General features: G+C 43.4%; 2 protein-coding genes and 1 pseudogene across 2 annotated transcripts; 2 read left to right on the top strand and 1 right to left on the bottom strand.

Annotated features, from left to right (window-relative positions):
• Window positions 1-51,455: 51,455 nt before the first annotated feature.
• Window positions 51,456-96,125, top strand: LOC147419664 (uncharacterized). The gene is made up of 2 exons (XM_086506159.1): window positions 51,456-52,957; window positions 95,251-96,125. Exons 1-2 carry the CDS (start codon window positions 51,890-51,892, stop codon window positions 95,842-95,844), a joined length of 1,662 nt encoding a protein of 553 aa, XP_086362285.1. The 5' UTR covers window positions 51,456-51,889; the 3' UTR covers window positions 95,845-96,125.
• A 1,352-nt stretch (window positions 96,126-97,477) lies between these two features.
• EMB1270 (Pentatricopeptide repeat (PPR) superfamily protein) lies at window positions 97,478-118,685 on the bottom strand. Its single transcript, XM_086505383.1, has 4 exons — window positions 114,969-118,685; window positions 114,692-114,892; window positions 98,230-98,320; window positions 97,478-98,136 (listed from the first exon to the last, which is right to left on the bottom strand). The coding sequence occupies exons 1-4, from the start codon at window positions 118,556-118,558 to the stop codon at window positions 97,612-97,614; spliced, it is 4,407 nt and encodes a 1,468-aa protein (XP_086361509.1). The 5' UTR covers window positions 118,559-118,685; the 3' UTR covers window positions 97,478-97,611.
• Window positions 118,686-130,885: 12,200 nt separating this feature from the next.
• Window positions 130,886-131,579, top strand: LOC147419662 (small ribosomal subunit protein eS4 pseudogene; annotated as a pseudogene).
• Window positions 131,580-144,179: the final 12,600 nt, after the last annotated feature.

Below are 144,179 nucleotides of genomic sequence, written 5' to 3'. Positions count from 1 at the left end.
ATGACTTTGCATACTAATTTGTTTGCGACAAATTTAGTCTGTTCTGAGCTTGTGTCTGCTCGAGATAAGGTGGTATCCATCAAAAAGAACAATGCTAAGTAAGAGAAGATGCTTCTCTCTCTCTCTCTCTCTCTCTCTCTCTCTCTCTCTCTCTCTCTCTCTCTCTCTCTCTCTCTCTCTCTCTCTCTCTCTCTCTCAAATGAGAAAGAATATCTCTATCATTGGCAAAAACCTTAAGTGTATTTTTAAGGGCCAAATTTGAAAATTCCAAGCTAGTTTTGAGGGTGGTATTGAAGGAAACTTGCTAAATTTGGAGGATTTTAGCGTAAAACTCGATAAAAATCTAAAAATTTTTGCTAAGATATTCAATGTTGTTTTTTCTATTGGTTCCTACGAAAGGTTTTGGTGAACACTTCCTTACAGGATCCTCTCTCTCTCTCTCTCTCTCTCTCTCTCTCTCTCTCTCTCTCTCTCTCTCTCTCTCAGTCCAGAGGATAGAGGATCCTTGGAACACCATTACTTTTCAAGTCATAACCAAAATTCGTATTAACTATTGCAATATTCAAACCTCCACTTACAATTTTAATTGGTCTGGATCTTCCAATCATTCAAATTGTCTTGCTAGAAAGTGGATATTTATAGCATGCGTCCATCAATGCTGATGACTACCCTTCGTAGGGATATGGCACATAAAAAAGAAGCTAAACTATAAACTATCAGATAATGGCTTGACCTAAAACACCAATCATCAACAGGCAGCATGGGCATGTGTTTCCTCCCAACGCATTCCTCACAATTGCGCCATCGGTATGATAAACACACTTTTGGAGGCACATTTGCTTCATAGAGCCAGGTACGTCTATGTTAGTGAGTTTTTCCTACTGCATAACATATTTAACAAGCCAATCCAAGGCATCATGTGAGATAGCATAGAGCAAAGGATAATGTGGGCACCCTTGTCTTATGGATTTATGCAATGGAATAACATCTGTAAGAGTACCATTAACTGAAATTCTAGCTGACGCACTCCCAAAAAGAATGTGAAAAAGAATCTATCCAAACCCATATCATATAGACTTTGAAGTATGAAGTCCCATTCAATTCTATCATAGGCCTTATCATACGCTTTGTGGCCGATTGTTTGTAAGAAGATCTTCTAGAAGAGAGTTTTTTGTAATTTTGCAATGCAGTGATTGGCATCATATCTAATAAGCAATGAATTATTATGCTCTTTGAATGTTGTACGTTGGTGCTAGTACTACTACTTGTAGTCAACTGAAATATTGACAGCTGCAGAAATCATATCATAGTAGTGCAATCTGCTGCTCGTGCCTCCTGCTTCTTCCCAATATTGGATGGCCAACTAGCTCTCGCTTCCTAATTGCACCTGCATGATTTACTGCTTGACTTCCACTATCCAATGTTCGACTGTATAATGCAGCTTTGTTGCTACAGTATGGGGTATTGTATGTGCAAGTGCCTGCTTTGATTGCTCAACCCCAGTCAATCCTGTTACCATATACATGTGCTAGTGATGTGTGTGAACACACTAGGACCGCCGGGGCATTTTTTCCCTCTTTAGGAGGTTTTTTCCCCCGTGCATTGTATATACGCCCATCACTCTAGGGCTATCTATCTTTCCATTGCACACTAAGTAACACACTCTCTATTGTGTGCCTTGAGCTTCCTTTGTCTTCTCCAAGCTGTGTGTGTTTCTCTGCAACCCTAATTCCAACAATTGGTATCAGAGCAGGTCACGTCCTCTCGGGCTTAGTCGCCAGCTGCTCCAGCACACGCCTACTCACTTTCTCCGATTTCAATGAGCTTTGGCAAGCGTTCGCAGGTCGACAAATATTTTGGGCGAGCTCGAAGAGCACGATCTGCTCAGAATTTTGATTTGGGCTCATTTCGGCCTCCGTTTCCACTACAGGCAGTATTGCACAGGCTATTTCGTCATTTTGTGCAGAATTTCTGTCGGTGCCGTTTTTTGCATAACAGGTGCCTTATAGTATTCTACGGTTTGTGCTATATAGCACAGGTTGTTCCTGCTCCGTTTCTCCTATTTTCGGGCAGGTTTCACATCAGGTGCAGCATTTACCATGGCTGACAACAACAACACAGATGTGTTCAAGATGTTTGCTGCTGAGGACAGGTTGGATGGGGACAACTACCCTATGTGGGCTTATATGATGCAACATGTTCTTGTGTCAAAAGGTGTCTCGAACATTGTGCAGGGCATCGATGTACGTCCTGGTTCTGAGGATGTAGGCGATGTTGAGGATGTTGCAGGTCTTGCTGCAAGGATTGCAGCTGTTAGAGTTGTTTTGCCTACGACAGAACAAGCTCGTTGGGATGTTAAGGATGCGCAGGCTCATGCATTGATTGCGTTGTCTGTGAAGTGCACCATTGTTCCTCACATCCGTTCAGCAAAATCTGCACAACAGGCTTGGGATATTTTAGCAGGTCTTTATGTAAGCCACAATGAGGCTAAAATTGCTTTGCTGCGTAAAGAGCTGGAGTCAAAGATTATGCATGAGGAAGATGATATGGACACTTTCCTTGCTAGTGTCAAGGATATCAATGAGCAGCTTATTTCTGCAGGTGAAGCCATTTCAGACAGTTACCTTATGCAGACTGTTCTTGATGCCTTACCAGATTCCTACCAGACTTTTGCTAGTACTTGGAGACTGATGACCCAAGGAAATCCAGAAGTTGTCAAGTTTGATGCATTATGCACATTGCTGTTGCAAGAGTCACTGTCCAGAAAAAACAGGACTAGGCAGCGTGCAGTTGAACAGGCGTTTATTGCTTCTCAAAGAAAGGGTGGCAACAGTAATGCAGTCACTTCTTATGGTTCTGCTGCGAGTGGCAAAAATTATGTTCATAATGCTTCTGCTTGCAGTACTTTGTCTGGCAATTCTGGTGATAAGGGCAAAAAGAAGAAACATTGCCATTATTGTAAAGCCAATGATCACTTGATCAAGTCGTGTCCTAAGTTGAAGGCCAAAGAGGCTAAGAAGAAAGAGGGTGGTTCCACTACAAATGCTGGTTCCACTACAAATGCAGCCATTGTTGAGTCTTCTGTGAAAGGAGACTGTGTTGCTGATGTTGATGCAGAATGGGCTTTTAGCGTAGAGTGCACTTACGATCCTGCTATCCATGATGCATGCTTGTCAGTTGCTGCAGATTCACATGTGTGGTATTTCGACAGTGGTGCTACAAAGCACCTTACCTCACATCGTGAATTGTTTACCTCTCTCGAGTCTGTCCCTCATGGGAATTCTGTCACTTGTGCCAACAACGCCTCTTATCCAGTTCAGGGAGTTGGAAAGATTGTGCTTACTGCTGCTAATGGAAGTTCTTTCACACTTGTTGATGCACTTTATGTACCTGGGATCAAGAAGAATCTCTTGTCTGTATCTGCACTTGCTAGACTTGGACTTGTAGTCAAATTTGTGGATGACAGATGTACAGTTCATGATATCAGCTTTGGTGATGAAATTGTTGCATCTCGGCTTTTGTGCCATGGGCTGTATAAGCTCACTTTGTATGACAAGTGTGGACAAAATTTTGCAAATGCTGTTGCAGATTCAAGGGCTATTTCAGATGCAAAACTTTGGCATGCACGTTTTGGTCATCTGAATTTTGCCAGTTTGCTGCGTTTGCAGAAATCTCACATGGTTGCTTCTTTGCCACCTCTTGAAGCACCTGTCAAACATGTTTGTGAAGGCTGTATTTTGGGTAAGATGAAGCGTTCTAAGTTTCCAAAGGATGGTTGAGTTCGGGCCACAAGCAGGTTGCAGCTTGTGCATAGTGATGTTTGTGGGCCCATGCAAACTCCATCCTTGGGCAATTACCTGTACTTCGTGACTTTCATTGATGATTACTCCAGGCATGCATGGGTATTTCCGCTTAAAGCGAAGTCCAAGGTTTTTATGTGCTTCAAACAATTTCTGGCTATGGCTGAAAATGTCTCGAAATGTACTATGGGCACCCTCCGTTCCGATCGAGGGGGGGAGTATATGTCTCATGAATTTAATGCATTTCTGGCTAGTCGTGGGATAAAACACCAATGTACAGTGCCTTATACACCTCACCAAAATGGTGTTGCTGAGAGGAAAACCAGCTCACTGACGGAAATGGCACGATGTATGGTCAAAAGTCAAGCTTTGCCGCATTCTTTTTGTCTTGAGGCCATTATGTGTGCCACTTATGTACTTAAAAGGTGTCCTACGAAAGCTTTGCAGTCAATTACTCCATATGATGCATGGCATGATAGAAAACCTTCTATTGAGCACATGCGTGTTTTTGGCTGTATGGCATATGCTTTGGTGCCACAAGTGCAGCGCAGAAAATTGGATGATAAGGCTGTCAAATGTATTTTTATTGGTTATAGTGCTGAAAGCAAACGTTATAGGTTCTATCATCTGCAAACAAAGAGTATTTTGGCTTCACGGGATGTAGTGTTTGTGGAAGATTCTGTTTAGCCCTTGCTGTCATGTACTAGAGACAGTAATGTAAGCTCACAGGACATTTATGACACTTTGTTGCCTCTTTTCAGTGGTGGAAATACAAATGTAAATTCCAATGAGGAAAATGTACAGCCTATGGGAGTTTCTGAAAATGTTCTAGATCAGCCTATTACTGATGCAGATGTACATGATGTACTTGATGAGAAAAGGGCTGAAAATGAGCAGGCTAGAGGTATGCCAAAATGGCTGGTGCACACTTTGCGTAACAGTAAATTGGATGGACCTTTGTCTAGTCCTACTCGTTCAGGCTCTCGCCATGCATCTTGTGCATCAGATTGTTATGCTTTGGCTGTGTCTACTTTACATGATGTTGAGGAGCCTCTGTCTTTTGATGAAGCACAGAATTCAGAAAATTTGATGGCTGCCATGCAATCAGAATATGATGCACTTATAGAAAATGACACATGGACTTTATGTGATTTGCCTCCTGGCAAAAAGGCCATTGGTACGAAGTGGGTTTACAAGTTGAAACGCAAACCAGATGGTGAGATCGATCGCCATAAGGCTCGCCTTGTTGCAAAGGGTTATGCACAGCAAAAAGGCATAGATTATGAAGAGACGTTTGCTCCCACTTGTCGTATGACTACTGTGTGTTTTCTATGTGCATTGGCAGCTCATTTTGGTTGGGATGTACATCAATCAGACATTGTTACTGCTTTCTTGAATGCTGACATATTTGAGGAAGTTTATGTAACGCAGCCTTGCAGTTTTGTCATAAAAGGACAAGAGGACAAAGTGTGCAAATGTAATAAGGCTTTGTATGGGTTGAAGCAATCTCCTCGTGCTTGGTATGAGAAAGCTGACACTCATTTGGTCAAACAAGGCTTTCGTAACAGTCCAACAGAAAGCACATTGTATGTAAAGCGTGAGGGTGATGTATTTCTCATCGTGGTTCTTTATGTTGATGATTTGCTTATCACTGGACCAAATGAGAGACATATTGCTGAATTTAAGGCTGATTTGAATGCTACTTTCAAGATGAAAGATTTGGGGCTGTTGCATCATTATTTGGGCATACAGTTTAAGCAGTGTGATGGTGGTATTGCCTTGTGTCAGAAAATTTACATAGAGACATTGCTATGTAAGTTTGGACTTGAGGATTGCAAACCTATTGCCACTCCCATGGAAACAGGTTTGAAGTTGAGTCTACATGATGCTGGCAATCCTGCTGATGTCACGCTTTACCAAACTGCTGTTGGCTACCTCATTTATGTATGCAACACGAGGCCGGATATTCAGTTTGCAGTCTCACAAGTCAGCAGATTTATGCATAGCCCAGGGTCTAAGCATTGGCAGGCTGTCAAGAGAATTTTCCGCTACCTTAGTGGCACTTTACATCTTGGCTTGTTTTATCCCAAGGGGGGATCATTGCTGCCAAACTTACATGCTTTTTCGGACTCAGATTGGGCTGGTTGTTTTGACACGCGAGTGTCCACAAGTGGTTTTTGTTTCATGCTTGGCAGTTCATGTATATCATGGTTGAGCAAGAAGCAACCTACTATGGCCACTTCGAGTTGTGAGGCTGAGTACAGGGCAGTCTTCACAGCTATGGTTGAGTGTGTATGGCTCAGACGCCTTATGGCTGATTTGGGTGTTGGACAAGACAGTCAAAGCGCATTGGCAGTTGTGAGGAACCCAGTTTTTCATGCTCGCACAAAGCACATTGAGGTGCATTACCACTATGTCAGGGAGAGGCTCTCAGCAGGAGAGATCAGCTTGGCTTATGTGCCAACACAGGACAACCTTGCAGATCTTTTCACAAAGGCATTGTCTCGTGAGAAGCTTGAAGCTTTCCGCAAAGCTTTGGGCTTACTCCCCTTTGTGGACTGATCATGTCCTCAGGGCATGGCACTTCCCTTTACTCATGTGCCAGCTCTCGTTCACCGCATCACTCCAGGGGGGATTTGTTACCATATACATGTGGTAGTGATGTGTGTGAACACACTAGGACCGCCGGGGCATTTTTTCCCTCTTTAGGAGGTTTTTTCCCCCCGTGCATTGTATATACGCCCATCACTCTAGGGCTATTTATCTTTCCATTGCACACTAAGTAACACACTCTCTATTGTGTGCCTTGAGCTTCCTTCGTCTTCTCCAAGCTGTGTGTGTTTCTCTGCAACCCTAATTCCAACAAATCCCAATCCGTCTTCTTGCCATCGATCGTCGCGATCCTTCGACTTGCCATTGAGAGATCTTGTCCCTAGTCTAGTGTGTGACTGTTCCGCATTTTGCATGAGTTGATGAATAGATGAGCAAGAAAGTACCCAAGGCCGAACTCAAAACCACTCCCGAGCCCGACCCCAAGCCCGAGCCTAGAAGTGATGCTGAGATCCTCTATAGGGTCTCCTCCAGCCAGCTCCCATCTTGCAAACGTCGGAGACCACAAAGCTTGATGCTCTCAAGCGAGTATGGGACTACATCAAGGCTGATAACAAGCTGCAGAGTTGTACTAAGAAATCGCAAATCTTATGTGATCCTCCCCTTAAGAAGGCATTTGGACGAGACAATGTTAGTGCTCAAGTACTCGAGTCCCCACTTGTCAGCACATTTTTTTGTTGATGCTATCAGGCTGTTGGCAATGCAGACAGCAGAGGGCAAAGAAATAGAATTAAACGTCAAATTGGACATGAGGGCAAAAAAGCTTCTGATGGTTATAATCCTCAAGTAATCAAGCCAGCGGCTTCATGAGTGCAGCTAGGAGCTTGCGCTTTTAGCAGAGTGTGGGAGGATATTGGCTTCAAACGTTGGTTCACCAGATCATGCTTGTGTAACATCGTGATTTGCATACATGTACGTGTAATTGATCTTTACAGATACGCCTGCTCACTTGTGTCATGCAAGAGCAACTAGCTGGATGGGGCTGTCGGAGCTTCCCAGAGTACATATTCTACATGGGAGCCACTTTGACAAACAAGTGAGAGAAGCTTAGATGCCGCGAGGTCAGAAGTCTACTTATGATTGTTGGGGTATAAAGCCCAATGTGGTCGCCCACGTAAGTGGGCGGGCCGCCAGGTATGTACACATATTCTTTTGTAAAAACCTAATAACAACTCACTATGCTCTGCACATTACAGTAGGGCGAGTTCACCATATCGTCGTGCTCTTCTTCTCGCACTCTCTCTCGCGTCGCACTTCCGCTCGTACTCCTTCAACTGGTATCAGAGCTCAGATCGAGGCTCGGGGCAGCACTGCAGGAGGCTTGAGTCACCAACTCAAATTGGAGTGAAATTCGACAGGCGAAGACACGGCCCCAAATCTCGGCCACCGTTCGGCTTCGACAAAGGTCTGCGCAGGCCATTTTCGACTACGCGGTCTCGGCGGGTGCAGATCCGACTCTGCAAATTTGGGGTTTTCGGCCTACGACTGCAGGTGTTGAGGATATCGACACTCCCAGAGTGTCGATTTGTGGCTGTCTACACATCGAAGGACGGCTCACAGTTCTTGGAGGCGTGTCACATACGACACGGGCGCATCTACACACAGACTGTAGGCGACATTCACTAGTTCATCAGGTAGCTTGTGTTTGCTGCTTGATATTCCAGATTTCATCCTGACATTGCAGGTACTTCCACATGGGATGTATTGTCAGAGATGATGTATGTCTGTTGAGGGTTTGTTGGCTGTGAGTCACGCAGCAAACAACCGCCGCAACGATTACAGCATATAGTGGGAAATTTGTGGATGTATGACTTTGTGGGAAGTCTATGTACTGTCAGATTTACTGCAGCCTTTGTTGAGGGTCGAGTGAGGTTTTATTGAGTTGGGGGATTCTCGAATGTTGAGATCCTTTCGATGATACAAGTCTTGAGCGATCCCTCGAGCACCCTTAGATAGGCAGCTAGGATGTATTGACTGTGAGTTAGACAGTTGGGATTGCATCTTTGCTTTACTGCCGTTGAGGCATTGTCGCAGTCTATGCTTACAGGACAGTGACAGGACAGTGACAGACAGTACAGGTGTAGGACAGGTTTACCCACAGCTTACAGTGTCAGAGAGACAGTGGTTTTTTGAGCTGTTTTCTGTCCGTTTTTTAGTACACCATAGCCATTTTACAAAGGAGACTCTGCCGAAATTTATGCAGAATCTGAAGCTTTCTTGGTTCATTTGACAGGTTGATATTGGTTCAGAGGTCAGTTTACAGGGGAAACTCTGCCGAATTTTTCCCAGGAAACTAAACCACTGTGAAGCGTAGCTATGGCTGGATCACAGGGCACTGCTCTTTACAATATCAAGAAGCTGCATGGAACCAATTTCCCATTGTGGAAGAAGCAGATTTGTCACGTGTTGGTACAAAAGAAGCAGATAAAACCTATAAAGCTCAAGGGGATAAAACCAGAAGATATGGACGAAAATGAATGGAGCGAAATGGATGAATTGGCACTTTCTACCATTATGCTGACTTTGGAAGAAAGCGTTTACTTCAATGTAGCAGACGAGATGTCGGCTTATCAAGCATGGTTAAAGCTGAGTGATCTTTATGAGAAGCAAAGTGCAGCTTCACAGGTATGCTGGCTTAAGAAGCTTGTTGACTTGAAGATGAAAGAAGGGACACCTATGTCCAATCATCTGAATGAATTCAAAACAATCTACAGTCAATTGTCAGCTCAAGGTGTCAAGTTTGATGAACCTGTTAGAGCTATGTTCCTGTTGATCACATTGCCGGAAAGTTGGGACACTTTTCGCACAGCTTTGAGTAACTCTGCACCTCCAGATGGTTTGAACATAGCAACTGTAGAAGGAAGTCTGCTTACTGAAGAAACCAATAGAAAGACAATGGACAAAGGCAAAGGAACAGCCTTAGTTGTCAGGGGAAGGACCAAAGAAAAGTACAAAGGTGGGAAGAGGAATCAGTCTCGTAGCAGGTCCCGTAGTGCTAAAGGCAAGAGTGACATAGAATGCTACCATTGTGGCAAGAAGGGTCACATGAAAAGAGACTGCAGAGAATGGAAAGCAGAAAAAGGCAAAGAGAAAGCTGAAGACCATGGTGAGAAGAACAAGTCCTCAGTGAAGATTCAAGAAATAAATGTGACAAACACTGTTGTAGTGGATGACAGTCTAGTGTCAGGAGACATCTACTTCTTGAAGAATACAATGGACTCAGCTCTTCTTACAGCATCTGATGGAAATGCACTGAGTGACTGGAATATAGACTCAGGGGCATCACTTCATGTGTCTCCAAACAAGGAGTGGTTTACCTCTTATGTGACCACTAAAGATCATGTTCGGCTAGGCAATGGGCAGACATGTGAGATCTTAGGTGTTGGAGATGTTCAATTGAAGTTTCAGAATGGATCTTCTTTCACGTTGAAGAATGTGAGACATGTTCCCGCAATTACAAAGAGCTTGATCAGCACGGGTTTACTTGATGATGCTGGCTACGTCACCACTTTTGGACAGAACATGTGGAAGATATCCAAGGGTTCTATGACAGTAGCACATGGAGTAAAGTCTAGAGGACTTTACATGATTTATGTATCAAATTTCTCTAAAAATGTAATCAATGTAACCGAGCAGCCGAACGTTTCTTTGTGGCATAGCCGGTTAGGACATATGTCCAAGAAGGGAAGAAATCTTGTCTCGTTCTGGTTATTTTCCTGGCTTTTCATTTAATGATTTTGAATTCTGTGAACATTGTCTGTATGGTAAGCAAACACAGCAGCCACATAAGCATAGAAGCAGTAGAAGAGATACATAGTTGGCACTTGTTCATAGTGATTTCTGTGGACCTATGCCTAACCTATCTCTAGGGGGAGCTTCTTACTTTATGACATTTATAGATGATTACTCGAGGAAAGTATGGGTTTACTTTCTCAAGCACAAGGATGAAGCGTTTAGTGTTTTCAAAACGTTTGTGACACTTGTGGAGAATCAGAGTGGCAAGATGCTTAAATGCTTATGCACTGACAATGGTGGAGAGTATGTTTCAAAGGCCTTTCATGACTTTTGTGAGTCAAAAGGTATAAAACGTGAACTTACTGCTCCTTACAATCCTCCTCAAAATGGTGTTGCTGAGAGGATGAATAGGACCATACAAGAGAAGGTCAGAAGTATGTTGTCTAATGCACAGCTGCCAAATGGGTTTTGGGCTGAAGCTGTATCAATAGCTGTTCATCTTGTAAATAGATCTCCTAGCAAGGTTTTGCAGAAGGATTCAGTGCCAGAGATGGTATGGTCAGGCAAAATGCCCTCATACAAGCATCTCAGAGTCTTTGGCTGTGAGGCATATACTCACGTTCCAAAGGAATTTAGGAACAAACTTGAGCCAAAGAGTAGAAAGTGCATCTTTCTAGGCTATGGTAACTCTGGTGAGATGGGGTATAGACTTTGGGATCCCGAATCCAGAAAGGTTGTCCACAGCAATGATGTTCACTTTAATGAATCCAAATATCATTCTAAACCAGAGAGGGTTGAGGAGATTAGAAGAGTTGTCTTCCAAGAAGATGGACCTGCACGTGCAAGACAAAATGTCAGGGCTCAAGAGGAGCAAGGATAGGATAGAGTGGAACCACAGGTTGTGGCTGAGCCTGAGCCACCTATTGTGCGTAGATCTAGACGTGTCACGTGACCTCCTGATAGGTTTGTTCCATCTATGAACTATGTCATGTTGACTGATTGCAATGAGCCTTCATGTTACAAGGAAGCAGTGCAAATGAAGGACTCCGGGAATTGGCAATTGGCCATGCAGTCAGAGATGACATCTCTGCATAAAAACCAGACATGGAAGCTAGTTAAATTACCACTGGGCAAAAAGGCTCTACCCTGTAAATGGGTTTACAGGTATAAGATCACCGCTCATGATAGTCAGCCAAAGTACAAAGCAAGGCTTGTTGCCAAGGGCTTTAAGCAAGAACAAGGCATTGACTTTGATGAAGTCTTCTCTCCGGTGGTCAAGATGACTACATTGAGATGCTTTCTTGCATTGGTTGCCATATTAGATTTGGTGTTGCACCAAATGGATGTCAAGACAGCGTTCTTGCATGGTGATTTAGATGTGGAAATTTACATGCAGCAGCCAGAAGGGTTTGTTGAGAAAGGCAAGGAAGATTGGGTATGCCAGTTGTTAAAGAGTCTTTATGGCTTAAAACAATCACCGAGGGCATGGTACCATAAATTCCACAAGTTTATGCTTTCTCAAGGCTACAAACGTAGTGAGTTCGATCATTGTCTATATACAAAGAAGGCTAAGGATTGTAGTTGGATGATCCTTATTTTGTATGTGGATGACATGTTGATTGTTGGCAAGCACTTGGAAGAAATTTCAGCTTTGAAGTCAAAGATGGAAAAATCGTTTGACATGAAAGACATGGGTGAGGCAAGTCATATACTTGGTATGCGCATTGAGAGAGACAAATCAAAGAAGTTGATTTGGTTATCTCAAACAGAGTATATTGACAAGGTTTTGCAACGTTTCAATATGGAGAAGGGAAAGGCACTGAGTGTTCCATTGCCACCATAAGTGAAACTTAGCAAACAAGATTGTCCTGTGTCTGAGGAAGAACAGGCTGAAATGGATAAGATTCCATATGCGTCTGCAGTGGGTAGTTTGATGTATGCAATGATTTCTACTCGCCCAGACATTGCATTTGCAGTGGGAGTAGTAAGTCAATACATGTCAAACCCAGGCAAGAAACATTGGGACGCAGTGAAAGGAATATTGAGATACCTGAAAGCTACAAAGAGTATGCGTATATGCTATGGGAGTCAGGAGCTAAGTGTAAAGGGTTTTACAGACTCAGATTATGCAGGTGACTTAGACAACCGAAGGTCTACGTCAGGGTATGTCTTTACATTGGCTGGTGGAGCAGTATAATGGCGTTCTAGATTACAAGATTGTGTTAGTCAGTCTACTACAGAGGCTGAATATGTTGCAGCATCAGAGGCATGCAAAGAATCAATTTGGCTTAATCGACTAGTAACAGATTTGGGAATCAAAGAAGAGATGCCTGTGTTATATTGTGATAGTCAAAGTGCTATACAATTGGCTCGCAATCCAGTTTATCACTCAAAGACAAAGCATGTGGATGTGAAGTATCATTTCATCAGGGAAATGCTCGAGGATAAGCAACTTCAGCTTGTCAAAGTTCACACCACAGAAAATCCTGCTGATCTACTTACAAAAGGACTTCCCTCAGAGAGCTTTGCGCATTTTCGCAAGCAGTTAGGTGTAGGGTAGTACATCACTTCTCTACATCTCTTGTATATTAGCTTTTATAGTAGCTTCTCTCACACTTAAAGTACCACATTGGACTTTAAGTGGGAGGTTGTTGGGGTATAAAGCCCAATGTGGTCGCCCAGGTAAGTGGGCGGGCCGCCAGGTATGTACACATATTCTTTTGTAAAAACCTAATAAGAACTCACTATGCTCTACACATTATAGTAGAGCGAGTTCACCATATCGTCGTGCTCTTCTTCTCGCACTCTCTCTCGCGTCGCACTTCCGCTCGTACTCCTTCAATGATTTCATTTGTAAGCTAGCCAAGGAGCCAAAAGCTGCTAGCTGTGCGAGGAATCATGGTGACCTTCATCGGGCTGCTTATTGTCTCGCACATATTCACCTCTGAGAGAGAGAGAGAGAGAGAGAGAGAGAGAGAGAGAGAGAGAGAGAGAGAGAGAGAGAGAGAGAGAGATGAATCACGATAAACTGGACCCTGTCTCCTTGTCTTGCCACCCGACCTCCACGCACAGACATGCACACCATGTTTTGTTTCTTTCCCACGATGCAAGCATTTCGAAATGATCTACAGACAAACAGACCGAAAAGCACCTCCCCCCCCTCTGTCTCTTACACACACAGTCAAAAAGAAACTCTTTGAAAGAGCGCGCGCCGGCACGCGCTCTTTCAAAGAGTTTCTTTTTGACTGTGTGTAAGAGAGAGAGAGAGAGAGAGAGAGAGAGAGAGAGAGAGAGAGAGAGAGAGAGAGAGAGAGAGAGAGAGAGAGAGAGAGAGAGAGAGAGAGAGAGAGAGAGAGAGGGGGGGGGGGGAGAGAAGTACGATTATGCACTGCGCCTCTCCGGAGTCCGAGGGTCTCCTTTGCTGCCTCTACGCATCCTTAACAGAAGTTCTGAACTCTTGCCTCGCAGGAGCGCGTGCTCTCCCTCCCCTTCCTGGCTTAGTCCAACAACCACCAGGATTCTTCACACTAGATACTTAATTGGGTTGGGAAAAACCTACTCAAGCCTCAACATAAAAAACAATGGTGCGACAAGAGATTAGGTTGGGCAACATCAACATGCAGAAGCTCTCCTTGTGACAGAGTACAAGGTCGTGTGACGCACATCAGCACAGATATGTTGATCCTACAGCATGCACGATCTCCGCCTCCTCGGCCTCTTCCCTTCCAGCATTCCCTCGCCCATATACAATCCTCTCTCTCTCTCTCTCTCTCTCTCTCTCTCTCTCTCTCTCTCTCTCTCTCTCTCTCTCTCTCTCTCTCTCTCTCTCTCTCTCTCTCTCTCTCTCTCTCTCAATCTCTCTAAACAAAAAGTCCACACCGGCACGGGCTCTTTCAGAGACTTATTTTTTAAAGAGATTGAGAGAGTGCGAGGGGAGAAAAAGAGAGGGGGAGGGGTTGAAAAAAAAACCTAGGTTTAGTGTAATCCCACCTGCAAATTTTGAGATTTACCTCTAAATTTTAAATTTGAGAGTGAGAAAACCTACAAAATTTAGAGAAATTTAGCGTCATTTGGTGTAAAAACCTTCAAATTCGGTCAGTTAACCACTAAAATTCTCATAGGTAGGTTTGCCAAGTTTTCAGAACAAAGTTTTTTTCGAGCACTGGTCCCTGCCCGTACGTGAAAGAGTCCGCGTCTCTTTCAAAGAAATTCTTTGAAGGGTTTTGTTTATACTATATAGTTGTTGAAAATGAAGACTATTGACCTTGAGGACCTTCTTGCCTTGTCTATTGTGAATTTCATTGCCCAACTCCTTCAAAACCAATTTTTTCAATGATTAGGGACCCTTAGATTTACGTTTCCTAGCCAACACAGTTGTCTCAACGTGGCACAATGTTGTTTGTTGTAGCACAACAAATCTCCTAGTTACCCCTTTGAGAGGGTTACCTTATGGGGTGCTAAGGACCGAGGCCTAGGCCACATCATTCAGCAAAAGGATAGATGCAATGCTAGACTACCATCCATTTGAATTGCTATGAGGCATTGATGGACGTATAACTCCCAAACGATATATAGAGTACATAAAAAAAATGGAGGGTTAAGCCGCTTTAGGAAAAGCATTTCAAAGGACTACAATGACAATCATGCACCATGGCTCTAAGAAGTGTATTCAGCATAGGGGCATCACACGTTGGGTGAGTAAATCTGGGCCGAGACATGACGGACAACTCAACAAACTAGGAACCCTGAGCAGTCTAAGAGCTTTGAGTTGTGCTCCTATTAACATGGAAAATTTTAAGAAGGTTTTTACACTAAATTTCTCTAAAGTTTGTAGGTCTATTCACCTTCTACTTTGAATTTGAAGAATAATAGAATTATTTTCAAGTTTCCACCGTTTTCTCTAGAGTAACTTTAAATGCATAGTATGTTATTGTACATCAACCCACAATAACTTGAGGTAGAGCAAGACAGAGGAGGAGGAGAAGAAGAAGAAGAAGTGAAGAGAAGCTCAAGCTCCCAAACTCTCCTTATTCATGAGATTTGTTCGAGTGGAAACAACGTTACTCTTTTAGTGTAAGTCTTGTGGTCCTACATGTAGGGAGGTAGAAATAGGAGATTTAGATCCATTGGAATCATGGTGCCACTATCTTCAACAAGGATCAATGGTGGTACACGGCAACTAGTTCCAAGAAGAGCAAAATTAACATGCCATTGTATGGGTTCCAATTGTTCTAGCCTATCAAAGGAAACATTCTACCAAACCCTTGTTCAAGGGGTTTTTTCTGTCAAAAATTTGTGGTCATTTTACCATTAAAATTAGGTGTAATCTTGTTTTAGTTTTTTTTTGTGCTTGAAGTCACTTGAAAAATCATGTTTGGTTTTTGTTTTGTATAGTGTGCCTTGGCCAGTCTTGCTCGTTTTAGGGATTGCTCGGAAAATCTCGCTCGAGATTTGAGATTCCTCGTATTTTTGAGCTTGTACATAAAATGTGAGTCCTAAAAAATCTACCAGAGTCTTGTTTGTATGGAGATCTCTTCATACAAAAAACTGTACACCCTTTCTTGGGCTCCCACATGGGATTTCCTTCACATAATCACTCTTATTTCCATCACTTTGAAGATTTTGTTATCTCACAAAATTCAACACATTCTCAATAGTGTTAACATAATCTAACTACATAGGAAAGCTCCAATTAAAGTCATTAGAATATCATGTGGCCATCATGTACACAAAACACAAATGAAACATCCAAATGAAATGTATGGAGCATACCAAAATGCCATGTCAATTTCATATGGCTTCCATGTACATAGAAACATAAATCAAAACATCAAGATATGTACTGTTAGAATAGAGTTTCCTCAACCAAGTGTGCATCCACAATCAACATTCATAGGTCCACATGCAATGTCGGACAAACATCTTTCATAGAGCACATCATCTAGCTCTAGATACATGCAATACCTCATATCTTTTACAAAATCTCAGCCCAAACCACCACACCCCACAAACAAGTCCAAAACATAGTCATGGGGCTCAGTAAATGTTGCATCAACCACCTGACCATATAAAAAGTAAATTAGAAACCTGATGCAAACACATATATACTGTAACATTCACTAGTATCATAGTTTGGACTAGTCTTATCAAAAGAACAAAGAAGACCAATCTGCCCCGCCTCTAAGAATAACACCATCATTCTCAATGGGGAAGGCTACATCATCTATCATCTAGCTACAAGCTGTTGGAAACAATCTCTCGGCAATTTTCTCCCCTGCCTCTCTATCATAGTGTGGCACAGGATGGCCAACACGATACCAAAGACACATGGTAAGGTCAAGTACTTCATAAATAAAACACTCAAAGAATGAATGTCCTAGCTATACTGTTTTTAGTTGGGAAATTAAATTATGAAACTAAGTTTGTTATCTCACCGCCTCTCTAATGAGTGGATGCCGATATGCCTTCTTATTACACATGAGGGTCCATGTACGTAAGAGCACAAGTCCTACCCTAGTTGCATCTGTAATAAAATCTCCAATATGCTCGGCCATGCACATGGTGACTAAAAACCCCTCATTGGCCAAGAACTTATAAGAAACATCCATGCACCCTATTACTAGACCCCCACTAGACCCCTGGAAAATGTGTTCCACTTGGGAACACTCAAGCCCTCTACAAAAGTGAATGATGACATGTAAGCATACAACCATAGTTAGCTGTAAGTACTAGTCCAAAGAAAAGTTAATTACCTAATTGGATTAGTCCTAGACCATTCACAAGCAAACTTGTAGGAAAATCTGCAAAGATAAGCCTAGCAACCTCACGACACGGCACACCATCTTTGCTATATAGATTTGTATTCTGTGTCGCAAAAAAATTATTGATGCTACAAGAAAACCAAACATAAATCATGTTCAAAACCATAGAGCAATGAAAATGCAAATAACTAACCATTATCCAAATCTACCTATCAAGGGAAAACTTATCAATTTGTGACATATCCACAAGCAAGACATCTACAATGGTTTGGTAATGGAACCCTACAAGCATTATCCAAATTAGCTTTGAATTGGAAAACATGGAAGACAGAATTGCTAGCAATTTTCTTAAACTTACCAATAGATCATGTGATCGAGCTTCTCTCCCAAGCCTCTCGCCCAAGAGAAGACTCTGCAACAAACGAGTAGTGTGCACCAATGAGGATCTAGTGGGCACATTAGAAGAGGGTGCCATATGGGGTATAGTGGTTGCCAAAGAGGACATGCCGGGTTCCGTAGATGGCACAATGGGAGGCATAGAAGAGGGAGTGGGTATCCTTGATGTACTTGGAGGCTCCATTTTCCCTTTACCCCTCTTGAGTGCATTGCTTGCTAGTGGAGTACCTTGAGAGCCACCCCCAACCGTGTTTTGAGTAACTCCATGAGAAACGAGAGGGAAATACTCTTCTTGTGTCTCTTCTAAGTACTCATCACTCTCATTTTGAAACCCTTCACTCAACAACCATATAGCACAATATTACATACATTAGCATTAAAGTAATATATACATTCTTAAAAGGAAAGAGCCACAAGTGTTAAGGTACTTACTCTTCCATAATTCAATCTCTTGCTTTGGAATAACTCCTAGTGGATAATCCAACCACCAAGGACAAACATTGGCCTCCCAAGTTGTCACATTCCTTTCAAGCAAAGAGGGAGAGAACATTGTAGCTCTAAGACAATGGTATATCATTGTTTTCTTTGATTCATATAAAATACATGAAAACAAATATTAACTTATATATGGTTTTTATCGTATTGTATTTATAGGTCAGCAAGAGTCCATGGGAGAAGGCTCACATTCCAAGCATAGACTTATCAGAGAGCATCCATGTAAGTTGGCTGGCAGGTGAAGATGGTAAACGCAAAATATCACTTTATGATGCATGTGTCAATGATGTTTTGAATGCATATACTCAATGTACAAAAATATTGGGATACAGCACACACAGATACATGAGAACGGGTCCTTCCATAGAAGCGATGATGGCTAGTGCCAAACACAGAGAATCTTCAAATCCAACTCATTTTGCGAGTACATTGAAAGGTTTGGTTGTTGGTAGTCCTTTGTATGAGGAGCATGTGATGGACAATGACAAAGAGACTGTACAACGAAAGAAGAAAACAAGTGCAGTCGGTACAAGCTCACATAAACCTTGATACATAATGGAAGCAAGACAACACAAAACCAGAGGGAGACCAAGGAGTATTCATTTTGACAGAGAGGATAATGAAGAGGTGTATGTTGTCATTGACAGTGAAGCAGGAGGGAGCACTCTAGTGCAGCCAGGGGAGAATTCAAAAAGGTGTATTCAAGAGGTCAAAGTTGCCCGCGAAGAGTGGGCTTTACGAAGGATGCCAGCCAATTGCATGAGGAAATGTTTTGGAATGGAAGGGAAGAAAATTTGTGGCAACAAATTACAGAGTTGTCAAGTGGGAATGGTTGCTCCATGTTTTTGGTCTGAAAGAACGTTTAAAGACAAGACAATTGCACAGTGGATATGGTTCTACAATTATGAAGTAAGCCACACACAAAAAGTACAGAGGCAAGTAAAATTATCACCTATCGTTCCTACTTTCTAGCAAGTGGATATTGGAACCAACTTATTAAAGGAAGAGAGTGACAGTTTGGTGCAAAGTGGATTTCAACTTGCAGATTTTGCAACACCACTAAGACGCGTGAACAATACAAATGATGCTCTTACACAAGGAGGATCCAGTAGCAGGAGACATGGTATTTCCAAAGAAGCGCAAAAGAGTTTGGAGTCAGCTGCAAGTATGGTTGCAACGTGCTTGGACGAGATACTAGAAAGTGAAAAACACATAGTTTTTTGGGTTTTGATAGAGAGTTGTTATGATGTACACATTGAGGTGGAACCTAGTTGCATCTGTCCCGATTTTCAAAAGAGATAATCTACACAAAAGGATTTTTTGGCATGTAAGCACATGTACTATGTGTGTGTGCATATTCTTGGGCTTCAACCAAAAAAGCACATGGTCATTCATCAACCTGCACTAACTCCCATAGACCTTGCATTTGTATTAGGGCAAACCCACAAGATAAAGCATGTGGTGTAGTGAACCTAAACCTTAGAGAATGTCGTCTAGAGGTAAGCATTGAAGGAGATTTCTCTTATGTATGAGTTCTGGAGTTGCTTTTCTAGACACATGAAACTTTTTTTGAATCCCTTTTGATTATAAAAGCATGCTTTGCGATATCTATCTAAACATTTGTACAAGCTCAGAACTAGGGCTTTTGGAAACTTGTACATGTTTTTGGTGTGTATCGTTAAAAGAGACTCTAATTCTCAAGCCAAGTTGTTGCAAGGTAATATATGCTTTTCGGTGTGTATCATATACTTATGTCTTTGTTTTGGATTTTTCTTGTTTTATCGTTAGAAAAGACTCTGAATCTAAAATCAAAAAGCTCACAAAACTGGATTTGATTGCAAAAGCTCAAATTCGAAAGGTCGCGAATAAAACACACTCTCTTGGCTTGAGTGTGAGATAAAATTGAATTTTTGGGTGTTTCAGTGATTTCTTTCAAATTTTGTAGTTATGTGTAAATGTAATCAATTTTAAGATTAAACTCATGACAAAATGGCATATCATTATCATGTTATTGCCTCCACATCAAAAAATGTTCTCTGTTGATTAAGACTTTGCATGTTAATTATTAAATTCTTCACTTAGTGATTGAAATTGTACTTTTGATTATGAACACATTTTTCACTTTATGCTTAGATTTTATTTGTTAACGTTGTGAGCGGGATGGAAACACACAGAATGCCTCTATAATGACCCGACACACACTCTTGGAAGGATATACACACACACTATGGGGCACCACTCGGCTTACACAACACACCTGGCTGAGACAGGGAACACACCTATGGAGTGAGAGGAGAGAAACTATCCGTTTGCCCACTCCACATAGAGAGAGAGAGAGAGACACACACACACACACACACTCAAAAACTCAACTCAAAAGAGGAGAATTTCTGATGTTTATATACAATTGAGCTTGGGCCAACACCAATGGGCAAATAGCTCACACAATATGGGTAAAATAAGCCAGATACAATCACAAACTGGAGCAAAAGCTTCGCTCAGAGGAGAAACTTACACAACCAAAACAGCAGAAAAACATTGGGGAATTTGGCCAAATGGACAGCGCCATCGCGTCCAGAACGGCCCAAAACCCCAGTCTACAATGTCAAAGTGCTCAAATCCGACCTCGGATGAGCAGTTTACGGCCAAAACAGGCTCCAAAAACCCCAAAAACACGGTTGCGGATGTTCCTCCTCTTCTCTCCACTCTTTTTCTGGTCTTCTCTCTATTTTTTCAGTTCCCACACTTAGCTTTATTACTTGGGCACCCTTGGCCTCTTAGATGACCTCAAACAGACCCCGAACATGCCAAAAACTAACCTCGCAGTGCATAGTTGTCACCTTTTTGCATCATCCACACACCTGGCACTCAACTTTTTCCAATAATGCATCCCGCTACCACGTGAAGTGGCCCCAAAATATGGTCCTCATGATGACCTTTTTGCATAATTATCACAAGATAACACCCACGTTGTGTCTGTACTTATCCACGTGCAAGTATTGACCCCATTCGACCTCCTGATGCCACTAGATGCCATCTGATGCACCTGCTTACCTCATGTCGTCGACCCATAGATAGCTTCCTCGAGAAGTTTTACGCACTACCAACTCCTCATTATTATAGAAAAAACACATTGGTACTGGTGATAGTGAAAATCGATGCACTATGTACATGTTGTCCTACCTGTACACACGTGGGCCCCACATAACCACCTAGCTCTGGAAAATGGGCAATTCTTTATTTGATGCACCATGCATGTGTATGTACATATGTGCAATCCCTTGCTCCAAGAAACTCCTGACATAATTAGCCCATCCCCTAGCCTGCTAGATCATTCATGATCAGCAGCAGCAAAAAGCGATATGAGACTCGCAGCGTCACAAGTCTCCTCATCCTTCACCAACACTGCTTGATCCACAGACAGCTCATCTTGCTCCACCATCATTAACCTGGCATGATATAATTTAAGACGCAATCCATTTTACCCTTGACTTATGTAGAATCCCATCCAGGTTAGCCAACTGATATGTACCATTTGGAAAACACTCCACTACCTTGAAAGGGCCTTCCCACTTAATTTGAAACTTCTTTTGGAAGGTGTTGTCCAACTTACTGTTGTAGCGCAAAACCAAGTCATGCTTCTTGATACCCTTACTTTTGACCTTTTCATTTATCTTTGACAAAGCCCTATCCTGCATCTGCCCATAATGCTCCAATGCGCTCATCCTATCCAACTGAACCTCTTGTAACTGCAAGAACCTCTCTTTGAATGCATCACTAGGTGGCCCAAGCAACTTCTCTAACATCTTGACCATAGGCAACTCTACTTCCACAGGCAATAGTGCTTCCTTTTCATACACCAAATGAAATGGAGTAAACCCTATACCTGTTTTCACCGAAGTACGGTAAGCCCATAATGCACTAGGCAATTCCAAATCCCAATCCTTTCCTTGGTGCTCTGTCACTTTCGAAAGAATTTGCACCAACTCACCATTGAATCTTTCATTCAAGCCATGACACTACGGGTAATAAGGAGTGGTATATTGGTGCCTAATCTTCATCTTTGCACATAAGAAGTCTAGCAATTTAGCTCTAAATCCTGGCCCCTTATCTGAAAGTAGCTCTAGTGGCACCCCAAACTTGCAACATATTTCATCATACACAAATTTTGCCACATCCTTTGTAGTGATATGTTTTACTTCTATAGCCTCTGCCCATCTAGAGAGATAGTCCACTGTAGTCAAAATATAGCTTTTGTCCCTGCTTGTGATAGGTAATGGGCCTATTGCATCAATCCCCCACTTTTCAAACACATCAAATGCCATAATGGTTTTTCGTAGCTCTAGCTTCAACACTCTCTTCCCAAATGCTTGACACCTATTGCAAGACCTACACCAATGGTGAACATCCTTGTGCAAACTAGGCCAGACATACCCCTCTTGCAAGATCTTATGCAAGGTGATCTTTAGAGCAAAATGGCCGCCACATGCGCCTTCATGATTCTCTTCCAACACTCTATAAAGCTCCTCCCGCCAAGGTACACGTCTCAACACGAGATCAGCCCCTTTCATGTACAAGACATCACCAATCAATTTGTACTTGTATGCTCTACGCACAAAACCATACTTCTTAGACTTCTGAATCTCCTTTGGAATGATTCCTGTTAGCAAAAACTCCTCTTCTTGAGCCAAACTTTCCCGGCCATGATAAAGAGGTAAAGTGGTCCTCAACACAAATAGCTCCCCAATCATGCTTTGAGCTGCTTCATGTGCCTCTCCATTTAGAGCACGTTCAATGTGTCTGATGCTCTATGCTTCGAACCTTTTTAACAGGCCTTTAATCCTGAAGCACATTTCCTTCAATGAGGTGTTCTTGCTCTTCCACACACCCAACACTTGCTTCACAACTAACAAGGCATCACCTTTTATGCTCAATCTTCTAATCCCATGCTTCAAACAAATGTGTAATCCGGCTTCCAAAGTAGCATATTCAGCCTCATTGTTACTATGAGCATCCAATTTGAACCCTCTCTTGCATACTAGCTTCCCCTCTGGTCATAAAGTGCTATACCCCTGAAGCCGCATCATGGCTCTTTCTGTATGAGCCATCAAAGAATAAAACATGTGCATTGCTGATCTGTGGCACTTCTTCAACTACCTTTCTCACCACCTATTCCTTAACAAGAAGGGGATTCTCCTTGTACGTCAACAAATCGGCTAGGGTAGCCCTTGTACTGTCTTCCACTAGAAAAGAGAACTCAAACTCTTGCAGCTCAATTACCCATTTCTTGAACACATTTGACATGTTAGTGCCATTAATTAACTGTGGCAAAAAGGCGTAACTCGTTAAGAAAACAAAAGGTCGTGGTAGCAAGTAATGACAAAATCGTCGACAAGTAAATATTACACTAGCCATCACTAGCTCTACTTCCGAGAACTTTCTCTCTGCTACCAACTTCACTTGACTTTCACAATACACTGGCCTCATATAATGGCTGCCCTTCCCCTTTTGCAATAGCATGGCTCCAATGGCGTCATCCCATTCTAATGGATTTACATAAAAAACTTTCTCCCAATCAGGAGCCTGCATGGCTGACAACCCCCCTAACACCTCTTTCACCTCTTGAAACACTTCTTCACACTTGTCATCCCATTGCAATGGATCATGCTTTGCCACTTGTTGTAATGGCTGTGAAGACAATGGAATAAACCGCGCCATGTACTTCACTTTGTGTATAAAGGTTGCCAATTGCTTTGTACTCGTAGGTGATGGGAGAAGAATGATAGACTTAACCTTGTCTGGATCAGCCTCAATGCCATTTTCTGACACCATATGGCCCAATAACTTCACCCTTGGCTGTGCTAGATGACATTTCTTTGGATTTAGTTGTCCTCCACATTCATCATATCGAGCCAATACCATCTGCAACTTCTCACAAAAGCTTTAACACAACTACCAATGAATGGTTCCAACACCCAATTAGCTCTCTCTTGAAAAAAGGATGGTTCATTTGTCAACCCAAATGGCAATACTGTGTAGCAAAAGCAACCCCATGGCATAATGAAAGTTGTTTTTGTGCGATCTTTAAGAGCAATCTTCAATTGAAAATAGACTGAAAAACCATCACACACACTGTACCTCTCATAACCTGCCCACTGAATCAATGATCTGATCGATGAATGGAAGAGGATATGGGTTCTTCTTAGTGGCTGCGTTTAAGGGTTTAAAATCTACACAAATCCTCCACTTTCCATCCTTCTTTGGACTGACTACTACTGGACTCACCCATTCTATGGTCTCCACTGAGACTATGAACCTTGCCTTCAATAACTTGTCTACCTCTTCTCGCAAGGCTTCCATCTGCTCTTGGCCCATACTTCTTAGCCTTTGCCGCACTGGCTTAGCACCTTCTTTCAGCTCTATATGCATCTCTTCGCCCTTGAACCCTCTAATCTCTTCATATAAAGTAATGAACAAATCAGGAAAACTAGCCAGCATGTGCAAATATATCTCCTTCTCCATAGTTGAGAGGTCTCCACTGATCACTTGTGTCATCAATTCCTGCTGCTTTGACAACTCAACCTTGGTTTCCATCAGCCCTTCAATCACTTCATAAGGCCCTTCACTTTCATCTTCAACCTTATTTGCAAATGCGACTAAACCAAACTCCTGGATTTCTTTGTCCATCAAAAGAAATGCAGCATCAGCATCCTCATCACTGCTGGTAGTGCTATCATTGTCCTCATCAGTCACTGTGGAATAGTCTTCATCACTAGACTCATCCTCATCTTCATAAAGCTCCTCCAATCATTTCCTTGTGTCCATATTATATAGCTTCTTGGCACCTGTCTTTCCATAGAGGCTAATCATACCACGTCTCCAATCTTGAATAGCTCCCACTACACGTAACCATGGTCTGCCCAGTATAATAGGATATGCTCCCAACCCCGCTGGCATCACATGAAAATCAACCACCGCCTTTGCATCATATGCCTCCACTTCTAAGCTCTTTACAACACCCAAACATTTTACTTTTTGATGGTTTGCCAATCTGATCCGGAAACCTGACACCCCAGTCACTGTGAGACCCATCTTCTCAACGCATGAGTGTGTTATGACGCATATTTGGGCTCCACCATCCACATAACCTTGTGCCAAATTTTTTCTTTTGTGCCACACATCTACTATTGGACAAATGTATGGTAGCTCATCCATCGCCAACACCTTCACTGAACCTCTCTCTGGCTCTTTCTCCATTGGGTTAACCATCCTCTTCCACTGTCGCTTTAGTTTAGGCACCATCTCTATAAGTTGCCCAAAAGTAACATCTGCCTTCCTGCTTGTCAGATCCTCCTTCAAGTCATAGCTTAATTGCCCATCCCCTAGTGGAAAATTTGACACATGAAACTTGCGACGAGCCCTTCTTTTCCTCTTGGCCTTGACATCCTCGCCTTCATGGCTCTTTCCTTTCTTCTTACTAGGACCTGGGGTACTTCTTCCTTCCTTGTCCTCTGTGGTCCTCTTCCCAATAGGCATCACTAATGTATCCTCTAGCTTTGATGCCTTCTCCAAGGGAACTACACTTAACACTTTTGTCTTTCCCTTTTCCTCTTGGGTTAATCCACTGGTTCCTTCATCTCCCTTAATTTCAATGCCATAATCATTTGACCTAGTTAGCACTTGTCTTGGCAATGGACACATGTCTCCCCCCATCCTTGGTGGCTTATCACATTGTGGGCTGATGTGACCCAACTCTCCACAATTATAACACGTGGGCGTCTGCCTCCAGAACCTACAATTGCTTTGTCCACCACCATTCCTGGGTCTTTCCTCACCTCCTGGCTAATTTGCAAACCTCCCTTGACCTCGATTATTTCCCACTTGACCTAGCATGTTTAGGCTGAGATTCTTCATTAAATCTACCACTTGCCTCATGTCTTGCCTTAGCCCATCATCTTGCACTGTTGTAGTGACCACTGTTGGCATAACTTGAGGAGTAACAGAAACCACTGGTTCATGATGAACCCTTGGCATGCGACCTTGTAAAGAATCCATAGGCTGAAATCAGACCTCATGGGCAAAGACTCCACCCCTAACTGGCTCATTTTCCTCAACTTCCACTCTTTGTTCCTTGCTCCCTCTAGTGCATCTTCTTATGTCCTAAGCTTCTTTAGCTCCACTCTCCAATGTATATTCTCCCAAAGACCAGCAAAGAACCTGTCCTTCTTCATCATGTCAGGCGGGGGTACCTGTGGTGCTAAGGCCTTGCACATCCGCTCCCATGCCAATGAGAACTTACGTATGTATGCATCTACTGGCTCACCTTCCTTCTGCACCAAACCTTGTACTTCTTGCCACACTTTGTCACGATCTTCTATCTTCACAAACTCCACTTCCAATCCATGTCTTAGATTGTCCCAACTCAATCTTATAGGTGGATCAGCCACACGCAACTCCTCTTCAAATGCTTTGGACCAAACTCGTGCATCACTCTTCAAACAGATTTGGAGAAGATGTAACATCTGCGCCGGGTCATGAATCTGGTTGCTAATGCATGCAACCTCCATCTTTTCCAAAAAGCCTTCCACATCTTCATCACTTCTTCCATGAAACTCCGGATAAGAGAAAGCCATGGCTACCCAAGTTTAATGCTTTAAGAACCCCTTCTAACACACGTACAAGAACCCAAAACTTTTGACTGACTCAATCCCCAGAAACCTCAATGGAGCTCAACTTTAGATAAGGACAAACACATGCACATCAAATGAGTTTTCATAGTTAATCATTGGAATGACAACACGCAAAGGACATTCCAAGATCTCTCGTAATCTTCTTGGCCCAAACATAAAGACTATGCGCTGCTGGAAAAAATCTTCCTGGACACATGAACATTTATCTGGATTCTCTGAGTTAAATGAAAAGGAGTGAATTGAGGTCCATTTTGATCATCCATTAAAGTCAACCATGCATCTCCCAAGAAAGCACACATGTCTTATCCTCTGATTTTCCCAAAATTTCAGCAGCATAACAACATAAATGGCTCAAAAGACCAAAAAACCAGCCATCACAACTTGGAAAAATTTTGGCAGAGTTTCCCCAGAAGTAGACCAGTAAGAACCCAAAATATAGAATGTATATGTATGCATAAACTGCCAACAATAGAACCCGAGCATCAATTAGGAATCACTAGTACATACCCTATGGCGAGGTCACGAAAAGGGTGCTCTAGCTACCTGTATCACCGAAAGGATCTCCACATTTGAGAATCCCCCAGCTCAATAAAACCTCACGCTATCGACCCTCACACGAAGGCTAATGCAAATCGCGTATAGTCAAGTCTCAGAAATGACTATCTTCCAGACCAAGTCTCACAAATGGCTGGGACTGCCAAATAAAACCAAATATGGCTCCACAAAGGCGTACAATGGCAGTTTCCACAAGTAACGTACAATCCAACAGACAATGCGCTCAACAGGCGCCAAGTGATGCATACCCACAACAACTGCGAGTGACACCACTGCTAGTATATCACTGTACTCCAGCTACATGTACCTGTGTGAATCACATGTACCTGTACCTGTCCTTGTAACCTGTAACCTGTAGTCTGCAACCTATAATCCCGAATCTCGAAGCTTGAAGCTCGAAGCAGAAGGTACTCGAAGACGATCCTCAGTGGGGGCACCAAAAGAATGTGAGCGGGATGGAAACACACAAAAAGCCTCTATAACGACCCGACACACACTCTTGGAAGGATATACACACACACTATGGGGCACCACTCGGCTTACACAACACACCTAGCTGAGACAGGGAACACACCTATGGAGTGAGAGGAGAGAGACTATTCGTTTGCCCACTCCACACAGAGAGATACACACACACACACACATACACACTCAAAAACTCAGCTCAAAAGAGGAGAATTTCTGATGTTTATATACAATTGAGCTTGGGACAACACCAATGGGCAAATAGCTCACACGATATGGGTAAAATAAGCCAGATACAATCACAAACTGGAGCAAAAGCTTTGCTCATAGGAGAAACTTACACAACCAAAATAGCAATAAATAGTGGAGAATTTGGCCAAATGGACAGCGCCATTGCATTCGGAACGGCCCAAAACCCCAGTCTGCAATGTCAAAGTGCTCAAATTCGACCTCGGATGAGCAGTTTACGGCCAAAACAGGCTCCAAAAACCCCAAAAACACAGTTGCGGATGTTCCTCCTCTTCTCTCCACTCTTTTTCTGGTCTTCTCTCTATTTTTTCAGTTCCCACACTTAGCTTTATTACTTGGGCACCCTTGGCCTCTTAGATGACCTCAAACAGACCCCGAACATGCCAAAAACTAACCTCGCAGTGCATAGTTGTCACCTTTTTGCATCATCCACACACCTGGCACTCAACTTTTTCCAATAATGCATCCCGCTACCACGTGAAGTGGCCCCAAAATATGGTCCTCATGATGACCTTTTTGCATAATTATCACAAGATAACACCCACGTTGTGTCTGTACTTATCCACGTGCAAGTATTGACCCCATTCGACCTCCTGATGCCACTAGATGCCATCTGATGCACCTGCTTACCTCATGTCGTCGACCCACAGATAGCTTCCTCGAGAATTTTTACGCACTACCAACTCCTCATTATTATAGAAAAAACACATTGGTACTGGTGATAGTGAAAATCGATGCACTATGTACATGTTGTCCTACCTGTACACACGTGGGCCCCACATAACCACCTGGCTCTGGAAAATGGGCAATTCTTTATTTGATGCACCATGCATGTGTATGTACATATGCGCAATCCCTTGCTCCAAAAAACTCCTGACAACGTGTTAGAAGTGAATTTATATAATCATGATTTCTTTCCTCCTCAAACAAAATAGTGATCTCTCTTCCTTGCAATTTACCCTTGACCTTTATGAGGGAACATTGGAATACTTGGATCTACTTCATTTTGATTACCATCATAATTTAAATTGTATGCTTCTCCAAAGTTAGCTTTTGTGTCTAAAAGTGATTGTTGAAGTTTTGTTATTTCCCTTTGAATTTGGACACTTATATGACATTTATAACATTTTAGTTTTTTGAAAGCATCTCCATTGGGTCTCGGCTTAGAGCTGGCATGGGGAGTGAATTGTTGAAGATTGGTTGGTTGGGCGTTGGTGTATTTGTTTGGTTGATTAGACATGTGGTCTTTTCTTTATAAATGGCTATTTGAAGGCTCTATACCTATTAAGATTAGAAGAATTTTGGGGCTTTCTTCCCTAGTCAGTAGCTTGAAAACCATTGAAAACTCTATGTCCACCATTATTCTTTTTATTATTGAGTACCAAAGAAATTGTTTCTACAAGCGTAGGATAATCAAACATATCCACATCTATTGTGGAGCTAATCCAGATATGAATTTTCTTTTGAGATTCCTCCTGCTAATGTACTCAATTTCCTTGTTAAGGCTACACCTCAATGAGAGAGAGGGGGGGGGGGGGGGGGGGGGGGGGGGGGGGTTGCACACATAGATTATGAGATAGAAGGAGAGGTAGCCATATGTTAAATGCCATATTGAGTACCAAAGAAATTGTTTCCACAAGCGTAGGATAATCAAACATATCCACATCTATTGTGGAGCTAATCCAGACATGAATTTTCTTTTGAGATTCCTCCTGCTAATGTACTCAATTTCCTTATTAAGGCTACACCTCAATGAGAGAGAGATTGGGGGGGGGGGGGGGGGGGGGGGGGGGGGGGGGGTGCACATAGTTCATGAGAGAGAAGGAGAGGCAGCCATATGTGAAACGCCATGAGCAATTTTTGGTTGCTTATTTGGGTCACGCCTTTTGTTGTCTCCCTAGCACCCACTTGTATGCAACCCTTAGTGTCTCCCCTTGTATACGCTATAACACACTGGCACACCCAAAGAAACTAAAATTTGGAAATTCAAAGAACCCATAGATTACAAGTGCAATCCCAAGTACTTCCCAAATTTGAAAAAATTGTGTATACTACAACTACTCAGTGCTAGGAACCCATTATAGCAACAAAAGTATAGAATATGACAAGTGTTTTTAGATTTGGTCCATATACATCAACAAGTTGGGGAGTCACAGATGTGAGGCTCTTGAGATCATCGATCGTCAAGGCTACTCTTTGGCTTCTCCTAGCATACTACCTCCATCTAGTTTGCACCTCACTATGTTGAGACTAGATTCTTCATCGACAAACATCGTCGAAACTTTAAATGGCTTCTATTGAGGTTGCCTTTCTCATCAGCAAACATCTTCAACATGGAGTTTGCAATAACATTTTGTTGACACTTCAAATATAATCCCAATAGCATGAAAGTACCATCAAGGAAATCATCTCTGGCATTTATAATATGCAGTAGTGGTAATGTCGGTTTGGAAATAGGTAAGAAAACAAGGTTATGAATTGTAAAGTTAAAATTTAATTGAAATAAGGGAGCCATATATGGTCCACATCATCGACAAAAATGGCAAGGTGACTAACCTCATTGCAATATTAAGCAAGGAATGCATCCGCAGTTGCATCTTGGCAAGGAACAACATCGATGGTGGCATCAATGTCAACTTGCGATAGTGGACAACATCAGTAATAGAGTACTACGACAAACCATTTTTGACATGGTTCTTGGACACCAAGTCAACATTTCTACAATAGCCATTGGCCTTGGTAGAAAAGGTTAGACTTGATCTACCGATGCTACAACATCTATTCTCAACACAAGTCCACACTAGCAGATAGCAACAATGAGAACAAAATGGAGGCTCCGATAAGAATTGCAAATGAGTTACTTCTTTTGTGTAGGGTTGGCTCTTGACAATAGCAACAACGAAATAGCTAGCTTGGCATGGTTCTTAGCAATTGGGAGTACTCACCATAGCATCAACACGACACCACCACCAGTTGGATATACATGTAAGGGCATCATGCTTGGACAACCATAAACAACATCTCCAAAGGGTTGACATCAAGGGTTTGTGGCTCGGTGTTGCATCGGCTAAAGTGCTTGCATGACACCATTTGTCGATAGCGAGACAAGCTTGTCCCATGATAGCATCATGGAACAACTGCAAAGGGAACCGTGGGATTTATCACTCAAAGGAAGTTTTCCTTTCCATGATCACCAAGTGTTTAGGCTATGCCTCAATGAGAGAGAGAGAGAGAGAGAGAGAGAAGAGGGTTGCACAGAGATTACAAAAGAGAAGAAGAGGTAGCCATATGTCAAAAATTGTTGGGAATGTGGGTGTTGTCCTATGTTGGTGTGTATCTCCTCTATCCTATTGGGATGCATATGTGGCACAAAACCATGTGATAGCATGTGGAAAAGGTACCTAAGGGTGTGGGTATCCATGGGGGTAATTACTAGAGGGGGTGGACTCACTGAGAGTTAGTTAATGGACTCCTAAAGTGCCCTAAAAGGTCACCCATGAGTTTGCAACCTGCATGGGCTGATTTGGAACCTTTGTATGATGCCAAATGACATGCCTTGGCTAGCTCTATATATGGAGCCTTTTGTACACACTTTCAATAGAATCAATCTATCTAGTTTTGTATTTACACTCTATTGTGTCTCTATTGTTTAATTAGCATCATCATTATCATGTTAACACCATGAATGGTTCTCTTATCCATCTTCCCTAAACTCTACAAGTGGTATCAGAGCCATAGCATGATTAGCATCTCCTAATCGTAACTAGATTCCTTAGTTATTTGTCTCTCTCTCTCTCTCTCTCTCTCTCTCTCTCTCTCTCTCCCCCCCCCCCCCCCCCCCCCCCCCCAGCTAGTTAGAGCATCATTAGCCACTTTCAGGATGTCCTTGAGTTTTTAGGCTCTTGGGCCACTATTTAATGGCTGTGTGAATGCCTAGTTAGTATTGAGGAGCATTGAGTTGTCGTTTAGGAACTTACAATAGAAGTTTCAACATTTAGGAAGTGTTTTTCCTCCATCTTGTTGCTCTAATTTATCCTCCAACATACTCAAAATTGAGAAGTCATTAATGCATGCTCCAAGCCCTCTGCAAGATGTTTACGGGTTGCCGCGACGGACGTCCATAGCATAGCCTTCAGGCATCAACATAATTATCAATACCAAGGAAGCGACTCAGATGAGGCATGGAAACTCACTAGGGTGTCAATCCTAATGAAGTGAACTCGAAGAGATGCAACTACTAACTCTACAAGCAAATCAAACACACTAAAGCTAAGTAATCTGCCTATGTCCTTCTACACAGGTCTACAGTCATCACGCCTGTTTACCATGCAAATCATATCGGATTCACACGAAACTTGAAGGGAAGCTACAGGGGACTATCAGGAGCATATCCTATCACTGTCACAGCATTCTGGATGGGTACACAGATCACGATCATTCATCCCAAAGTACGCAAAAACAGTAAACGGATGATCCTAAAGGGTCGTTTTTGGGTCCCTAAGCCTCTCCTAGGGTCAAAACAACATAAAATACGCATATAAATACTCAAAACAGCGATTTAAGGCCACAATGGTTGCGTTTGATACCTACACCAAATCCTGAATGCTTACACTTGAATGAAAGAGCAGAATAAGAAGAACACAATGCAATAAACAAAACTGAATTTGGATTACCGTAGCCACAATAGCGATGATTACAAGTTGGAGCCAAGAGGTCGCTCCCTGTGCGTACAGCAATAGTCACTTATCTTCAAAAAATAATCTCCCTTTCCCACTAACCTTAGTGTATTATATACCTAGGGCTTTCTAAAGTGGCTGGCGGCCAACTTCTCATGGACCTTTACATACATCATTGGAAAAATTACATCTTTGACTTAGACTTGACATAGACGATTGCCATTAGGCTTTTACAGGGTTTGATGTATTAAACATCGGAAAAATAATGTGACCACATCCAAACTTTGGCTGGCTGACCCAACGAGCGCCTTGGCTAGGTGGGCACTTGTATGTTGTTATCACCTCCAAACACAAGAGCTTTCCAGTGAGTGATTAACCTCTCAAAATTAAGAAGCTTAACACCATCAAACTCATTTTTCTGATTCGGGTATGTGTAGCTTCCTGCAGAACCAAACACAAAAATTAGCTTTATGGAGCTCTTGTACAAGATAAGGCAAGAAGCCACTTGGCTAGCTTCTCAAAGAGCAATGGTAGCCCCCTCCACATTTTGGGCTCAAAACCTCGTAATTACAATTTCGGGGGGAGGGGGTGGACTCAAAAAACGATGCCTAACTAGATTGAAGTTCAGCGGGTGGGTCAACTAGGGGAGTTCCACACACGTACAGATCCAAAGCCCTATTTTTTGGCGAGCGTGACGGACCCAAGGTGTGAATTCAAAAGGGGTTTTTGGGCCCATTTGAGTCCGTTAGCTGCCGTTCCCACGAGCACCCACAAGCAAGACGCGTTCAAACCCGTAGCCCTTAGCCAAGCAGCCTATCATGCACCTCAAGCTCCATCTTCAAGCCTTATCCTTTTTAAGAGCCCCTTTTCCACGGGTGCCTTTCCAAAGGGTCATAAGCTTTGACTTAAGCATTGAACCTAAAGCTCCAAGGCTATATATTTCCTATCTCTCCCCTAAGGGATACTACAGACGTGGTGTCTTCACAGACAAAGTTAAGAGAAAATCAAAGAAAGTCCAAAGGAAGCATTCTCTATTGTGAAGGGTGACTTCACCCAACTCTGAAGAGGTACTTCATGTAAGAAGTAAAAGGAGCATATTTTATCTTTGTCTTTCACATAATACTAAAAGAATTCACACAAAAAACATGGACCCAATTGTGCACCAGATTGAAATGTATGTCCATAATCTCATGTATAGAGATGACGTCAGTGTGTGCAACTGTAAGGAGTTTAGACACTGGCCTTGGCATAAAAACCAAGTGTTGAGACCACTCCAAGGCACAAAGGGAGAACATAGGAGAGATCTTTCTTCAAGGGGAGGAGTTTTAGGCACCCTAGCTTGTCATTTTGCATCAGTTTTTCATTCAATAAATCTCATGAGCAAGCTACGACATCAACCATGGCAGCAATAGCACCAAGATGGTGCAAGTAGCATAGTTGAAAGACGAAGAAGTAGGAGTGGAGGAGGACAAACAATGAAGTTGTGGTGATAAAAGGTTTTGTAGACTCTTGGACTAGAGCTATGTGTTGGACTCCTAGTGGATTGGATTTGTGCTCCTAGATTGGAGTGTTTATCATCAGTTGTCTTCTAGATTGGAAATGGTCTCTTGGATTGTGGATGATGGTCAACCTAGATTGGCGTAGCTATTTTCTATTATCATAGTCCAAACCGCAAGGGGAGGGTTGTTGGGAATTGTGGGCTTTGTCCAATGTTGGTGTGCATCTCCTCTATCCTTCTGGGATGCACAAAACCATGTGATAGCATGTGGAAAATTTACCTAAGGGTGTGGGTATCCATGGGAGTCATTACTAGAGGGTGTGGACTCACCTAGAGTTAGTTAATGGATTCCTAAAGTGCCCTGAAAGGTTACCCACGAGTTTTCAACTTGCATGAGCTGATTTGGAGCCTTTGTATGATTTCATTGATGATGCCAAATGAGATGTCTTGGCTAGCTTTATATATTGAGCCTTTTGTACACACTTTCAATGGAATCAATCTATCTAGTTTTGTGTCTACATTCTACTCTATCTCTATTGTTTAATTAGCATCATCATTATCAGGTTAACACCATTGAATGGTTCTCTTATCCATCCTCCCTAAACTCTACAAACGCCATGAACAAATATTGGTTATTTGTATGATCATGAGTACATTGGTGGGGGTGCCCTTTATAAGAAAGTCGCACATTTTGTTGTCTCCCTAGCACCTACTCATACACAACCCTTGATGTCTCTCCTTGTGTACCCTATAACATGCTTGCAATTAAATTAAACGATTCCAAAAACTATCAACATATGCTTTCACATTTTCATTTTGATCTTGTTCAACAAGATCCATTGCTTGTGTGCTTTTACATTTGTACTATGCATGTAAAGTTGATATTTAACAGGTGTTTAAAATACATGCCATGTGTGAGGATATGTGTGATGTTGTTTCTTGGCAATCCACCATAAAGTGGCACTACTAGTAAGGTGATTAGTAGCACACTCCTGTTACCATATACATGTGCTAGTGATGTGTGTGAACACACTAGGACCGCCGGGGCATTTTTTCCCTCTTTAGGAGGTTTTTCCCCCATGCATTGTATATACGCCCATCACTCTAGGGCTATCCATCTTTCCATTGCACACTAAGTAACACACTCTCTATTGTGTGCCTTAAACTTCCTTCGTCTTCTCCAAGCCGTGTGCGTTTCTCTGCAACCCTAATTCCAACAATTGGTATCAGAGCAGGTTGTGTCCTCCCAGGCTTAGTTGCCAGCTGCTCTAGCACACACCTGCTCACTTTCTAAGATTTCAGTGAGGTTTGGCGAGCGTTCGCAGGTCGACAAATATTTCGAGAAGGCTCATAGAGCTCGGTTTGCTCAGATTTTTTATTTGGGCTCATTTCGGCCTCTGTTTCCACTACAGGCAGGTTTGCACAGGCAATTTCGTCATTTTGTGCAGAATTTTTGTTAGTGTCGTTTTCTGCATAACAGGTGCCTCATAGTCTTCTATGGTTTGTGCTATATAGCACGTGTTGTTCCCGCTCTATTTCTCTTCATTTCGGGCAGTTTCACATCAGGTGCAGCATTTACCATGGCTGACAACAACAACACAGATGTGTTCAAGACGTTTGTTGTTGAGGACAGGTTGGATGGGGACAACTACCCTATGTGGGCTTATATGATGCAACATGTTCTTGTGTCAAAGGGCGTCTGGAACATTGTGCAGGGCATTGATGTACGTCCTGGTTCTGAGGATGTAGGCGATGTTGAGGATGTTGCAAGTCTTGCTGCAAGGATTGTTGCTATTAGAGTTGTTTTACCTACGGCAAAACAAGCTCGTTGGGATGTAAAGGATGCGCAGGCTCATGCATTGATTGTGTTGTTTGTGAAGCGCACCATTGTTCCTCACATTCGTTCAGCAAAATCTGCAAAACAGGCTTGGGATATTCTAGCAGGTCTTTATGCAAGCCGCAATGAGGCTAAAATTGCTTTGCTGCGTAAAGAGCTGGAGTCAAAGATTATGCATGAGGAAGATGATATGGACACTTTCCTTGCTGGTGTCAAGGATATCAATGAGAAACTTATTTCTGTAGGTGAAGTCATTTCAGACAGTTCCCTTGTGCAGACTGTTCTTGATGCTTTACCAGATTCCTACCAGACTTTTGCTAGTACTTGGAGACTGATGACCCAAGGAAATCCTGAAGGTGTCAAGTTTGATGCATTATGCACATTGCTGTTGCAAGAGTCACTTTCCAGAAAAAACAGAACTAGGCAGCGTGCAGTTGAACAGGCTTTTATTGCTTCTCAAAGAAAGGGTGGTAACAGCAATGTGGCCACTTCTTATGGTTCTGCTGCGAGTGGCAAAACTTCTGTTCCTAATGCTTCTGCTGGCAACAATTCGTCTGGAACTTCTGGTGATAAGGGCAAAAATAAGATGCATTGCCATTATTATAAAGCTAATGATCACTTGATCAAGTCGTGTCCTAAGTTGAAGGCCAAAGAGGCTAAGAAAAAAGAGGGTGGTTCCACTGCAAATGCTGGTTCCACTACAAATGCAGCCATTGTTGAGTCTTCTGTGAAAGGAGACTGTGTTGCTGATGTTGATACAGAATGGGCTTTTAGCGCGAAGTGCACTTACAATCCTGCTGTCCATGATGCATGCTTGTCAATTGCTGTAGATTCACCTCAGCAAAATGGTGTTGTTAAGAGGAAAAACAAGTCAATGACGGAAATGGCACGATGTATGGTCAAAAGTCAAGCTTTTCCGCATTCTTTTTGGCTTGAGGCCATCATGTGTGCCACTTATGTACTAAACAGGTGTCCTACAAAAGCTTTGCAGTCTATTACTCCATTTGAAGCATGGCATGATAGAAAGCCTTCTATTGAGCACATGCGTGTTTTTGGTTGTTTGGCATATGCTTTGGTGCCACAAACACAGCAAAGAAAATTGGATGATAAGGCTATCAAATGTATTTTTGTTCATTATAGTGCCGAAAGCAAAGGTTACATGTTGTATCATCCGCAAACAAAACGTATTCTGGTTTCACGGGATGTAGTGTTTGTGGAAGATTCTATTCAACCCTTGCTGTCATGTACTAGAGACAGTAATGTAAGCTCACAGGACATTTATGACACTTTGTTGCCTCTTTTCAGTGGTGGAAATACGAATGTAGTTTCCAATGAGGCAAATATACAGCCTATGGGGGTTTTTGAAAATGTTAGAAATCAGCCTATTACTGTTGCAGATGTACATGATGTACTCGATGAGGAAAGGGCTGAAAATGAGCACGCTAGAGGTATGCCAAAATGGCTGGTGTACACTTTGCGTGACAGTAAATTGGATGCACCTTTGTCTAATCGTACTCCTTCAGGATCTCGCCATGCATCTTATGCATCAGATTGTTATGCTTTGGCTGTGTCTAGCTTACATGATGTTGAGGAGCCTCTATCTTTTGATGAAGCACAGAATTCAGAAAATTGGATGGATGACGTGCAATCAGAATATGATGCACTTATAGAAAATGGCTCATGGACTTTATGTGATTTGCCTCATGGAAAAAAGTCCATTGGTACGAAGTGGGTTTACAAGTTGAAACGCAAGCCGGATGGTGATATCGATCGCCATAAGGCTCGACTTGTTGGAAAGAGTTATGCACAGCAAAAAGGCATAGAGTATGAAGAGACTTTTGCTCCCACTTGTCGTATGACTACTGTGTGTTTTCTATGTGCATTGGCGGCTTATTTTGGTTGGGATGTACATCAATTAGACATTGTTACTGCTTTCTTGAATGGTGACATATTTGAGGAAGTTTATGTAATGCAGCCTCACGGTTTTGTCATAAAAGGACAAGAGGACAAAGTGTGCAGATGTAAGAAGGCTTTGTATGGGTTGAAGCAATCTCCTCATGCTTGGTATGAGAAAGCTGACACTCATTTGGTCAAATGAGGCTTTCGTAACAGTCCAACAAAAAGCACATTTTATGTAAAGCGTGAGGATGATGTATTTCTCATTGTGGTTATTTATGTCGATGATTTGCTGATCACTGGACCAAATGAGAGACATATTGTTGAATTTAAGGCTGATTTGAATGCTACCTTCAAGATGAAAGATTTGGGGATGTTGCATCATTACGTGGGTATACAGTTTAAGCAGTGTGATGGTGGTATTGCCTTGTGTCAAAAAAGTTACATAGAGACATTGCTATGTAAGTTTGGACTTGAGGATTGCAAACCTACTGCCACTCCCATGGAAACAGGTTTGAAGTTGAGTCTACATGATGTTGGCGATCCTGTTGATGTCACTCTTTATCAAACTGCTATTGGCTGCCTCATTTATGTATGCAATACGAGGTCGGATATTCAGTTTGTAGTCTCACAGGTCAAGAGATTTATGCATAGCCCAGGGTCTAAGCATTAGCAGGCTGTCAAGAGGATTTTTCGCTACCTTAGTGGCACTTTACATCTTGGCTTGTTTTATCCCAAGGGGGGATCATTGCTGCCAGACTTACATGCTTTTTTGGACTCAGATTTGGCTGGTTGTTTTGACACGAGAGTGTCCACTAGTGGTTTTTGTTTCATGCTTGGCAGTTCATGTATATCATGGTTGAGCAAGAAGCAACCTATTGTGGCCACTTCGAGTTGTGAGGCTAAGTACAGGGCAGTCTTCACAGCTATGGTTGAGTGTGTATGGCTCAGACGCCTTATGGCTGATTTGGGTGTTGGACAAGACACTGCCAACACTATCTACATTGACAGTCAGAGCGCATTGGCAGTTGCAAGAAACCCAGTTTTTCATGCTCGCACACAGCACATTGAGGTGCTTCACCACTATGTCAGGGAGAGGCTCTCAGCGGGAGAGATCAGCTTGGCTTATGTGCCAACACAGGACAACCTTGCAGATCTTTTCACAAAGGCATTGTCTCGTGAGAAGTGAGAAGCTTTCCGCAAAGCTTTGGGCTTGCTCCCCTTTGTGGACTGATCATGTCCTCAGGGCATGGCACTTCCCTTTACTCATGTGACAGCTCTCGTTCACCGCATCACTCCAGGGGGGATTTGTTACCATATACATGTGGTAGTGATGTGTGTGAACACACTAGGACCGCCGGGGCATTTTTTCCCTCTTTAGGAGGTTTTTCGCCCGGTGCATTGTATATACGTCCATCACTCTAGGGCTATCCATCTTTCCATTGCACACTAAGTAACACACTCTCTATTGTGTGCCTTGAGCTTCCTTCGTCTTCTCCAAGCTGTGTGCGTTTCTCTGCAACCCTAATTCCAACAGCTCCTAGATCATTAGCCTAGGATGGATTAATAAAGATTAGATTTTTCTCTTGCTAATGTGAGCACGTTGTTGGGTTCTTCCCCTTCAGACACTACTCTCTTGGCTAGTAGAAGTACTAATGCTTGATTAACAATCATGTATACGCTCTCACTTACATTGCAATTAGTGCATTTTCTCCTAATTTTTTACCCTCATTTTGTTCACCTTTAAGTCCCAATTGCTCCGCCCTCAAGCATACTTTTGACAGCCTATCTATGTGTGGAAAGCCCGTGCAACAAGGATTTTCCATTGAGCTATGGACATCTAAGAATGGGCATCACAACCCCCCTCAACAATTGTAGCTAAATCCATGGAAAAGCTTCCCAGCTCTACAGACAATCAAGATAAATATTAAGTGCGCACACTTTGTTTTTAGTGAGGGTGTGGGTGGATATATCCAAAGCGGTTAATCAAAGTGTTGGATATTTTTTTCGAGCCCGCTAAAGGTACAAGCAAAGATTTTGGCGTGCAGTCTGAGAGATTCGAACTCAAGATGAGGTAGTCGAGGTTTACCAAGTTAGCTAAGTACTCCATGTGTCATCCAGTGAAGCTTTGTTTTTGGCTTTCTAAAAGAAGCCTTAGTGTTGAGTTGGGTTAGGCATACTTTCAATGTTTTCAGTGCCATGATGGAGACTTATCTTAAATGTTATCTTAAGTGTGATGATGGAGACTTATCTTCAATTCTAAAATAATAAATGGATCTTTTTATTTCACCTTTCATTTCACATGTGACATGTCTTGACTTCTCTTGCATTAACCTTGCATAATTCTAATAAATTCTATAGATACATACACACATACATATACATATATATATATATATATATATATATATATATATTTATTTATTTATCATTATACACACACAACATATATTTATTTATTTATTGATGATTTTACATTTCATTTCACAACCTCACATTCTTGATTTTTCTTGCATTCTATAACTTAATTCTAATCAATATTAGGGAAAGTCTCTTTTATTAAATGGTCCTTGACCAAAGTAGCAAATTGGAAATACTAGCAAAAATTTACAATTAGCGTGACTTTTGAACTATTTTCTCACATATTTCACCAGTTTTTTTTCCCTTTATCATGGTTTGCAACCAGCTAGTTTTGATTTTCAACTAGCTCACGGCTAAGCTGAGGCAATCCTTTCCCAAATATTGATTCCAGTTGAACTCAACCTAATGATTTTATCACTTTCTTATTGTTATAGAAAGTCATCGTGACCCTTTCACTTGTTAAATAATGTATTCCTCCTAGCAATACAAGCTCAACCGGATCTGCTTGTGCTCACTTCTACTTGCACCTCAAGTCTTGGCTTTGCTCTTGCCCCGCGCACCACCCGGGTCCAACCCCCTTATCAAATTTGACTTTGGATCATCGTGAGCTCCGTAAGAGGCGTTGAGTCCTTCACCCTTGGAGCCTCCACGCTGCTCCCTCTAATCTCAAGACACTCCTAAGCAGCCAATCATGTGAGTAGAAGAAGCAAGGGTTGCCTACAAGCCTCCAACCCACATAGGGGCTGTTTTTCTCGTAGCTGAAAAGCAGATGAACAACCAATTATTCCAAAATCCTTCAAAAGGGTTCTTCATTTGAACTTCAAAGCCATCAAGGCAGGTCTAAGCATAAGGTTTTATTTTCCAAAGGGCTTCTCTCTCTCTCTCTCTCTCTCTCTCTCTCTCTCTCTCTCTCTCTCTCTCTCTCTCTCTCTCTCTCTCTCTCTCTCTCTCTCTCTCTCTCTCTCTCTCTCCCTCACACACACACACACACACACACACACACAGGGAATCAAAGTTTTATTTAAAGAAACTCAAGCCTCAAGCGTCAAAGATTCAAGCAAAGGCAAAGGTCGCACTCTCATCTTTTCTACCTAGTGCAGGGTGACTTCCCTTTTGACTAAAGAGGTACTCCGCATAGAAGATTAAAGGGAAAACGCTCTCTCTCCCTCTCTCTTATCCAAAATAATCAAATCCAAATCTTTTTTTTTTTTGCAACCCAACACTACATAAGGCAATGTATGTTTATACATCCATCGTTGAGGATATTGTCATCATGTACGCTTGTAAGGAGTTAGACACTGGCCTTGCAAGGGCTAAGATGGCTCCATTGCACCATGAGGGACTAGGAGCTCACTTCAAGGGGAGAAATTTTAGTTGTACTAGTTCATGATTTTGCATTAGTGTTACTTGCATTTTCATTCAATAAAAGTCATGAGCAAGCTACGATAGCAACCATGGCAGTAGCAACACCAAGATGGTGCAAGTAGCAGAGTCGGAATACAAATAAGTAGGCGTAGAGGAGGACAAAAAATGAAGTTGTGACAATGAAAGTTATTTTGTAGACTCTTGGACTAGAGCTGTGTGGTGGACTCCTAGATTGGAATTGTTCTCCTGAAATGGAGTGGCTATCATCAGTTGTCTTCTGGATTGGAGATGGTCTCCTGGATTGGAGATTATGGTCAGCTTGGATTGGCATTGCTATTTTCTATTGTCATAATTCAAACCCCAAGGGGAGGGTTGTTGGGAATTGGGGTATTTGTCCTATATTGATGTGTATCTCCTCTATCCTACTGGGATGTATAGGTGGCAAAGAACCATGTGCTAGCATGTGGCAAAGGTACCTAAGGGTGTGGATACCCATGGGGGTCATTACGAAAGGGTGTTCTCACCTAAGGGTGTGGGTACCCATGGGGGTCATTTACTAAAGGGTGTTGACTCACCTAGAAAGTGAATGCACTCCTAAAATGCCTTGAAAAGTCACACTTGAGTTTGCAACTTGCATGTGCTGATTTGGGACCTTTGTATGATGTCATTGATGTTGCATGATGATATGCTCTGGCTAGCTCTATGAGCCTTTTGTACACACTTGCAACATAATTAATCAACTTAGGATCGTTTACATATTCTACTCTAATTCAGTGTGTAATTAGCATTATCATTAGTATGCAAACACCATGAATGCTTCTCTTTCATATCCTCCCTAATCTCAACATCTCCCCCTCCTCCATGGATGCCCTGAGCACTAATACCAGTGTAAGACCCTAGGAATAACCACATGCTCATAACCACCCAACCATACTCTATATAGGCCCCTGGCCATCTGGCTCGTAGCTATATATAGACCCATGTATTGCTCATAACCACCCAACCATACTCTATATAGGCCCCTGGCCATCTGGCTCGTAGCTATATATAGACCCATGTGTGTCCTAGCCTACCCTTGTCTTGACATTATTTACATCACCACTATATCATGGTATGAAATCCTCCATGGGAGGAGTGATACATTGATCATGAGCTAGCACTCATGTATAGGGAGTGACATGCCCTATATCTATGATACTTTAGCTTTGCATTTTGACTATCCATAAAAGCCTAAATCTCCAACATCATATTTTGCCAAAATATCTCCTCATGCACCAAATTTGAGACCAACACCTCAAATGACAGGAATTTGGATTCCTTTTCATTATCAAATGGAGCATAGATGCAATACTCTAATAAGAATTTGGAAGACCATTGAGAATAGTTTACACAAGATGACTATTAGGCAAGGTTTCATGTGAAACAATTAACTTATCCTTGAAATCTTTAATGTTATGATAAATTGTCCATAGAATCACCCTCATTCATATTCTCACTCTCTAACTAGTCACAAAGATAAGCAACACAAGCCTCATTTTTGACATGGTACATATTTGCAAGTGTATTCAATGCATGTTACGCCATCTTGCCCAATAAAATTTGTAGAATGGTAGAATGTTTGATAGATAATGCAATCAAGGCATTAGCATGAGTAGCCTTACCATCCCAACACATTTGTGCAATAGTAGTGACACTAGTTGTGTTAGAGCTGTTAGTTTTTGTAGTGGTAATGGAATTGGAACCTGTGAAATCCTCAACGACACTTCATTTTGTAACATATACATGTGTAGGTGCAACCACAATAGGACGTACATTGGTTCCTAGCATAATATTCCACAATCCCTTTGCACTTAATGCAAAGTTTAGCACACATTACCACAATGGGTAAGTGGTTACATCCAATTAGTCCTCAACAAACAACGTGTGAAAAGAATCATTGTTGTTAGCCATGGACATTGGCCACACCTAATGAGAAAAATTTCCTATTTGAGGGAAAAACTGCAAGAATCACCCTCATCTTATAAAACGACCCATAGAAGACTACTATGCACATGTATTGTAGAGTAGAAACATGTAACACGCTCTACATAAAAAGGATGTTAGTAGTGGAAATGGAGGTTGAAACAAGCTCAAATCAAAACTTCAATGACCTACCAATGCTCACAAATAGTAGTCGCAATCATAAATGGTGAAGTAAGAGTTGCTGGCAATTGATACATTTCTATATTTCCTCCTTATTACCTTTCTTTCAGCGTTTTGTTCTCTTTAGAGTTTCCTTGCAGTATTTGCACTATCTAGATAGTGAATTTATTTTTTGGGAAGCCAAGTCGTGCTAAGCAAACTCCAATTATCCAATGCATTCTCTTGCCAACGCACATACCCAACCTATAGCATTAAATTTTACACCACCTTGTGTTTGTGATGTGACCTTATTCTTCAACAATATTATCCAATGCATTCTCTTGCCATCGCACATACCCAACCTATAGCATTAGATTTTTACACCGCCCTGTGTTTGTGATGTGACCTTATTTCAACAATTTTATTGATCAATGATCTCAACTTTGTCTCTTGCGGACAAACAATCTAAGGTTGATGCCAATTGTGGTGAATTATTAGGCATGGCCAATGGGAATTACTTTTTGATGGAAGAGGTTTTATGGCTTGATTTTTGGTTGATTGAAAGAGGAAATATATGGGTGCATGCAAATTAGTTTTTATCCCGAGTTGGGTTTTTAAAAAGGAACTACATAATGATGGCATATCTAAGATTCAAAACAATGATATCTTGTCTAGAGTCGTGGTTGCATCAAACAAACGATATACTACAAGTAGACATAATTAGCACCTACCTTGGGTCAATTTAAGATACCTTGTCCTTATTTTGACGAGGGAGTAGCAATAAAAAATTTCACACTATGTTTAAAGGAAGAATGCAATGCCAAAACCTGCAAATGCCATTATCATAATTCCTCCACAAACATCTTCTCTCTCTCTCTCTCTCTCTCTCTCTCTCTCTCTCTCTCTCTCTCTCTCTCTCTCTCTCTCTCTCTCTCTCTCTCTCTCTATGCCACTTGTGCCACCACACACGATCCAACATTCCTCCACCCATTTGTTGTTACTATACATACGTGGTAGTGATGTGTGTGAACACACTTAGGACCACCGGGGAATTTTTATCCTCACTAAGAGGTATTTTCCCGCGTGCATTGTATATATGCCCAACACTATGTGCATTTCCCTGCAACCCTATTTCCAATAGTTGGTATCAGAGCAGGTGCATCCTCCTCGGGCATAGTCGCCAGCATTGCCAACACATGCTCGCTCACTTTCTCAGATTTTGGTGAGCTTTGTTGTGCGCCAGTAGGTTGACAAATACTTTTAGAAAGCTTGTAGACCTAGGTTTGCTCAGAATTTCCATTGGGCTCATTTTGACCTCCGTTTCCACTACAGGTAGTACTGCACATACAATTTTGTCCTTTAGTGCAAAATTTTTGTCGATGCCATTTTTTGCATAACAAGGCCCTTATAATCTTCTACAGGTTGTGCTATATAGCACATGTTGGTCTCGCTTCGTTTCTTCTCTTTTTGGGTAGCTTTCACATCAGGTGCAAGCACTCACCATGGCTAACAACAACACATATGTGTTCAAGATGTTTGCTACTGAGGATAAATTGAACGGGGACAATTACCTAATGTGGGCATACATGATAAAACATGTTCTTCTATCAAAGGGACTTTGGAATGTTGTGAGGGGCAGATGTACATCCAGGTTTATGGATACATGCGATGTTGAGGATGTTGCAGGTTTTGGTGGCAAGGTCGTTGTTGCTAGAGCTGTTTTGCCTACGGTAAAGAAACCTTGTTGGGATGTAAGAGATGTGCAACTCATGCATTGATTGCATTAAGCTGTGAAGTGCATTATTAATCCTCACATTTGCTTGGCTAAATTTGCAAAACAGGCTCGGGATATAGGCTAAAATAACAATGCTACGTTAAGAGATGGAATCGAAGATAATGAACGAGGAAGATGACATGGAAACTTTCCTTGCTAGTGTCAAGGATGTTAATGAGCAACTCATTTTTGCAGGCAAAGTCATTTGTGACAGTTCCCTTGTGCAGACTGTCCTTGATGCATTACTAGACTTTTGCTAGTACTTAGAGACTTATGACCCAAGGAAATCCTGATGTTGTCAAGTTTAATGCATTATGCACTTTGCTATTGCAAGAGTCACTTTTGAGAAACAAGAGGGCTAAACAATGTGTAGTTGAACAGGCTTTTGTAACTGCTCATCAAAGAAAAGGTGGTAATAGGAATGTTACCACTTCTCATGGTTCTTTGGTGAGTGGCAAATCACCTATTTCCAATGCTTTTGCTTTCAACACCTCGTCTAGAAATTTTGTTGAAAAGGACAAAAAGAAGATGCATTGCCATTATTGTAAAGCTAATGATCACTCGATCAAGTAGTGTCCTAAGTTGAAGGCCAAAGAGGCTGGTTTCACTCCAAGTGCAGCTATTGTAGAGTCTTTTGTGAAAGGAGATTGTGATGCTAATGTAGATGCAGAATGGGCTTTTAGTGTAGAGTGCACTTATGATCCTTTTGTCCATGATGCATGTATGCCAGTTATGCAGATGCGCATGTGTGGTACTCTGACAATAGTGCTACAAAGCACATTACCTTTCATCATGACTTGTTTACCTCTCTCAAGGATGTCCCTCATGGAAATACAATCACTTGTGCCAATAATGCCTCTTATCTGGTCAATGGAGTTGGAAAGATTGTGTTGACTGCTGCGAATGGGAGTTCTTTCACACTTTTTCATGCACTTTATGTACCAGGGATTAAAAAGAACCTTTTGTTTGTATCGGCACTTGCTATACTTGGTCTTGTTGTGCAATTTGTGGATGACAAATGTACAATTCATGATCTCAGTTTTGGTGATGAAATCGTTGCATTCGAAGTTTTTGCCATGGGCTATATAAGCTCACTTTGGATGACAAGTGTGGGCAGAACTTTGCAAATGAAGTTGTGTGATTCAAAGGCTGGTTCAGATGCAAAACTTTGGCATGCACATTGTGGGCAGGCTCGACTTGTTGCAAAGGGTTATGCACAACAAAAATGCATAGATTATGAAGAGACTTTTGCTCCCACTTGTCGTATGACTATGTGCATTTTCTAAGTGCATTGGCAGCTCATTTTGGTTGGGATGTACATCAGTCAGACATTGTTACCGCTTTCTTGAATGGTCACATATTTGAGGAAGTTTATGTAACGAAGCCTCGCGGTTTTGTCAAGAAGGACAAGAGGATAAGGTGTGCAAATGTAACAAAGCTTTGTATGGGTTGAAGCAATCTCCTCGTGCTTGGTATGAGAAGGCTGACACTCATTTGTTTAGACGAGGCTTTCGTAACAGTCCAACAGAAATCACATTGTATGTAAAGCGTGAGGGTGATGTACTTCTCATTGTGGTTCTTTATGTGGATGATTTACTGATCACTGGACCAAATGAGAGACATATTGCTGAATTTAAGGCTGATTTGAATGCTACTCTCAAGATGAAAGATTTGGGGATGTTGCATCATTACTTGGGTATACAATTTAAGCAGTGTGATGGTGGTGTTGCCTTATGTCAGAAAAGTTACATAGAAACATTGCTATGTAAGTTTGGACTTGAGGATTACAAACCTATTGCCACTCCCATGGAAATTGAGTCTTCATGATGCTTCAATCGAGTCTTCATGATGCTGGTGATCCTGCAGATGACACTCTTTACCAAACTATTGTTGGATGCCTCATTTATGTATGCAACACGAGGCCGGACATTCAGTTTGTAGTCTCATAGGTCAGTAGATTTATGCATAGCCCAAGGTCTAAGCATTGGCAGGCTGTCAAGAGGATTTTCTGCTACTTGAGTGGCACGTTACATCTTGGCTTGTTTTATCCCAAGGGGGGATCATTGCCGCCATACCTATATACTTTTTCAGACTTAGATTGGGCTGGTTGTTTTGATACGTGAATGTCCACAAGTGGTTTTTGTTTCATGCTTGGTAGTTCATGTCTATCATGGTTGAGCAAGAAGCAACCTATTGTGGCCACTTCGAGTTGTGAGGCTGAGTACAAGGAAATCTTCATAGCTACGATTGAGTGTGTGTGGCTCAAATGCCGGTTGATTTGGGTGTTGGACAGGACACTGCCAATACTATCTACACTGACAATCAGAGTGCATTGGCAGTTGCGAGGAACCCAGTTTTTGCTCGCACAAAGCACATTGAGGTGCATTACCACTATGTCAGGGAGAGGTTCTCAGCAGGAGAGATCAGCTTGACTTATATGCCAACACAGGACAACCTTGCAGATCTTTTCACAAAGGCATTGTCTCATGAGAAGTTTGAAGCTTTCCGCAAAGCTTTGGGCTTACTCCCCTTTGTGGACTGATCATGTCCTCAGGGCATGGCACTTCCCTTTACTCTATGTGCCAGCTCTCGTTCACCGCATCACTCTAGGGGGGATTTATTACAATATACATGTGGTAGTGATGTGTGTGAACACACTTAGGACTGCCGGGGTAGTTTTTCTCTCACTAGGGGGTTTTTTCCCCCTTGCATTGTATATATGCCCATCACTCTAGTGCTATCTTATCTTCCATTGCACACTAAGTAATACACTCTCTATTGTGTGCCTTGAGCTTACTTCATCTTCTCCGAGCTGTATGTGTTTTCCTGCAACCTTAATTCCAACAACACTTATTTGGTTAAATGAAGCTTTTGTAACAATCCAACAGAAAGCATTTTGTATGTAAAGTGTGAGGGTGATGTATTTCTCATTGTTGTTCTATGTGTGGATGATTTGCCGATCACCGGACCAAATAAGACACATAGCGATATTTAAGGGTGATTTAAATGCTACTTTCAAGATGAAAGATTTGGGGCTGTTGCATCATTACTTGGCCATACAGTTTAAGCAGTGTGATGGTGGTATTGTCTTGTGTCAAGCAAGTTACATAGAGACATTGCTATGTAAGTTTGGACTTGAGGATTGCAAACCTCTTACCACTCCCATGGAAATAGGTTTGAAGTTGAGTCTTCATGATGATCCTGCCAATATCACTCTTTACCAAAGTGCTGTTGGATGCCTCATTTATGTATGCAACACGAGGCCTGATATTCAATTTGCAGTCTCACATGTCAGCAAATTTATGGATAGCTTAGGGTCTTAGCATTGGCAAGTTTTTAAGAGGATTCTTGGCTACTTGAGTGGCACTTTACATCTTGGCTTGTTTTATCCCAAAAAGGATTATTTCCGCCATATTTACATGGTTTTTCGAACTCAAATTCGGCTAGTTTTTTTGACACACGAGTGTTCACAAGTGGTTTTTGTTTCATGCTCGATAGTTCATGCATATCATGGTTGAGCAAGAAGCAACTTACTGTGGCCAATTCTAGTTGTGAGGCTGAGTACATGCCAATCTTCATAGCTACAATTGAGTGTATATGGCTCAGATGCCTTATGGCTGATTTGGGTGTTGGATAGGACACTACCAACATCATCTACACTGATAGTTAAAGCGCATAAGCAGTTGCGAGGAACCTCATTTTTCATGCTCGCACAAAGCACATTGAGTGCATTACCACTATGTGCTAGAGAGAGACCCTCATAAAGAGAGATCAACTTGGCTTATGTGCCAACACATGTTAACCTTGCTGATCTATTGACAAAGGCATTGCCTCGTGATAAGTTCAAAGTTTTTCGCAAAGCTTTGGACTTACTCCCCTTTGTGGATTGATCATGCATTCAGCGCATGACATTTCCCTATATGTGCCAACTCCCATTCATCACATCACTCTCAGGGGGGATTTGTTACCATACATATTTGGTAGTGATGTGTGTGAACACACTTAGGACCGCCGTGGCATTTTTTCCCTCACTAGGAGGTTTTTCCCCCCGTGCATTGTATATACGCCCAACACTCTAGGGCTAACTCATCTTTCCATTGCACACTAAGCAATACATACTCCCTGTTGTGTGCCTTGAGCTTCCTTCATCTCCTCCAAGCTGTGTGTGTTTCCGAGCAACCCTATTTCCAACATTTGTGACCTATGTGATGTGTACACATCGTCTTTTGTCATTACACTCAATGTGGAAGTCACATGCTATTGCTTATGTGTTTTGTTTTTGTAGATTATTCCTCAAACCAAGCATTCCATTATGTAAAAAGTGTGCTGGACAGACAATTGAGCCAATTCCAACGGTGCTTTTGTTTTGAAGATGTCATTAACAATGACAACACCCAAACAACATGGGCAACATATTAGAAAAAGAGCACGGAAAACTTTGCAAAAATCATAGACCTTGAAGTGAAGGGTGGCTTGGTAGCTTCAACATGGCATGCATATGATATCATCATCGACTAGGAAGAGGCCTTCCTCATTCACAAGCTCGTGGATGTGGTGAGGCCCCAAAGAGGATGAGAGAGAGAGAGAGAGAGAGAGAGAGAGAGAGAGAGAGAGAGAGAGAGAGAGAGAGAGAGAGAGAGAGAGAGAGAGAGAGAGAGAGAGAATAGGTGAAGCTACCGAGTGGGATACGGAGTGGAAATGTTGGAGTGAAGAATATCAGAGCATACTAGGTAGTGAGGGGGAGAGGGTGATAAAATAAGAGAAAGGGAGAATGAGAGGGAGGAGAAAGAGAGAGAGCGATGGATAGTTAAAAGGAGAGGGACAGAGGTAGAGTGTGAGGGGTAAGGGAGAGCTAGAAAATGAGGAAGGGAAGTAAGAGTGGAATCGTCCGGGACTTTGCTTGTTCAATTTCAAAAAAACATTCCGATAAAAACTCTCGCCAAAAGAATTCCCCCTTTGAAGAGCATGCCATGTGGTCATCAACGAGAACCATGGTGGATGAGGGCTTGGATGGGTACAAGAAAACAACGAAGACTTAACAAACTTGTCCACGTGGCTTTGAAGCTTGCAATGCTAATATAAACTTACCCCTTTATAAAAGTGGGGATGGTGCAAGTGGACTCGTTAGAAATTAGAGTATGTGTAACAAACATGGGAGGTTTTTGGATTCAAGCCTTTGTAAACATACCCAATCGGCCTACGGAGCACGTGCCATGCTTTATAGATCTAAAGAAGAGACTAGATTGTTTAGACACCAAGGCCATCCTTGTGTGGGATGGGCTGGTGCCCCATTGCAGACCAAACACCATAAGTTGATGTGTACTTTCAAGAGCTTGAAAATTTGGCTAAAAGTTAGAGCGAGCAATTGGTTGAGCACTTATCGCACTGCAAGTTCTTGTCAGGTTTTTGGGAGCGGTTGTGGGACATCACGCAACTGAGGAGAGTTACTATGTTTCAGTGCTGGTAGCGCACAAGGCTACAACAATTGGGAGTTGGTTGGTACACATAGGCTTCTCAGCAACATGTGCCAGGCTCCAGCCCGTGGCCATCCTGTGGAGAGTCAACGACATTGGCGCCCCATGGCACAACAGGTTTGGCTTTGGGTTTTCCGACTGATGCCAGCCCTCTCTACAACCCGACAAATTACTTGGGGTGCTGCAACTTGGTCCACTCTCACACGTCCAATGCTCCACCTTGAGTTGCCTTCCACCAACAAGATGATAGTGATCCAGGAGGGTCGACCTACTCTACAGCTTGCCACCACAGAGCTCATCCCCTAGGAGTGGTGCAATGATAGAGAGTGGTGTTGGGAGCTCATCTGCAGCCTCACACTCTTGTTCATTTGGCAGGCCCGCTGCTTTCTCATCTTTAAGGCTCGGCCTGTTCCATCGGTAGAGACTGTTGTTCAAGCCCTGTCCAACCACAGGGGGTGTTGGTTTCCTAATATTTTTTCGCCCCACAACTTGTGATGCCAATCTGTTCGCATTGCCTAATGTCCATGTTAGATTACACACCTCCTGCCCAACGTTAGGCAGCCGGTGTGTAAACAGCCTTAGATGTCATGCAGTGTCGAGAGGGCCACTCAGGGGCACACAGAAGTGATAGAACTATGAAGTATGATGCTCTGATTAGCTTTCTCAAATAATTATCAGAAATGGAGAGTCAGCTCACTAAGACTCACTTATTAGCCTACTAACCTCATTTCAATTCAAATTTCCCGTGCGATTCTGTGCGCTCGCACGAATATGTGCGTGCGAGCACGTGTGTGCGTGTGTTTTTCGCACAGATCGAAGTAGACTGAAGAAGACGGGAGCTCAGAACTGGCGATGCATGTGCCAAGCTACCTCTCACCTTCCTCTGCAGCGCAGTGTGCCCTCTTCTGCAGATCGGCGAAGGATTGCCATGAAAGTAGCAGAGTGCTGCAAACCCTTTTTTGAGCTAAATCCTGAACGAGGTCTTTAAGTTAATAAAGAATGCATTCTCATGGCTTTGTCGAGCAGTGAGTTGTTTCTGCAGATGAGCTGCCCTGTGTCCTGAAAGCGCTTCTTTATATTCAATCTAGGGTTCAAACTCTCATCTTGGTTTAGTTCTCGAGCCTCCTTAGTATGCAAATGGCTACGGAAGACTTGGATATGGCCAGAAGAAAGCAAACAATGGAGGTTTTGAGTGGTTTCTTGCACAATACAAAGAGGACAGTTGAACAGCTTTGTGAGGGCCACTCTCTGGCCTCAATGCAGGCCTCCAAACAGAGGACAACGGTTGTAACATCTGCATTTGGTACCCATTCCACGTTAGACAAAGGGCTTTCGCATGACGCCATGGCCCATCATGTATTAAGTAAACCTGAGCAAGCTCAACGCTGGTCATTTTCATCCCCATCATGCACTGTAAATGAGCGGTTTCCAGAAAAAAGAGGTGACCACTCTAATGAAGTAACAGCGCTTGGTTTTCGAAGATTTCCTGAATCAGAAATGGAACGTGCTGTTGGGTTTTTCCTGAATGACATGAGGAAGACAGTGGACAGTTGGTGCAGTCGTTACCGCCTCCTTACAGAAGGTAAAGCTCCCATAGAAGGGATGCCTCAACCCATGCATTCGGACATGCAAGTCATGAACCAGCTTGGTTTTGGACCTGATGCAGACCATCATTATTCTGTCATGGCAGATTTGGATGACAGGGATAATGAAGTACTGCTTCCCTATGCTCAGAATAGACAGATAATGGCAAAGCCGCTTGTGAAAAAGGTAACGGCTGGAAGTAGAGGGGTAAAGCGCAAGCCTCCAAGTGCTCGTGCTAATCGAAAAAGACCACGTGCAAGTACAAAAACTGCACAGAGTCTAGACCTGTCACATCAGGACATGGTGGTCGTACAGGAGCCCATTTCATTTGAGGGGAAGCTAGACAACCATGAGCACCTGAAAAACACGGCTCTAAATAATCATGAGACAGGTGGTGGCAACACAGATGTAGGTGCAATTGTGAAGTTCGGCTCTCTTGAGTTAGATGAGAAATCTGCAGTTGACGTGGAGTCTCCAGTTCAAACTGATGAGCTGACAATAAGGCCTCACCATTACAAAGTTGAAGTGGTCGAGTCCCCTGATTGGCTCCCAAAAGGCTGGATAACAGAGTTGAAAACTAGAAGTACCGGTGGTAGTGCGGGTTGTAAAGACAAGGTACTTTGTGAAGAAGATCATAGCATATCTAATTTTCTGCTAGCATTCAATGTTAACATATTAGCAGGCACATGATAAGTTTGACCTGATGCTTTTGACATACCAGTATGCTAGGATACTTTTGGATGGGACGAATTAATAAATTGTATTCATCTATGAGAGCATACTAGAGATAGGATGCATGGGCTTGTGTATAGTTTATATGTGTAGGACATAATCAATCCTTTTGTGCCGTTTCTCTTTAGACACTATTTTGGCTTACCGCACAATACATTTTTGACACTATCATCTACAGGGGATAGACATTGAAATTTAGAGGTTTTTAAATTGTTGTGGCTAGCTTATTAGATGAAGTAAAACTTCAGACTTTTTTGCAATCTGGATTCCAATGGAGTTTACAGAGTTTTCTGTTGATTTGCAAAAAATTAAGTTCTAAACACTAAGAAAGCATTCTAACACGCCTTATGGTATGGTGTCCCATGCTTGATTGTGCTTTTTTCATTGCTAGCTTCTTATGGTGGGATTTGCCGAGACATTTCCTTTGGGTCAATATGAGCATGTGTTGATAACTAGTCCTACATCCACTATTGGGTATGGATGATGTTAGTGGGGAATCAGAATGTTGTATTTAGTGAACAGTGGCAAACACTATGCATGGTCTTAAGCCTTTGGGATGACTACCATAAGTCCATAACTTACACTTTGCTTTTACTTGCACATTTGTACCAATTGATAAATTGTAATGTTTGCTAAAAAATGAATATATTCAAAGTTTAATTATAGTGTAGCCCTAATACTGTTATCACCTCATGGGGTTTTAACAACTCCACCAAAACCTAGGTGTTGCCTTCGCCATGCAGTATCATGCTCGAGCCACTAACCATTGGATTGGCCCAATAATTTCCCAAAGTCACACCTCTCCTTTACTAGCCAATCTTCTTTAGTATAAGGGAGGTGTCAAAGGTGGCAGCGGAAGATGCAATGAAGAAAAGAACCGGTTCATGATCTGGTGGGTACCTCGACTCCGATCTAGAACACCTGCTACGCCAAACACATGAACAAGGCACATCTGTGGAGAAGAGAGATCACTGAGGTAGAGAGACTGGACATTTGAGAGAGAGAGAGAGAGAGAGAGAGAGAGAGAGAGAGAGAGAGAGAGAGAGAGAGAGAGAGAGAGACCACAAACGCTGGTGCAGGGAAGAGGGGGCGATCAGTCCCCCATGACTACCAGAGCATGAAACCAATACAATGATCAGATGATGGAAGTGGGTACCCCCTTGGCCCCATAAATAGGTGCCCAAGGGGAGGTAGGGCAAAGCCTGGAAAAGTCACCCACGACCCAACAAGAAATAAATGAAATATGAAAATATATGAGGGCGCCCAGACAAGGTGGGTATAGACCCAGAAGTGGGCGGCCGGACATTGCAGTGGGTGGCCATCTCGGAGACATACTAGCAGTACATGTATGCCCTAGACCTAAGTGAAGCAGCAGAGTGGTGTAAATCTAACACCCTCCTCACCACCTGATGCTGAACAAACCACGTGAAGCCGAAGATGTGAGGCAAATGATGAAGATGTCTGCTGCGATGTTCACTGAAGGATACTCCATGAGTGTAGCAGTAGTCTCGCGTGTCACAACCGCCAAGAAATCTCCATGTTGTGATGCCGTCACGAGCAGTGTATAAACTGCTGTACTCCGTCGATACAGGGTGAAGATATTGTGTGAAAGGTCTTGAACCGAGTGTGAAAACAACTCCTTGTTGCAAAAGATGTGCCAATAGATCTGCAAGTGTCTTTCCCAATAGGATTTGTGGTATCTATATGTTAGGTGCAACGGAATGAATGTTTGCGATTTGCTCAAGATGAGTGCTCCGAACTGTTCTCAAGGTTCCTTTTGTTCTTATGGAAGGTAGAGCTTTCCGTTCTTAATGAGAGAATGCTATGATCACAAACAAAGTGAATGGACACTGTGTGTGCAAGTGTATGAGACTGAGAGATAGAGAGAGAAGAGAGATACGACACAAGAGACGTAAAACCCTCCTCCGAAGGCCCCACTCTCGTCGGTGAGAGTGGTCTACTATTGATTGCACAAACCGGTACAAACGATACGCATGAGACTGATGCAAGTCTAGGCTATGTCGATGATGACGACAGTGATGACGAGGTCGACCTAAGGGCTGAAATCTGCAATCTTTCTACTGCTGTCAAAAAATGCTATGGGCTGAAATCTGCGACTGAGCCAAAAACGCTGATTTGGGGGCTGTTTTTGTGGGTCTTTGTCGCTGAAAATCTGCAGTTTAATGGCTGAAAACTGAGGTCTTTCTTCTTTGGGCCGCGCCGAAAGCGACAGTCTTCTATGGATCCTTCAATGCTTCAACTTCGTCTAGACTGATGCTTCTTCCTTCTTCAAGAATCTTCGAGGCGGAAAATTCCTGAAACCACTTCCAACACAAAAACATGAACATACCTATTACATGTAAAGTGATTGGAAAAAATCTCGTCTTCCTCAAAGACTGTGCATGCAATGTAGATGAACAAATAGACGGAGTGCCAAACTGTTCACCACACACACGCAAACAATGAGATCGAATCTTTCTCTTATGATCTAGAGTAATCAACTATGGCAATTCACGATGGGAATGCCCATGCTCGGTGCTCATACTTTCATGTGCTCGTTCTACGATTGTGTCATGCCAAGGAAGAGACATGGAACGTGACTTCCGTACATACATACTTTTCAGCTTTTCATGAGAAATCCGCATACATTCGTGCTCATCCATGAGAGAAACGTGCTCAACATACAATATGTCATGCCTAGGAAAAGGGATCACATAAAGATACCGACTAAAATACAGGAAACGATCACGAATGAAACACTCGTACAATGCGTGCGTATCAATCATGCGAACACATAATACTTCCTGTGAGGGTTCTTTGGACCTAGGCTCGAGAGCCAAGATCGGTTCTGCCTGAATGATCGAATCGTCCTGTGGGGGGTTCTTTGGACCTCGACTCGAAAGCCAAGATCGGTTCTTCGTGATTGATCGAATTTACAACGAGGTTAGCTTCGCTAGAAAAAGCATCCACCAACACATCATCCTTGTGAACAATCACATCATCTTCATGCAACTCATCATGCTTGTGAGAAATCACATCTTGATCATGCAAATCATCATGCTTATCATTAACATCCAAATCATCATGCTTATCATTGTCAATCAAATCATCATGCTTGTCATTCAATTCATCATGCTTGTCAGTCAAATCATCATGCTTCTCAGAATCATGCAAATCCTGTGTGTCATGCTTTGGAGAAGAAGAGAGTGAGAGAGTCTCCTTTCTCCAAATCTCTTGCATCTGTGCCTGAACTTGAGAATAGAGTCGCCAGAACTCTTTGTTTTGTCGGTCGCTCTGTTCTTGTATTGCTTTGGCTTCCTTCCTTGCTGCTTCTCTTTCTGCTCTTCTTTCTGCGTGTCTGCGTTCCATTTCTGCCATTCTTTCTGCATATCTTGCTTCGCGTTCTAACTTCCTTTCCATAAACATTTGGTCCAAAGCCTCCATAGGAGTTAGTGCAATCCTTGACGTAGATGGGGAAGGGGGAGGGTCGGAAAAACCTCTTGGTGGGGAAAATTCTTCTTCGCCTCTCTCATGCTCATCACCTCCAAGCGAAGTATCCATTCCGCTTCGAGTGATGACCATCCTGAAGTTGTGGGTTCTTGTGGTCTTGGGTTCTTAAGTTCATGAGGAACTTGGGTTCTTGAGGTTTTCTTTCGCTTGCAAACCGTGTTTGAGGAGGATCTTCTCTTCACCCGAGTTCTACTCCTTTCTGCGGGCGCACCCCTTGGCGGCCTTGCGCTCACACCAAGGTTGCTTTTTCCCACCTCACGTCGATTGGCAGGCCGCTAAGTGCACGGTCCGCTCTCAATGAGTGAAAAGAGACACAAGGGGAGGCTGGACAAGCCCTTCTTTCTTGGAATTCGTGTCACTCTTCAAAAAACACGATTAGGAATTGACACGCCCAAGCGAACTTGGGTTCGTGCGACCGCAACAAGCAAAAAAAAAATTCTTGTGATTCTTGTGGTTCTTTCCTTGAGTGATACAGAACACTGCCAAAGCTCTGATACCAATGTTAGGTGCCGCGGAATGAATGTTTGCACTTTGCTCAAGACGAGTGCTCCGAACTGTGCTCAAGGTTCCTTTTGTTCTTATGGAAGGTAGAGCCTTCCGTTCTTAATGAGAGAATGCTATGATCACGAACAAAGTGAATGGACACTGTGTGTGCAAGTGTATGAGACTGAGAGATAGAGAGAGAAGAGAGATACGACACCAGAGACGTTGTAAAACCATCCTCCGAAGGCCCCACTCTCGTCGGCGAGAGTGGGCTACTATTGATTGCACAAACTGGTACAAATGGTATGCATGAGACTGATGCAAGTCTAAGCTATGTCGACGATGACGACGGTGATGACGAAGTCGACCTAAGGGCTGAAATCTGCAATCTTTCTACTGCTGTCCAAAAACGCTATGGGCTGAAATCTGTGAATGAGCCAAAAACGCTGAGTTGGGGGCCGTTTCTGTGGGTCTTTGTCGCTGAAAATCTTCAATTTAATGGCTGGAAAATGAGGTCTTTCTGGGGCTGAATCTGCTACTTCTTCATGGGCTGAATCTGCTACCTTTAGGGGCTGAATCTTGCTGACTCTTCATGGCTGAAAATGCTAGTCTGCTGTGGTTGAAAAACGCTGCAATCTGCTAACACTGGGTCATGCAAAAACGCTAGCTGCTGGCTTCTCTGCAAAAACGCTAGAGGATGGGGTTCCTTGGCAGGGTGCCCTGATGCAAAAACGCAAGGCTGTGGTAGGGTTGCGGCGAGGATCTGCTGATGGAGAAAATGCTAGTGATGGGTCTTGCTTGGCGGGAATCCACCAAGATCTTGTTGAGAAGATGCTTGCTAAGCTTGGCTTGAAACCGGCCTGTTAACTTCAAAAAGGGCGGTAGACTTTAGACTTAAACCTTATTTGCTTTCACCCATTTAATTTGTCGCCCACTTTACTTGTACTTTCAAGACACAACAAAGGGGAAAGGGATACAGGCTGCTAGAATGTACCTGTATGAGAAGACCGACACCAGATTGGCCCCTAGCTTAGGTGCCCCTTTCGATATTTCTTTATTGTTTAAAAGAGGGAATAAACGCTGTGGTTCCCTACAAGCTGCCCCGCACAAGCTTGGCTGAATTTCATCTGTTCCGGCCCGATTTCGGCAGCATAACTATACTAGGACACTTCACAGTCAGTATTCCCACGCATTGATTGACTTTCCCGACGCATACGGGCACTTTGCAAGACGTGGCGAGAATCTGCAGCACGCTGAATTCTCTGTTTTCAGCCCTGAAAATGCGCCAGACCACCTGTACAGCGGTCCCCTCGCATCCCCAAACCTCTTGGGGGTATTAGGGACCGTTTAGGGCCAAAACCCTAAACCTGCAAAAATACACAGCAGGCTGTAATTTACTGTTTCGGGCTCCGTTTCGCGTGCCGGTCGCATCCGCAGCAAGTCCTCGAGCTCCCGCACCTGTAGGGCTACTTGCCCTTTGAATCGAACGAGATTTCTGGTGTGAAACCTCTCCGAATTCACTTGTACCTGCGGGGGATTAGCCGCTAGCTAATCCAGTACCTGTGCAAGAGGCTCTTGCCTCGGCAATCGCGCATGAACCCACACAACTGTACATTGGTCAATTGAAACGCCCACTAGTGGGGCATAACATACTGCCATAGGGGAGAGAGAGGGCAGTGCGTAGCGTGCAGGGCATCACTCCTGGCACCGCACTGTACATAGGAGGGAAAGGAAGCACTCCATAGCTCTTAACCTGTGACAAAATCTGCAAATGAGCCTCTTTTTCCTTCAAATTCAGCGCCACCTTCTCTTGCATGAGGAAAGTGCACAGAAATGTGCCACTTGGCACATTTACAACTCATTTCCCGTTTCGGGGTTGCCGCGTAAAAATCTCCCAACCGGTTGCCCAGTTGACTTCACGGCAGAGTAAGAAAATGTTCCCCTTGTCATTCCGGAGGTAATGACGCAAACACATTTTCAGGTCCTAAAATAGCAGTTCCCTAAATTTTAGGAGATGCTGCCATTGTAACTTTCTAGGTCATCTGACCCCCTTTGTACACTGCAGCCACACCCAGAATTGAAATGTAGCCTCTGTAGCAAAGGATTCCACTTTGGCTAGTCAATGACCCCACTTTGGCTAACCATAGTCCTTGTCCAACCTTAGTGCTCTCTTGCCCTCAGGCCTGGACTCCCTCTGGACAGTTCCACACTAGCTATGCAATGCAGGGCAGTTAGATTTCCCGAGGGGTGTTTCCAAAAAGTGAAAGTAAATAAATAATACGAAAGAAATCAACAAAAAGGATAGATAGTAGTCACACGCTGGTGACATACCCCCCTCTTGAAATCTCAAACGTCCTCGTTTGCATCTATGTCGTACATGCTCACAGTCAACATTGATGTATTCAACACCTGTCGACACATGTACGACACATACATGCTCATTGTCAACCTTGGTGTATTCAACACCTCGTCGACACATGTATTGCCTGCGTTTGAACCCTGTCCCAATGACATAGTGGTAGCTTCGCACTCTGCCATTGCTTTGAGTCACTAACTTTCCAATGACAAAATGGTAGCTACACATTTTGCCACTGTCTTATAGTACACGTTGGGCCCTGTAACACTTTCGAGCATATCCAAACCGACAGTTTAAGAATGCAGTTACACATGTACTCTTTAATAGAAGCAATTACCGTATCCTTGACAAACTTACAAGAAATACTCACTTCTATAGCACTAACCAAACTTTTGGAAATTCCATAAGAGCAATTGCCAAACTGACAATCTGTACAGCTCTAACATTCATGTAACAGGTATTTCATTTGAGCTCACTTCAAATACCATGTACATCATTGTTTCAGAAGCCATTGTCACACTGACAATCCATGTAGCTTTGAAACTCAAGGGGTCAAGGTAGGTTGCAAATCGAAGGCTTCAAGGTAAAGTGATAACACAGTTGGTGACTCTGCAAGTTCACCTTCTTCCATCCACTTAGCATCCATTGGTGGATAGTTTCTGAACTTTACCAAGTAACGCCTAGTAACCTTGCCTTTCACTTTTCTTTCTTTATGTGCTAGAATCTGTTCCGGGACCAAGATCTCGTCAAGTTCCTCGACTTCCGGCTGATCTTCAGCTGGCATATCCTCTGGCACATCACCCACATAGGGTTTGAGAAGACTCACATGAAACGCATTGTGAATCTTCCAACTGTCAGGCAATTTCAGCCTATATGCAACATCACTGATTATGTCGCACACTTGAAAAGGCCCATAGTACCGCATGCTGAGCTTTGGAAACAGTCTTTCCTTGCCCTTCATCTTCTTTAACCTTGCCTTTTCAAAGCGTAGAAGCACTCAATCACCAAGTGAAAATACCACTTCACGACGGTGACGATCAGCTGCTTTCTTTTGCTTTGCCCGAGTCTTTTCCAAGGCGACTTAGACCTTCTTGTACATTTCATCCATGTCCTGAACTTACTTATCTGCTTCAAATATCTTGTTCTTTGTATGCAGTATGGGAGGAACTTTCTTGCCACCTTCAACTATCTCGAAAGGTGCCTTGCCAGTTGATGAATGTATTGTATTATTGTATGCATACTCCAGCAATGGCAAATATTGCTCCCACTTTCCTTCATGCTCTGACACATAACACTTCAGCAGATCTAGGACAGTAGAAGTTGCCTCTTCTGACTGCCCATCTGTTTGAGGATGAAATGACGAAGAGAATTTGAGCGTTGTGCCCATATTCTCAAACAAGCCTCTCCAGAACAAACTTGTCATGCGTGGACTACGGTCGCTAACAATCGACTGTGGCATGCCATGATACTTGAAAATATTGCTCATAAACAAGCGTGCCATATGATCTGGCTTTATCTTCTTCTTGACAGGAATAAAATGAGCCTGCTTGATGAATCTGCAAATGATGGTCCAAATACCATCATTTCCTGTCTTCGTTCTCGGAAGATCAAAGATAAAATCCATAGCAATACTTTCCCATGGTTTATCTGGAATAGGTAGTGGTTGCAATAACCCTGGTGCCTTTTGCTTGTCAAACTTGACCTTCTGGCAAATTAGGCATTCTCGCACAAAGGCATCCACATCTCTTCTCAATGTAGGCCAATAGAAGAATGTCTCAACCGCTTTAATTGTAGCATCGATACCACGATGCCCTGCATACGGTGGGACATGACTCTCTTCCATAACTTTGCGTCGCAATGGCTTTGTGACACACAATCTGCCATGCATCATCATGAACCCATCTCTGAGAAGATAGTGTTCATGACATTGTCCATCCATTAGCTGCTCGAAGACCCTTGCAAAATCTTCATCATTTGCATACTGTTCCCTCATATCATCAAGTTCATGATTATAAGGAATTGACACAGCTGAAATTTGTGGCTTCCTTGACAAGGCATCAACCACAACGTTCTTCTTGCCTTCCACATGCACAATCTGAAAGTGGAACATGGACAAGATATTTGCCCATCGCATATGCTTCTCAGATAACTTTGCCTGTGTCAAGAAGTATCACAAGGTCTGATGGTCCGTTTGGACAACAAAGTCTGCACCTAGGAGGTAGTGTTTTCAACTTAAGAGTGCATGAATCACGTCCTGTAGTTCTTTTTCATAGGCTTGTATAGTCTTTTCTGGCCCTTGCAAGATTCTACTCTCATAGGCTACTACCCTGCCATCTTGCATTAGCACTGCACTAATGCTACTACCGTAGGCGTCACACTGGACCACAAATTACTTCCTAAGATTTGGCAACACAATGACTGGATTTGAAGTCATCTTTTCCTTTAAGAGATTAAAAGCTGAAATCTCTTTTTGTGTCCATCTAAAGGTGACTGCCTTCTTTTGAAGAGCATGTAAAGGTGAACCAATGTCAGCGAAATTTCGGATAAACCTTCTGTAATAGGAGCATAGTCCCAAGAAACTTCGGACATTGTGCACCGTCTTCAAATCTGGCCATGACTTGATCGCTTCAACTTTAGCAGGATCCATTCTGACACCATCCTTTGAGACAATGTGTCCGAGAAAATGAATCTCTTCCAGAAAAAATTCACTTTTCTTTGCATTGATGAGCAACCTATGACTGCGTAGCTCTTTGAACACAATGGACAAGTGATGCCTATGCTCCTCTTCATTCTTTGAGTAGACTATCATGTCATCAAAGAATGTACCAACAAACTGCTGGTGTGGACGGAAAATTCCGTCCATCATCCTATTGAACGTAGTAGGAGCATTTGTGAGACCAAAGGGCATCACTAAAAATTCGTAAAGGCCAAACGTTGTTCTAAAAGTAGTCTTGTGCACATCCTCTGATCTAATGCGGATCTGATGGTACCCACTCTTTAGATCTATCCTGCTAAACATAGCCGCTCCTTCTAATTTGTCCAAAATATCATCAATTCTAGGTATAGGGAACCTATTCTTGATGGTATTCTTGTTCAGTGCACGGTAGTTGATGCACATATGCCATGAGCCATCCTTTTTCTGCACCAACAACACTGGAGAACAGAATGGAGATGAACTCGGCTGAATCAGCCCCTTTTCTAACAGCTCCTGTACTTGGCCCATTATCTCTTTCTGCTGAGCCGCACTAACCCTGTACCGAGGCTTATTTGGTGGGCTACTGCTTGGCACCAAATCCATCGCATGGTCCTCGGGTCTCTGTGGCGATAATTGAGACGGTAATGAATCGGAAAAACAGTCACTATACTGTTGTAAAAACATTGACCTTTCTTTATCTAGCACATGTAAATTTGATTCATCACAATCTGACACTTCAGGTGCAAAAACCAAGTACGCAGAAAGATGCTTTTTCATTACAGAAGTAATAGTAGAAGCTGATACAGTGGGAATAGACTCCCCTTTAAGCTTTACATCCAGAATGTGAGTCTTTCCCCTGCTCTGTACAGTGATCTTTTTGTTGTAGGCATCCATGATTCCCTGTACACGAAATAACCAAGGAATACCTAACAAGACATCACATCCGTCCAGTGGCATGATGAAAAATTCTTCAGCGTCTACATAGGACTGGATATGTAGGCGCAACTTTCCAATGATGGGTGTCACAGCCTCTGTATGGCCAGGACATGCCAAACCTGCCTCTGTTGTATACCCCATCTCTTCAGGTCTGATTCCCAACTTTGAAGCCTATTCTGGGGAAATGAAGTTGGCTTTGGCACCTGGATCAAAGAAGATAAGCACTGTTTGATCCCTGACCTTTCCCCATGCTCTGCAAAGCTCACTTGCATCTGAATTTGGCTTGTCACCCACCCTATCTGGCACTAGACCAGCCATGGGCTTCTTTCCTTTCTTGTCCTCCTTGTCTTCAGAATCAGCTGGCCTTTTCTTTGTAGGACAATTGTAAGCAATGTGGCCAGGTTGCTCACAGATGAAGCATTTGTTCTCTGACCTCAGGACCTTCTTTTGCTCTTCCGACTTGCGAGGAAAACGTCTTTTCCATTTCTTCGCTAGTCCCTTTTCTGATTTAGCCGTAGCTTTGTCTTTCCCTGCGTTGGTTGGCTTCTGAGTCACTTTAGGAACCTCCTTGGGAGCTACTTCTTCGCTGAATTTTTCTTGGCTGATCCTTCCTTGACGCCATTATTAAATTCACAATCTTCTCCCTTGAGCAAACCATTGCCAGTGTTTGCTACCTCGATGAGCTGCGTCAAAGTAGTGACTTTGGTCTTCGTGCAGTACTTTCTCAATCCTTTGGGTAGGCCACAACAGTATTTTTCAATCTGTTCTGTTAATGGCACAAACCTATAGGAAGTTACTGGAGGTAGAGCTTTCCAAAACTTCCGATTGTAGTCATCCAGATTCTTGCAAGTGGCAGCATTAAGCTGGTGCCATTCTTTCATGACATCTGCTTCAAAGTCATCAGATAACCATGCTGCTGCAAAAATCTGCTTGAAGTAAATCCATGTGGACGGAGCTTGCCCTTGAAGCAATAAAGTTGTCCACCATTGTCCCGCATTCCCTGTCAAGAAAGTGGCTGCCTTGCGGACCTTTGAAGCCTCTGTAAAATTCCCCCCTACATAGGCCTTGTCAAACTGTTGGAGGAATGAGAGAGCCTTCTTCCTGTCATCAAATCCTGTAAAGGTCGTGAATGTCACACCTTTGCCACCTTCTTTGTACGGAGTTGGCCTCTCCAGCGGCGTTACATTGTCATATGGAAGTGACTGAAACATGGGAACACTGTTAGGGTTCATTTGTGTTCCTTGACCGCAATTAAGTTGACTTGGAAACGCCATATTTGGCTGCTGATTTGTAATTCCAGCCATACCAAAATTTGCCTGTGGCATCCTAAATTGGCCCTGAGTGCTTTGAAACCCTGGTAGCATGCCTGTGACACCATACATGGGGTTAGGCATCATCGTTTGAGCACCCCCGAACACTGTTCCTAGCGTGTAAAACCGATTTCCAGGTGCATGACTAGCCATGCTCTGCAATACCGATCCACCTCCAAAATAACCAGGGTGTACTGAAGGTGGTGGGAAGACTTGTTGCATAGCCTGTAGGTTGCTTCCCTGCCCATTAGAACCAGCTATAGGCTGCTAAAAAGTGGCTAGCTTAACTGGTACAACTTGAAAGACTGGCATCTCAGCCACTTGTTCTTGCATCTTAGGCATAGGTATTGGAGACTACATGTTCTCCGTTAAGTGTATAGGTGTTTCCATTGACTCTGTAGTATGAATCACCCGCGTTCGAGCCTTAACAGGCTTTTGAATATGATCCAGTGACCCAACTTGTTGAGACGGAAGAGTAGGTTGTCGAAAGGCTAAAAACCTCGGGTTTTGCATTACTTGTGTGAACATAGCCACAGCAGTAGCCAACTGGGTCCTGAATATATCATCATCCGTTTGTGGTGGTCTTGAAGACTCACCCACTTCATGTGTCTGTTGACCCTGTGAAGAGGAAACCTCTTCAGTCACATCATCTGGTCTGTCAACCATTATTGCAATTCCTTGTGTCTGGTCTAATGATCCCCTGTGTCTTCAAACCCAACCTGACCAAGGCTCACTTCTTTGGGAAAAAGTGATTTAATCCCGTCGATGGAACCATGAAACCGGCCTGTTAACTTCAAAAAGGGCGGTAGACTTTAGACTTAAACCGTATTTGCTTTCACCCATTTAATTTGTCGCCCACTTTACCTGTACTTTCAAGACACAACAAAGGGGAAAGGGATACAGGCTGCTAGAATGCACCTGTATGAGAAGACCGACACCAGATTGGCCCCTAACTTAGGCGCCCCTTTCGGTATTTCTTTATTGTTTAAAATAAAGAGGGAATAAACGCTGTGGTTCCCTACAAGCTGCCCCGCACAAGCTTGGCTGAATTTCATCTGTTCCGGCCCGATTTCGGCAGCATAACTATACTAGGACACTTCACAGTCAGTATTCCCACGCATTGACTGACTTTCCCGACGCATACGGGCACTTTGCAAGACGTGGCGAGAATCTGCAGCACGCTGAATTCTCTGTTTTCAGCCCTGAAAATGCGCCAGACCACCTGTACAGCGGTCCCCTCGCATCCCCAAACCTCTTGGGGGTATTAGGGACCGTTTAGGGCCAAAACCCTAAACCTGCAAAAATACACAGCAGGCTGTAATTTACTGTTTCGGGCTCCGTTTCGCGTGCCGGTCGCATCCGTAGCAAGTCCTCGAGCTCCCGCACCCGTAGGGCTACTTGCCCTTTGAATCGAACGAGATTTCTGGTGTGAAACCTCTCCGAATTCACTTGTACCTGCGGGGGATTAGCCGCTAGCTAATCCAGTACCTGTGCAAGAGGCTCTTGCCTCGGCAATCGCGCATGAACCCACACAACTGTACATTGGTCAATTGAAAAGCCCACTAGTGGGGCATAACATACTGCCATAGGGGAGAGAGAGGGCAGTGCGTAGCGTGCAGGGCATCACTCCTGGCACCGCACTGTACATAGGAGGGAAAGGAAGCACTCCATAGCTCTTAACCTGTGACAAAATCTGCAAATGAGCCTCTTTTTCCTTCAAATTCAGCGCCACCTTCTCTTGCATGAGGAAAGTGCACAGAAATGTGCCACTTGGCACATTTACAACTCATTTCCCGTTTCGGGGTTGCCGCGTAAAAATCTCCCAACCGGTTGCCCAGTTGACTTCACGGCAGAGTAAGAAAATGTTCCCCTTGTCATTCCGGAGGTAATGACGCAAACACATTTTCAGGTCCTAAAATAGCAGTTCCCTAAATTTTAGGAGATGCTGCCATTGTAACTTTCTAGGTCATCTGACCCCCTTTGTACACTGCAGCCACACCCAGAATTGAAATGTAGCCTCTGTAGCAAAGGATTCCACTTTGGCTAGTCAATGACCCCACTTTGGCTAACCATAGTCCTTGTCCAACCTTAGTGCTCTCTTGCCCTCAGGCCTGGACTCCCTCTGGACAGTTCCACACTAGCTATGCAATGCAGGGCAGTTAGATTTCCCGAGGGGTGTTTCCAAAAAGTGAAAGTAAATAAATAATACGAAAGAAATCAACAAAAAGGATAGATAGTAGTCACACGCTGGTGACATGGCTCCTGTTGCCTCTTTTGCCAGTTATTGCTAACTTTGGTTTGCTTATATATTTTCTTACCCAAATTGCCCTACCTACTTTTGTTGGAAAGTCACTTAAATTAATAAGTGAAAAATGTCAAAAATAGGTAAAATAGGCTAAATGCAGTGGAAAATTCCCCTGATGGAATCTGATGGATTTTGATGGGAATACTGATGATCATGCTGTGTGCAACCAGAGGATACGCATCTACACTAAGTGATTGGGCATGCACGGTCTACGAATAGACTCACAAAAGTGCCTGATCACTGCTAAATCTAGATTGACTGGACTAACGGAAACCTTGTTATGGTGTAGCTTGTCGACGGACACATAGGGTTGGATGTGTCACGTGACACTAAAGTCAAACTGTCTGGAGAAAATGGGGAAGCCCAGGAAACGTCATGAGCATGATTGGAAGCCTCTCAATGCATGAAACCCAAGGTGGCCAGGTGGCTAAGCTTTGTAAAACTCCAGGAAGGCCAGATGTAGCAATTTGCGCCGTAAACGTCCTTTGAATCAAGGAAAGCCAGACTAAACGGTTTGCATTGTAGAAGCTACCCTAAGCTACAGCAATCACCGAGAGACTGCACGGACCACCACCAAATGGTGTCCTGTCAGTAGGTAGGGTAATCCAAGATGAGGGGAAAGCCAGACTCAACAGTTTGCGCTGTGCAGGGCCTCTGAGAAGAGGTGTGGTCAGACCAAGCCGTCTGCATCGTAATTATCCTGTATGAAGAAGGAAAGCCAAACTAAATAGTCTGCGTTGTGAATAATCATTGAGAAGAGAAAAGACCATACCAATCTGTTTGTGCCGTCTTGCTTGTATCTCCTGCCTCTAATCCTTCGGTGTCAGCCAAAATGGAATCCGCGCCAACGGCACCACCAAACTGCATCTCGGTGTGGCTCTCAATTTGAATGAGCTGGGAGTGGCCTACTGCCCAAGTCAGGGGAAAAGGCTTAGGAGGGTGAGTGTAAGCAACTCTGAAGGTAGCAATCCAAATGATCAGGAGTGTAGAAGAGCAACTGCACTACCATCCTAGCCAAGCTCCAGGTGACTCCGGATGTAGTTGCGAGGTGCTTGATCTCCCGCATCGCGCGGGTAAATTCTTCCCACTCTAGTCTGTAGATCCAAGCAATGGGCTTGTCCAAGAAGAGATCCAAGATCCTCTCCCTAAGTCCATGTAGATCATAGTCACACAAAACGGCGTTTCGGGGAGGGGAAACGGGAACGGAGTTTCTCCACCGTTTCGGAATGGCCGAAATGGCGTTTTGGGCTGTCATTTTTTAAAAAGGTTCTTGAGCATGATTTCTTTTAAAGATTCTTGAGCATGATTTTTGACATTATGGACTACTATTTTTATGGACCCTATCTTATGTTTGTAGCGATTTTAGTGATATGTATTAGACATAATAGGACTTTCACCTTTGATTGTGTTTTATGACATTGATGTTTTGGATCATGGATACTGAGTCATGGCTCTTGACATTTTGACATGTCACATGTTACAATCTTACATGTATCATGTTTGATTGTATCTTGGTTTGACTCGTGAGTCGTCACACCATGAAGTACTAGGTTCTGGTTTGAAAACAGTCTATGAAGTGGTAAGTTGTAAAAATTTACCGTTTATGTGTTTGAGCATTAAGTTTGAAACCTTTGAATTAGGTCTTCTCATTTTTCAATTCTGAATACACCTATGGCCACTATCGGATGGTGTTTTGGCAGGAGGTAACTTCATCCTCTAAGAAAGACACAAGCCATGTGGTTGCTGTCCACCCAAAAATGCAACTGCAAGGTGATGAAAACGCTACTGTCCAGCGATTTTCAGCGTGCTCGTACGCTCCCGGCAGGTCCAGAGCAGTCCAGGGTTGGGGAGGGCGGGGAATCAATGTAGCAACCCCAAGTGCGCTGAAAACCGAGAAAAAACAGCAGGTATATGTATGACTGAAATCTGTAGCAGATGACGAGGATTCTTGCGGGCAATGCACTAGATGCAAGGTTTGGTGGGAAGGCAAGCTTTGTAGGGTCCAGAAGCTGAGCGCTACCCCTCCATGCTGAAAACGCTGATCTCCCAAAAACACAGATGGGATGCAAAAACGCAATTGGAAAAGGGGCATTTTCGGCGAGGAAAAGGGTCCCATATCCTAGTGCGAGAAGGGAAAACGACAGATCTGATGGTTTCCTGCAAAAACACAGATGGCAAAGCATTCCTTCGCGATGGAAGCTGTCCAAAAGATGGCACCACCCCCTCTTGCAGACAAATTTGTAGAAATGTTGCTGTTGAAGAAAACGCTTGCTGGTCTTATCTCCTTGGGAGAGGACCTGATGCTGATGTAGCACCAGATCAATGGAAAGCGTGAAGCTCTAACACCAAGTGAGAGTGCGCGCGTGCGGAAGCATGAGAGAGAGAGAGAGAGAGAGAGAGAGAGAGAGAGAGAGAGAGAGAGAGAGAGAGAGAGAGAGAGAGAGAGAGAGAGAGAACGCTAGATGTGAGATGAGAGGGCTAATCAATCCCTCATGACCACCAACCATCAACCACAAGACCTGCAAATACAACGTATGTCAGAGTGTGTTAGTGTAACAATGTCAGACTTTGTAAATAATTAATTTATTTATGAGAAAATAATTATCTAATTAGTTGTGTGCACATCAGAATAGAACTAGGAGTTCTAGGGTCTCAGATGCGCCCAAATTTGGGCCAGAGCACCTCAGGGAGACCCTAACTGAAAATACCCTGAAGCCCTAGTGATTGGGAAATCGGGTCTTCAATAAAAGGGTAGATAGTAGCCTCAGATTTCAGACTCAGATAATTATGCTTGTCAGTGCAAGCACATGAATGATTTGGGGTCCTTAGAATAGTAACCCTAAGGCCTGAATTATTTTTACGGCCTTAGGATAAGTCTCTTAAAAATATTTTAAATGGTTCGTGCTGGACCAAATGGCTGGACAAGTGCGAATAGGTAATGCCAGAGCAATGTCGGTACGGCATTGTGCTAGGGAGCAGCTAACATTTCACAAGGAGCGTCTGTGTATGCAGTTGTGAGTTAATTTGCACATTTCATCAATAGCTTAGGGACTTTTAAAATGTGAAAGTTGAATGGTTTTTAAGTTTTTAAGTAAGTTTGCCACTTGGCACACTTACCAATGGAAAGTGACTCTCTCACTCTCACTCTCACCCTCCCTCATTCTCTAGCGCCCACTCTTCCTACTGGCTATTTAGTAGCACTGTCACAAACGGGAGCGCATAGCAATATAAAATATACTGGATAAATAAAATTTATCACTTAATATTGAAGCCAGAGGATATAGAGAGAAATAGATAGAGAGAGATAAAGTGAGAAGATCGACACAGTACTGGGGACAGAAGATGGGCTGGTCCCCCCCCGTAATAGTATCTTTATTACTGAGGAGAAGTCTATACAAGCACTTGAACCGAACGTATTACCACGTTCGTTCTAGAATAAGACTTGATGGTTCTCGGAAGCCTCAACTTCCGATTCCTAGGGCAAAACCCTATTCCAAGGAACTTCCGTTCCTTATTCCAATTCCTCGAGAATCAAGGTTCTCGCCTCTGGATCTCACCTTCCAGACTCAGGGCATGGCATCCCTGCAACTCTTTTCCAACTCTCTTTCCAGAGTCCTCTTCCCGCAGAACAATTCTGCTTTCCCAGACGCGAAGTCCTTACTTGGGAATCCCAACTTCCGGATCACAACTTGAGAGACTACCTCTCTCCGATCCGTGGATCTACTTCCCAAACTCAGGTACGAAACCCTTGGGTTGATCTGGCTCTAGTTCCTCAGAGCGCTTTTCTCCTGTAGAGGCTCATACCTTCCTCTGCTCCTACTCCCTCACGAAGAGGAAGTACACCTGCAATTAAATACTTAGAGATCATAATATAAAAATCGTACCTTCAAAGTCGCGACGCTTGTAACGCAACTCCGTTCTCGAAAAAGCAATTCCCCGGAAGAGATCTCTGCATAGAAAATCCTCTCTTCCAATCCTACACACAAAAGAGGTGTGTTCTCGGGTTCCTTCTCGTAAATCAGCCCCGTCTACGACGTTTATGGTAGTGTAACAGGGAACGGGAGGAACATGGCCCAAACGTTCCGAAACGGCGTTCCGCACAAGTCCGGTTCCTGAAACGGAGATGGGAACGAAACGCCGTTCCGGAACGGGGTGTAGCCATAACGGTGTTCCGGAATGGGGGAATGAGGCGGAACGGGCAAAAGTAGGGGGAAAAGTGGGCTTTTGGGGGCAGATTTGGGGTTGTTCGGGGAACATATTTGGTGCAGTTTGAGGGCAGGTTAGGGGGCAGATTTGGGAGCAATTTTGGGGTTGTTTAGGAGTTTATTTGGGACTAAGCTGAATGGAGGTAATTCAAGCCTTACTCTAGATGGACCGTTCCCCCCCCCCCCCCCCCCCCCCCCCCCCCCCCCCCCCCCCCCCCCCCCCCCTCCCCCCTCCCCGTTCCCGTCCCGTTCCGGACCCTCCCATTCCCGTTCCCCGTTCCCGTTCTGGGTAACTATGGTTTATGGGCTGAAAACAGAGAAAAACAACAACTTGTCGCGATGGAAACACGCTTCGTAGGCACTTCTTCGCGAGGGAACTCGCGCACTGGGTCTTGGCGACATGTGGTACACTTGGGGCAGCCATGGGCATCACTTGCAACGTCTTCTTTACGGCTGAAATTTGCAGCAGCATCTCCTCCTTGCAAAGATTGGTCCTGCTCTCTAAGTAAGGGCATGTGATGCTTTTATAGCACCTAGCCACGGGCACGAATAGCTGCTCGCGTAGAGACCGCGGCCTTTTTTTTTTTCAATTTTTTTTTTTCGATGCTTTGCCAGAAAAAGACAGAGAGAAAACGCTGGCTGATCTGTTGCCTTATTTATCAGATGGCTGCCCACTTATTAAGTGGGCGGTCGGTCACCCTTAAAAATGGTATGAATTTGTCCAAAAACTCAATAAAACCTTATAAGTTAAAAACAATGCTTTCACAACACTTCCGAGGCATCCATGGATGCAATCACATGCACAGTTGCAATGCAGACATAGACTTCCTCGCGAGAAAGCGTCTGCTTTCCCGAAAGGCAATCCCGCTTTCTCAAAAAGCATCTGTTTCTCCTCAAAGTTTCCTCTGAACCCATCTTCATTCAAGTGCTTGCTTTTTCCTTGTGCACAATTCTAACACAGTTCGGAATTTCCTCCCGACTATGGATATTCCCTTTCCGATGCACCCGTCACCCACCTTGTGACGCATGAGGAATACCCATCACCTAGTCCTTTCCTACCGAACTTACGATACAATCTCCTTCGCGATGCTCTATGTCACCCATCCTATGACGCATCAGAGATGTCCGTTCTCGGATGGTCGAATACTTCTTCCCGATGCTCCCCGTCACCCATCCCATGTGATGCATCAGAAGTACCCGTTCCTGGTGGCCTTACAGATATTCCCGTTCTTAGTGCTCCCGTCATTACTTTGACTGACGCACTAGGAATACTGTGTACTCGGATGTCTCCAGTGAGAAAAACCCTCTCACTTAAAATTCCAATAATTCATTTAGAATTATTTTTCCTAATGTTCCAAGCGAGTAAACCCTCTCACTTATAAATCCAATAATTCATTTAGAATTATTTTTATGTCAGATAAAGCCAATTTAGCAACATCCCTCTCACTTATAAACAGTTGTCCTCAACTGTAGAGGTCCAACTGAACTGCCGGGGAGAAACCGGAAAGATTCCAAATCTTGCTCAATGGTGAGTTGAGCTAGTTCTTTCTCAAAAGAGAACTTAAAAATTAAATTACTTAAAAATTCAATAATTCAATACTTACCTTACCGGTTCATGTCCTTTCTCTAGTACTTCGACGATATCCTTCACCAATCATCAAACTTACGAGCCATGTAAGAACTCGTCATTCGCGTCTTTCGAGAATCTGTTAACTCAATTCCACGTTTTCAATCCCGAGAAGAATAATCCTCCTAGAAATCAATCTAGGTCTTTGTCCTTGCACATAACCTTGCGCTATTAGTCCTGAGGATATTAAACCTCTTGTGTCCTTCCATATAGGGAATGCCCAAGTCATAGAGCATTAAGCTCGATGTCTTTCTTTCACAATTTACGATCACCTTAAAGAAGGTTCTTGTTCTGGGCCGTCGCTCAACGTAGTCGGACGGTTCCAATCCGAAGATTCCTTGTGCATGGCGGCACTTCCTTCCAATCTTATTCTCCTGCGAGTTATTACCACTAGCAGTGTTTTCGCGACGCCCATTAGTGTCTTTTTCTTGCAAAATCATCAAAAATGATTCACCTTGCAAGCATCAATGACAACTTGCAAAATCTCAGGCAAATAAGATTCTAGCCATAGCATTTTCTGAACGTACGTTCAAACCTGGTTCATAATAGAGCGAACCCTCTTGATTCTCAGGGATGTTCTCCCATGTGTAATTCTTGCCATTTTGAAACGGTTGGCGAACTATATTCTTACGAACATAATAGTTCGAATTTATTCCAGCAGCATGTAAATGCTACTTGAGTTGCTCAGGGAGAAACATATATTGCAACCAAAAGTTGCTACTGTAATGGTAAAAGCACATAGCGTACTCAATGATCAACGACCATCAGAAAACCTCTTCTCTGTAGAGAAACTCAAATTCCTTCTACCGAACACATCTCAAATAGAGATTGTCGTGTCGGAATATCCTTGCGCGCAAAAAGGCGCTCAAGAGAGTATAACAAACTCTTGTCCAGTTCCTTGGCATAGGTCTGCATCTTCGTGTGTTATCCATGTACTCAAAAGTATACATAATTCTTAAGCTGTGTTAGAGTTTCGGTGAACCTGGGAAATTACCTTCCCTTCGTAAGATCCTTGGAGCGAAGACGCTCAACTTGACGATCCCTTGGCTCGATCTTAGAGCAAAACCTGCTCATAAATAATTCAGGATTTTAATCCTTGGATTCCTCAAGCACAGGCCGTAGTCGTCGCTTGTTCCTTCCCTCGTAAAGAGAGTTCATTCACTTGGGTGAAAAGCACTACCATATCTTCCCTTACCGGGTAGGGGTGTTGGTTCATAAGGTACTCAAGCTTAATGAAAGCTTTTCTTTGCTGGAAAGCTCAGAATGGTTCCTTCATAATTTCCTACCCGCAGTAGCATGTAATCTGTTCGAGAATTACCGGATACTAGATCAATAGTCGACCTTCCGGCTAGTTAAGCAAACCAATTCATCTCAGAAAACAATGTTTCAATTTGATCCTGCTCTCATAAACACTCGAGAGTGAGTAGTGTCACAAAGTGATGACGTGGCGGACAGCAAAAACCCTAATTTCTGCCAGAAACCCTAATTTTCGAAAATCGCGGAGGCTATAAATTGTTTTTTTTTGGAAAATGATGAGCGACGCAAATTTTTCTTTTTGACTCTCTGTGAGAGAGAGAGCAATTGCTTTTGATTTGAAGCTTTTGGGCATCCCTTGTAACCTTTAAATAAGTGGTGAGGGCCTCACTTCTCAGAGCATCTGGACGCAGAGTCTGAGAGTGAAACCCTAACCGCTCTCTTGTACTTTGATGATTGATTAATACAAAAAGAAATACTGAAAGGGGCGCCAGTCTTTGGGGCCAATATCTCTAGGCACAGAACTCCGCCGGGCCAGTGCATATCTATTGTGATCTGTGAATTGTTTTGAAGTGGTTATTTGGTGCTGTCGCGGTTGATTCTTGACTTGGAGTGTCCAAGTCTGTTATAGTGGTATCAGAGCACGGCCGATTTCTCTTCTACGGGAAATCCGATCCCCGATTTTTTTTTTCCGCGGCACCTATGGCTTCAGGCAATGATTAGTCGACTCCCTCTGCATTTGGAGATGCGGGCTGGGATCACAACCAATATTCAGACAGAGAGTATGGCCCGTCTCGGCCTACTCAGGCGGAGCAAAGAGAGATAGAGCGTCGTCAATTGATTGGCGATGCAACAAAGATGATGCTCAATTTTTCCAAGGACCCGAAGATGGCAAAATATATGAACCAGACCTCTTTGGAAGAGGTACAGACGGAGTGACAGAGAACCACAACACCACTCCCGAAACCCGCTCTCAAGAAACCTTCTGCCTCCAAGAAATATACGGAGAAGGAACTGGAGAACTTGTTGATGCACGGATTGCTCAGCTTTTCGACGTGCAAAAGAAAGGCAAAAAGTAGAAGAAAGGCACTAACTTCCCGGGATATTTGGGTCATCGGTCAACTTTTGACAAGGCAAAGAAACAAAAGAAGCGTGTCAAGTTTGAAGGCTTACTTAGTTCTTCTAGCTCTTCAGACTCAAGCGAAGAAGACAGGAAAAGCAAAAAGCGAAGCAAGAAACAAAGCTTCGGAAAGGGCAAGAAAAGGCAAAGAAGGCTACATCTCGCCCAGAGACTGACAGTTCTACTGAGGACTCGTCTACAGACAGCTCAGATTCCGATAACGGAAACTTTTATGCGAACAAGAAGAATTTTTTTACAAAGCTAACCAGTATGACTTTCTCGAAGATAAAAGCAAGAAAGTCCGAGAGTTTAAGGAAGGTGGCCACTCGATCAAGTTTGATACTTCTTCGGGATACTCAGATGCTTCGAAAGCTTTGTCTTTTATACAACAGTTTGACATTGCTTTCGCGGGAGGACGCTATTCAGAGCACTCCAAGATTCGGAGAGCTGCCTCTTACTTTAAGAGGAATGCTCGTACTTGGTGGTCCACGCTTCTTTTAAACAAGACTGCGCCAGTTAAATGGCTGAAATTTAAAAAGATTTTTATTTCTTCTTGGTTGACGCAAGAATATGAACGAGATGTACGAGCTGCTTGGAACCATCTTCGGATGACCAAGAAAGATACAATCAATGCTTATTGTGAAAGATTCTGGAGCTCTTTTCTACCCGCCTCTTCATTCAAGAAGATCTCGTTCAGAGAACAGATTGAGCGGTTTCTTGGGTCTACCTATAGAGATCCGAGATCACTGCTTGGAACAGAAGTCAGCTTCTATTCAAGAGTTGATGAGTCATGCGAAGCGGGGCTTTGCCATTCACTCTGGCAGTTTGACCTACCCCACAGATGAGGCCATGACACAACGAGCCGAACAGACTTATGGGAATGAAAGTAGAATGAAAAAGAGCAACCCAGAGAAAATGGATGCACGACCCAAGCTTACTCTTGAGGAGAGAGCTCGCTTCATCAGAGAGGGGAAGTGCTTTGTATGCGGGGAACATGGACATATCTCCGCGAAGTGTCCTAAAAAGGCACAGAAAGAACAGAATGATAAAGACGATGACAGGACTGAGAGTTCGAGAGCAGCTGAGGATTGTGGCAGAAAAGGCAGATAGAAAAGCAGAACTGGTACCACATGGCATGGGACCTACACCGAATCTAATGAATGAAAGTACAAACTTTGCCGCTTTTGGGGCAAAGTGAAGGATCAGGAAGCTCTTTTGAAGGAGCCAAGGCCAACTTCTTTTCACTTGGAATTGGCGGCTCGATTTGGAATTACGTCCGACAGACTGACGCCACAGGCAGAGGTAGTTCAACTGGCACCCGGATGGGATGTTGCCATTACACCGAGCATTGGCATACTTTGTTTGCAATGACAGGGGTGTTCAGGGCACGCGAGTGACGTTCTACTCAGGATCCCTTGGTATCACAAGAACTACGCCGTGGTTGACTACCGGGCCGAGAAAGCGACTTTGATACATGAAGGGCTTAGAGATTGTACTTGATGACCTTCAGTTTCTTACTCATTCTTTTGGAAGAGAACTGAATGATGGATAAAGGTTGAATATGTTTTGACCTTATCAAAAGAACGCCAAGATTTTTCTCCACACTCATGCCGATTGCTTTTCAGGGGGCCTGAAGATCAAACCATTGATCTGATACCTGGAAGCACGCCACCGAATCGGCTACCTTATCGTGTGAGCCGAGTACAGAATGAAAAGATTATGAACCCAGTGAAAGACCTCTTGGAAAAGGGTCTTGTCGAGCCTAGTACTTCACCGTATTGCTCTCCAGTGTTGTTGGTTTTGAAGAAAGATGGATCTTGGAGAATGTGCATCGATTATAGAGCTCTCAACAAATCACCATCAAGAACAGATTTCCGATTCCTAGGATCGATGATATACTCGACAGGTTACAGGGATCCTCGTGCTTTAGCAGGATTGACTTGAAGAGTGGATATCATCAGATCAGGATAGCGCCAGGAGATGTCTACAAGACAGCTTTTTGGACGACTTTTGGGTTATTTGAGTTTTTGGTGATGCCTTTTGGCTTAACCAATGCTCCTGCGACATTTAATCGGATGATGGACAGGATTTTTCGAGAGTACAGGCTATTTGTTGGCACTTTCTTTGACGACATCATTGTTTTCTCCAAGAATGAGGCAGAACACAGAGATCATCTGCTTCAAGTCTTTCAGGCATTACGAGATCACACGTTAGTGATTAATGCAAAGAAAAGTGAATTTTTCCTACCGGAGATACACTTTTTGGGACACATTGTGTCAGTAGCAGGAGTGCAAATGGACCCGGCCAAGATAGAGACTATCCGTGATTGGTCCGATTTGAGGAATGTCCATGAAGTTAGAAGCTTCTTGGGACTGTGTTCGTACTATAGGCGGCTCATACAAAAGTTTGCAGAGGTTGCTTCCCCTTTGCATACCTTGACTCAGAAAGGAGTACCTTTCTCGTGGGGACCCACAAAGGTGACTGCCTTTCGGACATTGAAAGAGAAATTGACTACGGGACCTATTTTGACTTTGCCGGACTTGCAGAAGTCATTTGAAGTATATTGTGATGCTTGTGGTCGTAGTCTGGGTGCGGTCTTGATGCAAGAAGGCCATGTCATAGCTTACGAGAGCCGTTTGTTCTCTAGGCCGGAGATGACAGCACAGATCTATGAGAAAGAGCTTTTGGCGGTTATCCATGCTCTTACTCAGTGGCGGCATTACCTACTCGGAGCGGATTTTACTGTCTTTACAGACCATTAGAGTTTGCGCTACTTCTTGTCACAGAAGCAGCTTTCGGAAAAGCAGATGCAGTGGGCGAACATCTTGTCACATTTAGATTGTCCATGTGAGGGACAGAAGAATGTGGTGGCAGATGCTTTGTCTCGGAAAGCGTTGGTTCTGACTATTTCCGCGATACATCATAGGAGCTTCGAGGATATGGTCGATCAGTATGCCACAGATACAGATTTTGCAGATATTTTCACACGGATACGGGATGGGGAGACAGTAGTTGGATACTCCCTTAGGGAAGGCTACTTGATGAAAAAGACTATGTTGTGCGTTACATAGCCGTTGAGGGAAAAGGTTATGACTGAATGCCACTGTCCAACTTTTACGGGTCACCACTGCATTGCTACCACCATGAAGGGGGTAGAGAAATACTTCTTTGGGCCGAGACTCAAAAAGGATGTGGAAGAGTTTGTGCGCAGTTGCTTGGTATGCCAGAAGGTCAAGTTTGACATGCATAAGGCACAGGGATTGTTACAGCCTTTACCCGTACCCACCCACCCTTGGGAAAGTATTGCAATGGATTTCATTTTTGATCTCCCAAGAACACAGAATGATCACGATGATTTTCCGATTACATGGCTCCGACAGAGACCCCAGATTTATGAGTTTGTTTTGGAAGGCAATTTGGGAGAACATTGGCACGCAGTTGCAGTTCTCGTCATCGTTCCACTTGCAGACTAACAGGCAATCTGAGATTGCCAATTCAGTGGTTTTAGATTTATTGAAGTCTTGTATCTCGGATCAGAAGACTCAATGGGAAAAGAACTTACCTTTGGTGGAATTTGCCTACAATAACACGATACACTCTTCGACGGGGAAGACGCCATGTGAGATTGTTGAAAGTGTTGCGAAGGTTCCATCCTTCCTGAGCACGAAAGATTAGATATTGGAAGCGGATGAATATGCACGAGATTTGGATACGGCTTTTGCCAAGGTTCGCGAGACTTTGCAGGAGTCTCAAGAACGACAGAAAAAGGCAGCGGATCGCCTTCGTCGCGACTTGAAATTGAAGAAGGATAATTGGGTGCTATTATGTTTTAGAAGGCACGCCTACGAAAGAAAAAGGGGAAGGAGAGGCTTTTTCCAAAGCTTAGTATGCGATACTACGGACCTTTCCAGATCACTGACAAGATAAATGATGTCTCCTTCCGATTGAAACTGCCAGATACTTGGAGGATTCACAATGCATTGCATGTGAGTCTCTTGAAACCTGTTAAGGGTGATGTGCCTGATGATGGGGAGCCTGATGAGCAACCCGAAGTGGAAGAAAACGAGGAGATCCTTGTTCCTGAACAGATTTTGGCACATAACGATACGAAGAAAGGTAAAGACCGAAGGCGGTTCTTGGTTTAGTTCAAGAACTTTCCTGCATTTGATGCGAAGTGGATGGAGGAGGAGGACCTAGCAGATACTCCTCAGATTGTGAAACTTTACCTCGATGTTTTGGTTTAGCATAGTCTACTCCAAAGGGAACCCAGAAACTCAGCTTGGCCGAAGATCTGGTGCAGTGGGATGCACAAGAGGGGAGTTACTCCGCTCCTTTGTCAACAGATGCCTCGATTTTGATACTAAAGTTGCTGATGTCTCTTTGAGCTTCAGGGATACTGAGAGCTGACAGTATTCTGCTGGATGACTTTATGAAATGGAATTCCTGATTATGATACTGATTTGTTGACTTCTTGTGAGTGCAAGAACTGATAGACGAAAAGACTGCAGCATTTTGGTTTGATTGATCTCGAATAGACATGGTTGCAATAGGGGTTAGTCAATCGGACATCGATGAGGTCCCGATTGGACCTAGATGTGATTGCTAGCTACATTGCCGATAAATCATGGTCTAAGATCCGAATGAATGTTGAATGTCATGTGATGTCGTGTGATGTCCTGTGATGTGACTGTCGATTTTGTACATGTGTTAGATGTGTGTTCCTAGTACGTAGGTACTAACAGTCAGTGTCTGCTAAGACGGTTTATGGCTTTTGTCGGTTTTGCAGGCGTAATCGCGGTCGATTACAATGCTTTCAAGAGGGGGTATGTCACAAAGTGATGACGTGGCCGACAACAAAAACCCTAATTTCTGCCAAAAACCCTAATTTTCGAAAATCGCGGAGGCTATAATTGTTTTATTTTTTTTGGAAAATGATGCGCGACGCAAATTTTGCTTTTTGACTCTCTGTGAGAGAGAGAGCAATTGCTTTTGATTTGAAGCTTTTGGGGCTCTGCTTTTGGGCATCCCTTGTAACCTTTAAATAAGTGGTGAGGGCCTCACTTCTCAGAGCATCTGGACGCAGAGTCTGAGAGTGAAACCCTAACCGCTCTCTTGTACTTTGATGATTGATTAATACAAAAAGAAATACGAAAGGGGCGCCAGTCTTTGGGGCCAATATCTCTAGGCACGGAACTCCGCCGGGCCAGTGCAAATCTATTGTGATCTGTGAATTGTTTTGAAGTGGTTATTTGGTGCTGTCACGGTTGATTCTTCACTTGGAGTGTCCAAGTCTGTTACAAGTAGTCTCGGTTAGACATAACCATACCTCGTGCAAAAGAGCAAACAAGCACAATGCACTTTATGTTTCCGCAAAGATGTAACTTTGATCGAAAATCTGCCCTCTCACTTAAAGTTTGAGGGTCTTTTATTCAAAAACTCAGGAGTTAGATTGAATTCCCTTACTCCAAACTTTCTCCGGATAGCAGTGTATCCTTCAAGGAGAGGTAACAAAAATTCGTTCTTTCTGTGTTCAATGGTTCTTGTCCCACTGCGGGGATTGTATGCTATATACACTAAGGTGTACACTATCAGCTTTTATTGCTGACTCCACCATCTACTGCAAAGTATCTTGCAGATCAGCAAGCGTTTTCTCTCTCTCTTTTTCTGGCAGAGCATCGAAAAAAAAAAGAAAAAAAAAAAAGGCCGCGATCTCTACGCGAGCAGCTATTCGTGCCCGTGGCTAGGAGCTATAAAAGCATCACATGCCCTTACTCAGAGAGGAGGACCAATCTTTGCAAGGAGAAGATGCTGCTGCAAATTTCAACCGTAAAGAAGACGTTGCAGGTGATGCCCATGGCTGCCCCAAGTGTACCAGATGTCGCCAAGACCCAGTGCGCGAGTTCCCTCGCGAAGAAATGCCTACGAAGAGTGTTTCCATCGCGACAAGTTGCTGTTTTTCTCTGTTTTCAGCCCATAAACGTCGTAGACGGGGCTGATTTACGAGAAGGAACCCGAGAACACACCTCTTTTGTGTGTAGGATTGGAAGACAGGATTTTCTATGGAGAGATCTCTTCCGGGGAATTGCTTTTCGAGAATCGGAGTTGCGTTTCGAGCGTTGAGACTTTGAAGGTAACGATTTTCATGTTATGAACTCTGAGTATTTGTTTGCAGGTGTACTTCCTCTTAGTGAGGGAGTAGGAGTAGAGGAAGGTATGAGCCTCTACAGGAGAAAAGCGCTCAGAGGAACTCGAGCCAGATCAACCCAGGGGTTTCGTACCCGAGTTTGGGAAGTAGATCCACGGATCGGAGAGAGGTAGTCTCTCAAGTTGTGATCCGGAAGTTGGGATTCCCAAGTAAGGACTTCGCGTCCGGGAAAGCAGAGTTGTTCTGCGGGAAGAGGACTTTGGAAAGAGAGTTGGAAAAGAGTTGCAGGGATGTCATGCCCTGAGTCTGGAAGGTGAGATCCAGAGGCGAGAACCTTGATTCTCGAGGAATTGGAATAAGGAACGGAAGTTCCTTGGAATAGGGTTTTACCCTAGGAATCGGAAGCTGAGGCTTCCGGGAACCATCAAGTCTTATTCTAGAACGAACGTGGTAATACGTTCGGTTCAAGTGCTTGTATAGACTTCTCCTCAATAATAAAGATACTATTACGAGGGAGGACCAGCCCATCTTTTGGTCCCCAGTACTGTGTCGATCTTCTCACTTTATCTCTCTCTCTATCTATTTCTCTCTATATCCTCTAGCTTCAATATTAAGTGAGAAATTGTATTTATCCAATATATTTTATATTGCTATGCGCTCCCGTTTGTGACAGTGGTATCAGAGCATGGTCTCCTCTCTTTTTCTGTAAAGGAGGACGACTCTGGGAAGATACGGAAAGAAGCCATGACAAGCCAAGAGAGAAGTAAGCAAGCGGAACCCTAAGTCCTGCAAGGAAAAGCTGTTGCCTTATTTATCAGATGGCTGCCCACTTAAGAAGTGGGCAGTCGATCACCTTTAAAAATGGTTTGAATCTGTCCAAAAACTCAATAAAACCTTATAAGTTAAAAACAATGCTTTCACAACACTTCCCAAGCGTCCCTGGATGCAATCACATGCACAGTTGCAATGCAGACATAGACTTCCTCGTGAGAAAGCGTCTGCTTTTCCGAAAGGCAATCCTGCTTTCTCAAAAAGCATCTGTTTTTCCTCAAAGTTTCCTTTGAACCCATCTTCATTCAAGTGCTTGCTTTTTCCTTGTGCACAATTCTAACACAGTTCGGAATTTCCTCCCGACTATGGATATTCCCTTTCCGATGCACCCGTCACCCACCTTGTGACGCATCAGGAATACCCATCACCTAGTCCTTTCCTACCGAACTTACGGTACAATCTCCTTCGCGATGCTCTATGTCACCCATCCTATGACGCATTAGAGATGTCCGTTCTCGGATGGTCGAATACTTCTTCCCGATGCTCCCCGTCACCCATCCCATGTGACGCATGAGAAGTACCCGTTTCTGGTGGCCTTACAGATATTCCCATTCTTAGTGCTCCCGTCATTACTTTGACTGACGCACTAGGAATACTCTGTACTCGGATGTCTCCAGTGAGATAAACCCTCTCACTTAAAATTCCAATAATTCATTTAGAATTATTTTTTCTTGGTGTTCCAAGCGAGAAAACCCTCTCACTTATAAATCCAATAATTCATTTAGAATTATTTTTATGTCAGATAAAGCCAATTTAGCAACAAGCACCCCCTCCCGCTCTTCACAGGTTGGTAGTGCACCTACCCCCCTCAAAAGTGATGCATTGAAGCTAGAGAATCAGCCCTTGTGGTGTATGTGGAGTCTTGGAGCTCCCATCACTTAGAACAAGGTTTCTCTTGATCATAGGTTGTTGTGGGAGAAGATTCATCGCAAAAAAGTAGAAGGAAACTCTCTTTCTTTCACGCCTAGCTGCTACAAATTCTCTGTTTTCAGCAAAGCACTTGGAGAATCTAGTTCTTCTCTACCTATACCACGCGTGCACAAAGTTTGGTACGATTTCATTGCGAAAAAGGTCTCTATTTCGGCATTGGAATGTGCTCAACATTTTCAAGTTATGTGCAGAAAATTACAGCATGCATGTGTGCGTGCATTTTTGCGTGTTTCTCACTTGTTTTTATTGCAGGAATGGTTATGCATAAATAGACATAGTTAGCGAAAGGCAGACTCTGATTTTATGAGAACTTCCGTGGAGTTTTGTGGAAGATAGATTCTCGTTTACAAGAGCTTCCCAAAATCTCGCAGCAAAGGGAAAATCCTCCGAGTATTCAGAGTAGTTCTCTCACTCTCTCAATCAGAAGCAGAAAAGAAAGAATAGAGGACGGGCTTTTGCCTCGTTCTTGTGCTTGTAAAGATTCTGTAACCGGCCTGTTCAATCCAAAAAGGGCGGTAGACTTTACTTTAAACCTGGATTTAGCTTTCACCCATTATTAGTCGTCTATTTTACCTGTACTTTCAAGACACATCAAAGGGGAGAGGGATACAGGCTGCTAGATTGCACCTGTATGAGTAGACGGACACCAGATTGGCCCCTAACTTAGGCGCCCCTTTCGGTATTTCTTTATTATTCAAAAGAGGGAATAAACGCTGTGGTTCCTACAAGCTGCCCCGCACAAACTCGGCTGAATTTCCACTGTTCCAGCCCGATTTCGGCAGCATAACTGTACTAGAACCCTTCACGGTCAGTATTCCCACGCATTGACTGACTTTCCCGACGCATACGGGCACTTTGCAAAACCTGGCGAGAATCTGCAGCACGCTGAATTCTCTGTTTTCAGCCCTGAAAATACGCCAGATCGCCTGTACAACGGTCCCCTTGCGTCCCCGAACCTCCTGGGGGTATTAGGGTCCGTTTAGGGCCAAAACCCTAAACCTGCAAAAATACACAGCAGGCTGTAATTCACTGTTTCGGGCTCCGTTTCGCGTGCCGGTCGCATCCCTAGCAAGTCCTCGAGCTCCCGCACCTGTAGGGCTACTTGCCCTTTGAATTGGACGAGATTTCTGGCGTGAAACCTCTCCAAATTCACCTGTACCTGCGGGGGGATTAGCCGCTAGCTAATCCAGTACCTGTGCAAGAGGCTCTTGCCTCGGCAATCGCGCATGAACCCACACAACTGTACATTGGTCAAATGAAGAGCCCACTAGAGGGGCATAACATACTGCCAAAGGGGAGAGAGAGGGCAGTGCGTAGCGTGCAGGGCATCACTCCTGGCACCGCACTGTGCATAAGAGGGAAAGCAAGCACTCCATAGCTCTTAACCTGTGACAGACACTTGCAAAATGAGCCTCCCAGCTATAAATCACGTTTTTGCCTTCTCTATAAGTAGTAAACTGGCCTCAGAGTGCCAAGTGTCACTCATTTGTGCATTTTCCCGCTTTAGACCCTCGGGTCTAAAAATATCTCACCTGCAGCCTCTGTTGACTTGGCCACAGAGTAACAAAATGATCCCCATGTCAAACTGCACGTAATGACGCGAAGACATTTTCAGGTCCCAAAATAGCAGTTCCCTAAATTTTAGGAGATGCTGCCATTATATCTTTCTAGGTCATCCGACCCTCTTTGTACACTGTGGCCACATCCAAAACTGAAATGTAGCCTCTGTAGCAAAGGATTCCACTTTGGCTAGTCAATGACCCCACTTGGCTAACCATAGTCCTTGTCCAACCTTAGTGCTCTCTTGCCCTCAGGCCTGGACTCCCTCTGGACAGTTCCACACTAGCTATGCAATGCAGGGCAGTTAGATTTCCCGAGGGGTGTTTCCAAAAAGTGAAAGTAAATAGATAATAAGAAAGAAATCAACAAAAAGGATAGATAGTAGTCACACGCTGGTGACATACCTGCCTCTTGAAATCTCAAACGTCCTCGTTTGCATCTATGTCGTACATGCTTACTGTCAACACTGATGTATTCAACACCTGTCGACACATATACGACACATACATGCTCATTGTCAACCCTGGTGTATTCAACACCTCGTCGACTCATGTATTGCCTGCGTGTGAACCCTGTCCCAATGACATAGTGGTAGCTGCGCACTGTGCCATTGCTTTGAGTCACTAACTTTCCAATGACAAAATGGTAGCTGCACATTTTGCCACTGTCTTATAGTACACGCTGGATCCCGTAACACTTTCGAGCATACCCAAACCGACAGTTTAAGAATGCAGTTACACATGTACTCTTCAATAGAAGCAATCACTGTATCCTTGACAAACTGACAAGAAATACTCACTTCTATAGCACTAACCAACTTTTGGACATTTCATAAGAGCAATTGCCAAATGACAATCTGTACAGCTCTAACATTCATGTAACAGGTATTTGATTTGAGCTCACTTTAAATACCATGTACATCATTTGTTTCAGAAGCCATTGTCACACTGACAATCCATTTAGCTTTGAAACTGAAGGGGTCAAGGTAGGTTGCAAATCGAAGGCTTCCAGGTAAAGTGATAACACAGTTGGTGACTCTGCAAGTTCACCTTCTTCCATCCACTTAGCATCCATTGGTGGATAGTTTCTGAACTTTACCAAGTAACGCCTAGCAACCTTGCCTTTCACTTTCCTTTCTTTGTGTGCCAAAATCTGTTCAGGGACCAAGATCTCGTCAAGTTCCTCGACTTCCGGTTGATCTTCAGCTGGCATATCTTCTGGCACATCACCCACATAGGGTCTGAGAAGACTCACATGAAACGCATTGTGAATCTTCCAACTGTCAGGCAATTTCAGCCTATATGCAACATCACTGATTATGTCGCACACTTGAAAAGGTCCATAGTAACGCATGCTGAGCTTTGGAAACAGTCTTTCCTTGCCCTTCATCTTCTTTAACCTTGCCTTTTCAAACCGTAGAAGCACCCAATCACCAAGTGAATATACCACTTCCCGACGGTGACGATCAGCTGCTTTCTTTTGCTTTGCCTGAGTCCTTTCTAAGGCCACTTTGACCTTCTTGTACATTTCATCCATGTCTTGAACATACTTATCTGCTTCAAATATCTTGTCCTTTGTATGCAGTATGGGAGGAACTTTCTTGCCACCTTCAACTATCTCAAAAGGTGCCTTGCCAGTTGATGAATGCACTGTATTATTGTATGCATACTCCACCAATGGCAAATACTGCTCCCACTTTCCTTTATGCTCTGACACATAGCACTTCAGCAGATCTAGGACAGTAGAATTTGCCTCTTCTGACTGCCCATCTATTTGAGGATGAAATGACGAAGAGAATATGAGCGTGGTACCCATATTCTCAAACAAGCCTCTCCAGAACAAACTAGTCATGCGTGGATCACGGTCGCTAATAATCGACTGTGGCATGCCATGATACTTGAAAATATTGCTCATAAACAAGCGTGCCATCTGATCTGGCTTTATCTTCTTCCTGACAGGAATAAAATGAGCCTGTTTGCTGAATCTGCAAATAATGGTCCAAATACCATCATTTCCTGTCTGCGTTCTTGGAAGATCAAAGATAAAATCCATAGCAATACTTTCCCATGGTTTATCTGGAATAGGTAGTGGTTGCAATAACCCTGGTGCCTTTTGCCTGTCAAACTTGACCTTTTGGCATATTAGGCATTCTCGCACAAAGGCATCCACATCCCTTCTCAATGTAGGCCAATAGAAGAATGTCTCAACCGCTTTAACTGTAGCATCGATACCACGATGCCCTGCATACGGTGGGACATGACTCTCTTCCATAACTTTGCGTCGCAATGGCTTTGTGACACACAATCTGCCATGCATCATCATGAACCCGTCTTTAAGAAGATAGTGTTCATGACGTTGTCCATCCATTAGTTGCTCGAAGACCCTTGCAAAATCTTCATCATTTGCATACTGTTCTCTCATATCATCAAGTTCATGATGATAAGGAATCGACACAGCTGAAATTTGTGGCTTCCTTGACAAGGCATCAGCCACAACGTTCTTCTTGCCTTCCACATGCACAATCTGAAAATGGAACATGGACAAGATATTTGCCCATCGCATATGCTTCTCAGATAACTTTGTCTGTGTCAAGAAGTATCGCAAGGTCTGATGATCCGTTTGGACAACGAAATCTGCACCTAGCAGGTAGTGTTTCCATCTTAAGAGCGCATGAATCACAGCCAGTAACTCTTTCTCATAGACCTGCATGGTCATCTCTGGCCCTTGCAAAATTCTGCTCTCATAGGCTACTACCCTGCCATCTTGCATTAGCACAGCACCAATGCTACTACCGCAGGCGTCGCACTGGACCACAAATGACTTCCTAAGATCTGGCAACACAATGACTGGATCTGAAGTCATCTTTTCCTTTAAGAGATTAAAAGCTGAAATCTCTTTCTGTGTCCATCTGAAGGTGACTGCCTTCTTTTGAAGAGCATGTAAAGGTGAAGCAATCTCAGCGAAATTTCGGATAAACCTTCTGTAATAGGAGCATAGTCCCAAAAAGCTTCGGACATCATGCACCGTCTTCAAATTTGGCCATGACTTGATCGCTTCAACTTTTGCAGGATCCATTCTGACACCATCCTTTGAGACAATGTGTCCCAGAAAGTGAATCTCTTCCAGAAAAAACTCACTTTTCTTTGCATTGATGAGCAACCTATGACTGCGTAGCTTTTTGAACACAATGGCCAAGTGATGCCTATGCTCCTCTTCATTCTTTGAATAGACTATCATGTCATCAAAGAACGTACCAACAAACTGCTGGTGTGGACGGAAAATTCTGTCCATCATCCTATTGAACGTAGCAGGAGCATTTGTGAGACCAAAGGGCATCACTAAAAATTCGTAAAGGCCAAACGTTGTTCTAAAAGCAGTCTTGTGCACATCCTCTGATCTAATGCGGATCTGATGGTACCCACTCTTTAGATCTATCCTGCTAAACATAGCTGCTCCTTCTAATTTGTCCATAATATCATCAATTCTAGGTATAGGAAACCTATTCTTGATGGTATTCTTGTTCAGTGCACGGTAGTCGATGCACATACGCCATGAGCCATCCTTTTTCTGCACCAACAATACTGGAGAACAGAATGGAGATGAACTGGGCTGAATCAGCCCTTTTTCTAACAACTCTTGTACTTGGCTCATTATCTCTTTCTGCTGAGCCGCACTAACCCTGTACGGAGGCTTATTTGGTGGGCTACTGCCTGGCACCAAATCTATCGCATGGTCCTCGGGTCTCTCTGGCGGTAATTGAGACGGTAATGAATCGGAAAAACAGTCACTATGCTGTTGTAAAAACATTGACCTTTCTTTATCTAGCACAGATAAATTTGATTCATCACAATCTGACACTTCACGTGCAAAAACCAAGTACGCAGAAAGATGCTTTTTCATTACAGAAGTAATAGCAGAAGCTGATACAGTAGGAATAGACTCCCCTTTAAACTTTACATCCAGAATGTGAGTCTTTCCCCTGCTCTGTACAGTGATCTTTTTGTTGTAGGCATCCATGATTCCCTGTACACGAAACAACCAAGGAATACCTAGCAACACATCACATCCGTCCAGTGGCATGATGTAAAATTCTTCAGCATCTACATAGGACTGGATATGTAGACGCAACTTTCCAATGATGGGTGTCACAGCCTCTGTATGGCCAGGACATGCCAAACCTGCCTCTGCTGTATACCCCATCTCTTCAGGTCTGATTCCCAACTTTGAAGCCAATTCTGGGGAAATAAAGTTGGCTTTGGCACCTGGATCAAAGAAGATAAGCACTGTTTGATCCCTAACCTTTCCCCATGCTCTGCAAAGCTCACTTGCATCTGAATTTGGCTTGTCGCCCACCATATCTGGCACTAGACCAGCCATGGGCTTCTTTCCCTTCCTGTCCTCCTTGTCTTCAGAATCAGCTGGCCTTTTCTTTGTAGGACAGTTGTAAGCAATGTGGCCAGGCTGCTCACATATAAAGCATTTGTTCTCTGTCCTCAGGACCTTCTTTTGCTCTTCTGACTTGCGAGGAAAACGTCTCTTCCATTTCTTTGCTGGTCCTTTTTCTGGTTCAGCCGTAGCTTTGTCTTTCCCTGCATTGGCTGACTCCTGAGTCCCTTTAGGAGCCTCATTGGGAACGTGCTTCTTGGCTGAATTTTTCTTGCCTGATCCTGCCTTGACGCCAGTGTTAAATTCACAATCTTCTCCCTTGAGCAAACCATTGCCAGTGTTTGCTACCTCGATGAGTTGCGTCAAAGTAGTGACTTTTGTCTTCGTGCAGTATTTTCTCAATCCTTTAGGTAGGCCACAACAGTATTTTTCAATCTGTTCTGTCAATGGCACGAACCTATAGGAAGTTATTGGAAGTAGAGCTTTCCAAAACTTCCGATTGTAATCATCCAGGTTTCTGCAAGTGGCAGCATTTAGCTGGTGCCATTCTGTCATGACATCTGCTTCGAAATCATCAGATAACCATGCTGCTGCAAAAATCTGCTTGAAGTAAATCCATGTGGACGGAGCTTGCCCTTGAAGCAATAAAGTTGTCCACCATTGTCCCGCATTCCCTGTCAAGAAAGTGGCTGCCTTGCGGACCTTTGAAGCCTCTGTAAAGTTTCCCCCTGCATAGGCCTTGTCAAACTGCTGGAGGAATGAAAGAGCCTTCTTCCTGTCATCAAACCCTGTAAAGGTCGTGAATGACACTCCTTTGCCACCTTCTTTGTACGGAGTTGGCCTCTCCAGCGGCGTTAAATTGTCATATGGAAGTGACTGAAACATGGGAACACTATTAGGGTTCATCTGTGTTCCTTGGCCGCTATTAACTTGACCTGGAAATGCCATATTTGGCTGCTGATTTGTAATTCCAGCCATACCAAAATTTGCCTGTGGCATCCCGAACTGGCCCTGAGTGCTTTGAAACCCTGGTTGCATACCCATGACACTGTACATGGGGTTAGGCATCATCGTTTGAGCACCCCCAAACACTGTTCCTGGCGTATAAAACTGATTTCCAAGTGCATGACCAGTCATGCTCTGGAATACGGATCCACCTCCAAAATAGCCAGGGTGTACTGAAGGTGGTGGGAAGACCTGTTGCATAGCCTGTAGGTTGCTTCCCTGCCCATTAGAACCAGCTATAGGTTGTTGAAAGGTGGCGGGCTGAATTGGTACAGCTTGAAAAACTGGCATCTCAGCCACCTGTTCTTGCACCTTAGGCATACGTTGTGGAGACTGCATGTTCTCCGTCAAGTGTACAGGTGTTTCCATTGACTGTGCAGTATGAATCACCTGTGCTCGAGCCTTAACAGGCTTTTGAATATGATCCAGTGACCCAACTTGCTGAGACGGAACAGGAGGTTGCAGAAAGGCTAAAAACCTTGGGTTCTGCATTACTTGTGTGAACATAGCCACAGCAGTAGCCAACTGGGTCCTGAATATATCATCATCAGTCTGTGGTGGTCTTGAGGACTCACCCACTTCATGTGTCTGTTGACCCTGTGAAGAGGAAACCTCTTCAGTCACATCATCTGGTCTGTCAGCCATAATTGCAATTCCCTGTGTCTGGTCTATGATCCCCTGTGTCTTCAAGTCCAAAGCTGACCAAGGCTCACTTCTATAGGAAAAAGTGATTTAATCCCGTCGATGGAACCATGTAACCGGCCTGTTCAATCCAAAAAGGGCGGTAGACTTTACTTTAAACCTGGATTTAGCTTTCACCCATTATTAGTCGTCTATTTTACCTGTACTTTCAAGACACATCAAAGGGGAGAGGGATACAGGCTGCTAGATTGCACCTGTATGAGTAGACGGACACCAGATTGGCCCCTAACTTAGGCGCCCCTTTCGGTATTTCTTTATTATTCAAAAGAGGGAATAAACGCTGTGGTTCCTACAAGCTGCCCCGCACAAACTCGGCTGAATTTCCACTGTTCCAGCCCGATTTCGGCAGCATAACTGTACTAGAACCCTTCACGGTCAGTATTCCCACGCATTGACTGACTTTCCCGACGCATACGGGCACTTTGCAAAACCTGGCGAGAATCTGCAGCACGCTGAATTCTCTGTTTTCAGCCCTGAAAATACGCCAGATCGCCTGTACAACGGTCCCCTTGCGTCCCCGAACCTCCTGGGGGTATTAGGGTCCGTTTAGGGCCAAAACCCTAAACCTGCAAAAATACACAGCAGGCTGTAATTCACTGTTTCGGGCTCCGTTTCGCGTGCCGGTCGCATCCCTAGCAAGTCCTCGAGCTCCCGCACCTGTAGGGCTACTTGCCCTTTGAATTGGACGAGATTTCTGGCGTGAAACCTCTCCAAATTCACCTGTACCTGCGGGGGGATTAGCCGCTAGCTAATCCAGTACCTGTGCAAGAGGCTCTTGCCTCGGCAATCGCGCATGAACCCACACAACTGTACATTGGTCAAATGAAGAGCCCACTAGAGGGGCATAACATACTGCCAAAGGGGAGAGAGAGGGCAGTGCGTAGCGTGCAGGGCATCACTCCTGGCACCGCACTGTGCATAAGAGGGAAAGCAAGCACTCCATAGCTCTTAACCTGTGACAGACACTTGCAAAATGAGCCTCCCAGCTATAAATCACGTTTTTGCCTTCTCTATAAGTAGTAAACTGGCCTCAGAGTGCCAAGTGTCACTCATTTGTGCATTTTCCCGCTTTAGACCCTCGGGTCTAAAAATATCTCACCTGCAGCCTCTGTTGACTTGGCCACAGAGTAACAAAATGATCCCCATGTCAAACTGCACGTAATGACGCGAAGACATTTTCAGGTCCCAAAATAGCAGTTCCCTAAATTTTAGGAGATGCTGCCATTATATCTTTCTAGGTCATCCGACCCTCTTTGTACACTGTGGCCACATCCAAAACTGAAATGTAGCCTCTGTAGCAAAGGATTCCACTTTGGCTAGTCAATGACCCCACTTGGCTAACCATAGTCCTTGTCCAACCTTAGTGCTCTCTTGCCCTCAGGCCTGGACTCCCTCTGGACAGTTCCACACTAGCTATGCAATGCAGGGCAGTTAGATTTCCCGAGGGGTGTTTCCAAAAAGTGAAAGTAAATAGATAATAAGAAAGAAATCAACAAAAAGGATAGATAGTAGTCACACGCTGGTGACAGATTCTCCCTTAGTAATAAAGATATTCTCTTTATGGGGGGGGGGACCAACCCATCTTCTGGTCCCCAATGAAGTGTCAAGCTCTCTCTCTCTCTCTCTCTCTCTCTCTCTCTCTCTCTCTCTCCAATTCTCTTAAGTATTTGAAGTACAATAAAAAGTTAGTTCATGCTTCCGTATTTTTGTGATAGTGGTATCAGAGCAAGGTCATCTCTCTTTTTCTTAAGGGATTGATGACTCTTGGCAGACTGCAGAAATGGAAGGACGTGAGATAAGAGTCCTCTATCCTTCAACAGCAGGTGGCAGAGTTGCAAAAAGATCTCTCCCATCTAGAAGTCGAGAAGATTCTCCATACCCTTGAGAAAGGGAAGGAGAAAGTCAAGGTTGCATCCGTATGTACGTACGGATTCTGTCCTACCGTACGGTTCAATACGTACGGATAGGTTCCGTACACCCTTTTTTTTTTCTTCCCTCCGGTGGTTCCTCTGATGGGTCCTATTTCAGCCGATTTCAGTCCTCATCATCATCTTCAGTCCTATTTCAGCCTTGTTTCAGATGAATGTGTGGTTTTAGTGCTTACTAGCTATTAGAGTCGGGACCATAGTGACATAAAAACCCGTTTCAGCCCTCTGAAACTCCAAAACGGCTGAAACGTTTCGACGAAACATGCGTAAACAAGTTGATTTTTTTTTTTTTTTGCCCCCTTTTGACTAGTTAACCTCAAGCCACCCGTTCGGGGATTTTTTACGCCATGCACAAAGGACGCCTCAAAAAATCCCTCACGCACATCAAATAATGTCTCTCTCTCTCTCTCTCTGTGTGAGCCTTACACATCATCATGGCCCCCTCGTCTTTGTTCACTTGTGACTCAAGTCTCACATTTAGATTTTGGTATTTCATGTCTTTACATGTGAATTTGTATGTGTATTCAATGTATAATTACCGACTTACCTTGTTCACTCGTGACTCAAGTTTCACATCTAGATTTTGGTATTTCATGTCTTTACATGTGAATTTGTATGTGTATTCAATGTATATTATACGAACATACCTATAAAACCAAATCTGTGTTTTGTTTTCTTTGAGCTCCGAAACGAAACGTTTCCGAAACGTCGAAAATCCGAAACGCACGAAACCTCGAAATGTTTCATGTCACACTGGTCGGGACTCTAAGACTGTAGTCTTGGATTTATCATTTTCATGATTCATTATGTATTTATTTTGATGCTCTTAGTTTTATGTGACCATGAAAGCAGACATCTGATACTATTTGTTTGTAGACATTGATCAATGGTTAGCTAATCTCAACTTTGCCTTTTCATTATTCAGTTAGAGTCGTGGACTCCATTTTTGGCATTTGTAACGGTGTATTGTTGATTTGCTAGTCTTTATTTGAAGTCTTGGTGAATACATAAGTAAATGTATAAAGTACTCTCAGTTTTAGGCTTTGTGGAAAAAAGGACGAATTTTTACGTACCTAAAAACTCAATCCATTCTGTACTACGTACCTTACGTACCGAATTGGTAACGAACACTACATACCTAACTACCTTGGAGAAAGTGCCGATGGGATCGGGAGAAATCCCGCAAAACCCAAAGATGCAAGAACCAAAGAAAGATCCTTTAATTAGAACCTCCCGCATGCACGAGAGACAGAGGAAACCTCTAGAACGACATGTGCGGTTTAATCCAAAGGATCAAGAGCAGGGTCCTTCTGATTCTCCTCAGTTTTCTTTCATGAAGGATTTGGATGACATAGTCGCTCAAGAAGACATGTTTCTTGACGATCAGTCGCAGCAGGAAGTGCATTCAAGGCAAAGGACTCCTATCCACAAGGAGTCTAAGCATAGAAAGGAGCACCACATGCAAAAAACATTCAAGTCAGGTGACAAGATGTAAAAACCGACATCTACAATGGACAGCGTGATAATGACAAAGCTTTGGCTTTCATCCGCCAATTTGAAGTTGCATTTGCAGAAGGGACTTTAAAGAAAGATTCAAGCTTCGCCATGTCAGTATGTACCTGAAAGGCACCGCCAGCAGTTGGTGGTTAACCTTATCCTAGAAAAACGCAAACCCCAAGATTGGGCTCCTTTCAAGGAGTTCTATGCACAATTCCTTCCTCTAGACTATGAGGAAGAAGTAAAGAAAGAATGGGATCGACTCTCACAGTCAGAGAATGAAAGTGTTCCACGCTATGTGGATAGGTTTGGGACTTTCTCTTGAAAGTCACCCCATTCAAAAGATTGAAGATTCGGAGAAGATGCGCAAGTTTGAAGCAAGATTGCATGAAGCCTTGCAAAAGGCTATGAAGCTTTATCCGCGAGGTAACTTGCAGATACTTATGGAATCAGCTCGCATAGCTGATGGAATACATGACAAGGCTACTCCCAGGAAGATGGAGCAAAGCACCTATCATGCCAAGCAGAAGGCACTCCATGAACAACCTATCTCTACTTCTTCTTCTCAAAAGAAGAAAAGAACCGCCGCCAATGCAGAAGCAAAGCCAAATCAGCCCAAGAAAGGGAAATATCTCTCTCCTGTTGAATTGAGAACCTACATCAGCGAAGGAAGATGCTTCAAGTGTGGACAAATTGGACATATTGAAGGTGATTTTTCTACCAAAACCCCGCAACCACCTTCTTCCCGTCAATGCTATGTAGCCCCTCTCCTCAATCGTGGCCATCTGGATCTCCGTAGCTCCAGTGCTCGGTCGATGAGAGTGCCGGTAGTGGTCGAATGAGTGGGGGCTGAGCTCTGCAGTGATGGTTGCTCCTCTGGCTGTCCCATATCTAGTGAAAAGAAATCTGTAATTCGTCTCTGGGACTGTCTCTCTCTAGCTCTCCCCAGTAAAGTGTCTTTATATCTGTGTAACTCAAGTAGATATAGCCCAAGACATCTCTGATCCTCAACTCATGACCCTGAGAGAGAGAGAGAGAGAGAGAGAGAGAGAGAGAGAGAGCAGTGGGAATCTTTGCATCAATTGTGACATAAGATAGGAGAATCACGGAGTGTGCTGGATGGGACGTGGATACCTGACTTCCTTTGGAAAAGTTGATAAAAGAATAAAATCTTTTGTTGCAGAGACATTTAATGCAACTAATTTGACATGAGCACATAGTAGTTTGCCTAAAAACTCTTTAACTGTGGAATGAACCTATCAAGAGCCAATATAGACAATGAAATCTTTTCTTTGAAGAAAAAACAAAATTGCCATGCAACTATTTCAGCATTTGGTTGGTAAAATCCTCCGAAGGACGTCTAATCAGTGTGTTCGTTTATATTTTTGCAGTATTATTTTGATCCTATATCAAAGCGTAGGTGTCGATCTCAGAAGGAAGTGTTTTGCTTTCTGCAAACTGGCAAACTTGGAAGATACAAGAAGAAGCACCAACCTGCAAACAGAGTGCTAGGCTTAGATTTAGAGCAGCAGATCAGCAATGGAAGTGACATGCAAGTTGCAGAAAAAGAGGAAGTTTCTGGCATGAGAAGTACTCCGCAACATTATAACCAAGATAGTACGTCTGGTCCACTGGGGATCTTTCCTGGTACAGTGCAAAGAGGATGGGGGGGTGGCACATTTTTACCTGATCGACCGGGGCAAACGGTGGATCTTTTGTATGATAGCTTAACAAATCTGTCAAGACCTGGGTTGGACCAATATCGATATATGGATCCGAGTTCAAGCAAGTCGAGCACTGACAAGAGCCTTAATGCGTCGAGGCCATGGTTCCTGGCTAATGCGGAAGGCTCAACAGGGGCTCTAATTGACAGGATTGAAGTGGACAATGGCATCGACAGGGCTCAAGGATTTGGAAGGGGTCGTAGAGGTGGGGAAGGTGCCCCGAAGCGTGCCAGAAAATCTACAAAGAGAGCAGTGCCTTGAGTCAAGATGTGTGCATTTTTGCCTTATCTTTGCCAGAAACAAGATGAGTGCCAAGATGCCCTCACGGTGACAAAGAGTACGAATGTGTATGCTTTTCTTTGCCCTTTTGTCCACTGTATGCAATGATATAAGAGGGACATTGTCATTCATTTGAATTCAAATAGGCATGACATCATCTCCTTTGTCAGGACTGCATCTGGCTTGAGGTTGTTCCCCTCAACCCCACAAGTATGATGTAACATTTTCAAAGTGATATATTGTGCAAAAAGACATTTGCTAGACGGATGGTTTGTGGACATTTTGTGGATGGGTTTGTGTACCTGTATAACAAATTGCACTGTCTTACAATCTATACACTAAAGCAATCAGAGCCTTAAGTCTTGAGTGTCATGCCGGGTTGCATGGCATGTATTTAGTTATAGCTTACGCAGTAGAGGACTCACTCCTACAGAGTACTTCCCTACCCTTGAAGCTTTCATTCGGATCCAAAGTAGTGAGAGTTGAGATTTGCCTTTACCATCGTAGTGCACAAATGTGGCCGGTGTCATCAACTTGCAACCCTCACTACCCAATTTCAGTGAGATGTCCCTTCTCTTGCACCAAAAGTGCAGTAAGTTCATCTCTCTCATTGTAAAACAGCCCCTGCCTCAATCTTGGGCAGGCCTGGTGGACTAACGTTTTGTCCAAGCTGGAACCAGTACAGCATTTTCATGTGCTGATTATATGTGACGAAACATTACAATGAGAGAAGTTTGCTAAATGTCAAAGCTAAATATTTTTTACATCTTACATCCATGTAGCCAACAAGAGTTCGTCGTGGCATCTTATTTCAACAAGAGACTTGTGCATGGTTTATGCCAATGTGTGAGATTTGGAAGCAATATCAAAGAATCCCATCACTATTGAGTGAATTCCTAAATAAAGCTCAAGTAGATATGGATGTTTACGCAAACAAGAAGCAAGAAACTATATTCTTAAGGCAGTACAAATTTTTCTTTTATCCGAGGGATTCGACAACTAAATAGTAAAAATTGGTGGGAGAGCAAGACAGTTCAATCACAGAGCTATTGTTAATTATGGTGCAAGCCTCATTGTGCTTTCATCTTCTCACTAGTGTGTCCACAATTTCAGAAAAGTGGAAAACCTCAAAATTCCTTGAGAGGTTTTAGCAACTGCTACTTGTTAGGCAATGTTTGTGGTACATAAAGGCCATGAGACGGAGAAACAAGCATCCTCGCTCTTGCACACTTGTTGCGATTTGAAATCTTCCTGTGTATTGTAGATGCATATGAAGAGGGGGACATGGTTCGTGCCGCAAGGATGGTGAGACTCATTGTATCCCACAGCTCACACTGTATCCTACATTGTATGTTGAAATTCATGAAACCAATGTCTAGAGATGGTGGGTGGGTGGGTGGGGTGGTGAGCAGAGGATGGAGGAAAATTTGGGATTTTCTTTTGGGGGGGGGGTGGGGGGGTGGGGGGGGGCACTTAATGTATGTTTTGGTGTGAATCTTTACCATACAAATGTAGTCACACACAAAACATTCGCATGCACCATGCATTAGTCCGATAATCTTTGCTTTACAAATGGCGGAACACAAGAAACATCCACCCACTGTGACCCACATCATTTACTTCACTTCAATCTTTATTCCTTGATTGTTCACATGCTCATCTACATACATTTGAGTAAGAAAAGTAACTTTGAAAAAAAAATCACATTCTGTATGAACACATGTTGAGAACCCAAGCCATATGGAAGTGTCAAGTATGAGGTTGCCTCCGCATCTTGCGTAGTCTCTTTCTCATCCAAGCTTTCCGCCTTCCTTTGCTATCAAGCAACCCTTTCCTTATCATCTCCTCCTTAGCCTTGAGCTCAGCTGCTATCACGTCTGCGCGTTGCATCTGAGTCAAGTGTATGAGCTTGCGGAACTTTTTGGGTCTCAATTCACCTACACTTTGTTCAATTTGCTGCAATCCAGCTACCAATCGTACTGGCATGAAGGCGCCATTGTGCACCTCCATTGTATTGAACTCCGGAAGTACAGCAAAGTTTCTTAGCTTCAAATCCATACAATGAGGGGAGTCCTTGAGCCAATGACACAAAGAATAACCCTTTGATTTGAATATGCCTGGTGTTTCTGATTTGAGGAATGGCGACCCAATTGTCCACAGATGGACTTTGATGGTCTGCTCAATGGAAGTCTCGTTGTGCGTTGTGCTCCCTTTGCCGCCGGTGGTAAGCACGACGGTCTTTGGTGGTTCTGGAAATCCTTGAAGTGCAGCATCCTGTATGCATCAAAAGTTGTATTAAGACCAGCAACTCATCCACCCACAAAAATTTGCCTTCAAAAAACGCCCCTTTAGCTAATGCCATCATACCTGCATTTGATCCAACCACAATGTCAAAGCAATAAGTGCTGCTCCAGGAGATAGTCTTCGCAAGTCGGCACTCCAATCCTTTACCAGAACCCTGCAATCCAACATACAATTAGGACATACGTCTCGAGCTTTTAGAGTATCAAATGCGCATGCTGATTTGAACCGTTAAAATCACATCTTTACTTTGACAGCTTCAAGAGCCTCATTGAGGTGAAAGCCAGAGAAACATATATTATATTGCTGCTATGCGGAATTACAAAGCCTTCAACATAATAGCTTGAGGCAGGCTTATCAGCAACTACAGACACTAAGAACAAACAGGGTTGTCTATTGCCACCAACAATATTAGACTCTACATCAATTTAGGGACAGTGATCAAGGCAGCGATCACCCCTTGCTTGTTCTATATGGAGATGATCTCGACCAATGACCGTTATGCCACTGGGGTTGCAGAAGAATATGGATGCGTTGGGAAATTACTGTGCGAGTTAAGGTTGACACTTATCTTGTAAAAGCTAAGGTTATTATATTTCCCCATGATATAGAGAAGATGAGAGAGAGTAGACATTTCAAATACCAGGGGTAATGATTTTGGGGTCATTGTTGCCACCACTTTCAAAAATTTCTTAAAATCTTACCTTGATTTAAGAGGAAATATCCTATTACCAAACTATGCCTATGGGTGATGAAAGGCAGCCTTCCAGGTGCTCACTCAGGAGGAAAGTCCATCTGTCTTAGACTGGGGTGACCTGAACCATTTCTGGGAGACGGCACAAAATTGTTGGAGTTTGACCTCCTGCTCCGTGGTGGCTCCGGTGTCTCCTAGGAGCAGATTCGGGAGTGATGGCTGTTTTGTGGCTGTGCCCGGCCATATGTGAAGTAAACGTATACTAAGATGAATCTAGGATAAGCCTAGAGATACCTTTAAAGGGAAGTGCAAGCATTCACAAGACAATATAACCATCAGATTCATCATGCATAGACGAGATTGTACCTATGGTAGTGGACTAGGAGGAGCTGTTCAATACATCGAAGAAGTCCACCTCCAAAGCCCCGACCGGTTCTTCATCAAAAGGGAAGCAGAAGACTAAGAAAAAAGGTAGCAATGCCAATAAGAAGACGGATGCCAAGCGAGACAGTATAACCATCAGCTCCATCATGCACAGACGAGATTGTACCTATGGTAGTGAACTAGGAGGAGCTGTTCAATACTTTAGAGAAGTCAGCTCCGAAGCCCTGACTCGTTCTTCATCAAAAGGGAAGCAGAAGACTAAGAAGACAGGTAACGATGCCAATAAGAAGGCCGATGCCGAGCGAGAAGCTAGGAGCGCACTGGAGAATCATTGTCTCAAGTCTCATAACAGACAGACAATCACAATCTTGGGAATAGGTGGCTCGAGTAAGAAAGCTCTGAAGAAGTCTAGAAGCTAGCTTGTCACAGCCCCTCACCAACCACTTTGCATACCAAACAGCATGCCTCTAATGTAGCCACTGAATTGTGGATGGAACCGACTGTACCTACTGAAAGTCTAATTCTAATGGATACCCCCTTAGAATCCACAATGAAGAGCAAACTCACCTCCGATGAACTAACCAAAAGCAACGCGATAGCCGGTAATGGTGACCCAATCGGATTCCCCGCCATAAAAGCGGCTTACCAGAGTCTGGAACCTACCTAAAAGGCTCATGTGTCACCACCAACAGAATGCAGCCAATGAAGAGCACCACTAAAGTGATTGCTCTCTAGAAAGCAACAGATACTCGACGCACTGTCTGGGGTGAAGAACTACGGTGAGAAACTAAAGACGGCAGGTCACACCTGCATCGGTAACCATCCCGCAGCTGGGGGGGGGGGGGGGGGGGGGGGGGGGGGGGGGGATGTGTAAGTGTCACAAACGGGAGCGCATAACAATATAAAATACATTCGGATAAATAGGATTTATCACTTATTACTGAAGCCAGAGGATATAGAGAGAAATAAATAGAGAGAGAGATAGAGAGTGAGCAGATCGACACAGTACTGGGGACCAGATGATGGGCTGGTCCCCCCCCCCCGTAATAGTATCTTTATTACTCAGGAGAAGTCTATACAAGCACTTGAACCGAACATATTACCACGTTCATTCTAGAATAAGACTTGATGGTTCCCGGAAGCCTCAGCTTCCGATTCCTAGGGCAAAACCCTATTCCAAGGAACTTCCGTTCCTTATTCCAATTCCTCGAAAATCAAGGTTCTCGCCTCTGGATCTCACCTTCCAGACTCAGGGCATGGCATCCCTGCAACTCTCTTTCCAATGTCCTCTTCCCGCTGAACAACTCTGCTTTCCCGGACACGAAGTCCTTACTTGGGAATCCCAACTTCCGGATCACAACTTGAGAGACTACCTCTCTCCGATCCGTGGATCTACTTCCCAAACTCGGGTACGAAACCCTTGGGCTGATCTAGCTCTAGTTCCTCAGAGCGCTTTTCTCCTACAGAGGCTCATGCCTTCCTATGCTCCTACTCCCTCACGAAGAGGAAGTACACCTGCAATCAAATACTCAAAGATCAGAACATGAAAATCGTTACCTTCAAAGTCTCGACGCTCGAAACGCAACTCGATTCTCGAAAAGCAATTCCTCGGAAGAGATCTCTCCATAGAAAATCCTCTCTTCCAACCCTACACACATAAGAGCTGTGTTCTCAGGTTCCTTCTCGTAAATCAGCCCCGTCTACGACGTTTATGGGTTGAAAACAGAGAAAAACAGCAACTTGTTGCGATGGAAACACGCTTCGTAGGCACTTCTTCGCGAGGGAACTCGCGTACTGGGTCTCGGCGACATCTGGTACACTTGGGGCAGCCATGGGCATCACCGGCAGCGTCTTCTTTACGACTGAAATCTGCAGCAGCATCTCCTCCTTGCAAAGATTGGTCCTCCCCTCTGAGTGAGGGCATGTGATTCTTTTATAGCTCCTAGCCACGGGCACGAATAGCTGCTCGCATAACAGATCGCGGTCTTTTTTTTTTTTTTTTTTCAAATTTTTTTTTTTCTGTTCTGCCATAAAAAGAGAAGCACCTCCCCCTGTGGACCCTCTGGTGTGTCGAAAAAAGAAAAAAAGAAAAAAAAGAAAAAAAGAGAGAAAACGCTGGCTGATCTGTTGCCTTATTTATCAGATGGCTACCCACTTATTAAGTGGGCGGCCGGCGTATTTTAAAAATAGTCTGAACTTGCCCAAAAACTCAATAAAACCTTATAAGTTAAAAACAATGCTTTCACAGCACTTCCCAAGCGTCCCTGGATGCAATCACATGCACAGTTGCAATGCAGACATAGACTTCCTCGCGGGAAAGCATCTGCTTTCCCGAAAAGCAATCCCGCTTTCTCAAAAAGCAATCACGCTTTCTCAAAAAGCATCTGTTTTTCCTCAAAGTTTCCTCTGAACCCATCTTCATTCAAGTGCTTGCTTTTTCCTTGTGCACAATTCTAACACAGTTCGGAATTTCCTCCCGACTATGGATATTCCCTTTCCGATGCACCCGTCACCCACCTTGTGACGCATCAGGAATACCCATCACCTAGTCCTTTCCTACCGAACTTACGGTACAATCTCCTTCGCGATGCTCTATGTCACCCATCCTATGACGCATCAGAGATGTCCGTTCCCGGATGGTCGGATACTTCTTTCCGATGCTCCCTGTCACCCATCCGATGTGACGCATTAGAAGTACCCGTTCCTGGTGTACAGATATTCCCTTTCACAGTGCTCTCGTCATTACTCTGAATGACGCACTAGGAATATTCTATACTCGGATGTCTCTAGTGAGAAAAACCCTCTCACTTAAAATTCCATTAATTCATTTAGAATTATTTTTCCTTGGTGTTCCAAGCGAGAAAACCTTCTCACTTATAAATCTAATAATTCATTTAGAATTATTGGATTTATATTTTATATCTAATATGTGTGGGCTTAAAGATACTCAAGCTTCATGAAAGCTTTTCTTTGCTCTGATACCACTGTCACAAACGGGAGTGCATAACAATATAAAATACATTCGGATAAATAGGATTTATCACTTATTACTAAAGCCAGACGATATAGAGAGAAATAAATAGAGAGAGAGAGAGAGAGTGAGAAGATCGACACAGTCCTGGGACCAGAAGATGGGATGGTCCCCCCCCGTAATAGTATCTTTATTACTGAGGAGAACTCTATACAAGCACTTGAACCGAACGTATTACCACGTTCGTTCTAGAATAAGACTTGATGGTTCCTGGAAGCCTCAGCTTCCGATTCCTAGGGCAAAACCCTATTCCAAGGAACTTGCGTTCCTTATTCCAATTCCTGGAGAATCAAGGTTCTCGCGTCTGGATCTCACCTTCCAGACTCAGGGCATGGCATCCCTGCAACTCTTTTCCAACTCTCTTTCCAGAGTCCTCTTTCCGCAGAACAACTCTGCTTTCCCAGACACGAAGTCCTTATTTGGGAATCCCAACTTCCGGATCACAACTTGAGAGACTACCTTTCTCCGATCCGTGGATCTACTTCCCAAACTCGGGTATGAAACCCTTGGGCTGATCTGGCTCTAGTTCCTCAGAGCGCTTTTCTCTTGCAGAGGCTCATGCCTTCCTTTGCTCCTACTCCCTCACGAAGAGGAAGTACACCTGCAATTAAATACTTAGAGATCATAATATAAAAATCGTACCTTCAAAGTCGCAACGCTTGTAACGCAACTCCGTTCTCGAAAAAGCAATTCCCCGGAAGAGATCTCTGCATAGAAAATCCTCTCTTCCAATCCTACACACAAAAGAGGTGTGTTCTTGGGTTCCTTCTCGTAAATCAGCCCTGTCTACGACGTTTATGGGCTGAAAACAGAGAAAAACAGCAGCTTGTCGCGATGGAAACACGCTCCATAGGCACTTCTTCGCAAGGGAACTCGCGCACTGAGTCTTGGCGACATCTGGTACACTTGGGGTAGCCATGGGCATCACCGGCAACGTCTTCTTTACGGCTGAAATCTGTAGCAGCATCTCCTCCTTGCAAAGATTGGTCCTCCCCTCTGAGTGAGGGCATGTGATGCTTTTATAGCTCCTAGCCACGGGCACGAATAGCTGCTCGCGTAGAGATCGCGGGCGTTTTTTTTTTTTTCAAATTTTTTTTTTCTGTTCTGCCAGAAAAAGAGAGAGAAAACGCTGGCTGATTTGTTGCCTTATTTATCAGATGGCTGCCCACTTATTAAGTGGGCGGCCGGCGTATTTTAAAAATAGTCTGAACCTGCCCAAAAACTCAATAAAACCTTATAAGTTAAAAACAATGCTTTCACAGCACTTCCCAGGCGTCCCTGGATGCAATCACACGCACAGTTGCAATGCAGACATAGACTTCCTCGCAGGAAAGCATCTGCTTTCCCGAAAAGCAATCCCGCTTTCTCAAAAAGCATCTGTTTTTCCTCAAAGTTTCCTCTGAATCCATCTTCATTCAAGTGCTTGCTTTTTCCTTGTGCACAATTCTAACACAGTTCGGAATTTCCTCCCGACTATGGATATTCTCTTTCCGATGCACCCGTCACCCACCTTGTGGCGCATCAGGAATACCCATCACCTAGTCCTTTCCTACCGAACTTACGGTACAATCTCCTTCACGATGCTCTCTGTCACCCATCCTATGACGCATCACAGATGTCCGTTCCCGGATGGTCATATACTTTTTCTCGATGCTCCCTGTCACCCATCCGATGTGACGCATCAGAAGTACCCGTTCCTGGTGGCCTTACAGATATTCCCTTTCACAGTGCTCCCGTCATTATTCTAGATGACGCACTAGGAATATTCTGTACTCGGATGTCTCCAGTGAGAAAAACCCTCTCACTTAAAATTCCAATAATTCATTTAGAATTATTTTTCCTTGGTGTTACAAGTGAGAAAACCCTCTCACTTATAAATCCAATAATTCATTTAGAATTATTCTTCTGTCACTAATTCTAAATGAATTATTGGAATTTTAAGTGAGAGGGTTTTTCTCACTGGAGACATCCGAGTACAGAGTATTCCTAGTGCGTCATTCAAAGTAATGACGATAGCACTGTGAACGAGAATATCTGTAAGGCCACCAGGAACGGGTACTTCTGATGCGTCACATCAGATGGGTGACAGGGAGCATCGGGAAGAAGTATCCGACCATCCGGGAACGGACATCTCTGATGCGTCATAGGATGGGTGACAGAGCATCGTGAAGGAGATTGTACCGTAAGTTTGGTAGGAAAGGACTAGGTGATGGGTATTCCTGATGCGTCACAAGGTGGGTGATAGGTGCATCGAAAAAGGGGATATCCATAGTCGAGAGGAAATCCGAATTGGAAAAGAGGAATACGCGTAAAGACGCAAGGACAAGAATAAAGATGGGTTCTGAGAAGCTTTTCTTAAAAAGCGGAAAATTTGAAGGAGTTTTCTGGGAAGAGCAAATGCTTTCCCGCGAGGAATCTATGTTTGCATTGCATTCGTGCATGTGGTTGCATCCAAGGACGCCTGGGAAGTGCTGTGAAAGCATTGATTTTAACTTATAAGGTTTTATTGAGTTTTTGGGCAGGTTCAGACCAATTTTAAAAATATGCCGGCTGTCCACTTAATAAGTGGGCAGCCACTTAGAAAATAAAGCAACAAAACCAGCTAGCAAATTCTCTCTCCCTATTTCGGGTAGAACGAAAAAAATAAATAAAAAATGGCCGCGATTTCTCCGCGAGCAGCTATTCGTGCCGTGGTGAAGGAGCTATAAAAACACCACATGCCCTCACCGAAGGGAGGTCACCAACGCCAACAAGAGAAGACTCTGCCGCTAGAAGACGCGAGAGATCGCAAGACTACGAAGCATGGAAGTCGCTTTTCCCGCGCAAGAGCGACAGGTATCTATTGTGGATTCGCCATACGAATTGTTGTCGCGTGTTTGCGTGTGTGTTTGCAGGTACTTCATCGCGAAGGAGAAGCGAGAAGGCTTCAGCCTATGCTTGGGAATTCTGGAAACGGAATTCGGAAATTGTCTGCGGGGTCTCAACTCCGAGTACAGACGGAAAAAGGATTGAGAGCTTGTCTCTCGGATTTCCCTTACGGGAAGGAACGACCATCGAGTTAGAGATTTAGAACGGAGGGGTTTTCTCCGGTTCTTGTGCTTGTAAAAAGATTCTCCCTAATAAAGAATTCTCTTTAAGGGGGGGGACCAGCCCATCTTTTGGTCCCCAGTACTGTGTCGATCTTCTCACTCTCTCTCTCTCTCTCTATCTATTTCTCTCTATATCCTTTGGCTTCAATATTAAGAGATAAATTCTATTTATCTGAGTATATTTTATATTGTTATGCGCTCCCGTTTGTGACAGTGGTGTCAGAGCATGGTCTCCTCTCTTTCTCTGTAAAGGAGGACGACTCTGGGAAGATACGGGAAGAAGCCATGACAAGCCAAGAGAGAAGTAAGCAGGCGGAAACCTAAGTCCTGCAGGAAAAAAGCTCGCAGAGTTGGAATTTTTTTTCTCTCTGCAAGAAGTTGACACAAGACTTGGGATTCTCTGAGAAGGCAACAAGAGCATGATGCTCAAGAACCTAGAGAATCCAAGGAGCGGAATGCTCGAGATCCTTCAGAATTCAGAAGATATCCATGAACATCAATCCAGAACCATAGCCAAGAAATCCTGTCATCTCGGGAAGGATATGAAGAAGGTCTTTAGACCTCAAAACCCTCCGATCAAGTTTGATACTTTTGACGGAAGAGAATATGCCCCGAAAGCTAACGCTTTCATTTGATAGTATGAACTTGCCTTTGCAAACGGCAATTTCTGAGAAGCGTCGAAGGTGAGGCATGTGACCAAACACCTCAAGGGGATTGCAAGTACTTGGTGGTATACCAAAGCTTTGCAAGGAACTTACAACAAGACTTGGATTCAATTCAAGGCTGAATTTTTTTTCCTCTACGCTTTGAGGAAGGCATTCAAGAAGATTGGGATCGGTTTGCCCAATAGGAACACAAGCAAGTAGTGGTTTACTCCTGCCAAGGTAGCTCCACTCTTGATCCTCTTTGAGGAAGGAAAGATGAAGAATTCAACGAAGGACTTTTGTCCGAATTTGTAAACGCATCTGCAAGATACTTTGCAGTAGATGGTGGAGACAGCAATAAAAGTTGAAAGTGTACACCTTGATGTACATAGAATACAATCCCCGCAGTGGGACGAGAACCATTGAACACAGAAACAACGAATTTTTGTTACCTCTCCTCGAAGGATACATTGCTATCCGGAGAACGTTTGGAGTAAGGGAATTCAATCTAACTCCCGAGTTTTTGACCCTCAAACTTTAAGTGAGAGGGCAAGTCTTGGATCAAAGTTAAATCTTTGAGGAACTCATAAAATGCGTATTGCTTTTATGCACGAGATATGCATGTGTCTAACCAGGACAATCACTCTCGCGTATTTATGAGAGTAGGATCAATTTGAAACATTGTTTTCTGAGATGAATTGGTTTGCTCAACCATCCGGAAGGTCAACTATTGATCTCGTATCCGGTAGTTCACAAACAAATTACCTGCTATTGCGGGTAGGACGGCAGAAAGGAAGGAACCATTCAGATCTTTCAACCAAGAAAAGCTTTCACTAAGCTTGAATACTCTGTAAGCCCACACCCCCTACCCGGTAAGGGAAGATATGGTAGTGCTTTTCGCACAAGTGAATGAACACTCTTTATGAGTAACGGAGCAAGAGACTGCTACAGCTCGTGCTCGAGGAATCCAAGGATTGAAATCCTAGATTATTTGATGAGCGGGCTTTGCTCTAAGGATCTTACGAAGGGAAGGTAATTTCCCAGGTTCATTGAAACTCTAACACAGCTTAAGAATTATGTACACTTTTGAGTACATGGATAACACACGAAGATGCAGACCTATGCCAAGGAATTGGACGAGAGTTTGTTATACTCTCTTGAGCGCCTTTTTGCGCGCAAGAATATTCCGACACGAGAATCTCTATTTGAGATGTGTTTGGTAGAAGAAATCTACGGAGAAGAGGTTTTCCGATGGTCGTTGATCATCGAGTACGCTATGTGCTTTTACCATTATAGTAGCAACTTTTGGTTGCGGTATATGTTTCTCCATCAACAGGTCAAGTACCATTTATACGCTGCTGGAATAAATTCGAACTATTATGTTCGTAAGAATATAGTTCGCCAACCGTTTCAAAATGGTAAGAATTACATATGGGAGAACATCCCTGAGAATCAAAGAGGGTTCACTCTATTGTGAACCGGGTTTGAACGTACGTTCAGAAAATGCTATGGCTAGAATCCTATCTGCCTGAGATTTTGCAAGTCGTCATTGATGCTCGGAAGGTGAATCATTTTTTATGATTTTGTAAGGAAGAGACGCTAATGGGCGTCGGGAAATCACTGTTGGTGGTAATAACTCGCAGGAGGAAACGATTGGAAGGAAGTGTTGTGCACAAGGAATCTTTGGCCTCGAACCGTCCGCCTACGTTGAGCGACGGTCTGGAACAAGAACCTTCTTTAAGGTGATCGCAAATTGTGGAAGAAAGACATCGAGCTTAATGCTCTATGACTTGAGCATTCCCTATGTGGGAGGACACAAGAGATTTAATACCCTCTAGACTAACAGCGCAGGATTATGCGCAAAGACAGATACCTAGATTGATTTCTAGGAGGATTATTCTTCTCGGGATTCAGAAGGTGGAATTGAGTTAACAGATTCTCGGATGAGGAAACTTCCAATCTGTTGGAAAGACGCGAATGACGAGTTCTTACATGGCTCGTAAGTTTGATGAATGGTGAAGGATATCCTCGAGGTACTAGAGGAAGGACATGAAGCGGTAAGGTATGTATTAAATTCTTGAATTTTTGTTTAATTTAATTTTTAAGTTCTCTTTTGAGAAAGGACTAGCTCAACTCACCATTGAGCAAGATTTGGAATCTTTCCGGTTTCTCCCCGGCAGTTCAGTTGGACCTCTACAGTTGAGGACAACTGTTTATAAGTGAGAGGGATGTTGCTAAATTGGGTTTATCTTACAGAAAAATAATTCTGAATGAATTATTGGATTTATAAGTGAGAGGATTTTGTCATGGCTTGTTCCCGTATCTTCCCAGAGTCGTCCTCCTTTACAGAGAAAGAGACGAGACCATGCTCTGATACCACTGTCACAAACAGGAGCGCATAACAATATAAAATACATTCGGATAAATAGGATTTATCACTTATTACTGAAGCCAGGGGATATAGAGAGAAATAAATAGAGAGAGAGATAGAGTGAGAAGATCGACACAGTACTGGGGACCAGAAGATGGGCTAGTCCCCCCCCGTAATAGTATCTTTATTACTGAGGAAGAGTCTATACAAGCACTTGAACCGAACGTATTACCACGTTCGTTCTAGAATAAGACTTGATGGTTCCCGGAAGCCTCAGCTTTCGATTCCTAGGGCAAAACCCTATTCCAAGGAACTTCCGTTCCTTATTCCAATTCCTCGAGAATCAAGGTTCTCGCCTCTGGATCTCACCTTCCAGACTCAAGGCATGGCATCCATGCAACTCTTTTCCAACTCTCTTTCCAGAGTCCTCTTCCCGCAGATCAACTCTGCTTTCCCGGACACGAAGTCCTTACTTGGGAATCCCAACTTCCGGATCACAACTTGAGAGACTACCTCTCTCCGATCCGTGGATCTACTTCCCAAACTCGGGTACGAAACCCTTGGGCTGATCTAGCTCTAGTTCCTCAGAGCGCTTTTCTCCTACAGAGGCTCATGCCTTCCTCTGCTCCTACTCCCTCACGAAGAGGAAGTACACCTGCAATCAAATACTCAAAGATCAAAACATGAAAATCGTTACCTTCAAAGTCTCGACGCTCGAAACGCAACTCGATTCTCGAAAAGCAATTCCTCGGAAGAGATCTCTACATAGAATCCTCTCTTCCAATCCTACACACAAAAGAGGGGTGTTCTCGGGTTCCTTCTCGTAAATCAGCCCCGTCTACGACGTTTATGGGCTGAAAACAGAGAAAAACAGCAACTTGTCGCGATGGAAACACGCTTCGTAGGCGCTTCTTCGCGAGGGAACTCGCGCACTGGGTCTTGGCGACATCTGGTACACTTGGGGCAGCCATGGGCATCACCGGCAACGTCTTCTTTACGGCTGAAATCTGCAGCAGCATCTCCTCCTTGCGAAGATTGGTCCTCCCCTCTGAGTGAGGGCATGTGATTCTTTTATAGCTCCTAGCCACGGGCACAAATAGCTGCTCACGTACAGATCGCGGCCTTTTTTTTTTTTTTTCAATTTTTTTTTTTTCTGTTTTGCCAGAAAAAGAGAGAGAGAAAACGCTGGCTGATCTGTTGCCTTATTTATCAGATGGCTGCCCACTTATTAAGTGGGCGGCCGGCGTATTTTAAAAATAGTCTGAACCTGCCCCAAAACTCAATAAAACCTTATAAGTTAAAAACAATGCTTTCACAGCACTTCCCAGGCGTCCCTGGATGCAATCACATGCACAGTTGCAATGCAGACATAGACTTCCTCGCGGGAAAGCAGATGCTTTCCCGAAAAGCAATCCCGCTTTCTCAAAAAGCATCTGTTTTTCCTCAAAGTTTCTGAACCCATCTTCATTCAAGTGCTTTCTTTTTCCTTGTGCACAATTCTAACACAGTTCGGAATTTCCTCCCGACTATGGATATTCCCTTTCCGATGCACCCGTCACCCACCTGTGACGCATTAGGAATACCCATCACCTAGTCCTTTCCTACCGAACTTACGGTACAATCTCCTTCGCGATGCTCTATGTCACCCATCCTATGACGCATCAGAGATGTCCGTTCCCAGATGGTCGGATACTTCTTTCTGATGCTCCCTGTCACCCATCCGATGTGACGCATCAGAAGTACCCGTTCCTGGTGGCCTTACAGATATTCCCTTTCACAGTGCTCCCGTCATTACTCTGAATGACGCACTAGGAATATTCTGTACTCGGATGTCTCCAGTGAGAAAAACCCTCTCACTTAAAATTCCAATAATTCATTTTGAATTATTTTTCCTTGGTGTTCCAAGCGAGAAAACCCTCTCACTTATAAATCCAATAATTCATTTAGAATTATTTTTCTGTAAGATAAAGCCACTTTAGCAAGAATAAGATGTTGTAGTCAAAAGTGGAACATATCATGTTAGTTGGGGACTTCCATGGAAGAACAGCCTCTTGTCAAGTTTCCTTTCATGATACATCGACAAAGGATAATATGACCACAGAGATCTTGGCATTGAGTGAGCCTCAAAGGATAGATGTAAATGCACAAAATATGGCGAATATCTTTTACAAATGGGAGCGAACTATGCATGGATTAGCCATACTCAATGGCATAGCTAGATGTCAGGAGAAAATACATGCTAAACACATCAGAATGGTTTGAGCACACTCGACTATGTACGTGCTCCGTTTACCCTTATCCCATGCATTCGAGAGCTCTCTATCTCACCGAGTGTTGTTGGGGCTGCTATAGATCATGCATACTTATCTTTCTCGCTAGACTGTCACTATTTTGTACGGCCTATCGCTAGTCAGCAGAATTACTCTTATCCTATATACTATTTTTCGAAGATAGACAAGGTCTACAATGACAAGCTCTTTAGGTTGCTAGCAGAGGTCGATTCTCATGTACGTTTGACAGAGCTTACACATCAACTTACAGATGCTCTTCATGCAGCTGTCCATTCTGGTGGTACTTGGAGAAAGGGTATGGACACTAGGCCTCAAAATAGCTGGTATCAAGGTGGAAAGGTATGTAGTTTACTGCATGTTTTAGGTACATACGGAACGTACTACCGTACAGAACCACCTTTAAGGTACGTACCATTTGTAAAAAACTCATGTTTTGGTGGAAAACCCATAGACTCGTAAACAAATTTACATTACAAATTACAATGCTGAAAATGAACATATTGACAATTGGACATAAAACTCAAAAGCCTCAAGCCTCATTGATAAATCATAAAACCAAGTTCAACTACAAGCATAATGTCTCTGGCGTTAGCCAAAAGCTGGCACTGTAAATCCCATACAAACTAAAACAAAACAATGAAACATAAGGTACAACTGTCCAAACTCAACTACAAGCAGCCACACGCTGGCACTATATATGCCATACAAACTGAAACAAAATAAAAGTCTGCTGCTCTCCAAAGCATGCACATAGGCTATTAGGCGGCATGCCTATAGCCTCAAAAGTCTGTGTCAGATGCCGAAGATGAATCATTGGTAGAGAGCATGCCCCCATCATCAAGGACATTGCCCTCTTCGTCAAACTCTGGCTCAGCAACAATAGCATTTGGAACAAGCACCTCTACACTGCTAGCCTCCTCAGAGAAATCAACAATCTCGGTGTGAATGAGCCGGACAGCTTCATTTGCTCGTGTGCAAGAGGAGCGAACAGAAAGCTTCCCCAGACGAATGCTCTCTCGTCTCACAGTGTCTGGATCTGGAAGCGTCGGGCGTAGAGGAATGCTAAGAGCTCATGCACGTGATCTAGTCACACGGTGATCCACACTCTCAAGCTCTCTATGCAACTCTCTAAGAATCGCCTCCTGCTCGTCTCTAATCTGTCGGTCAATCTCCTCTGGAGCAGGATCATCTACCATCTTGAGTTGTGTCACATCCACTTGTTGAAGAGTAAAATAAATGGTAGTGAACAAAAAAAGTTATAATACGTGTTTATGCCAGCAACCATACGCCAAAATCATTTACCTGTTTGGGTTGCCCCAAAGATTGGTAACTCTGCACGAGCCTCACCCCGTTCCAGAACGGCATTCCGTTCCCATCTCCGTTTCGGGAACGAGACTTGTTCGGAACGCCATTTCGGAACGTTTGGGCTGTGTTCCCCTCGTTCCCTGTTACACTGGGTCCACTGCCACACCAACAGGTCTGGATCCAACCATGAGATCCTGGATACTAGAGATGAGGCTCGGCTGTGCCATGACATAATCGACTGTGCTGGCTCCCTGTCTGTGTGGAAAGCATGTAAAACCCCCTGTAGCGGGAAATCTCTGTAGGCCATTCAAGTCGGGAGACCCTATGGAGCTTGGGAATTATAGCACTATCATGATTGGACACACATTGGCACGGTTGTACGCATCTATTCTTGAGCAGCAGCTGAGTAGATGGGCGGGGAGGGAGGGGATACGCGCAGCCGGGGAGGCAGGTTTCAGGAGGGGTTTTTCTACTCTTGACCATATCTTGACACTCAGAGACATCATTGAGGAGGGCAGATCGCATGGGAGACGGATCTATTGTAGCTAGGTACATGTGGGTGAGATTGAGAGGAGAGACAAGCAGATGCGCAAGGAAAGAAGTAAAGTTTTGTGGAAGTGTGAACCCTAAATTTTCACCATTTCAATTCCGGTGCACCTGACACTGTATGGCTGCCCATACTCGAAGAGAGCTCTCTGACACTAGTTTCATCCTACAATTCACTTTTTCCGTCCACTTTGACGAAATGTGCTATTTTGGGCTACCCAAAACCTTTTGTCTGAAAACTATCCTCACTAGCTCAGTAGATTGGCTTTGCATGATATTTATGTGGTTTCGAATTTATCTATTTTTTGGGGTAGGTTACAGTTGGGATGGTGATGGGGCTGGTGTGTGTTTGTGGTGGTGTGGGAACTGGGTGGTGGTTTGCCTCATCTATGACTTTGTGCCCTGATGGGATGCTTATGATTTGCACGCTGCAGCTTCCAAAACCCTGTTGATTGCTGCAACAGGTGGTTGGAGGCCCTCTCTTGTCTTGCATGGAATTTCTTGGGGACTTGAACAATACTTTTTCCATACTTCCATACTCATATGCAATTGCCACATGGAAAAACTATGCCAAGGAGCACAATTGGCATACACCGATTTAGAGAGTGTAGAGCTCACTGCGGGTGCACAGAGTACAGGGGTGGAGTCCATTAGGTGGGTGAAGAGGCCACATGGGAGGCACATGAGTGTGCAGCGTGACACACCACAGGTTTGAGCACCCTTGTCTAAGCCTACGGCCAAGTGTGAATGGCATAGACTATATGCATGGGACTCATATGATTGAGTGGACAATTCTTTGTAGAGCTCCTACTGAGAGAGGTCTTCGATGGAGAACTCATCTTTCACCAAGGTATGCAAAATCATCAAGGAGGCTAGTGCTTATGGCACCTTAATATGTTGTTACCTTGTGAACTTCCACAAGGCTTTTGTGATGGTCTCCAATGCATATGCAAAACATACACAGAGAGATTCAGTCTTCAGAGCAGAGATATAGACTGCAGTATCATAGGGGTGAGGCAGGACTGTTCTTAGTCACGGTTTGGATTTATGATGATGAAATTTAGAGTAGATTTGATGAAGAGGCTGGCAAAGGAGCTTTGCTGGCTGGCAGTAACCTCCCAATATGTTGTATGGAAAAACTGTTCCCCAGATTCGCTTGAGATGAATGAGACCTGACAGCTCTGTAGGCATTTACTAGGGATTCGGGTCTCTAAAAAACCAAGATCATGGTGTTCAATACCATCATCAAGTCCATTAAACATCACAGGAGAGCTCACTGAGAATGTTCCACGGTATCTTTATTTGGGATTGGGGGTCCACTACATAGTTAAATCTTCTTATTGCTAACTGCTAAGGGAAGCCTTACCAAGACAGGCGACACTCAAGATGCTAGAAAGGATGTGTTCACAAATACAGTCTAAGTAACAAATACTATAAGAACAACCCTAGAATCCTTGACTTTCTGCTCCTATATAGTAGATTGCAATGACTTCTGTTGTACTTGCATAACCCTGCAGCCTGCTAGTAGAGGAATGAAAGGCTGCAAACCAGCAGCATCCTCATGAAGGGGAGTTCACAAATTGAAACAGCATTATGCACTTAAGACTATCTTCATGCTACAAGGGAGACTGTAACATCCCAAAAACAGCGAATTGAAGAAAAGATTCCTTCAAAATGGCAGAACCTTGCCACCTCAATAGGGGCTCTTTCAATTGAAACTCATGTGACGATCCGGATTTGCAATCTGCAGGCCCGTTCAAAATCCTTTCTACGCTCCACCCAACTGTCGTTTCAGATTCTCGACCCTCAAACAATCCACCCACAGGGTCCAGCACCCACCATTACTGAATCAGTTTTTATCAGACGGGCTCTCGCTACTAAAGGTCTTTAGGGGATCTCACTTGCAGCTTGCAGGTGTTTGCTAGAAGCTTCTAGTAGGTAAGACAGCCGAATTGCAGCATATTTCCAAACTTATCAACAATGATGCTCACGTATGTCTAGCCTACACTTAATACGAGTGACAGCATTGAGCGCCTAGAGCGGAGCATAGGGCTCCTATAGGTGATGACAACAGTATGAAAAATGAGAATGGAGATGGCCTGATCATATTTCTTATCATGGAAATAAGCAAGATTGCAAGTAAATATAAAATTGCTGCGTACAATAAATTTACCTTGCCAAACTTGATGAGTATATGTTTCTCTTGATGGCAACTATGAAAAGCTTCCCAGAAGTACCATGCATTTGAAAAGCCCATAGTAGATCCAAGATAACATTTGTCAGACCTAATCCTGCACCTTCTCCAGAACTCTCCAGTGCTTGCAATGTTTTATCAAATTCCTCAATAAGGCCATTGATTTTTTCCGTCAGTAACCTGCGTTACCACAAAAGAAGGTTAGAATGTTGAAAAGGAAGATAAAAATTTACTAATATAAAACTACCTTCACTACCTGAGTGGAAGAGAAAATCCCACATCCCCCAATGCACCTAAGAGCTTTATCACCATAGAAGATTCTTTACAACGGCTGGCTGCAGCAACTACAGTTGTCCATATCATGAAATCAGGCTCATGGCCCTTGATTTTCATACCTAATAGCTTCTCTATAGCCTGGTCATAATCTTTGTTTTTCAAATATGCATTGATAACCCCAACATATTGTACAGTTCCTGGGCTAAGCCCTGTTTCAACTATATTATCAAAAACCGCCTCTGCCTGATCTGGAGCACCTCCCTTGCCATACGAGTCCAAGAGAACGTGCATTGTCCCAAGCGTTGGTACAATTCCCGCAGCTTTCATCTTTTGCAATAGCTTCTCGACTTGGTCAGGCTGGCCAGCATTGCGGTAAACGTTCATCATAGCGTGAAACACCTTTGAGTTTAACTGGCAGCCAGACTCATGTGCATCCTTGAAGAGGACTTCTGCTGCGTCCATCATGCCGAGACGCCCACATGCTGATATCAATGCCGTGTATGACTCGGCATCAGGTGCAAAACCCGCCTTCTCCATCTGACGGACAATTGCTAAAGCTTCTTGAATCTTCAAGCGCTTGCTAAAAATCCATATCAAAGAATTATATGTGTAACTGTCTGGAGAGCATCCTGCAGCCTGCATCCTCATGAACATTTGTGCACCCTTGCTGAAATAACCCAGTTTTCCATAAAGTGTGATCATACTGTTATAAATGATCACATCAGGAGAGAACCCATCAGCCTCCATTTCTTTAATCATGTCCTCCGCATCGTTTGGGTGTTTTGATTTCGTGAACGACAAAATTAAGCTTTTGTACACCTGCATGTTTGGAAAATAACCAGCACGTTTCAATTGATAAAACACTGCTTTTGCTGCATGTCCTTTGCCTCCATTTACAAAAGATTCAATGATATCCATGAACACATTCTTGCTTGGACATACGCCATACTGATGCATTTCCTGAAGGACATTACATATCTCTTTAGTTCTTTCAGCATTAACCACTGCCTGAAGCAAAGCAGTGCATGTCCTTTCAGTGGGTGTTTTACCATCAGCAATCATCTCGGCAAGGGCAAATCTTGCATTATCATACTCCCCACAAAATGCATAGGCAGAAATAAGAGTATTCCAGGCTTTAAGGGAAGGCCTATACCCCTCTGCTTGCATTTCTCTAAATGTACCTTCTGCCCTTTCCCAAAGCCGTTGCTTGCCATATTCTTCTATCACAGAAATGTATGCCTCTAAAGGCAACTCAGTGTTTTTTCTTGATCTATTTGGTGACATCTGACCCGACTCCAGTTTATCATATGCACCTGAGACAAATTTCTTGCAAATTTCATCCATTTCAACACCAAAAAGTTGCATGTCAGACGATATAAGCAGTATCTGATCTGGCATCTCTGCATCCTGAAATAGGGTGATAAGGGTCCTGTATGCATCCAGACTCAGCGATTTTCCATTGACTCTAGCTTTATCAAGCTCAATCTTAACTGCATCAGCCTTCTTGGCTTTCGCCAATATTGTAAGCAAGGCCTCATGCATTTGTGAACCTAGCTTGGAGCTAAAGCCAGATAAAGAATCAACAAACAGCTGGGCTTCATGATATATTTCTAAATCACCAAACATTTGCAACACGTCAAGAAGTAGCTGCTCATCAACATGTGACCCTTGAGCCAAAACCGACAGCAGCAGCTCAGAAGCTTTAATGGGTAAATGAGCCTCTAAAAGCGTGGTGCATACCTCAATGTGAGAAAATCCAGCATTTAACAAATCATTGCTGATCATATCCACATCCTTTACTGTGCCCTCTTGTGACAACCATTGTAGCAAAGTACCATATATTTTTGAATCAGGCACAAAACCCCTCCTTTTGGACTTCTGATAGACTATCATAGCTTTTTGGGGCAGGTTGATCTTTTGCAAGACGTCTAGCATCAGACAGAATGCTCTACGGTCTGGGACAATCCCTGTTTGAAGCATACAATCGTAAGTAGACTGAGCTTCAGTGTACTTTCCAGCTTTTGCATAAGCATGCATCATTGCACTAAACGTTTGTAGCGTAGGGAAAACCTGCAAGTCTGACATTTCTTGGAAAACTTGCTCTGCTTCTTTCACCATTCCCGCTTTACCCATAACATCAATCAGCACTGTGAAAGTAACAGCATCAGGTCGACAGCCCTCATCTTTCATCTCATGATAAGCTAAGAGGGCTTCTTTATGTAGAGAAAGCCTCCCATACATAGATATCATTATATTATATGTGACCTCATCAGCGCTGCACCCAACATCCCGCATCTGTCTCCTGACTTCATCAAAGTCATTTACCCTTCCAGTCTTTGCAAAGGCATAGAGGACTGCATTGAATGTCACCGCATCGGGAACCAAACCTTGCCTCTGCAAAATGTTGAAATAATCTATGGCCTTGCCTTCTTTGCCTAAAGTTCTTCCATACAGCGAAATCAGGGCATTGTACGTCCATAAATCAGGCTCGCACTTAGAGCTCTGCATAACTTCAAAAACAAGTTCTGCCTCAACGTGGTCATTCCTTGATGCACAAGCGCTAATGAGTGTATTGTATGTAATTACGTCAGGTATCAATCTGTCCCTCTTCATATCTTCCAGAAGCTGCATTGCCATTCCAGGCATTAAGCCAGCTTTACAACGAGCATTGATAACTGTGTTATATGTGATTAAGTCCAAACAACAGCCTCGTTCCTTCATAAGATTAAGCAGAATTTGAACTTTGTCACAATCACCTTGTCTTGCATACACACCCATCATGGCATTATAAACCTGGACACAGTTGCCCACACTGGGTTCTGCTCTATCAAATATCTCTTTAGCTACGGTCACCTGGTGGACTCTACCAAGGATGCTCAATATACTGGCAAGCATTCTAGAATAGGGCTCATACCAATGCTTTACATTGTACCACTCATACAATTCCAAGGCTCGTCGCCAATTAATGTCTCCCACACGTTTCAGAACAATACACATATCAGTCGCTGCAAGTTGCTCCTCCCACACTTTAAGCAAATCTGCGACAGAATCTCCAGCATCTAGCTTGAGAATTGCTTCTGACAATCTCTGCACTCTCTCTCTCCAGTCCTTGGCTTTGATAAGAGCTAGCCTGGACAACCGGATTAGCTTACCAGTCTTGCGACGAGGCTGAGCTTCAGGCTCAATAAGGCTAGCAACAAAGGAGCTCTGTGCAGCCAAAGCCGGGTGGGATTTTCCATGGGCAGCAATGTAAGGGTTAATCGGAGGTGAGTAACCTATAAGTTTACGAGGAGGGGAACGGGTATCCTCGCGTTGGGCATCATTGTGCGAGTGGTGGGTGGCGTGATGGGCATCATGGGCTTTCTGGGCATCGAGCTCTTTGGAAAGGGTTATCCAGTCTTGAACTGGGTCTTTTAGCTTCAGCTCAGGCCACCGAATTGATGGAGACGCGCGACTGTAGCTGAAAGTTTTACGCAGCTCCCCTGCTTGCTCGTCAGCAGGAGTGACGGCATCAGTAGCAGTAGCAACAGCAGCGATGGACGGAAACCTGTGGAAACAGACAGCCAGCATGCTGCAATACCCTCCACCACCCACTCGCCCTTGCCGGGTTGTGGACGACTGCGCATGGTGCTGCTCAACCAACACCTTACGTCAAATTCATCTGTGTCGGAGAAGAGAAGCCGTACTATCTACCCCCTGTAATTTGTGGAAATTCCTAAAATACCCCCTCAAATTTCAAAAATTCCCATACTGCTTGGCCGAAAATGCCCTTCAATTTTGCTAAAAATTCCCAAAATACACTAAGTAACCTCGCAAACATCTCTAAAAACAATTTCTTTCCAACTCTTCGTAGGAGACTCGTTCTCCTCAATAGAAGATGATAGAACTAGGATTTTAGATGGTATTGAGGGCTCCTCAGAGTAAAAGACTAAGTCGTTCATCATTTTTAAACAAACATGCCACTATTTGTGAGCTCATTGGTGAATAATTTTGTCTAAGACGCTAAAAGCTGGATCTCCATTCTCATAAACATTAGACTACAAAATTTGGGGCAAATCCATCTCAAAATGATGCATGTTGCTAAATTGGCTTTATCTAACAGAAAAATAATCCTAAATGAATTATTGGATTTATAAGCGAGAGGGTTTTCTCGCTTGGAACACTATCTCAAAATGATGCATGTTGCTAAATTGGCTTTATCTGACAGAAAAATAATCCTAAATGAATTATTGGATTTATAAGCGAGAGGGTTTTCTCGCTTGGAACACTAGGAAAAATAATTCTAAATGAATTATTGGAATTTTAAGTGAGAGGGTTTTTATCACTGGAGACATCCGAGTACAAATATTTCTAGTGCGTCATTCAAAGTGATGACGGGAGCGCTCTGAAAGGGAATATCTGTAAGTAATGGGTACTTCTAATGCGTCACATCAGATGGGTGACAGGGAACATCGGGAAGAAGCTGTATCTGACCATCCGAGAATGGACATCTCTGATATGCGTCCTAGGATGGGTGACATAGAGCATTGTGAAGGAGATTGTACCGTAAGTTCGGTATAGGAAAGGACTAGGTGATGGGTATTCCTGATGAGTCACAAGGTGGGTGACAGGTGCATAGAAAAGGGGATATCCATAGTCGCGAGGAAAAATTTTGAATTGTGTTAGAATGGGGCACAAGGAAAAGCAAGCACTTGAATAAATATGGGTTCAAAGGAAACTTTGAGGAAAAACGGATGCTTTCTGAGAAAGGGGTTGCTTTTTGAAAAAGCAAATGCTTTCCTGTGAGGAAGTCTATGTCTGCATTGCAACTATGCATGTGATTGCATCCAGGGACGCCTGAGAAGTGTTGTGAAAGCATTGTTTTTAACTTATAAGGTTTTATTGAGTTTTGGGCAGATTCAGACTATTTTTAAAATACACCGACCGCCCACTTAATAAGTGTGAAGCAACCTAGAAAATAAAGCAGCAAAAACCAACCATCGATTTCTCTCTCCCTATTTCTGGCAGAAGAGCCAAAAACAAAGGCCGCGATCTCTACGCGAGAAGCCAACGCTTAGCTATTCCTGTCATGGCCAGGGAGCTATAAAAGCATCACACGTCTTCTCTCCAAGAGGAGTTGCGAGCGCCAGCAAGAGGAGACTCTGCCACCAGAAGACGCAAGAGATTGTGAGACTACGAAGTACGAAGGTCGCTTTTCCCACGCAAAGAGCGAGAGGTATCAATTGTGGATTCGCCATACGAATTGTTGTGTCGTGTTTGCAAGTGTACTTCCTCTTCACGAGGGAGTAGGAGCAGAGGAAGGCATGAGCCTCTGCAGGAGAAAAGCGCTCTGAGGAACTAGAGCTAGATCAGCCCAAGGGTTTCGTACCTGAGTTTGGGAAGTAGATCCATGGATCCGAGAGTGGTAGACTCTCGAGATGTGATCCGAAAGTTGAAATTCCCAAGGGAAGGACTTCTTATACAAGAAAGCAGAGTTATTCTGCAGGAAGAGGACTCTTGAAACCGAGTCGGAATAGAGCTGCAGGGAGGCTATACCCTAAGTCTGGAAGGTGAGATCCAAAGGCGAGAACCTTGGTTCTCGAGGATTTACAATAAGGAATGGAAGTTCCTTGGAATAGGGTTTTGCCCTAGGAACAGGAAGCCGAGGCTTCTGAGAATCATCAAGTCTTATTCAAGAACGAACGTGGCTTGTATAGACTTCTCCTCAATAATAAAGATACTATTATGGGGGGGATAAGCCCATCTTCTGGTCCACAGTATGTATGTATATGTATACACCCTTTGGCTTCAATAGTAAGTAATAAATCCTATTTATCCGAACATATTTTATATAGTTATGTGCTTCCGTTTGTGATAGTGGTGTCAGAGCATGGTCTGCTCTCTTTCTCTATAAAGGAGAACGACGACTCTGGCAAGATACGAGAAGAAGCCATGACAAGCCAGAAAGAAATTAGCAGGCGGAACCCTAAGTCCTGCAGGAAAAGCTCGCAGAGCTGGGAAAAAATTTCTCTCTACAAGAAGTCGATAAGACTTGGGATTCTCTGAGAAGGGAAAAAGAGGATGATGCTTAAGAACCCAAAGGATCCAAGGAGCGGAGATCCTTCAGAATCCAAAAAATATCCATGAACATCAATCCATAACCATAGCCAAGAAATCCTGTCATTTTGGGAAGGATATGAAGAAGGTCTCTAGACCTAGGAACACTCCAATCAAGTTTGATACTTTTGACGAAAGGGAAGATGCCCCGAAAGCTACCGCTTTAATTCGACAGTTTAAAGTTGCCTTCGCAAATGGAAATTTCTCAGAAGCGTCGAAGGTGAGGCATGTGACCAAATACCTCAAGGGGAATTGCAAGTACTTGGTCGTATACCAAAGCTCTGCAAGGAACTTACAACAAGGCTTGGATTCAATTCAAGGCTGAATTTTTCGACAATTTTTTTTCCTCTATGCTTTGAGGAAGGCATCCAAGAAGATTTGGATCGGTGTGCCCAATAGGAACACGAGCAACTAAAAGCAAGTAGTGGTTCACTCTTGCCAAGGTAGCTCCACTCTTGACCCTCTCTGAGGAAGGAAAGATGAAGAAATTCAACGAAGGACTTTTGCTCGAATTTTGTAGACGCATCCGCAAGATACCTTGCAGCGGATAGTGAAGTTAGTAGTAAAAACTCAAAGCGTACACCTTATTGTACATAGAATCTCATCCCGGCAGTGGATGGGAACCATTGAACTCAGAAACAATGATTTTTTGTTACCTCTCCTCGAAGGATACGTTGATATCCGAAGAAAGTTTGGTGTAAGGGAATTTAATCTAACTCTTGAGTTTTTTAATAGAAGACCCTCAAACTTTAAGTGAGAGAGAAGGTCTTTGATCAAAGTTAAATCTTTGAGGTCATAAACTGCATATTGCTTTTATGCACGAGATATGCATGTGTGTAACCAGGACAATCACTCTCGAGGATTTATGAGAGTAGGATCAAGTTGGAACATTGTTCTATGAGATGAACTGGTTTGCTAACCATCCCCAAGGTAATCCAGAAGGTCAATAATTGATCTGGTATCCGATAGTTCTCCAACAAATTACCAGCTATTGCGGGTAGGACGGCAGAAAGGAAGGAACCATTCCGAGATTTCAAGCAGAGTAAAAGTTTTCGCTAAGCTTGAAGCCTAAACCAATTTAATGGAAGCTATGGTAGTGCTTTTTGCACAAGTGAATGAACACTCTCTTTACGAGGGAAGAAACAAGCGACGGCTACGGCTTGTGCTTGAGGAATCCAAGGATTGAAATCCTAGTTTATTTGATGAGCGGGTTTGGCTCTAAGATCAAGCCAAGGGATTGTCATGTTGAGCGTCTTCGCTCTAAGGATCTTACGAAGGGAAGGTAATTTCTCAGGTTCACCGAAACTCTAACACAACTTAAGAATTATGTACACCTTTGGATACATGGATAACACATGAAGATGCAAACCTATGCCAAGGTGGGTCATCTACCAGTTGAATTTTTTTATTTTGAACGGAATGAGATGAACCAACTTCCTTTTCAGGAACTGGATGGGAGTTTGGTAGTGAGCGTCTTTTTGCGCATAAGGATATTCTGACACAAGAATCTCTATTTGAGACATGTTCGGTACAGAAAATTTGAGTTTCTCTACGGAGAAGAGGTTTTTTGATGGTCGTTGATCATTGAGTACGCTATGTGCTTTTACCATTACAATAGCAACTTTTGGTTGCGATATATGTTTCTCCATGAGCAGGTCAAGTAGCATTTACAAGCTGCTAGAATAAATTTGAACTATTATGTTTGTAAGAGTATAATTCGCCAACCATTTTAAAATGGTAAGAATTACCTTAACCACATATGGGAGAACATCCTTGAGATCTAAAGCGGGTTTGCCCTTAAGTTGGCCGAATTGGAACTTATGTTCACAAAATGGTATGGCTAGAATTTTTATCTACCTAAGATTTTGCGAGCAGTCCTAGATGCTTGCTAAGTGAAAAATTCTTGATGATTTCCACAAGAAATAGATGCAAGTAGGGGTAATGAAAACACTGCAGGTGATAATAACCTAGTGGAGGAAAACGCGGAAAGACGTGCAGCAATGCACAAGGGATCTTCGGATCAGAACAATTGGCTTGCCCAAAGCAAAGGCCCAAAACAAGAACCTTCTTTAATGTGATTGCAGACTCTGTTTGTGAAAGAAAGATATCGAGATTACTCCTCTATGATTTGGGCACTCCCAATGTGGGAGGACACAAGAGGTTTAATACCCTCTCGACTAACAGCACAGGATTATGCGCAAGGACAAATACCTAGATTATTTTTTAGGAGGATTATTCTTTTGGAGGTTGAGAAGGTGAAAGTGAGTTAACAGATTCTTGGGTGAGGAAAATTCCAATCTATTAGAAAGACGCAAATGAAGAGTTCTTACATGGCTCGTAAGTTTGATGATTGGTGAAGGATATCCTCGAGGTACTAGAGGAACGATATGAAACGGTAAGGTAGGTATTGAATTATTGAATTATTGAATTTTTGTTTAGTTTAATTTTTAAGTTCTCTTTTGAGAAAGGACTAGCTCAACTCACCATTGAGCAAGATTTGGAATCTTTTCGATTTCTCTCTGTCAGTTCAGTTGGACCTCTACAACTGAGGACAACTGTTTATAAGTGAGAGGGATGTTGCTAAATTAGCTTTATCTAACAAAAAAATAATTCTAAATGAATTATTGGATTTATAAGTGAGAGGATTTTGTCGCTTGGAGCACCATGAAAACTAATTCGAAATGAATTATTGGAATTTTAAGTGAGAGGGTTTTTATCACTAGAGACATCTGAGTACATATATTTCTAGTGCGTCATTCAGAGTGATGATGGGAGCACTATGAAAGGGAATATTTGTAAGGCCACCAGGAACGAGTACTTCTGATGTGTCACATCGGATGGGTGATAGGGAGCATCGAGAAGAAGTATCTGACCATCCGAATACTGACATATCTGATGCGTCATAGGATGGGTGACATAGAGAATCGCGAAGGAGATTGTATCGTAAGTTTGGTAGGAAAGGACTAGATGATCGGTATTCTTGATGCGTCACAAGGTGGGTGACGGGTGCATGGGAAAGGGGATATCCATGTCGAGAGGAAATTATGAAGTGTGTTAGAATTGTGCACAAGGAAAAGAAAGCACTTGAATGAAGATGGGTTTAGAGGAAACTTTGAGGAAAAATGTATGCTTTCTGAGAAAGCGGGTTTCTTTTTGAAAAAGCAGATGCTTTCTTGTGAAGAAGTCTATGTATGCATTGCAACTGTGCATGTGATTGAATCTAGGGATGCTTGGGAAGTGTTGTGAAAGCATTGTTTTTAACTTATAAGGTTTTATTGAGTTTTGGGAAGATTCAGACTCTTTGTAAAATATGTCGACCGCCCACTTAATAAGTGGGCAACCACCTGGAAAATAAAGCAGCAAAAACCAACCAACAATTTCTCTCTCCCTCTTTCTAGAAGAAGAGCCAAAAAAAAAAAGGTCGCAATATCTACATGGGCAGCCAGCGCTAAGCTATTCCTATCGTGGCCAGGGAGCTATAAAAGCATCACACGTCCTCTCTTTGAGAGGAGTTGCCAGCGTTAGCAAGAGGAGACTCTGCCGCCAGAAAACCCAAGAGATTGCGAGACTACGATGCACGGAGGTCTCTTTTCCTACGCAAAGAGCAAGAGGTATCAATTGTGGATTCTCCATACGAATTGTTGTCCTGTGTTTGTGTGTGTTTGCAGGTGTACTTCCTCTTCATGAGGGAGTAGGAGCAGAGAAAGGCATGAGCCTCTACAGGAGAAAAGCGCTCTGAGGAACTAGAGCCAGATCAGCCCAAGGGTTTCGTACCCGAGTTTGAAAAGTAGATCCACGGATCCGAGAGTGGTAGACTCTCGAGATGTGATTTGAAAGTTGAAATTACCAAGGGAAGGACTTTGTGTCTAGGAAAGCAGAGTTGTTTTGCAAGAAGAGGACTCTGGAAACCGAGTCGGAAGAGAGTTGCAGGGATGCTATACCCTGAGTCTGGAAGGTGAGATCTAGAGGCAAGAACCGTGGTTCTCGAGGATTTGGAATAAGGAACGGAAGTTCCTTGGAATAGGGTTTCGCCCTAGGAATAGGAAGCCGAGGCTTGCAAGAACCATCAAGTCTTATTCTAGAACGAACGTGGTAATACGTTTGGTTCAAGTGCTTGTATAGACTTCTCCTCAGTAATAAAGATACTATTACAAGGGGGACCATCCCATCTTCTGGTCCCCAGTATTGTGTTGATCTTCTCATTCTCTCTCTCTCTCTCTCTCTCTCTCTCTCTCTCTCTCTCTCTCTCTCTCTCTCTCTCTCTCTCTCTCTCTCTCTCTCTCTCTCTATTTCTATCTATATGCCCTCTACCTTAAGGGTATATATGGAATTTTTGAAATTTGAGGGGTATTTTGGAAATTTCCATAAATTATAGGGGCATTTTGTTAATTTTCCCATCTATCTATACGGGGGAAGGTATTCCGGGGCCTCCCCCAGGACACATGGTCCAATTTGCTTGCTTTGGCCAGTGTGGCGTACAAACCGCTCCCCCCTCCCCCCCCCCCACACACACACACACACACACACACACACAGTGGCGACCGAACCACACTAGTGCCTCTAAAGCCTCTTGAAATTTCTTCAAGTTGCTTACACATCACCTGCCCAAGGAGCAATTCCAAATTGCGAGCGAGATTTTTCGAGCGAGCTTTAAATCGAGCAGGAAAAAACAAGATACTTCATCAAAAAAGGCAAACCCGTCAAGGTTTACCTATTGCTTTGAAACACCACCACAAGTGTAAAAGAAGAATTTTTCTCATGTCTCCTTGATTATGGCCTTGAGGGAACATCCCCCTTGGGTGTAATAGTTGGAGCCATTTATGGGCATGTCACACAGATAATGGTACAACAAATGAAAGATATTGTATTTTTATTGACCTTGGCTATTGCTATTGCATGCTATGGACCTTGGTTATTGCGACATCGACATTAACAATTCGTGGACATAGTGGCCCCATGATTTAATGGATACCATTCTTCAATTACTACCTTCGTTCGTTGTGACCAAATGAGGGTGGTTATTTCAAATACAAAGTAAAAAATAGGGCACTCAAAGGAATGTTATGAACACGACTACAAATTCTCCATCCGCACCGAGGGGTACTGGGGTTCCCAAATAAATAGTACAGTATTAACTCTATTCCCACTAACCCCCTGGTCGCACCCAATGCCAAGTACTTGAAGATATTAAAGATCTACTGGTTGGCTGGGTTTGAGCGCAGACAGTCCAGGATGAGGAGGTGGCAAGTGGAGATGTACGTGCAGTTGAAGGCGAACGCAACAAATCTATTGGCTGCGCTGGTCAAATCCACACAAACTTCGCTTAACCCCTACCTTTTCAATACATTACAGTGGAAATACGAAAATCCCGGCACTTGCCTTGGCGATGGAGTGCGACCGAGTATTAGTAGAAATATGCCAACCCCAGTGTCCCCACACCTCCCAGGCGCGACTCGGCTCTAAGTGTTTCAAACTTTCTCGAGACTCTTCCTCTCTTTAGCCATGCATGTTTGTGCAGATAGAAAGAGATTGACGCTACCTTGGTTTGGGACCCTACCCTTTCCAAGAGACCATTTTAATTGGCATGTTTTTTTATAACAAACTTGTCAAACAATCTAGACTTATGTAAAAATCTAATGTATTTTCACCTTCCAATGAGGCTCGGTTCAAATGAACCCGATGGCAAAGCTCAATGGTTCTTGACTACCTCTACCGGCTGTCTGTTCACACAAGCCAGAAGCACAAAACAACAATGTAATTGCGGGAATGATACTCACCCGGTAGCCACACTTCAGTGGCAACATGTTGAGCACGCACAGATCATGGTTCGACTTGTGCCGCCCGCGCCGCCCGCGTTTTGCACTGAAAAGTGCCTTGTAACCGAGTTTTTCCAAGGAGGGAGGGAGGTGGTCGGCCAAGCAACAGTGGGTCTGGAGAAAATTTGTGATTCTTTTGCTCAATCCGTGCGTGCCATGCAAGATGCACACACTTGTGCCTCTCTCTACCGTCGGCTCGTATAAACCTAGCCCGAGATTACAATTTGAAAGTTTTGAATTAGATTCATCAAAGAAATTCAATATTGCAGCAAACTAGGATATGTGAGAAATGGCATACTCTCTCTCTCTCTCTCTCTCTCTCTCTCATTTTCACTAGCTTGGATGCATATTGAAACAATGATGACCAAGTTCAAATTCTAGATGTTGCAACCTTTTAATCTTATACGTTTAAATTTTGAACACTTAAAAAAAAAACTAGTCTTGCTTGGTGGGCCTTGCTATAAAACATCTGTAGAATATAATAGGACATATGCAAATTCACATTTAGCATCTAGCATTGAGCGGAACAAGAGAATGACTAATTTGGCAAGGGTGTCACTGCGTGAAAGGGATATATACTCGAAAAATTCTATGGAAGGAGACAAAGTTAAGTGCATCAATTGTTAGAGATTATAGGGGTAGCTACATTTGAGATTATATCCAAGCAAGGTTGTACTACTATGTCTACAGATGAACGTTTTTTCTAGTATACATGCTAGATGTAAATTCTTCCAAATGAAAAGTATTTCAAATATATTTTTTCATTGAATGGTATGGTAGCGCAACAAGTCGGCTCGCATTTTTGAAGGTGGATTGGAGTGTGTTTTGCCTTTCTTCTTCTATAGTTTTTTGTGTTTTTCCTTTCTTATTTTGTAGTTGTTCCTAATACAATGAACGAGGACAATGATACATGTAACTTCACCTTCTGTGTTCTGTGTTATGGCATCGACAATGCATGTTGCACCGTTTGCCACACCGATTGTCAAGTCAATATTTTCGGTGATCATGCAGTGCACACAAATTGCGATCAAATCTAGCTCATTGAACTTAGGGTCTAGGAGCCACTACTGAAGGACATTTATGTTACCCACGTTTGTCTTCATTTCAAGTTTTGTAATGTCGGTTTGATTGTACAATTTATTCAAGGCAAGGTTGTTATGGTGTTGAACGTCTGACATATGAGTATAGATTATCGTAGTAGATTGTTGATGTAGTCATGCACATGCGCTTCATCTATAATACATGCACCCAAGGTACAATTGATCTCATCTACGACTGGTTTTCTTTCATGAAAAAAATGGTGAGAAACTGAAGAGATTCAGGGTCCGTTGCATGTCTTATAGAGCATGACATCTTGTACAAAGTTGCATGTAGCCAGTGGACCGAACTTGTGATATGGCATGTGTTACAAAGCTCCTGTGCATGACTACAAACTAGGGGTAGTTGGGCAAGATCACTGAGCAAGAGAACACATTTTTTGTTGAAGGGATCTGCCAATTTATTGCTTGTTGCATTGATATTTTGTCTTACGATTAGGTCAAAAGTCGTTTGGGTTAATATGGATAGCCAACACCCTGATGGCATCGCCAACACCCTGATAGCATCAACAGAAAAATGTGTTGAACGAGCCTACGAAGGCAATGAGTTTTGGTGGTTCGACTCCAGATTAGGCCAATTGATCAGCGATTGAAATATGATTATCTTTTGTTTCAGTAGCACTAGAACATACCTCTACCATTGGTGGATCGCACGAAATATCTGATCTTTGAGAATGCTCATCACGTTGGCAAGCATCCGAAGTACCCTCCAGCTTGATGATCTACGAAATATAACCAGGGTTTGAAAGGTCTCCGGTACTCCTTTCCGGTTTTGCCCGGCTTACTGCTGCACAGGCAAACTGCTCGGAAAAGAATTGGTGTGAATCTTGAGAATTATGCATGGGAACCTTCTGCATCAGAATATATACTTGGAGCCGCAAAATTCTATCCATAACTATAACTAGTTGCGCATGCAGAAACGAGCTGAGTAAGGTAGTTGAAGCTGGACATATTGTTCAGCTAGCCACTTCGTCTTGTTGCACAAAAATCTGCTATGATTGAAGGATGGCCGAGGAGAGAAAGATGAAGCCACAAGAGGATAACTTACACTCCTCTCAGAACCTGCGTATGGTGCTGCAAAATCTACTAGATAGAGTAGGATCTTTTGGAACTGGATTTTGTGTGGATGCATGCACATTCACTCTCGTGCACAGAAAGACAAGCTCCATAGTTTGTTACTCGCCTGTAGCACAGGGTTGTTGAATCTGCTTCTGAGATTTTCGCACGGGGTATTTTTTAGAGCTTTTCATGGCAATGATGTTTAAAAAGAAAAATTATATCTAATGCCACGTGGTGGCTTCTGCGTTCAGAAAAGAGACTACTTCTCACATGTGACCTCCATGGCAAATATAGCGATGGCCGATCACAAACAACCAACATTGTGAGAGATAATTTTGCTCATAGCATCATCTATGTTGCGAGATTGGAGAGGCACGAGGGCGGATCTGCAGCAGCAGAAGGCAGTCCCCCTTCCCTCCCGCACGCAGCCCACTGCCTCCTCCACCTTCTCCTTCTCCTTCTTCTTCTTCTTCTTTTCGGTGTGCGATATCACAAAAACCTCCTAATTCTCTGTGCAATGACATGTCGCTTGAAAGACACAAAAAACAACAAATATTAGTGCTTTCGCAACTCTCTCTCTCTCTCTCTCTCTCTCTCTCTCACACACACACACACACACACACACACACACACACACACACACACACACACACACACACACACACACACATACACACACACACACACACACACACCAAGTAAAAAAAAAACTGTCTCTAGCCATCCGCGCCGGCGCGGACAGCTACATACAAATTTTTTTTTCACTATAAAGTGATGATGAAGCCCGCGCAGGCCAGCCTCATGGACAATCGCATCAATCGATGGCATGGCCATGCATTGGCATGGTGACGGCCAGGCGGAGTTGTGGCTTCTGCGTTCAAAAAAGAGCCTACTTATCACATGTGACCTCCATGGCAAATATAGCGATGGCCGATCACAACCAGCATCGTGAGAGATAATTTTGCTCATAGCATCGTCTATGTTGCTTGATTGAGCAGGCCATGAAACGGCTTCTCCTTAGTAGCCCTGCAGGCGCCCAATAAGCTCCAACCCTGGGCTCACCAAGTAAAAAGAAACTGTCTCTAGCCATCCGCGCCGGCACGGACAGCTACAGACAGTTTTTTTTTTCACTATAAAGTGATGATGAAGCCCGCGCATGCCAGCCTCATGGACAATCGCATCAATCGATGGCATGGCCATGCATTGGCATGGTGACGGCCACAGGCGGAGTTGTGGCGAGAGAGTTAGCAACAACCTTTTCTCTCAGCTTCTGAAACACCTTGAGGACGCGCTACTCTGCTCCTCTGGAGGACTTCATAGAGCTCTTCCTGTTTGCTATGTCCTTTCGGAGTCGGACAACCGTCCTTGCCAGCCTTGCCTTTCGGACAACCATCCTTCCAACCTAGTCCTGGTCTTCTTTCTTCAGAACCCTGGGAAGGCGCCAACCTTGCCATTCTCCCGAGTCCCTCATGATCCTTGCCCCCTTCTAGTCTCAGCTTGAAAACCCCATTAGGGGTGCATCCCCGCAAGTGGAGCTTCAATTTATATCACTCAGGCGCATCTTGACAGTATTCACTTGAGAGAGGGAGTCGAATCAACCGGATATTCCTACAGTGGTTGACTCTCAGTATTTGCCATTGCTTCTTGTTGTCCAAGCACAATAGTGCTACTACATGCACTCCTTGGCCAACTCTACCTCTTGGACATGATGCCAACTCTAGGTGAGCTATGGATATGTCGCCACTCTGTTGAGCATCACCTTTGAGCCATGCTAGCAATTGTCGGCTCACCACGTCCCATGCAACAAGCACATAAGACTAGGGAATGTCTGTTGATGGTTGTCTTTTTGAGGAATCGGCTGAAGTATGCCTTGACCTATCGTGAAGTGGTTGCCATTGTGATGCAGCGACTCATCTCTATGGATGGGAAAGTAAGGACGGACAAGTGTTACCATGTTGGGTTTATGGATGTTGTGTCCATTGCAAAAACCGGAGGGAACTTCCGATTGCTTTAGGATAGCAAGGGAAGATTCACTTTGCACTCCATCAGCCTTAAAGAGTCTAAGTACAAGCTATGCAAGGTCTGAGCTACTTGCTTCGGTGAGAAGGGGATTCCCTACATCACTACATTTGATAGGTGCACCATTGGCTATCTAGATCCCCTTATCAAGGCCAATGACACCATTAAAATTGCAATTGAGACTGGAAAGGTTGTAGAGTTCATCAAGTTTGACATTGGCAACATTGTTATGGTTACTGTGGTCGCAACAGAGGCAGGATTGGGATTATCAAGCATCGTGAAAAGCATAAGGGAAGTTTTGAAATTTTTCACGTACAAGATACTACCGATCAAGAGTTTGCCACCCAGCTTGGCAATGTGTTTACTATTGGTAAATGAATAAAGCCTTGGGTGACTGTACCAAGAGGCAAGGGTATTAAGCTGTCTATTGTTGAAGAAGCCAAGAAAAAAGCAGGAGCTCTAAAGGGAACTGTGGCTTGAGTTTCTTTTTTGAGCAGGCTTCTCTTTTTCAGATTGATGTTCCCTTTTGAGGTATAGTACTAGGGTCTCTTGACACAAAGAGTCTTTTGAATCAGGCTTGGCTTATGCTCATGTGAAACTTTTGAGCTCAAGCTAATTTTGAATGCTACGATTTCTTTTACTTTTGGGACATTTTAATATGAGTGTATCCAAGCTTGTTATTAGGATTAAGTTTGTGCTTTTGATATCTCAAATGAGGAATTTTGAAGAGGTGTATCTAAGTTTTATATTGTGCTGTTATGGTGAGCAAGAGTCTTGAGAGCTGCTTTTTACTCCGAGAGAGAGAGAGAGAGAGAGAGAGAGAGAGAGAGAGAGAGAGAGAGAGAGAGAGAGAGAGAGAGAGAGAGAGAGAGAGAGAGAACATCTATGTGGGAAAGCAGTTAGTATCATAGAGAACAAGAAGTTGATTTCAACATACAGAATCTAACTACAAATGACCATAAATGAACAGAAGTGCATGATGAGGCAGGTCGATGCAGGCGATGGTGATCAAATGCAGCTTTTGTTGTTGCCGAAGATGATGCGGGCGATGTTGATGTTGAGACCAGGGCAGGTGGTGAGCGATAGGTTGGGCAAGGTAAGCTTCACACATAGAGAGTCAGAGCCTAGCAGGCCGTCACTAGATTCATTAGGGACGTGCAATGTAGTGCCGGAGGAGGCGGCTATGTTGCGGCACCACTCAGTCCGGCCATCGCCACCATTAGCACCAGAAACACTGCGACCATGCGCTTTCCAGAAGCCATCCCTCTCTCTCTCTCTCTCTCTCTCTCTCTCTCTCTCTCTCTCTCTCTCTCTCTCTCTCCCCCATCCTGCTAGCTCGCTCATGTACTACTTTTTTAGCAAATTTGCATTGACGTCTCCCCCATCCTGCTAGCTCGCTCATGTACTACTTTTTTAGCAAATTTGCATTGACGCTTCCTTCTCTTTTTAGAGAGAGAGAGAGAGAGAGAGAGAGAGAGAGAGAGAGAGAGAGAGAGAGAGAGAGAGAGAGAGAGAGAGAGAGGAGAGTGAGGGTTTCTGTGTGTGTGTTGTTGCAGCCATCTCACTCGTCATCACTTTTCTCGCTCGTCGGCAAGCTCTGTAAAGTTGCCTTGCTATCACCTCTACCTCTCTCTTCTCGTCCATCCAGGTGCTTTTCGGTACAGGCCGTCCAATGCTCGGCTGTATCGTGCAACTTTGTTTCTATAGTATGAGGTATTGTACGTGCAACTGCCAGCTTCGATCGCTCAACCCTAGCCAATCCCAATCCGTATTCTTTACGAAAAGAATTGCTGAAACATATGAAGCCTAAGCGAGAAAAATCCAAGCCAAAGAAGAGTAGAAGCAGAGGCGATTATAGTTAAATAAATAGAGATTGAGCCAGAAGATAATATTTTCAAATATTGTGTTACTTTTTTAAAAAGTAAACTTTGATCTTTTGGAATTTAGGAGGTAGTCTATCCATTAAAAACTCTTTTTGTTGTAGTGCATCAATATATAACAAACAAAAAATATTTTGTTGATGATAAAATTTACTAATTGCGTACAAACACTTGCTCGGAAAAACTCGCTCGGTGTATGGTAAGACTCCTGCCCAAGCTTGGTCATGCGGGCGTGGAAGCTAGCTAGCAGAAGTGGTGTGCAAAATGGATAGCAGACCATAAAGTGGACATACTCCACTTTTTGAAATAAAAGGAAAAATGACCAAAATACCCCTCTAATTTGTGGAAATTTCCAAAATAGCCCCAATATTTTCTTATAAATTCCCCAAATGCCCTTCAAATTTTCCAAATTTTCCAAAATACCCCCTGTTGTGGGATTAAATTTCTCCAAAGATAAAAAATCTAGCTTTTTGTAAGAAGATTGATTGTGTATCAATACAAGATGTTAGAACTAGAGTGCTTCATTAGCCTGCATAACCGGAAGTGGATAACAAACTGGTGTAACAGTACAAGCGTTTAAGGCGATTGCAATTAGAGAGAGAGAGCTTCCCTTTGGTAGCTGCATGTGTATGGAGATGAATGGAGAGCAAGGGCACTATTGTAATTACTATTTTGTTCTCATCAAAGCATTAAACAAGAGTATACATTAGTAAAAAGAAAATAGAAGTGAAAGCTGAGACACACACACACACACACATAGAGCCTATTATTTGTTTTGCACAAATGTTGTTACTCTAAGTGAGTATAAGTCACTGAAACGATTTGATGTAAAGAGTATGCCCAAAAAAAGTGATGAATTAAGAACGGAACTAAGCAAGCAAGAGTTGGGAAGACTTTGAATGTAGCATGCAATGACTGCTTTACTATGAAATGGACAAAACTTTTGTGGAGAAGAGGAGGAGGACTAGTTAACAACACATATCAGTGTGAGTTTTTGATGTAGGAAGAAAGGGCTATATCGGTAAGATGTTGTTCAAAGTTGCTGTGTGGCTAACTGGTTGTCAAGAAAGTAGCGTGAAACGAATTGTTTAGCTGGCTGAAGGTGGTTGGGGACCACATTAGAGTAATTTAATTCTATAGTCTCGAGTAGGCTGAGCACGTCCGAAATTTGCACGAACAGCATACAATGGTGTTTTGTGGAGCAACTAGCCAGTACGGCGATGTTGATGGTGATTTGTCGACCGAGTGTATTCCAAGGGATGTAATGTGGATGCCATGGGGTAGGTGGTTGAACTGGCTGTGGAATGAACTCACTCCATTTATGCATGTAGTTTTTGAGCACCCGCTCTTGCAAATTTGGATAAAGATAGTATTGCAACTTATACATTGCAGTCTCAAATTCTGTCTGCTGCTCAATCAGATCAACTGGAATTGGCCTACCCATTCTGAACAGAGAAGAAAAAGCATTTAAATCGAAGCAGTTGATAAGTTGTAATGTCTGTCATAGTTTGAATGGAAACAAAAAGACATTGTTGTAGCCAATGATCAAAGTTATGTGAGAAAGAAAGTGAACAAAACAATGAAATAAAGACGACAGAAGTTCGCAGCTTTATTTTCTTGTGTTTTTTCAAAAAATAATATTTTTACAAGCTTGGTGGATGTCCAGAACAAACATTATAACCTAATGCAGTTATTGTTTTGTGTTGTTTAATATAGAAATGTTCTAAGTTTCTAGCTTTATGTACATTGGTTCTAGTTGCTAAAGTGGTAATTTCAAAATTGTCCTCGAAAGGACTATGTGCATGCATGTCCGCTCGCATTCTCTTGGAAGGATTGCGTTTGTGCTGGCCAACGTGTTTATGGATGTTGTTTGTGACTCCGATATATCTCCTATCTTTTTTCGTGCATCGTATACTGTAGACTATGTATTCTTCCCGCGACGTTGCTTTTTCTGGGGCGGAAGACCGATGCTTGTCTCTGGTTGTTGATGAGTGTCTAGATCTGCAGACCATGCAAATTGGTTAGATCAACAAAAAAATGATGATGCTACGGAGAAAAGAATGGAAGCTAGCACTACAAGAGGCTATTCATATTAGTGACGCTCACACAGCGACGCTAAAAAAAATAAATTCCCGGTGTCGCTATGAGCGTTGCAAATTTACTTGTAAATTTGCGATGCTCATAGCGACGCCGGCTGGGCTAAAAAAAATAACAGAGAGCGCCCAAAAACTCAGATCTCAGATCTGAGTTTTTCGGCACCCTCAAGCAAGGAGCAGGTAACGCTCTCCCTCTCTCTCTCTCTCTCTCTCTCTTTCTTCTCCACATACACACACACACACACACACGAGGAGAGGAAGGAGAGCCAGGTATGCTCCTTCCCTCTCCTCGCTCTCATGTTCCCTTCCCCTCTTTCTCTCTCCCTTTCTCTCTCTCTCTCTCACACACACACACACACACACATAGTGTTTTTGAGAGAGAGAGAGAGAGAGAGAGAGAGAGAGAGAGAGAGAGAGAGAGAGAGAGAGAGAAAGAGTACAAACATAAACAAAAACGCACACACACATACATAAACAAAGAATGCACACACACATTGAGAGAGGAAAAGAGAGAGAGAGAGCATGCATAAACAAAAAACGCACACATTGAGAGAGGAAAAGAGAGAGAGAACATGCATAAACAAAAAACGCACACATTGAGAGAGGAAAAGAGAGAAAAACATGCATAAATAAAAAAACGCACACACATTGAGAGAGAAAGAGAGAGAAACTAATTTAACGTCGTAGGAAACTAATTAAAATTAAAAGACCTAAAGATCTAGCCGACGAGGAGTTGAACTCAAGACCTATTATTCAAGAGGGAAATGTCATAACCAATCTATCATACTTGGCATGGGTGATAGAAAGGTTATACCATTTATCTCTTTTTATTGGCACACACATCCACACACACGCACACACACAAGAAGAAGAGAGTTATAACGTCGTAGGAAACTATCCTAAAAGACGTTAAAGATTAGGTTAGATGTAGACTTACGTTAAATTAGATTTAGGTTTATTTAAGTTAAATTAGATTAGATTTAAGTTTATTTTTAGTTAGATTTACGTTTATTTACGCTAGATTTAGATTTACGTTATATTAGATTAGATTTAGGTCTCCATAGACTGCGATGCCTGCATGAAGCGGGTGAAGAAAGCCCTCAATGGAATATAGGGTATTGCTGCCTTCACTCATGGTGGGCTCCGTCGATCCAAAAGTACTGGTGAAATGTCTTCAGAAGATAGGGAAGAAGGTGGATCTTCTGGGCGGCAAGAGTCACTACATCCCCGACAATGACCATCTAGACAACCTCTAGTCATTCAACAGCAACTTCAAAGTTAGTAACAAGAGCAAGAACGGTCCAAAGGGCCAATTGCTGTCGTCAGATGTGGATGGAGATGAGGTAGCGTCACCGCCGGAAGTCAACTCTCACATCTTTAGTGATGAGAATGCCAACTCTTGCCGAGTTATGTGAAAAATTATGTGTTAAATCAGTTTTAAGGTTCTTATAATCCCTGTTAGTTTAGTTCTTTGTTTTTAATATAACATAATTTACGTTAGATTTAGATTTATGTTATATTAGATTAGACTTAGGTTTATTTAGGTTTACCCACACACACACACACACACACACAAGAAGAAGAGAGTTTTAACGTCGTAGGAAACTATCCCAAAAGACGTTAAAGATTAGGTTAGATGTAGACTTACGTTAAATTAGATTTAGGTTTATTTTTAGTTAGATTTACGTTTATTTAGATTTACGCTTATTTACGTTAGATCGAGTCCACGCAAGAATTACTTACGGTTTAGGGTTTAGAGTTAGACGAACAGTGAAAAGATCTACTGTGAAAAGATGTTAAGATGCTGTGAAGTGCTACAGCTAGAGAAGAGGCAAAGGGGTTTTGTCCACTACATGTAGTATCATGTAGACGTGGGTCTGTAGATTTCTTGTACCCACAAATATAGGTATTGACCAATAAAGACGAGATTATAACCCGGTGGTTCTGATCTCCGTGCACCTCTAGACCGAGGTGTGCGGGGATTGGACATGACTAGAGAATGTGAGGTAGAGAGAGAGAGAGAGAGAGAGAGAGAGAGAGAGAGAGAGAGAGAGAGAGAGAGAGAGAGAGAGAGATCGAGTTGTTGCCAATTATAACTCGTCGCACTCTGACGCTGGCCAACAAGCAGCAATCTTGCAACCCAATAGACGTGTTCGCAGGCGCTTTGGTCAAGCAGCATATGTGAGGCCACAAGATGCCTCACATATGTGTGATAAAGCCCGGGACACGCTATGGCGAACCATAGATGATGAGCGCATATCTGGGATTGTCATGTGCAATCTCGGTGTTGAGAAGAAGATGACGGAAGATCTAGAGGCTAAAATGCACCGATTTTGCATGCTCCACAATCCAGTGATGCAAAAGTGGATTTCACAATATGAGGATGCAAAGCAAGAGCGACAAAGGGCACAAATCGAGTGGAGACGGGGAAGACGACCACCGATGCACTATCCGACGGGTTTGGAGAGCCTACCAACATTCATGAGCTTAAGATGGTTGCACAACCAATTGAAAAGTGCACAACAATGTGGTGACGAAGTGACTGAGGAAGAGTGGGAGTACTCTCGGGGTTGCGCGACCAAGGTAAGTTTGCAATGTACGACTAGCTAGTGACTTTATTTCTAAACGTTTGAACGGCCACTCATAATCTTTGTTCGTTGTAGTATAAGTCATACACAGCAGCATGGTGTAAAGGTCGACATTTTAGGGTGGAACAGATCGTCAAAAAGCGTTTTACTCAAGATTGTGGAATCATGGCAAAATTTGAACAGTCTAGTCGACGACGTTCCTCTGATGTAGATCCTGTGGTGGCGGAACTCACTTACTTCGGCACGCTACAAGAGATTTTGAGGATCGATTACAGAGGATTTTTTGTCGACTTGTTCGATGTGCAATGGTTGAAGATAATCATGGAGGGTCGCAACGCTACTGTGCGTAGAGGAGAGTCTGGTTTTCTTGAGGTGGATTCTACTAAGAAATGGACTGACCTAAGAGACACTTTCGTACTACCTGAGCATTGTGAACAAGTAAGTATGTAAATAGTTAACATCCCCCTTTTACAAGTTATGTGCTTGAAAGCTCTCATGTAAGTTATGTGGCTCTGGCAGGTAATATTTCATCCTACAAAGTCTACATCAAACTGGTGGTATGTCATAGAGGTAGCCCCTCGTAGTGCAAGGACGTATGAAGACTACCATGTGCCAATCACAACGGCATCAATGGAGGAGATCAGAGAAGATGCTCAATCAGAAGCCGCTGCGGTGGTGCCAGACGAGCATCAAGATGCTACTACTCTATATGGGGTGCATGCAGAGGATCTACAAAATGAAACAGAGGATATGTGTTTAAACGGAGAGCTCTATATAGATATAGGAAGTTATGCTGAGTTATGCGAGGATGAGAGAGAGATCTCTTAAAGCCACAAATATTGTATTTGAACAATTTTGCTCCGTGTTGTAAAAGCTCTGGCTCTCTAAGTACCTTCCATGGTGTATAACGCTCTTTTCTACTCGCGCTCACATCTTTTGATTGAAAATTCTGAGTTTTCGACTTGCCTCTTCTATCACTCAATTCATTGCGTCATTGTATTTATATGCGTCATTACGTCATTGTATTTAATGGTCTTTGCGTCATTGTCTACTCTATTCATTCAATATTAAGTTTAAATATTCGTGTGTTTAATGCAGGTATGGATGATGAGGATTTTCTTTCTTCTTTGTCACCGCAGCAGAGATAGTGGTACGTGGAGCGTCATCGCTCTGGCGCATCATCGCGCGTTCCTACTCCATCCGCATCTCCCTCTCTTTCGGAGCATTCGGCGCGCTTCGAAGCTTCGGTGTCGACGAGACGATCTTCACACTCGTCTAGACACCGGCGCTCTAGTGGTGGCGGTGGCGGTTGTTGTGGGGATTCCGCCGCCGATGCCTCCACACCGCCTCGTGTTCGACGAGGCTCTTTACCCTCCCCTTCTTTGCCCGCCCCCACACCAGCCACAACATCGCCATCTATGCCAGGTTTTGCGCGGCTGACTGTTCCTAGCAGCTACACACCTCTACCTACTCCGCCAGGAGCCACCCCACTCGACACTCCTCGCTTTGGGGCCCAGACGCCGGTGGAGACACCTGACGTCCGTACCCCCATCGACACGCCGCTAGAGACCCCTGCCGGGACACCCAGGTTCACGCGTCACCGGCCAGAGGGCTTGCCTTACTCCGTCGACTTCAGCGGCGGCATCATCATGGATGATGACAGCAAGAAGGTGATCTCGCGCATGCGTGGTCTTTGCTCTCAGTTGTTTAGACACTACATACTAAACAAATGGAGTGAAGTACCAAGTGATTTAAAAGACAGAGTCATCAGCATACTTCATGATGAGTTTCCCGTTCCAACACGGGATCAGGGCTTCAATGAAGACCTGATGAAGATTCGAATGCGCGAATACTGCAAACACAAGCGTTCCGAAGTGCAAAAAGCAATCAAGCATGGGTGGAACAGGTCAGATTGGCTGGCCAAAGAAGATTGGAAGAATGCGAAGAAAGCAGCGCGCGAGAATCCCGACAAGTGGAAGCAACAAAAGGATGCAGCCAGAGTGCGAGTAGAGGCAGGGAGCTCGCACCACTTGGGGAGCGGTGGATGGGCATCATTTGAGGCCGATTTTGTAAGTGTTTTTGCATTGCTCTTTATGTTCGATAGTTTAGGGTTTATGAGTTTTTTAATTCTAACATAATGAAATCTTTGTATGTTTTGATAGTGGTCGATGACAGGACGTGATCCCACACCGTACGAGCGAGAGTACGCAGGCAGGAAGGGCTTAAACGCCCTGATGGACATTCTGAGTTCTCGCGGCGGCATGGTTAGTATTAGGGTTTACTCTTTTCTATTTTTTGTATTGTTTTATAAAGGTCGTTATATGTTTATACTTACTGAAAGCTGTCTTATTGTCTTTTTTTGCAGAATCTGACAGATACGCCGCTTGGACGCGATGAGACGTTTGACTAGACGACGTCAGTTTAGCCGTAGCTAGATAGCATTAGTTTAGGGTTTCTCATAGCTTATGTATCATGAGACGGATTTTATACGTCTTTTTGAACCATGTATATTATTACATTTGTCACCGCAGTTCATTTTGCCAATCAATTCTTTATGCCTATGATGTTGTACAATTGTCATTATTACATTTGCCAATCAATTCATTTTGCCTATGATGTGTACAATTGTCAATTTTACGCTTGTCAATTTTGCAAACAATGCATCTTGTGGGTGACTATTTTGGGTCTATTATCTACCCTTGCACTTTTTAACAAAAGTGAATCAAGTACAATCTGGTTGATGGGTGGCAGGGCATTCAATGCCCTGTCACCAAAAAAAAAATCTCTCGGGCGTCGCTATAACCGTCGCTATTTATGGCTCTATAGCGTCGCTATGAGCGTCGCTATAGACTTTTGTGTAAACGTCGCTATAACCATCGCTATAGACTTCTGTGTAAACGTCGCTATAACCGTCGCTATGAACGTCTCTATATAGCGACGCATGTAGCGACGCCTATAGCGACGCATATAGCGACGCTCTCGTAGCGACGCTATTAGCGACGCCGGGGGTTATAAAAACCCAGTGTATTTCCGTCGCTAATAGCGTCACAAGAGCACACAACCTCTTGTAGTGTAGTGATACTTGTTATCCATACTTGCCTTGGTCTATTGCAACTGGCTCGTATGGGGATGTTGGTTGGCCGTAACTTGCTGCCTTGTGTTCGCTGTAGTGCCATGCTACCTTCTGGATTGTGATAGGTGGATTAGTTGCGTCATGCTTGTGGTTTGCCGAAGTCATGAAATTTTCCAAGATAGCGGTACAATTTTCTTGAGTAGCTTTTGAAAGTTTAGCCAAATCAATGTTGTAACCAAACCGCAGTTGCTCCATCGTATACAATGTAATTCCTTCAGTTTTCGTGTCGAGGAGCTGTTGTGCTTCAACATTACGCAGCATACTCTCATCCTCCTCGTACTGGATATCAAGCTCTTCTAGTATTTGCTTCATGAGACCTACAGGATGTAGGAGCAAGCTGTTTAGCATGACAAACATAAGGCATTATAATAGTACATGTTGTCATCCTGTCCTGTTTGGTGTAGCCATCGTTTGGTTTAGAGATTTATATCTTGCGTTGCGCTTATTCATGAAGTTGTGACGCTCTTAAAAAGTATGGAACCCTTCAATGTACGCATGGGGTTTCTCGCCTACTGAGTTAGCCAATCTCATCTACTTAGTCATGAGGTAAAATCTCTTAGGTTGTATCATGGGTTGCGTTTCCTTTTCATTGTTCGTGTATTGCTTGAAGAGCTACACAATAAGATGAGTGATTGATTCGCATGTGTATACATAGACAGATGCAAGATCAGACAACCGTGCAGAATGTACCGTGTTGTGATCCATTTTTTGATTCAGTTCCCCGCACATAGAAGTAATTATTTTGATGATCTCTTACAGTATTTCTGAAGTGTAAGATCCGATAAACGTTTAAACACAAATGAATGAGGTGAGGAAAGGAAGAGCAGTGAATTTACAAAAGGTGGATCAGAGTGAGCAGAGGTGATAGAGAAGATGTCTCAGCAATGTAGCACATTGAACATGACAAGTCCACAGAAGAGAAGATAAGCAGTTGAACAAAAATTTCTGTTTTATATACAAGGCAGTTACAAGGCGATTCAATCAGTTTAATAGAAAGAGGAACTGATACTGAAGAGGGGGAAGGAAACTTTTACGTTTAGATGGTCAAAAATCTAGATGGTGTGAACATCTCTGGCGTAGCGAGCTGCAGTAAATGTAGCCGGGCTCGCTCAGTGACGCGCGATAGCATCACGTATAGAAGGCCAAGGGCGAAAACTTCTTTTACAATGAGCAAGACGTTTGTGTTGATTGTTGCGCCTTGGGACTTGTGTCCAATCATAGCATAGGCGAGAGCTATTGGGAATGTGGATTTATGGTACCAGTGGCCATTGAATATCCGCCTGCTATGCTTTGACCATCGAAGTGTAAGTTCCTGTTTGGATGTGTCCAACGTCATTTTAATTGCTTTGATGCCGCCATCTTCATCTTGGAGGATTTCGTCTACGCGACATAATGATGCACTGGCTGATCCAATTGTTAAGTCTACGTTCTCTGTTATCAGCGCCTTTGCTCCTTCTGCTATTCTGTCAATTGCGTGGAAGTCGATATCTTCAAGCCATGCTTGGAGCTCAGGGACGTTTTGTGCATTCGACGTCTTGAGGCCGATTTGGATGATGTGACTATGCCGATGGAAGCGTTCCAAGAGAAGGTTATTATAATATCGAACGTCACTCTTGTGTGTGCAAATGATTGTCATGTTCCTATCCATGTGTTGCTCTATTTCATCCTGCTTTATGATGCGGTCACCGAGCACATCGTGAATCTCTTTCTTTGTGGGGAGCCTGACTCTTATTGTATTGAGGGACTCTATGAAAGAGATATCTTTTGCATGGCCCACTAAGCAAAACATAATGTATGTAGTAGCAGAGGACCAATAAGTGGATCTTGTGATGTGGCACGAGTAGTATTGATCACTTTGATGCCTGCATACTGGCGGCAACTGCGCTAAATCACCAAACAAGAAGACCTTTTTATATTTGAATGGGTCTAGCAGTGTGCCGTTGGTAACATTCACAATTTGTCGACATACTATGAGATCAAAAGTTTTCTTTGTTAACATAGAAATCTCGTCTATGATAATTGTGTCTGCTTCTTTAATATTGATGTATCTGTCATCAGTTTCGGAGATTGACAGGGGATACTGTTTTGTGTGCATTGGTATCTTGAATTGGTAAGACAGTTGTTGCGATGTTGCTTAACCTCGTGGCTGCTGCACCAGTTGAAGCAGCGAGTGTGACATTTTCCTTGCATTATGAGTTGTCTTGTGATGTATCTTATGAGGAAGCTTTTGCCACTCCCAGGAGTGCCTGTGATCACATGCATTTCACCCTTTGCTGCTGTGAGCTTCTTGTAAATCTCTGCTTGTTCAGTTGTCAGTGACACGTTTTGGACATTTTGAAGCTCGTTTAGAAGGGCAGAGATATGAGATGACGTGTCATGTTGCTCGTAGTCTGTTTGCACATCTGGAGATTGAAATGAGGCATCCTTTGTTGAGGATGTCTTTTGTAGTATCATGTTGTGAAATTGGTGTGTTTGATTTGTCGTGAGCATATTTCGTTGTGTGTACTCTGTGATGTACATCTCAAGGTCCTCATCTATCAATATCAAATTTCTAAGTTTGCACTCAAGATAGTATGACCTGGATGTGTTCTCCGGTGAGAGCAGCTGGGATTCATTTCTAAAGGTGATGCTCTTTAGAACACGTTGTAAAAGAAAGCCTCCGGATGATGCCCTGGGTGAAAGTCTGTGAAACGGACCAGTCGGCATTGCCGCTGCAGCGATTGGCCGTAGATATTCTCCTCTGAAATACTTTTTTTCCTTTCTTTTCCCTTCGTCACTATGTAATTCTTGTGGAAGTTGTAAAATGTAAGCTTCTCAAGATTTTGTGGTCGTGCGCAATACACATCAACAGGGTGCAGCACGACATCATTGTTGTGAGAAACGATTCGTTATCGTAGTGCCGGGGTGATGAGTCAACATATTGGACGCTATCTCTCTTTGAAATGATTGGGATTTGCAAACAATTTAATGCCACTTCTGTTGCTGAGATAGGTTTCGACAGTAAAGAGGCTGAGATCAGCTTCAATTTTATATTGTCGAGGCCACCTAGGCCTAAGTGCTCTGCATCTTCTGAGTGGATGTTGAGATGGCCCATTGGTTCAGTTTTGAGTGCATACTTCAAGAGGTAGTAGGACAACGATGAATTGGTGACCCGCTGTATATTCATATGTGCACCCCATAGCAAGAGCAGTGTAGGGTGGTACGGTACAACATTTCTGTCTTCATGTCGGGGCCTAAAGTATTGCCATATGATTGGGTTTGGATTCGGCTGCACATGAAATGGAAACCCGTGTTTACATACTCCATCTCTTTGACCGTGGTAACAACTTGTACGACACTTGTGAAGTTGTTTCCTGAGTACGAGTTCTCGGAGCCGGCTTACTTCTGGCAAAACCACAGAGCCAGTT

The sequence above is a fragment of the Adiantum capillus-veneris genome, chromosome 29, assembly GCF_014529385.1.
Source record: "Adiantum capillus-veneris isolate H3 chromosome 29, ASM1452938v2, whole genome shotgun sequence".
NCBI lineage: Eukaryota > Viridiplantae > Streptophyta > Polypodiopsida > Polypodiales > Pteridaceae > Adiantum > Adiantum capillus-veneris.
Note: the sequence above shows the minus strand (reverse complement) of the source record. Positions and strands in the feature narration are given on the sequence as shown.

Coding starts and splice junctions, on each gene's coding strand:
- LOC147419664 (XM_086506159.1), top strand. CDS start 51,890: ATGCAAATGGCTACGGAAGACTTGGATATGGCCAGAAGAAAGCAAACA. Junction 52,958..95,250: donor GTGCGGGTTGTAAAGACAAG/GTACTTTGTGAA, acceptor ATATTTTTGCAG/TATTATTTTGATCCTATATC.
- EMB1270 (XM_086505383.1), bottom strand. CDS start 118,558: ATGCTGGCTGTCTGTTTCCACAGGTTTCCGTCCATCGCTGCTGTTGCT. Junction 114,893..114,968: donor GGATTTTCTCTTCCACTCAG/GTAGTGAAGGTA, acceptor GTGGTAACGCAG/GTTACTGACGGAAAAAATCA. Junction 98,321..114,691: donor TACTCATCAAGTTTGGCAAG/GTAAATTTATTG, acceptor GTTGGATTGCAG/GGTTCTGGTAAAGGATTGGA.